The 142,433-nt window shown below is 45.8% G+C and overlaps 2 protein-coding genes, 1 long non-coding RNA gene and 1 other non-coding gene across 39 annotated transcripts; all 4 read left to right on the plus strand.

Moving 5' to 3' along the window:
• Positions 1-14,584: 14,584 nt before the first annotated feature.
• On the plus strand, positions 14,585-91,177 carry TMC7 (transmembrane channel like 7). 16 transcript variants are annotated; one of them, XM_510854.8, is made up of 16 exons: positions 14,585-14,781; positions 38,392-38,635; positions 45,628-45,776; positions 50,793-50,960; positions 52,292-52,374; positions 59,393-59,538; positions 64,849-64,996; positions 67,042-67,215; positions 69,761-69,918; positions 74,361-74,478; positions 74,818-74,915; positions 76,561-76,747; positions 81,166-81,296; positions 86,018-86,173; positions 88,896-88,974; positions 90,990-91,177. In XM_510854.8, exons 1-16 carry the CDS (start codon positions 14,715-14,717, stop codon positions 91,053-91,055), a joined length of 2,172 nt encoding a protein of 723 aa, XP_510854.4. In that variant the 5' UTR covers positions 14,585-14,714; the 3' UTR covers positions 91,056-91,177. The 16 variants fall into 16 exon arrangements, with proteins under 16 accessions (XP_510854.4, XP_063653765.1, XP_024205558.2 ...); XM_063797695.1 differs by having other exon boundaries at positions 64,849-64,983; XM_063797697.1 differs by having other exon boundaries at positions 14,632-14,781; positions 38,392-38,686; positions 64,849-64,983.
• LOC112205995 (U6 spliceosomal RNA) lies at positions 41,325-41,431 on the plus strand. The gene has a single exon (XR_002940121.1). It is a non-coding gene; the product is annotated as a U6 spliceosomal RNA (small nuclear RNA).
• Positions 91,178-96,742: 5,565 nt separating the features above from the next.
• On the plus strand, positions 96,743-108,492 carry COQ7 (coenzyme Q7, hydroxylase). 21 transcript variants are annotated; one of them, XR_001710245.3, is made up of 7 exons: positions 96,743-96,936; positions 101,170-101,348; positions 103,165-103,279; positions 104,957-105,096; positions 106,535-106,603; positions 107,311-108,128; positions 108,216-108,492. XR_001710245.3 is itself a non-coding variant. In XM_001153055.7 (6 exons), the coding sequence occupies exons 1-6, from the start codon at positions 96,864-96,866 to the stop codon at positions 107,386-107,388; spliced, it is 654 nt and encodes a 217-aa protein (XP_001153055.1). In that variant the 5' UTR covers positions 96,743-96,863; the 3' UTR covers positions 107,389-108,492. The 21 variants fall into 21 exon arrangements, 9 of the variants coding, with proteins under 9 accessions (XP_001153055.1, XP_054524257.1, XP_054524261.1 ...); XR_674847.4 differs by having other exon boundaries at positions 108,357-108,492; XR_008539750.2 differs by having other exon boundaries at positions 96,788-96,936; positions 107,868-108,128.
• A 1,850-nt stretch (positions 108,493-110,342) lies between these two features.
• Positions 110,343-112,019, plus strand: LOC134808794 (uncharacterized). The gene is made up of 2 exons (XR_010152567.1): positions 110,343-110,467; positions 111,104-112,019. It is a non-coding gene; the product is annotated as an uncharacterized LOC134808794 (long non-coding RNA).
• The last annotated feature ends 30,414 nt before the right edge of the window (positions 112,020-142,433 follow it).

A 142,433-nucleotide genomic window follows, 5' to 3' on the forward strand; every position in this document is an offset into this window, starting at 1 on the left:
TTTACTTAGGAGGAGATAGAGTGTGAACACCCCGCGGGGGCTCCCCTGTCAGCCTTTGGAAAATAAAACGGCTTTTGGCTCGGGATGGTTCCCTGGGGACCGCCCTGTTCCTTAGCGAGTTTGGCTACCTCGGCGCGCCCTCTGGTGGCCACGTGTGGAAGGTCTGGCAATTGTGCTTTGTTCCCCATCAGAGAAGGGGGTGGCTTCAGCCACAAGAGTGTGGATCTGCAAATTAATTCACATTTAAACTGCAAAGCCTGACTCAGCATGTGCTACTTAGGGGTGCAGGAAGAGCTATATAGATGAAGTGATTTTTTAAAATTAAAATTATAACATTAATTATGATTATGATTTTATTTTTTGAGACAGCGTTTCACTCTGTTGCCTAGGCTGGAATGCAGTGGCATGATCTCGGCTCACTGCAACATCCGCCTCTGGAGTACAAGCGATTCTCCTGTCTCAGCCTCCTGAGTAGCTGGGATTACAGGAACCCGCCACCACACCGGCTAATTTTTGTATTTTTGGTAGAGACAGGGTTTTGCCATGTTTGCCAGGCTGGTCTTGAACTCCTGGCCTCAAGTGATTCATCTGCCTTGGCCTCCCAATGTGTTGGGATTAGAGGCATGAGCCACAGCACCGGCTACTCCAAAATATCTTTAAGACCCCACAGGAAGAAATAGAAGATAACCATCTTCTATTCATAAGAATAGAATAGCCTCTATTCATGTTCATAAGAAACCTGCTCCCATGAGCTAGTTGCCTCCCACCAGGTCCCACCTCCAACAGTGGGGATTACATTTCAACATGAGATTTGGGCAGGGCGTCCAAACCCTGTCAAGCAGCTTTATTCATAATTGCCAAAACTTGATATCAACCAACCTGTCCTTTAGTAGGTGAAGGAGGTTTTACTTCTCATACCATGCCTGACACCAAATGAGAGGTTTTTTTTCCCTTTTGACATCAAATATGTGGTGTCTGTTTTTTTGAAACAGGGTCTTGCTCTGTCAACCAGGCGGGAGTGCAGTGACATAAATGCGGCTCACTGAAGCCGTGACCTCCCAGACTCAAATGATCCTCCCACCTCAGCCTCCTAAGTAGGTGGGACTACAGGTGTGCGTCACCATGGTTGGCTATTTTTGTTGTTGTTGTTGTTGAGACAGAGTCTCGCTCTATTGCCCAGGCTAGTGTGCAATGATGTGATCTTGGCTCACTGCAACCTCTGCCCCCCAGGTTCAAGCGATTCTCCTGCCTCAGCCTCCTGAGCACCTGGGACTACAGGCATGCGCCATCATGCCTGGCTAATTTTTGTATTTTTAGTAGAGACAGGGTTTTACCATTTTGGCCAGGCTGGTCTCGAACTCCTGACTTCAGGTGATCTGCCCACCTCAGCCTCCTGAAGTGCTGGGATTACAGGCGTAAGCCACTACTCCCAGTTGCTATTTTTTTTTTTTTGAGATGTAATCTTGCTCTGTCACCATGCTGGAGTACAGTGGCATGATCTCAGCTCACTGCAACCTCCGTCTCCTGGGTTCAAGTGATTCTCCTGCCACAGCCTCCTGAGTAACTGGGACTAAAGGTGTGCGCCACCCACACCCAGCTAATTTTTGTATTTTTAGTAGAGAGGGGGTTTCACCATGTTGGCCAGGATGGTCTTTTGGCCAGGATGGTCTTCATCTCTTGACCTTGTGATCCGCCCGCCTTGGGCTCCCAAAGTGCTGGGATTACAGATGTGAGCCACCTCGCCCGGCCTCCCGCACTAATTTTTTAAAAATTCTTAGTAGAGATGAGATCTGGCCATGTTGCCCAGGTTGGTCTTGAACTCCTGAGCTCAGCCAATCCATCCACCTCAGCCTCTCAAAGGGCTGGGATTATGGGTGTGAGCCACGGCATGCTGCCATTATGTGATGTTTTTTCCAACACCACCCCTCCAATGCTGACAACAGCTTCCCAAAACAAGCTTTCTGAGTCAGATAAGGAAGTTTCTGAGAGATCCTCCTAATGCTTCAGAAAAGAGCATCAGAAAGACAGGGTTTAATACAATCATTCTTCTTTTATGAACGTTTGTGTTACTTGTTGAAGGAAGAGCTGTAGCAGACAATGTTGGTTGGACCACCCGATATTATTCAGAACCTCATTCTAGAGTCTAGAAAACCAGATCTTCACTTTTCCAGACTTTCTTGCATCTCTGGATGGCCATAATGCCAACTTCTGCTGGTTTTGTCCTTAATCCTTTTTTATTGTGTTGAACACGGATATGATGTTTGGAGATGTGGCAGCCATCTTGTAACCACGAGGCCAAAAACTCTATATGCTATGAATGTCATTAGGGCTCAGAAAACAATACCCCAAAAATATGGTGCTTTGTCCTTTATACTGATCTAAAGAAGCAGCCTCGAGGTCCCTCTGTGACCTTCACTCACCTCCTTGTCTTTCTGATCCTCTTTCCTGAAGCACCAGGAGGGACTCTGTCCTTATCTAAGAACACTTATCTCCAAAGAAATGCAATTGTCTAAGACACCTTCCCTAGGAATCTCATCGAGTAACCAGAAGAGACTGGGAGTCGTCACCACATCCAGACTTTTCATCTGTTCTTCTGAGGGCAGCTCTAAGGGATTACCTGGAGGACTTTTACCTGCATAATAAGCCAATATTTGTTCCTGTGCAGTTCCACCCCTCACCTGATACATCAAACCTGTCTGTCTCATCCAGCTTGCAAAGAGAATCACTTTCAAAATAATATCTGTCTCCAGGTCCATACATCTCTCCTATGAAGAGAGGTGTTTTTTTTTTTTTTTTTTTTTTTTTTTTTGAGACAGAGTCTTGCTTTGTCATCCAGGCTGGAGTGCAGTGGCACGAACTCGGCTCACTGCAGCCTCTGCCTCCTGGGTTCAAGTGAATCTCCTGCCTCAGCCTCCCGAGTAGCTGAGATTACAGGCATGCGCCACCATGACTGGCTAATTTTTGTATTTTTAGTAAAGACAGGGTTTTGCCATGTTGGCCAGGCTGGTCTTGAACTCATAATCTGCCCGCCTCAGCCTCCCAAAGTGCTGGGATTGCGGGCATGAGCCACCGTGCCCAGCCATGAAGAGAATATTTGATTTTCAACCACCTGGTCTCTCTTCGAGTCTCATGCTTTGTGTATGGCTCATGTGTTCATAGGCACATGAATAAATTGTGGATCATTTTTTCTTTATTGATCTGCTTTTGTCAATTTATTATGGAGCAAATGGGCTCACTTCCTGATGTGCACAGAAGCCAATAACTACAGCACTGGCTTTTGAAAAAATGAAAAAGGTTTTATTGCAAAATCAGCCAGCAAGGAGACAGGAGTCAGGCTCAAATCTGTCTCCTCTATTTGGGGCCTGGGGCAAGTTTTAATGGACCAGAGGGCAAAGGAAAGGATTTGAAAATGTTGGCTTGGCAGAGTCTGATTGGAGGACTTCAAATTTGACAATTTACGAGGCCGGGCGCGGTGGCTCATGCCTGTAATCCCAGCACTTTGGGAGGCCGAGACGGGTGGATCACGAGGTCAGGAGATCGAGACCATCCTGGCTAACACGGTGAAGCCCTGTCTCTACTAAAAATACAAAAAATTAGCCAGGCGTGGTGGCAGGCACCTGTAGTCCCAGCTACTCGGGAGGCTGAGGCAGGAGAATGGCATGAACCTGGGAGGCAGAGCTTGCAGTGAGCCGAGATTGCGCCTCTGCACTCCAGCCTGGGTGACAGAGCAAGACTCCATTTCCAAAAAAAAAAAAAAAATTTGACCATTTACAATAAGGTATGTTGAGGCAGATCCTAGCCCTGGATCTTTCAGGCCAAGGGACCCCTCACTTCTGAAATAGTCCAGCATTCAGGTTTTGATCATGTCGTCATCTTCTTGGATCTAAGGGGAAGAATGTTTTTTTCTGGATGTTATCAGAGGTCAAAGCTTTTGAGATGCAATCTGACTCTGTCACCCAGACTGGAGTACAGTGGTGAGATCTCGGCTCACTGCAACCTCTGCCTCCCGGGTTCCAGCAATTCTCCTGTCTCAGCCTCCCGAGTAGCTGGGATTACAGGTGCCCGCCACCACGCCCGGCTAATTTTTGTATTTTTAGTAGAGATGGGGTTTCATCGTGTTAGCTAGGATGGTCTCAATCTCCTGACCTCATGTTCTGCCCACCTCGGCCTCCCAAAGTGCTGGGATTACAGGCGTGAGCCACCGCGCCTGGCCTGGGTATTCTCTTAATTGCAAATGAAAACATTCCTAATACAAGCTTCTTAGAAGAATTCATTTATTTTATTTTTTCGAGATGAAGTCTTGCTCTTGTTGCCCAGGCTGGAGTGCAGTGGCATGATCTTAGCTTACTGCAACCTCTGCCTTGCAGGTTCAAGCAATTCTCCTGCCTCAGCCTCCCGAGTAGCTGGGATTACAGGCATGTGCCACCACAGCCAGCTAATTTTTGTATTTTTAGTAGAGACAGGGTTTCACCATACTGGCCAGGCAAGTCTCGAACTTCTGACTTTGTGATCCCCTCCTTCAGCCTCCCAAAGTGCCAGGATTACAGGTGTGAGCCGTCATACCCAGCCCTCTTAGAAGAATTTATACACATTATTATAATTACTTTTTTTTTTTGCAATCACTGAACACTTTTTCCTAATGAGGAAGAAGAAAGAAACCTTCACTCAGAATCTATGCCACAGAACTTAGTACTTTGTTAGTTAGGGATTCTCTTGGGAGAAGATATCCCGGTAGGAGCAAGGCTTAGCACTCTACAGCAACTGCTTATTTATTTATTTATTTATTTATGGAGACAGAGTCTCATTCTGTCACCCAGGCTGGAGTGCAGTGACATGATCTCAGCTCACTGTAGCCTTCACCTCCCGGGTGCAAGCGATTCTCCTGCCTCAGCCTCTGGAGTAGCTGGAACTACAGGCACACACCACCATGCCCAGCTAATTGTCGTATGTTTAGTAGAGACGGGGTTTCTCTATGTTGGCAAGGCTGGTCTGGAACTCCTGACCTCAAGTGATCTGCCTGCCTTGGCCTCCCAAAGTGCTGGAATTTACAGGTGTGAGCCACCGCACCCGGTCTGAATACTTTATTTTATTTATTTATTTATTTATTTTTCCTTTGAGACGGAGTCTTGCTCTGTTGCCCAGGCTGGAGTGCAGTGGTGCGATCTTGGCTTACTGCAAGCTCTGCCTCCCAGGTTCACACCATTCTCCTGCCTCAGCCTCCCGAGTAAGCTGGGACTACAGGCACCCACCATCATGCCCGGCTAATTGTTTTGTATTTTTATTAGAGACAGGGTTTCACTGTGTTAGCCAGGATGGTCTCGATCTCCTGAGTTGGTGATCTAACCTCCTTGGCCTCCCAAAGTGCTGGGATTACAAGCGTGAGCCACCACGCCCAGCCACTTTATTCTTATAGACGTACTAGCACCCACACAGATGTCTTCTACTCATGCGGTAACATACATGGGAAAATTCTAGAATCCTCCACGAAAATGTCTCCCAAACATGATTAAAAATGTGAACACTGGATGGTTGTGGTGGCTCATGCTTGTAATACCAGCATTTTGGGAGGTGGAGGCAGAAGGATTGATTGAACCCAGAAGCTTGAGACCAGCCTGGGCAACAAATTAAGACCCTGTGTGTATAGAGTTTTTTATTTTTTATTTTTTTATTAGCCAGGTGTTGTGGTATGTACCTGTAGTCCCAGCTACTCAAGAGGCTGAGGTGGGAGGATCACTGGAGTCCAGAAGGTTGAGGCTGCAGTGAGCTATGATCACCACTGTACTCCAGCCTGGGTGACAGAGTGAGACCTTGTCTGAAAAAAAAATTTTGCAAAAATGTGGATGGTGCTACAGTTCATAACTAATTTAGGAATTGCTCCAAAAAGCACAGGAAGACAGGGAAAGAGACTGAACAACAATGAAATCTGTTAGCTTTGTCGCCTACTGCTGTTGCCAGCCATTTTCTGCTGCCTGTACTGGAAAGTAGAAAGCCAGGACACAGAGAAGGAATAAGAAGCCTCAGAGAGAGGCTGAAAAGAGATAAAAGGAGAGAGCCACCGTCCTCGGTTCCCTCTGGTCCTCAGCTCCCATCTCCTTCTAAACTCAGCTGCATTTCACCCAGTGTCTTTCCAGTGAATGCCCACTATCTCTTAAGCAAATCAGACTGGGTTATCATTACTGGCAAATAAAAGAGCTGTGGTCTTTACAGCAACATTTTAGCAATCAGCAGGTACCAGGACTTTAAGGTAAGTAAGGGAATGTGTTGGTGTGGCCTTTACAGCAATGTTTTATCAACCAGCAGGTACCAGGACTTTAAGATGAGTAAGGGAATGTGTTGGAAGAGGAAGAAAACATTTTGCCAAAGGTTTTGTTTAGGCAAACCAGCCAAATGGGTTTAAAAAAAAGAAAAGCAAACAAATTAATAGCAAACTTCGATGATCTGTGAAAATTCAGAGAAGCAAAAACATCAGCTAATTCTTTTACTATAAATGAACTAAAATGATGTGTATGCGTCTGTTGGTGCATGTGACATAATTTAAAAAATATATATTTGGTCTCTGTCCTTGGTTCCTGGCACACAGCTCCTAAAACCCTTGTAATTTCCTGAGTGATGGGTTGATAAGAGCATCTTTTGCTATGTTTAGTCTTTTTTTTTTTTTTTTGTGATGGAGTCTCACTCTGTCGCCCAGGCTGGAGTGCAGTGGCACAATCTTGGCTTACTGCCACCTCCGCCTCCCAGGTTCAAGCGATTCTCCTACCTTAGCCTCCTGAGTAGCTGGGATCACAGGCACCCACCGCCACGCCTGGCTAATTTTGGAATTAGTAGAGACAGGGTTTCACCATGTTGGCCAGGCTGGTCTTGAACTCCTGATGTCAGGTGATCCACTTGCCGGGCCTCCCAAAGTGCTGGGATTACAGGCATGAGCCACCACGCCCAGCCATGTTTAGTCTTAATCCCTGGTTCCTGACACAAGAACTTTTAAGACCCTTGGAATTTCCAGACTGATAAGTCTCTTTTTGTAAGTTTATGAGCTGACTGGTGGCTGTGGTCCTAGACAGTTTCAGGATGGTGGCTGGTTGTCAGAGAAACCCACAACATGATTAGAGGGTTGGAATTTTTAGCCCCACCCCGATCCCTGGAGAGGGGAGACGGGCTGGAAGTTGAGTTCAATTACCAATGGCCAGTGAATTTAACCAATCGTGCCTGCATAATGGAACCTCCATAAAAATCCTAAACAATTTGAAGAGCTCCTGGATTAGCGAGCACGCGGAGGTGCTGCGAGATGCCTAGAGAGGGCATGGAAGGTCCACGCCCCTTCCCCATACCTTGGCCTATGCCTCTCTTCCTCCCGCTGTTCATTTGTACCTTTCATAACAAACCAGTAAATGTAATTCAAGTGCTTCCCTGAGTTCTGTGAGCTGTTTAAGGAAATTATCAAACCTGAAGAGAGGGTCATGGGAACCCCCAATTTGTAGCCGTGTCGGTCAGAAGCACTTGAGGTGTAGGCTTTGCAACTGGCGTCTGAAATGAGGGCAGTCTTGTGGGACTGAGCCCTTTATCTGTGAAGTTTGACTCTACTCCAGGTAGATAGTGTCAGAATTGAATTGAATCGTAGGTCGCCCAGCTGGTGTCAGGAGAGTTGAAAGACTGGTTGGTGATATGGTTTGGATCTATGTCCCCACCCAAATCTCATGTCGAATTGCAATTCCCAGTGTTGGAGGTGGGGCCTGGTGGGAAGTGATTGGTTCATGGAGGTGGAGGCGGATTTCCCCCTTTGGTGCTGTTCTCATGATAGAGTTCTCAGGAGCTTGCTCTCTCTCGCTCTCTCTTTTTTTTCTTTAAGATGGAATCTCACTCTGTCGCCCAGGCTGGAGTGCAGTAGCGCGATCTAGGCTCACTGCAACCTCTGCCTCCCAGGTTCAAGTGAGTCTCATGCCTCAGCCTCCTGAGTAGCTGGGATGGCAGACGTGCTAATTTTTGTATTTTTAATAGAGATGGGATTTCACCATGTTGACCAGGCTGGTCTTGAACTCCTGACCTCAGGCGATCTGCCCACCTTGGCCTCCCAAAGTGCTGGGATTACAGGCAGGAGCCACTGTGCTCATCCTGAGATCTGGTTGTTTAAAAGTGGGTGGCACCTCCACATTCTCTGCCTCTTCCTCCTGCTCCTGCCACGTGAGACATCTCATTCCCCTCTTGCCTTCTGCCTTGATTGTAAGTTTCCTGAGGCCTCCCCAGCCATGCTTCCTGTGCAATGTGCAGAATCGTGAGCCAATGAAACCTCTTTTCTTTATTACCCAGTCTCAGATATTTCTTTATAGCAAGGTGAGAGTGGACTAATAGAGTTGGTGTGAGGAAAAAACCCACACACACATTTGGTGTCAGAAGTGTTGTGAGAGGAACTGATCGTTTCCTTTGGTGTGTCCAGTGCCCTCTCCTTTGGTCCATTTTGCAATCCCACAATTTCTTTTCTTTTCTTTTTTTTTGTGGGGGGGAACAGAGTTTTGCTCTTGTCACCCAGGCTGGAGTGCAATGGCGTGATCTCGGCTCACTGCAACCTCTGCCTCCTGGGTTCAAGTGATTCTCCTGCCTCAGCCTCTCGAGTAGGTGGGACTATAGGCATGTGACATCACGCCTGGCTAATTTTTTGTATTTTTCGTAGAGATAGGGTTTCACCGTGTTAGCCAGGATGGTCTCCATCTCCTGACCTCATCATCTGCCCACTTTGGCCTCCCAAAGTGCTGGGATTACAGGTGTGAGCCACCGAGCCTGGCAACAATCCCACAATTCTAAGTCTTACGTAGCCACGGCTATGGCATTAACATTTATTTAGAAGTTTACATTTTGCAAAGCATTTCTGTTGTAGACAATGTGTGGAATGACAGTAGGTGGGGGTGGGAAGAAGGGAAAAAGATGTGGAGTGTCCGGGGTCCCAGTTTGTATCAGGACAACCTGCATTAAGGCCAAAGATGATGGGGCCAGGAATTTACTTTTTTTTTTGAGACGGAGTCTTGCTCTGTCACCCAGGCTGGAGTGCAGTAGCATGATCTCGGCTCACTGCAACCTCTGCATCCTGGGTTCCAGTGATTCTCCTGCCTCAGCCTCCCTGGTAGCTGGGATTACAGGCATGAACCACCATGCCAGGCTAATTTTTGTATTTTTAGTAGAGACAGGGTTCCGCCATGTTGACCAGGCTGGTCTCAAACTCCTGACCTCAAGTGATCCACCCACCTCAGCCTCCCAAAGTGCTGGGATTACAGGCATGAGCCACTGCGCCCGGCCCATTAATATAATTTCTTAAAAAAAAATATGAGTGAGAGTGGCCCATGACAAAGCCCTCAGGAGGTCTTGAGAACATGTGCCTAGACCTCCTTTTCTGAGAGGTTTGCTCTGAGTGCTGATGCACAAGACTTGGACGAGGCAGGGAGATGGTCAGGAGGCTGACCTTGCCTTGGCAGGGGTGGTGGTGCTGGGTAAGGTGAGCCGCTGGAGGGAATTAGCAAAGAGGAGAGATTCCACTTTCCCTCTGAGCCATGGTCCTTTTCTCTATAACATGGAGTTGAAGGTTCCTACTGATGTCTTAGAGAGGATGAAGGTAAATGAAGGGGCACGTGGTAAGCGTTTGGCTCAGAGTAAGTTCTCAGTAAGTGACAGTTGTTGTTTTCCCCCCTAATAGTAAAAGGGAGCCCTCACCAAGCTTATAGTCTACTGTGAGAAACAGATAGAACAATTGGCCGGGCGCAGTGGCTCACAACTGTAATCCCAGCACTTTGGGAGGCTGAGGCAGGTGGATCACAAGGTCAGGAGTTCGAGACAAGTCTGGCCAATATGGTGGAACCCCCATCTCTACTAAAAAACATAAAAATTAGCCGGGCGTGGTGGTGTGTGCCTGTAGTCCCAGCTACTCAGGAGGCTGAGGCAGGAGAATCGCTGGAACCCGGGAGGGAGAGGTTGCAGTGAGCTGAGATCGGTGCCACTGCACTACAGCCTGGGTGACACAGCAAGACTCCGTCTCAAAAAAAAAAAGAAAGAAAGAAAAAAGAAAGAAAAAAAGAAACAGAACAAATGGTAAAAATAAAGTGCTAGGATTGAGAAAGGCCATATGGGGTGCTGTGGCGACATTTCTGTCTCTCCTTCAAATAAAGCCACACATGCCGGGCGCGGTGGCTCACGCCTGTAATCCCAGCACTTTGGGAGGCCAAGGCGGATGGATCACCAGGTCAGGAGATGGAGACCATCCTGGCTAACACAGTGAAACCCCGTCTCTACTAAAAATACAAAAAATTAGCCGGGTGTGGTGGTACACGCCTGTAGTCCCAGCTACTTGGGAGGCTGATGCAGGAGAATCGCTTGAACCCAGGAGACAAAGGTTGCAGTGAGCTGAGATCGCACCACTGCACTCCAGCCTGGGAGACAGAGCGAGACTCCGTCTCAAAAAATAAAATAAAATAAAATAAAATAAAATAAAAAAGAAAGCAACACGTGAATTGATAATTCTGCCCGTCTTTCTGTCCTACTCACCATCCTTCTGTCTGAATTTCTTTGTATCCATCTGTCTGCCTTCTTCCTCTTCTATTCCTTCTAACAGGAGATTTTAGTGACTGTTGCTTCCTGAAGAACTATCCTAACTATCCTATTTCTATTCCTGTAAAATTGTCTCCTGGGAGCAGGGAGTCTCCTTTGGGAGCCTGGCTCATTCTTCTGCTCCTAGAAAAATAACCAAGGTCTCTCTGGCTCAGGATGCAGAGCCAAGCCAGGGCCAGGTGCCAGGTGCCAGGTGCAGCCAGGAGGAAGTGCTGGATCTTCTCTCTAGGGTCACTGCACAGTCACCACTCACCTCCATCCCATTCCATCTTCCATATGCAGAAAAACTGGGTTCCTTTCCAGATCTGCAGGCTGGGACTGTGGGCTGGGAGGTGGCCTCCAGTAAGGAAGGGAAGAGGGAGGAATTGTCTCTCAGTAGAAATAGTCATCATTTCCTGACACTTCCCCTGTGCCACAGGTTTAAAGATCATTTTTAAACATTTGAGTATGTATCAGTAATATGTCTATGGAGTAAAAAAAGGGGTAATTAGTAAAAATTCCCCTGCCCTTGTCCTGAGATGTACGCTGCATTTAGAAACAGATACATATATATTCTTGCTTTTTTAACCCAAATGGTGGCTTACCTGATACACTTGTTCATCTTGTTTTTTTTTTGTTTGTTTTGTTTTTGAGATGGTGTCTCGCTGTTGCTGGAGGGCAGTGTCATGAGCATAGCTCACTGAACCTTGAACTCCTGGGCTCAAGCAATCCTCCTACCTTAGCCTCCTAAGTAGCCAGGACTACAGACGTGTGCCACCACACCTGGATAATTTTTATTTTTGTAGAGATAGGGATCTCACTATGTTGCCCAGGCTGGTCTTAAACTCCTAGACTCAAGTGACCCTCCTGCCTCAGCCTCCCAAAATGCTGGGGTTATAAGCATGAGCTGCCACGCCCAGCCTCCACCTTGCTTTTTCACTTAATAATATACCTTCTATAAATATAATTTTTGATACATCTCCATGTAGAGCTATGTAATTGCTGGACGGATGTGTCAAAATTTATTTAACCCCTCTCCGATCAATAGAAATTTAGGCTGCCCCTAGGCAGTTGTTGTTGCCACAGCCCTGGACCTAAGCTCTAGTCTTATATCCCCATTTTACAGATGAGAAAACAGGCTCAGAAAGTTTGTGGCACATGGTCCAGCTCACATAGGAAATAATCAGAAACCACGTTCCCATCCAGTGACCTTACCCTTAACCACAATAAAAACAGCTTTTATCAGCTGGGCATGGTGGCTCATGCCTGTCATCCCAGCACTTTGGGAGGCCAAGACGGGCGAATCACTTGAGGTTGGTGGTTTGAGACCAGCCTGGCCAACATGGCGAAACACCATCTCTACTAAAAATACAAAAATTAGCCGGCGTGGTGGCAGGTGCCTGTAATCCCAGCTACTCGGGAGGCTAAGGCAGGAGAATTGCTTGAACCTGGGAGGCAGAGGTTGCAGTGAGCCAAGATTGTGCCACTGCCGCCAGCCTGGGCAACAGAGTGAGACTCTGTCTCAAAATAAATAAATAAATAAAAAGTAGCTTTATTTTGAGCCAGGAAATTACTTACCCACACACATAATTTTCTGTTTTGGAATACTTTTAGATCTACAGAAAAACTTTGAGGATAAGATAGTGAGTTTTCACATGGCCCACGCCCAGTTTCCCCTACTATTAACATCTTATATCCAACATCTCGCAATTAATGAACCAAGAGTGATACATGACTATTAACTGAAGTCTCTACTTTATTAAGATTTCCATAGTTTTTAATGTGTTTTAACTTGTGTTCCAGGAACTGAGTAGCTCAGATTATAGGCGTGCACCACCACATTCAGATAATTTTTAAAATTTTTTGGAGAGATGGGGTCTCACTATGTTGCTCAGGCTAGTCTCCAACTCCTGGGCTCAAGCCATCCTCCTACCTCAGCCTTCTAAAGTGCGCTGGGATTATAGGCATGAGCCACTGCATCCAGCCTTTTTTTTTTTTTTTTTTTGAGACGGAGTCTCACTCTGTCGCTCAGGCTGGAGTGCAGTGGCACAATCTCGGCTCACTGCAAGCTCCGCCTCCTGGGTTCAAGCAATTCTCCGCCTCAGCCTCCTGAGTAGCTGGGGTTACAGGTGCCCGCCACCACACACAGCTATTTTTTTGTATTTTTTTAGTAGAGACAGGGTTTCACCATCTTGGCCAGGCTGGTCTTGAACTCCTGACCTTGCGATCCACCTGCCTTGGCCTCCCAAAGTGCTGGGATTACAGGCATGAGCCACCACACCCAGTCTCCAGCCTCCTTTTTTTTTTTTTTTTTAAATGACCTTGACAGTTTTGAGGAATACTAATCAGGTATTCTGTAGAATGCCCCTCAGTTGAATTTGTCTGATATTTTTCTTATGACCACAGAGGTAAAGTGTCCTTCTCATCCCATCGTAGGAAGGGTGCACTCTATCCTCATGGCTTAATGTTGATGTTAACTTATTTACTTATTTACTTTTTTTTTTTGAGATAGAGTCTTACTCTGTTGCCCAGGCTGGAGTGCAGTAGTGCAATCTCGACTCACTGCAACCTCCGCCTCCTGGGTTCAAGAGATTCTCCTGCCTCAGCCTCCCTAGTAGCTGGGATTACAGGCACCCGCCACCATGCCCAGCTAATTTTTTTGTATTTTTGGTAGAGACAGGGTTTCGCCATGTTGGCCAGGCTGGTCTCGAACTCCTGACCTCAAGTGATCCACCTGCCTCGGCCTCCCAAAGTGCTGGGATTACAGGTGTGAGCGACTGAGCCTGGCTGATGTTAACTTTGATCATCTGTCTGAGACAGTGTTTGTCAGGTATTATCTAATATAAAGCCCACCCTCACCCTCTTCCACCACCACTTCCATACTGCACTCTTTTGGAAGGATGTCGCTATGGGCAACTCACACTTAAGGAGTATCTACGTAAGTATCTACGTAATCCTTGAAGTATCTATGTAAATGATTTCAAAATCTGCACAGGAGATTTCTCTCCATTTCCCCCATTTATTTATATTTAGCAATTACTTTTCTTTTTCTTTTTTTTTCTGAGATGGAGTCTCCTTCTGTCGCCCAGGCTGGAGTGCAGTGGCGTGATCTCGGCTCACTGCAACCTCTGCCTCCTGGGTTCCAGCGATTCTCCTGCCTCAGCCTCCCTGGTAGCTGGGACTACAGGCGTGCACTACCATGCCAGGCTAATTTTGTATTTTTAGTAGAGACAGGGTTTCACCGTGTTGGCCAGGCTAGTCTCGAACTCCTGACCTCAGGTGATCCTCCCGCCTCGGCCTCTCAAAGTGGTGAGATTACAGGCGTGAGCCACTGCGCCTGGCAATTTTATGTTTTTAACCTGCACACGAACAAAGGTAGAGATGAAACGAGGATATAGTGCAAAACGTAAAAGACAAACACTGCACGTGGTTTTCTCTTCACTCGGCCCTCTAGCTCCCCACCCAGGGCTACCACAGGTAGCCAGTTTTTTGCACCCTCTAGGGAGATAGCTTAGGCATTTACAAGCATGTACAAATATATTTTTTGGTTTCCTTTTTGTTCCCAAATGGTAACTTACTAGATGCACTGATTTGGAGTCTTGGGGTTTTTTGCGTGTGGACTTTTTATTTTTTAATTTTAAAGATGGGGGTCTCACTGTGTTGGCCAGGTTGGTCTCAAACTTGTGAGTTCATGCGGTCCTCCAGCCTCGGACTCCCAAAATGCGAGGATTACAGACGTGAGCCACCACTCCCATCCAGTTATTTTTGTTATTTATTTCTTTATTAGATCAGGTTTGATTTTAGAGGCAGGGGGTCCATGTGCATGTTTGTTACATGGGTGTACCGGGTCCTGGTGGAGACTGGGCTCCCAGTGCGCCCATTCTATTGTTATTTTTTAAGCTCAGTGAGACATCAGGGAGGTCGCTGCTTGTCGCCACCGCTGGATGGAGCCTTGCCGGATCTCCCGGACTCTGCAGCCCCTCTGCGGTCCCTGATGCTCGGCTCCTCGCGGGGGCGCCCCACTCCGGCTTCTGTGATGTCAGCGCCGGAACCTGGAATCCCGGCTCCGCGAGGGAAGGCCGGGGAGGCGGCGGCGGCGGCGGCGGCTGGAGAGGGTCCTCGGCAGCCTCTGAGGAGCGCGGGGCGCGGCCATGAGCGAGTCCAGCGGCCGTGCGCTCCAGCCCGGCAGGCCCAGCCGGCAGCCGGCGGTCCATCCAGGTAGGGCGGCAGGGAGCGCGCGCGGGGACGGTGCCCCTGGGGTCCGAGGGCGCACGGAGGGAGCCGGGTGCTGGAGGCTCGGCCTGGCCGCTGTTCCCTCCCACCACCGGCGCCGGGTGCTCCCGGCTCTGGGGAACAGCAGGTGGGAAGGAGATCTTCCTTATTCCTGCTCCCTCCACAAACGCGTCCCATCCAATCCAGTGGAAGCCAGCCGGGCCAAAAGGACACTAGAACTGCAGTCTGGACCGTGGTGGGTTTGTCTTCCAGCTGTTGACCGAGACAGTCTTTCAATAGCCTCATCTGCTGTTAAATGAAAGGATTTGAGCACCCCCTCCACGCCTAACATTCTGGTACGAGGTGCCTGCCTCCCGGACATTTCAGCCTTCACATACAGTTAGACCAACTTGAAACCGAATTCTGCCTTGTCTGTTTATTGCTGTGGGACCTTTGGTAAGTGGCTTGCCTTCTCTGAGCCTCAGATCCTTCAGCAGTAAAATGGGAATAGAATGGGGCGGGGATTAGCTGAGAATCGTGTGATGTGTCTAGCACAGTGCCTGGCATTGTGGCTAGACAGTCACAATAAATGGTAGCCAGCCAAGTATTATAATCTTTTGTATTGGGTAGAATTACAGTAAAGTATGCAGCTCCATGAATTTCTACAGAAATATGTACAACCGCTGCCCAGTCAGGATAAAAAAGTTGCCAGCACTCAGGCAGAGTTCCTTGTAGCATTTGGAGCTTACAAATCTTGTCCTGAACAAAACACAAGACCCTGCTGTAAAGTTTTATCCGCAATGTTTTCTCTTTTTCAATTTTAGAATAGAGATTTACTGAAACCAAGGATGTAGGGCCGGGCGTGGTGGCTCACGCCTGTAATCCCAGCACTTTGGGAGGCTGAGGCGGGTGGATCACGAGGTCAGGAGTTCAAGACCAGCCTGGCCAAGATGGTGAAACCCCATCTCTACTAAAGATACAAAAATTAGCCGGGAGTGGTGGTGGGTGCTTGTAATCCCAGCTACTTGGGAGGCTGAGGCAGAGAATAGCTTGAACCTGGGAGGCGGAGGTTGCAGTGAGCCGAGATTGCGCCACTGCACTCCAGCCTGGGCGACAGACCAAGATTGTCTCAAAAAAGAAACCAAGGATATAGAATAAAACATGAGTGTAGATTTGGGCATTGAGGCCTTCAAATTGGATTGTTCCCAATGTCCAGAAGAAAAAAAAATTTAGAAGAGACCCAAATCAGAAAACAAAAGTTGGGGTGGATTCAATGCGACTTATTTTCTAGCTCAATATTAATACTGCTTATGTCAGCTGAATTTCAGCCTTTCAATAACAGCTAGTCAAGTATTTTTTTAGTTGGTTCCTATTGATAGTCATCTTATTTTAGTGGAATCCATTATATTGAAGATGTCAAGTTCCTCATTTCCCATACAAAGAATGTGAGATTCATCTTTCTTGAATCTTTGCTAAGTGTTTGAGGGGACTTTTGGCATCTTTTCAGGAGGACTATAATTGGGCCCTCTAACTAAAAAGTCTTCTATGCCTCTTAGATAGATGAGTTTTTTTTTTTTTTGATCTTGTACCCACCAACATTGGTGGGAGGCTCAGAAGGGACTGTGTATGTAACTTTGTAGCACTTTCTAAACAGTGACCTGTTGTATGGGCATTATGGGACAGTCCGTGGGGTGGGGCGGGGGATGGGGGAGGCAACAAATGAGGTCTGGTTTAAAGAATGAGAAGTGTGACCAGGCATGGTGACTCATGCCTGTAATCCAGCACTTTGGGATGCTGAGGCAGGAGGATCACTTGAGCCCAGGAGTTTGAGGTTACAGTAAGCTATGATTGTGACACTGGGCTCCAGCCTGGGTGACAGAACTAGACCCTGTCTCTAAAAAAAGAAGAAGAGGTGTGTATCCTTCTAAATGATAAAACAGATCACTCCCCTGCTTACATTAAACTTTCCGGTGGCTGGCCAGGCACGGTGGCTCATGCCTGTAATCCCAGCACTTTGGGAGGCCGTGGTGGGCAGATCACGAGGTCAGGAAATCAAAACCATCCTGGCTAACGTGGTGATATCCTGTCTCTACTAAAAACACAAAAAATTAGCCAGGTGTGGTGGCATGCACCTGTAGTCCCAGCTACTCGGGAGGCTGAGGCAGGAGAATCGCTTGAACCCGGGAGATGGAGGTTGCAGTGAGCCGAGATTGCGCCACTGCACTCCAGCCTGGGTGACAGAGACTCTGTCTCAAAAAAAAAAAAAAAAAAAAATTAGATGGGTGTGGTGGCATGTGCCTGTAATCCCAGCTACTGGGGAGCCTGAGGCAGGAGAATCGCTTGAACCTGGGAGGCAGAGGTTACAGTGAGCCGAGGTTGCACCACTGCAGTCTGCCTGGGTGACAGAGCTAGACTCTGTCTCAAAAACAGAAAAACAAAAAACAACTTTCCAGTGGCTTCTCACTGCTCTGAGAATAAACTCCAGGCTCTTCCATCGCAACCAACAGGATCTGGTGATTCGACCCCAGCCCCTCTTTCCAGGCCCTCATCACCTCGATCCTCCCTTAACCTATCCTGCTCCAGCTGCACTGGCTGCCTTCCTATTCCTCCAGCATACCAAGATTGTTTCTGCCTCAGGGCCTTTGCATCTGCTGTTCTCTTCGCCTGGACTCCTCTTGGTTCTTTTTTATTTCTTTGAGATGGAGTCTCACTCTGTCGCCCAGGCTGAAGTGCAGTGGCGCGATCTCGGCTCACTGCAAGCTCCGTCTCCCAGGTTCATGCCATTCTCCTGCCTCAGCCTCCTGAGTAGCTGGGACTACAGGCATCCGCCACCACGCCCGGCTAATTTTTTTGTATTTTTAGTAGAGACAGGGTTTCACCGTCTTAGCCAGGATGGTCTCAATCTCCTGACCTCGTGATCCGCCCGCCTGTGCCTCCCAAAGTGCTGGGATTACAGATGTGAGCCACCGTACCCGGCCATAGAGCAGCCTCTTCCTTTTCCTGTTGGGTCTCTGCTCAAATGTCATGTCAGAGAGGCAGACCTCTGGGGCAGTCTATCTGAGGGAATGCACCCATCTCACTTCCTCTGACCAGTTAGTTACCTTGCTTATTCTTTCAAAGCTCTTACCACCACCTGAAGTCATCTATCTGGTTTGGTTATTTTCTTGTTTAGTAGCAGTCTTTATTTTATTATTATTATTTTTTGATGGAATCTCACTCTGTTGCCCAGGCTGGAGTGTAGTAGCGCGATCTCGGCTCACCACAACCTCTGCCTCCCAGGTTCAAGCGATTCTCCTGCCTTAGCCTCCTGAGTAGCTGGGACTACAGGCACGTGCCACCATGCCCAGCTGATTTTTGTACTTTTAGTAGAAACGGGGTTTCACTATGTTGGCTGGTCTCGAACTCCTGACATCAAGTGATCCGCCCACCTCGGCCTCCCAAAGTACAGGGATTACAGGCATGAGCCACCACGCCAGGTTGGTAGCAGTCTTTCCTAAAATGTGGATGCCTTGGAAAACAGGGGCTTTGCCTTGTTTCCCTAGAACCTAGAATGGCATCTGGCACACAGCAGATGCTACATCTATTGTGAATGAATAAATGAATGAATGAAAGAAGTGTCCTTGCAGCCACACTGGCAGCCATAACATAGTGGTTACAAAGCTAGACTCTGGAGTCTCAAGTGCAAATGTCATTGGCCTCTCCTCCAGCCGCCTCAAGGGACACTCAATGAAAGAACCTGGAAGGGCCCTGATATGACTGTGGTTGGACTGACCTGACTGCCAGATGGTGGGACTTGGTCTGGAGCAGGGACTACTTGGAATGGTAGAGGCAAAACTCAACAGCCCCTGGAGCTGCGCTTGTGGTGGAGCTGGACCCTGATTTTAGCTGGACCTTTTTTTTAGAGACAGGGTTTCCTTCTGCAGTCTCAAACTCCTAGCCTTGATTGATCCTCCTGCCTTGGCCTCCCAAAGTGCTGGGACTACAGGTACATGCAGCCACACCTGGTTAATTTTCTTGTCTTCTCTCTTTCTTTTTTTTTTTTGATGGAGTCTTGTTCTGTTGCCCAGGCTGGAGTGCAATGGTGCGATCTCGGCTCACTGCAACCTCTGCCTCCTGGGTTCAATCCATTCTCCTGCCTCAGCCTCCCAAGTAGCTGGGACTACAGGTGTGTGCCACCGTGCCTGGCTAATTTTTGTATTTTTGGTAGAGATGAAACGTCACCATTGTTGGCCAGGCTGGTCTCGAACTCCTGACCTCAGGTGATCCACCCACCTTGGCCTCCCAAAGTGCTGGGACTACAGGCGCATGCAACCACGTCTGGCTAATTTTCTTGAGTTTTAGTAGAGACTGGGTCTGGTTATGTTGTCCAGGCTGGTCCCGAACTCCTGAGTTCAATCGATCTTCCTGCCTTGGTCTCCCAAAGTGCTGGGCCTACAGGCGTGAGCCACCATACCCAGTCCAATTTTTGTATATTTTGTAGAGACAGAGTCTTGCTATGTTGTCCAGGCTGGTCTCAAACTCCTGGGCTCAAGGGATCTTCTCGCCTTGGCCTCCCGGAGCACTTGATTATGGGCATGACTGCATGTGCCGTTGTGCCTATACTTTCTGGAGATACGTTGTTAGGAATTTATGTAGTTGACCAGGCACGGTGCCTCGCGCCTGTAATCCCAGCCCTCTGGGATGCTGAGGCGGGTGGATCACCTGAGGTCAGGAGTTCGAGACCAGCCTGGCCAACATGGTGAAACCCCGTCTCTACTAACAATACAAAAATTAGCTGAGTGTGGTGGCACATGCCTGTAGTCCCAGCTACTTGGGAAGCTGAGGCAGGAGAATGGCTTGATCCCGGGAGCAGAGGTTGCTTGCAGTGAGCCAAGATCATACCATTGCACTCCAGCCTGGGCAACAGAGCTAGACTCTGTCTCAAAAAAAAAAAAAAGGAATTTACATAGTTGAACAACTATTCTTTGGACGTCTTTCAGTCCAGTAGACGGTGTTAAACTTGAAGACAAATAACTATTTGACCTATGATATTTGTTTTTCCCTCTTATCTTCTAAGCCCATTCGTCCAGGTCATTCATCACCTTTAAAGGCATCCCCAGAGGGAGGCAGGTCTGGACAGAGCTGAAGATTGCACAGGCCATTTGCAGGCTGGATTCGTTCTCTGGTGACCCACCCGTCTGACTCGAGTTATTTTTTTCCCATGTCTGGACAAGACTGACCTCTGCCCAGCAACTCAGGCCTGGATTTAGTCCAAGGGCCCTCAGTGGCTTTTTTTTGTTTTTTCAGGAAGTGAAGAATTTAGAGGGATAAAAGGCGGAAATAACTTTTCGGCCTCTGATCTTTGTAACAATCTGGTTTCCTTTTAAAGGAGCATTGTTTGGGTCTGGGGCCGCCTAGACCTTCTGATGCTCTGTCCCCACCCTTGGAGGAGGAGGAAGGGAAGAAAATGGGCCCTGAGCGATCACCACATACCAGGCCCTGGGGGTCTAGTGGCGAAGGAGGCAGGTAGGGTCTCTGCTTTCATGGAGCTTCTAGTCAAGCGAGACGCACTAAACAGTGAAGGGACAAATAGGATTACTGGAGGTAGCCCTAACTACTGGGACAGAAACAAGATGGTAAGATAGAGAAGGAAGAGTGGCCTGCTCAGATGGGGTGGTCCAGAGGCCTCTCGGGGGAGGTGACTCCTTTTTATTTTATTTTTTTTGAGATGGAATCTAGCTCTGTCGCCCAGCCTGAAGTGCAGTCGTGTGTTTCATGCGCGTCCATGTGAAGAGACCACCAAACAGGCTTTGTGTGAGCAACATGGCTGTTTATTTCACCTGGGTGCAGGCGGGCTGAGTCCGAAAAGAGAGTCAGCAAAGGGTGGTGGATTATCATTTGTTCTTACAGGTTTTGGTATAGGCGGTGGAGTTAAGAGCAATGTTTTGGGGGCAGGAGGTGGATCTCACAAAGTACATTCTCAAGGGTGAGAAGAATTACAAAGAAACTTCTTAAGGGTGGGGGAGATTATAAAGAACCTTCTTAAGAGTGGGGCAGATTACAAAGTACATTGATCAGTTAGGGTGGGGCAGAAACAGATCACAATGGTGGAATGTCATCAGTTAAGGCTGTTTTCAGTTCTGTGGGTCTTCAGTTGCTTCAGGCCATCTGGATGTATACGTGCAGGTCACTGGGATATGATGGCTTAGCTTGGACTCAGAGGCCTGACATTCCTGTCTTCTTATGTTAATAAGAAAAATAAAACAAAATAGTGGTAAAGTGTCGGGGTGGTGAAAATTTTTGGGGGTGGTATGGAGAGATAATGGGTGATGTTTCTCAGGGCTGCTTCGAGCGGGATTAGGGGCAGCATGGGAACCTACAGTGGGAGAGATTCAGCTGAAGATTTTGGGGTAAGGGCTGATATTGTGGGGTTGTTAGAAGGAGCATTTGTCATATAGAATTATTGGTGATGGCCTGGATACGGTTTTGTATGAATTGAGAAACTAAACAGAAGATGCAAGGTCTGAATAAGAGAAGGAGAAAAACAGGTATTAAAGGACTAAGAATTGGGAGGACCCAGGACATCCAATTAAGAGAGTGCCCAAGAGGGTTCAGCATAATTATTTGCTTGGTTGGCAAGTTTTTGGGCTCTATCCTTGAGTTTTTTATGTTGTCATATACCAGGCCAGACTGATTTAGGTAAAAACAACACTCTTCCTTTAAAAATATACAGAGTCCTCCTTTTTCAGCAATGAGTAAATTGAGGCCTCGGCGATTTTGGAGGAAAGAGAATTGGAAAGCCAGCAACTGTTTCTTTTTTATTTATTTATTTACTTATTTTTTAAAATTATACTTTAAGTTATAGGGTACATGTGCACAATGTGCAGGTTTGTTACATATGTATACATGTGCCATGTTGGTGTGCTGCACCCATTAACTCATCATTTACATTAGGTGTATCTCCTAATGCTATCCCTCCCCGCTCCCCGCACCGCACAAGAGGCCCTGGTGTGTGATGTTCCCCTTTCTGTGTCCAAGTGTTCTCATTGTTCAATTCCCACCTATGAGTGAGAACATGCGGTGTTTGGTTTTTTGTCCTTGTGATAGTTTGCTGAGAATGCTGGTTTCCAGCTTCATCCTTGTTGCTACAAAGGACATGAACTCATCCTTTTTTATGGCTGCATAGTATTCCATGGTGTATATGTGCCACATTTTCTTCATCTGGTCTATCATTGATGGACATTTGGGTTGGTTCCAAGTCTTTGCTATCATGAATAGTGCCACGATAAACATACGTGTGCATGTGTCTTTATAGCAGCATGATTTATAATCCTTTGGGTATATACCCAGTAATGGGATGGCTGGGTCAAATGATAATTTCTAGTTCTAGATCCCTGAGGAATTGCCACACTGTCTTCCATAATGTTTGAACCAGTTTACAGTCCCACCAACAGTGTAAAACTGTTCCTATTTCTCCACATCCTCTCCAGCGCCTGTTGTTTCCTGACTTTTTAATGATGGCCATTCTAACTGGTGTGAGATGGTATCTCATTGTGGTTTTGATTTGCATTTCTCTGATGGCCAGTGATGATGAACATTTTTTCATGTGTCTGTTGGCTGCTTAAATGTCTTCTTTTGAGAAGTGTCTGTTCATATCCTTTGCCCACTTTTTGATGGGGTTGTTTGTTTTTTTCTTGTAAATTTGTCTGAGTTCTTTGTAGATTCCGGATATTAGCCTTTTGTCAGATGAGTAGATTGCAAAAATTTTCTCCCATTCTGTAGGTTGCCTGTTCACTCTGATGGTAGTTCTTTTGCTGTGCAGAAGCTCTTTAGTTTAATTAGATCCCTTTTGTCAATTTTGGCTTCTGTTGCCATTGCTTTTGGTGTTTTAGACATGAAGTCCTTGCCCATGCCTATGTCCTGAATGGTATTGCCTAGGTTTTCTTCTAGGGTTTTTATGGTTTTAGGTCTAACAGTTAAGTCTTTAATCCATTTTGAATTAATTTTTGTAGAAGGTGTAAGGAAGGGATCCAGTTTCAGCTTTCTAAATATAGCTAGCCAGTTTTCCCAGAACTATTTATTAAATAGGGAATCCTTTCCCCATTTCTTGTTATTGTTAGGTTTGTCAAAGATCAGATGGTTGTAGATGTGTGATATTATTTCTGAGGGCTCTGTTCTGTTCTATTGTTCTATATCTCTGTTTTGGTACCAGTACCATGCTGTTTTGGTTACTGTAGCCTTGTAGTATAGTTTGAAGTCAGGCAGCGTGATGCCTCCACCTTTGTTCTTTTGAAAGCCAGCAATTGTTTCTTAAAGAAGGATTAGAGATGGCTAGAAGAGAGTGAGTGAGATTGATAGTGTGGTGGAGATAGCTGGGGAGAGGTAGAGGGTGGCATAAGAATGGGAATAAGAACAAGAGTGAGTACAAAAGTAAAGAATAGGACTTCATCAGGGTGAAAGTGTTGGAGTGTGTCCTGTCAGCAAAGATCATCTATCCACTCCAAGAGGGAGTCAAGAGTGGAGGATTGGGGATAGATATTCACGATGGAAAGGAAATGAGAAGTTTTAAGAGGTGGGCTAACAGCTTGTAACCTACATGGAAGAAGTTATGAAATGATGACAGAATAGAATGGGCCTGTGAGGCTGGAAGGAGATATTTTCCTTGATACAAGAACCATTTGCCTTGTGTGGGAAGAGACTGATAGGTGGAAACTTCAGTAGAAGAGTAAATAGGAGTGACCAATGAGAAGGAGAAAAACGGGCCATGAGGGACAGAAGTTGAAACGCTAGCTGCTTCTTTAACTACCTTATCAGCATAAGTGTTGCCCTGAGTGATGGGATCTGATGCCTTTTGATGGCCCTTGCAGTGAATGACTCCAGCTTCCTTTGGAAGTAAAGCAGCTTTGAGAAGAGTTTTTATTAAAGAGGCATTAATGATGGAGGACCCTTGCATAGTGAGGACATTCTTTCTGCCCATATAACAGCATGGTGGTGCAGGATATGGAATGCATATTTAGAGTCAGTATAAATATTGATGCGTAGTCCCTTTGCAAGAGTAAGGGCCCAAGTTAAGGCAATGAGTTCAGCTTGCTGAGAGGTAGTGGAGGGGGGCAGAGCGGTAGCCTCAATGATAGATGTGGAAGATACTATAGCATAGCCTGCCTTTGCTGGTGAGTGGTGATTAGGCCTGGTGGAGCTGCCATCAGTAAACCAAGTGTGATCAGGGTAAGGAACAGGAAAGAAAGAAATATGGGGAAATGAAGTGAATGTCAGGTGGATCAGAGAGATACAGTCATGGGGGTCAGGTGTGGTATCTGGAATAATGTGGGAGGCCGGATTGAAGTCCAGGCCAGGAACAATGGTAATTGTGGGAGACTCAACAAAGACTGAGTATACCTGAAGGAGCTGGGGGCAGAAAGTATATACATCAAGTGTGAGGAGGAAAATAGATTTTGAAAGTTATGAGAATTGTAGAGAGTAAGTGGAGCATAGTTTGTGATTTTGAGGGCCTCTAAAAGTATTAAAGCAGCAGCAGCAGCCGCCACATGCAGACATGAGGGCTATGCGAAAACAGTAAGGTCAAGTTGTTTGGACGGAAAGGCTACAGGGCGCACTCCTGGCTCTTGTGTAAGAATTCTGACTATCGTGCCACTGCACTCCAGCCTGGGTGACACAGCGAGACTCGTCTCAAAAAAAAAAAAAAAAGAATTCTGACCGCACAGCCCTGTACTTTGGCTGTGTGTAATGAAAAGGGTGGGGATGAGTTAGGGAGAGCTAGTGTGGGAGCAGCTTTTAGGGCTGCTTCTTAAGGAATGGAAAGGGGAGTGGGGAAAGGAGTTAGGATTTATGAGGTCAGCTAGGTTTATCTAGAACAGAATGGGTTGTGGAGGGAGGTATTGAGGATAGGAGAGTATATGGGTTTGGCACCACGGGGTGGATAGGGAAGATAATTCGGTTGATAAGGCTCAGATCCTGAACTAACCTGTAAGACTTGTCCAGTTTTTGGACAGGTAAAATGGGGGAATTGTAAGGAGAGTTTATAGGCTTTAAAAGGCCATGCTGTAACAGGCAAGTGATAACAGGCTTTAATCCTTTTAAAGCGTGCTGTGAGATGGGATATTGGCATTGAGCGGGGTAAGGGTGATTCGGTTTTAATGGGATGGTAAGGGGTGCATGATCCGTTGCCAAGGCGGGAGTAGAGGTGTCCTATACTTGTGGATTAAGGTGGGGAGATACAAGGAAAGGATGTGAGGGAGGCTTTGAACTGGGGGAAAAGGCAGCAATGAGGTGTGGCTGTAGCCCAGGAATAGTCAGAGAAGCAGATAATTTAGTTAAAATGTCTCATCCTAATAAGAGCTGGGCAGGTGGGGATAAATAAAAGGAGTACATTAAAGAATATTGTCCAAGTTGGCACCGGAGTTGGGGAGTTTTAAGAGGTTTAGCAGCCTGGCTGTCAATACCTACAACGGTTATGGAGGCAAGGGAAACAGGCCCTTGAAAAGAGGGTAATGTGGAGTGGGTAGCCTCCGTATTGATTAAGAAGGGGACGGACTTACCCTCCACTGTAAGAGTTACCCAAAGCGTCCGTGATGGTCCGGAAGGCTTCTGAGGCGATCAGGCAGCGTCAGTCTTCAGCCACTAAGCTGAGAAGATCTGGGAAGGAGTCAGTCAGCGAGCCTTGGGCCAGAGTTCCAAGGGCTCTGGGAGTGGCTGCCAGGCGAGTTGGACAGTCCAATTTCCAATGGGGTCCCACACAGATGGGACACGGCTTAGGAGGAATCCTGGGCTGCGGGCATTCCTTGGCCCAGTGGCCAGAGTTCCAGCACTTAGAGCAAGATCCTGGGGGAGGCGGTCCTGGAGGAACGCCTGGCCGCTGCGGTTCAGACGTTTTGAAGTTCTTGTGTGCTAGAGATGTGGCTGGGGTTTCTCTCACAGTGGAGGCAAGTAATTGCAACTCAGAAATACGTTGCTACTTGGCTGCATCTACTCTATTATTGTACACCTTGAAAGCGAGGTTAATAAGGTCCTCTTCTGGGGTTTGAGGGCCGGAATCTAATTTTTGGAGCTTTTTCTAATGTCAGGAGTGGATTGGGTAATAAAGTGCATATTGAGAATAAGACAGCCTTCCTCCTGGATCTAGGACAGTAAAGTGTCTAAGGGTTGTTGCCAAGCATGCCATGAACTGGGCTGGGTTTTTATATTTGATGAAGAAAAGCCTAAATGCTAACTGATTTGGGAGTGGTCAGATAAAGAAACCTTGACTTGCCTTTAGCTCCAGCCACCTTTTTAAGAGGAAATTGTTGGGCAGGTGGGGGAGGGCTAGTTGCAGAACGAATCTGTAAGCCAGACTGGGTGTGAGGAGGGAGGTGACAGAAAGATCCTAGGGTTGGGGAGCAGTGGCTGAGGAAGAATTGGGACCTGGCTTGGCCTGGCAAGGAGCAGCCTGGGGAGAAGGGGAGAGGTCAGATGAGTCTGTAGAAAAGAAGGATTCAAAGGACTCAGAGCTTGGGGTGGTGACTGAAGGAACAGACAGGAGAAAGAAGAAAGATTTGGGACGAGCCGCATTGGGAGCAGAGACTAGGGAGGGAGCAATGTGTAAAAGAATGCCTGGATGTCAGGCACCTCAGACCATTTCCCATTTTTCAACAAAAATTATCTAGATCTTGTAGGAATTTGCCCATTTTTCGGCAAAAATTATCTAGATGTTATAGGATAAGACAGATCGAAAGTGCCATTCTCTGGCCACTTGGAACTACTGTCGAGTTTGTATTGGGGCCAAGCAGTATTGCAGAAGAAAATAAGGCATTTAAGTTTTAGGTCAGGTGCGAGTTGAAGAGGTTTTAAGTTCTTGAGAACACAGGCTAAGGGAGAAGAAGGGGGAATGGAGGGCGGAAGGTTGCCCATAGTGAAGGACGTTAGTTTAAAGAGAAAGGTGGAGACACAGAGAAGGGGGTGGGGAGCAGCCAAAGCAGGCGTCTCCGCAATTGACTTGCCACCAAGGGAATGTGGGTGAATGACCAAGGCAGGCATCCCTGCAGTGATCAGACACCAATGACATGTGGGTGAATAATCAGGCAGGTGTCCCCGCAGTGATTAAACATCAAGGGAAGGCTGTCTTCCCAAGTCCATGACTGGCGCCGGAGTTTTGGGTCCACGGATAAAATGTGTCTCTTTTGTCTCTATTAGAGAGGAAAAAGAACTGGAATTGGAATGACAGGGAGATTGAAGGGTAGCGAGAGAGGCCAGAGAAGAGTGAAAAGACTGCTTACCTGATTTGAAATTGGTGAGATGTTCCTTGGGCTGGTTGGTCTGAGGACCCGAGGTCATAGGTGGATCTCCTCACGGAGTGAGGGCGAGGACAGGGGACTGGTCTCCCGAAGGAGTCCTCCCATCCCGGGTTTTGGCATCAAATGTCTCACATGTCTATGTGAAGAGACCACCAAACAGGCCATCTGGATGTATATGTGCAGGTCACTGGGGATACGATGCCTTAGCTTGGGCTCAGAGGCCTGACACTGACCTCAAGTGATCAGCCTGCCTTGGCCTCTCAAAGTGCTGGGATTACAGGTGTGAGCCACCGTGCCCGGCCTTTTTATTTTTTGAGACAGGGTCTCACTCTGTCACCCAGACTGGAGTGCAGTGGTGTGATCTCGGCTCACTGCAACCTCTGACTCCTGGATTCAAGCGATTCTCCTGCCTTAGCCCCCCAAGTAGCTGGGATTACAGGCGCCCACCACCACACCCAGCTAATTTTTGTATTTTTAGTAGAGACAGGGTTTCGCCATGTTGGCCAGACTGGTCTCCAACTCCTGACCTCAGGTGATCCAGCCGCCTCTGGCCTCCAAAGTGCTGGGATTGAGCCACCGCACCCAGCCACCGCACCCGGCCTCAGGCACTGTTTTGAGCCAAGGATTTGCAAACAACTCCTGTGCCAAATCCAGCCTTTTTTTTTTTTTTTTTTTGAGATGGAGTCTTGCTCTGTCGCCCAGGCTGGAGTGCAGTGGTACGATCTCGGCTCACTGCAAGCTCTGCCTCCCGGGTTCACACCATTCTCCTGCCTCAGCCTCCCAAGTAGCTGGGACTACAGGCACCCACCACCATGCCCGGCTAATTTTTTTTTTGTATTTTAGTAGAGACGGGGTTTCACCATGTTAGCCAGGATGGTCTCGATCTGCTGATCTCGTGATCCGCCCGCCTCGGCCTCCCAAAATGCTGGGATTACAGGCGTGAGCCACCAAGCCTGGCCAACCTTTTTTTTCGTAATTCAACCTTTAGTAGAACACAGCCATGCTCATTCGTTTATGGATTATCTGTGGCTGCTTTCCTGCTACAAGGACAAAGCTGAGTAATTGCAAATAGTGAATTCTTACCTCTTTACAGAAAACGTTTGCTGACCTCTGTTCTAAGCACATTACATGTGATTGCCATCTAATCCTCAGGACAGCTATAGGAGGTAGGAACTGCTGTCTACATTTTATAGGTGGGAAAACCAAGGCATGGAATGGTCAAGAAACTTGCCAGGTTATGCAGGCAGCAAGTGAGGCTGGTGTCCAAATCCAGGCAGGGTGGGTTGGGAAACTGTGCTCTTAACTGCCAGGCCTTGCCACCTTCTCGGACAGACAGAATTTCAGTAACTGCCCCACAGACCCCTGACCAGATGCTCCACGGGCATGAAAAGCAGGGGCTTGGCTGGACGCGGTGGCTCACGCCTGTAATCCCAGCACTTTGGGAGGCTGAGGCGGTGGATCATGAGGTCAGGAGATCGAGACGATCCTGGCCAACATGGTGAAACCCCGTCTCTACTAAAAATACAAAAAATTAGCCGGGCGTGGTGGCGGGCACCCGTAGTCCCAGCCACTTGGGAGGCTGAGGCAGGAGAATGGCGTGAACCCAGGAGGCGGAGCTTGCAGTGAGCTGAAATCAAGCCTCTGCACTCCAGCCTGGGTGACAGAGTGAGACTCTGTCTCAAAAAAAGAAAGAAAAGCAGGGGCTTGAGGGCTTGAGTTCCAGGCCCAGCAGCAGCTCTTATGATGGAGTTAGTCACTGCTCCTGAAGGCTGTTTGCTCATCTGTTTGTAAAGCCTTAGACCCAGCCAGTCACCGGCCCCACCCAGGTGCTAGTTGGCGTGAGTCATGCAGTTTCTCCTGACACTACTGTTACAAAGTCTAGCAGATCCAGGAGGCTACCAGGGCCTCTGGCTCCTCCCCTCTCAGACTAAGCTCTGGGCTGCTGTGAATGAGGCCCCTCTATGCTGTATTTATTTATTTTGAGACAGTGTCTCTCTCTGTCACCTAGGATGGAGTGCATTGCTTCCATCACAGCTCACTGCAGCCTCAACCTTCCAGGCTCAAGCGATCCTCCCACCTCGGCCAAAAAAATGTTTTATTTTTCTGTAGAGACAGGGTCTCACTATGGTGCCCAGGTTGGTCTTGAACTCCTGGGTTCAAGCAATCCTCCTGCCTCATCCTCTCAAAGTGTTGGGATTATAGGCATGAGCCACTGCATCCAGCCAGTCATATTTCAATTGCTTAATAGTCCCATGTGGCCAGTGGCCACTGTATTGGACAGTGCAGATATAGAACATGCCCTTCATTGCCGAAGCCCAACAAAGGGTGAGCCACCATGCCCGGACCCCTGACTTATTTTTCTCCATGCACTTATCAACATCTGAAATACATTGTTTTTACTTGTTTAATGTCTGTCTCCTCCAAATAGAATGTAAGTTTCATAAAAGCAGGGAAATGGTGTGTGGCGTTCAAGGCTATGTTGTAATCCTAGAACAGTGCTTGAGTGGTGATAGTTGCTCAGTAAATGTTTCTGAGTGACTGAGTGGTGGGTGAATAAGTGAATAGATGGATGGGTGGGTGGTCTTTCCAGGAGCAGGGCAGTGATCAGCCGCTGGCTTTGGAGGGCTTCTTGCAATTGATTGACATGTCATAGCAGCTTCAACTAGAGTCTAGGGACTTTTTTTGTTTTTGTTTTTGTTTTTTTGAGATGGAGTCTCGCCCTGTTGCCCAGGCTGGAGTGCAGTGGCGCGATCTCGGCTCACTGCAAGCTCTGCCTCCCGAGTTCATGCCATTCTTCTGCCTCAGCCTCCCAAGTAGCTGGGACTACAGGCGCCCGCCACCACGCCCAGCTAATTATTTGTATTTTTAGTAGAGACGGGGTTTCACCATGTTAGCCAGGATGGTCTCGATCTCCTGACCTCGTGATCCACCTGTTTCAGCCTCCCAAAGTGCTGGGATTACAGGCGTGTAATCGCGAAGGCTGCGAGCCACGACGCCCGGCCGAGTCCGGGCTTTATGAGTTCTTGGGTTAAGACCCTTTAGTAGCTGTAAGCACAGATTATCTGGACACCCTCCCTCCGCTTAACATCCAAAATAAAAACAATTCAGCCAGGCATGGTGGCTCATGCCTGTAATCCCAGCACTTTGGGAGGCTGAGGCAAGTGGATCATTTGAGGCCAAGAGTTCGAGGGCAGCCTGGCCAGCATGGTGAAATCTTGTCTCTACCAAAAATACAAAAAATTAGCCGGGCGTGGTGGTACACGCCTGTAATCCCAGCTACTTGGGAGGCTGAGGCAGGAGAATCGCTTGAACCCGGGAGGCAGAGGTTGCAGTGAGCTGAGATTGCGCCACTGCACCACTGCACTCCAGCCTGGGTGACAGAGCAAGACTCTGTCTCAAAAGCAAAAACAAAAAATAAAAACAATTCAAGTGAAAAGAAGTCCATAATCTGAGATTGATATCTACATCGACTTATCGGTAATATCAAATTGTGTGTGCATGCATGACATTTTATCATTTCATGAGAAGAAAAAGCAAAGCACATTTCTAATAGGGCTGGTTTGTGTAGAGTACCTGAAATAGGAAGAATGTGATATATGGTCAACATCTCAGTCAATATTTTTTGCCAGCTTTTTTACCCTGTAAATTATTTTTGTTCCAGGTGCGGTGGCTCGCCCCTGTAATTTCAATACTTTGGGAGGTGGAAGCAGGTGCATTGCTTGGGTCCAGGAGTTTGAGACCAGTCTGGGCAATATGGTAAAACCCCATCTCTACAAAAAATACAACAAATTAACTGGGTGTGGTGGCACACACCTGTAGTCCCAGCTACTTGGGAGGCTGAGGCCGGAGGATTGCTTGAGCCTGGGAGGCAGAGTGAGTGGAAATGGCACCACTGCACTCTAGCGTGGGTGACAGAGTGAGATCCTGTCTCAAAAACAAAACACAAAACAAAACAACAAAATGTTTTGTATTGTGAAAAAAATACATCATTCATATAGAAAAGAATAATATTCAAGGGTTAAATTCCTAAAATCTTTTACTCATTTTTTTGACACCCTTTCTTTCCTGGTATGTAAAGTACTTTGGTTGGCGTGGTGGGTGATCTAACCTATCTTGTATCCTCAGCATCAAATTCATTCATTCCTGAATTATTCATTCATTCAACTTAGGAGGTATTTATTAAGCATCTGTCCTGTACCAGGCTCTTTGCTAGACCCTGGTAATTCAGCAGTGACAGAAAGAGACAAGGTCCCTGCCTTCATAGAGGTTATAGAGTCAGAGACAACACACAAGTAAAAAATTAAAAAGGACAGAGTAGGCTGAGTGTGGTGGTTCACACCTATAGTCCCAGCACTTTGGGAGGCTGAGGTGGGAGGATCACTTGAGCCCAGAAGTTCGAGACTAGCCTGGGCAACATAACGAGACCTCATCTCTACTAAAATATATGCATATTAACTGGGTGTAGTGGTGCACACCTGTGGTCCCAGCTACTCGGGAGCCTGAGGCGAGGAGTATTGCCTGAGCCTGGGAGATCAAGGCTGCAGTGAGCTATGATGGTACCACTGCACTCCAGCCTGGGCAACAGAGCAAAACCTTGTCTTAAACAAACAACACAAAAAGGATGGAGTAGTAACAGGGGTGAGTGAGCGCGGTGGAGTGGGCACTTAGGAGCTATGTGGTGTTTGAAGGAGTGAGCAAAAGCTCATCAAAGCACAGAGCACGTCTTCATCTTCTCCAGAGTCACAACCTCCAGTCTGGAGTCTGGCCCAGAGAGAGGATCCACGCAAGTTGTCAAACAGAACTAATTCCCATAGTAGCTGGTGAGAGGCCTGGATCCAGTGACCTACAAGGTCCCTTTTTACCCAGAGTTTCCATGATACTTTGTGTGGGAAACAAACCCCTGCTGTGAACTCAGCACCAAATACGGTTGGGCAAGTTTCTTGGCTAGAACGCGGGGGAAGCTGGTGGTGGTTTTAGTGCCATTTAGATCATACTTGGCTGGTGCCCACATCCTGGGAGGTTCATGCCTGTTGGTAGGATGTGGTGTCCTGTGGGAAAAGTTGCCAAGAAAGGACCCCAGGATGCTCACCAGATGTACCTGCCTCTGCCACTGCTCATTCATTCATTCATTCATTCTTCAGATGGAGGGCCGCTTTTTTTTTTTTTTTTTTTTTTAAGATGGAGTTTCGCTGTTGTTGTCCAGACTGGAGTGTGATGGAGTGATCTCGGCTCACTGCAACCCCCGCCTCCTGGGTTCAAGTGATTCTCCTGCCTCAGCCTCCCAAGTAGTGGGATTACAGGCATGCATCACCACGCCCGGCTAATTTTGTATTTTTTTAGTAGAGACGGGGTTTCACCATGTTGGTCAGGCTGGTCTTGAACTCCTGACCTCAGGTAATCCACCCGCCTTGGCCTCCCAAAGTGCTGGGATTACAGGCATGAGCCACAGTGCCCAGCCCAGATGGAGGGCCTTCTGTGAGCAAGACACCGCTTTTAAGCCTCAGAGAGACTTTGTCCTTAACCTGGAAGAATAGTATATGGCAGAAAAATTGGCTATGCCTGGCCCTGCTCCCTCATGTCTCCTGGAATTACCCAGTCATCCTCCTACCTAAGTAATAATCTCCTAATTGCTGAAATCTGGCTCCAGTGACCAAGAAGTTCTAGGCGTTCTTAGATAGAGGCACCCCAATATCTGAAATATGCTACCCGCTCCTGTGCAGATGGTCAACAGCAGCCCACGCTGACCACAGGACTACAGTGGCCATCCCAACAGCAAGGCTCTTGGCTGGACCAATTCAGTAGAATGTCTGACAATAACTGTAACGAGACGATCTTATTCTTTAAGGATGAGAAGGACATCAAGGCTCTAAGTAGTGAAATGACCTGTGGTAAAACCAGGAGTCTGTCTTGACACTCAAGCCTTGGGCAAGTCACCATGCCTGGGCCTCAGTTTCCCTGTTGGAAAGCCAGAGCAGGCCAAGGGTGGTGGCTTATGCCTGTAATCCCAGCCCTTTGGGAGGCTAAGGCGGGAGGATCACTTGAGCCCAGGAGTTTGAGACCGGCCTAGGCAACAAAGCAAGACCCCGTCTCTACTAAAAACTGAAAAAGAAAAAAATTAGCCAGGTGTAGTGGTGTGCGTCTGTAGTCCCAGCTATTTGGGAGGCTGAGGTGGGAGGATCGCTTGAGCCCAGGAGTTCAGGTTACACTCCAGCCTGGGCAATAGAACAAGACCCTGTCTCAAAAAAAAAAAAAAATACCAGGTCAGTGAAGCCCCCTCTGTGCTTACCTCTGCAGGTTGGCGTGAGAAATGAGGTGACATCATGCTGGAAAAAGTGTGTGTTCCTATATGCAAACGAGGGGGTGGATCCTAGTTATAAAAATAATGATGCCTGTGTTCAAAGACATGGTCGTGACATTTTTTGTTTGAAGTTGAGGAACTTCCCTGGAGTGTCTAAAGAGGAAAAATCAGAACAGTTCTTCCTAGGAGGGGGTAGGTGGTGTATGAAAAACAGGATAATTACCTAGTTGATTTGTATGGAATTTTATTTTTATTTTTATTTATTTATTTGTATATATTTTTTGGGATGGAGTCTTGCTCTGTTGCCCAGGTTGGAGTGCAGTGGCGTGATCTCGGCTCACTGCAACCTCCGCCTCCTGGGTTCAAGCAATTCTCCTGCCTCAGCCTCCTGAGTAGCTGGGATTACAGGCACCCGCCACCATGCCTGGCTAATTTTTCTATTTTTAGTAGAGACGGGGTTTCACCATGTTGGCCAGGCTGGTCTTGAACTCATGACCTCAAGTGATCCACCTGCCTCAGCCTCCCAAAGTGCTGGGATTATAGGCGTGAGCCACCGTGCCCAGCTTATACAGTATTTTAACATTTACAAAGCACTTTTAAATCCATGGCCCCCTGAATTTTTTCATGGTGAAGACTACAGCTTTGGGGTCTGATAAACCTGTGATGGGTTCCTAGTTCCAACACTTACTGTGTGAGCAAGCAACACTTACTAATTGTCTGAGCCTCAGTTATTAATCTGTAACATGGAGATAATTCTTTTGTTTGTCTTTTGGGTTTTTTTTTTCTTGGAATTGGAGTCTTGTTATGTTGACCAAGCTGGTCTTGAATTCCTGGGCTCAAGCAATCCTCCTGCTTTAGCCTCCCAAAGTAGCTGAGACCATACCAGCACAATGGGGATAATTCTCTCTAAAGAGTAGTTTGGAGTATTAAGTGTGACGATGCATGTTAAATACTTTATTTTATTTATTTATTTATTTTCTGAGACGGAGTCTCGCTCTGTCGCCCAGGCTGGAGTGCAATGGCAAAATCTTGGCTCACTGCAAGCTCCGCCTCCCAGGTTCACACCATTCTTCTGCTTCAGCCTCCCGAGTTAGCTGGGACTACAGGCACCCACCACCATGCCCGGCTAATTTTTTGTATTTTTAGTAGAGATGGGGTTTCATCATGTTAGCAGGATGGTCTTGATCTCCTGACCTCGTGATCCACCCGCCTCGGCCTCCCAAAGTGCTGGGATTACAGGCGTGAGCCACCACGCCTGGCCCACATGTTAAATACTTTAAATAGCCTGGTACAAGGTAGGCAAGTACTCAATAAATCTTAGCCAGTGTTGTTCATGTTGTTTGCAACTCCTTCCTCACCATCATGCTGATGAGGCCCATGGTATTAGAGACTCCATTCCCAAGATGAGAAAAATGTGACTCTGAGGCAGCTGTGGTCTCTCCTGGGGTGGCTTGGCTGTTGGGTGACAGGCCAGTATTTTAAACCAACCCAGGCTCCAGCCTGGGGCCCCTGACCCCACAGCTGTTGAATATTCAGTAGGTCCATGCTGTTCTATATTCAAAGACCTTTGTTTGTGGTTAATAATAGCTCTTTGTTTCTGCTAGCAGGAGGGTAGCCTCCATGCAGGGCTTAGACCCTTTTCCTTTTCAGGGGCCACTCCCACCCTACCCTCATATTGGCTCTAGGGAGCCACTGCCACTAATGGAAGTGTGTCATATCCTCAGGGTGTGCCAGGCAGGGAGGTAGAAGGGTGGGTGAGGCTCGTAGACTTGCACATGGTGATTGGCAGGGCCCCAGCCACGTGTCCGTGTGTCATCTACAGTGGGACAGCTGCTCCATTGTGTCTGAACTTGCCTATCCGAGAAAGGCAAAGATTACAGTGTAAGAGCCAGGCCTTGACCGGTCCCCACCTGGCCCTGCCCCTGCCCATCCTCATCCGGTTGGTGCCTTTATGGAGCTCTGTGTGTGCCGAGCACTGTCTGGGACCTTCTACCCATGTGATCCCCTTTAATGTTCATAAACAGGCTGTGTAGCCTGACCCCAGCCTTGCCCTTGCAGCCTCCAGGGTGACCTTTTTTTTTTTTTTTTTTTGAGACGGAGTTTCGCTCTTGTTGCCCAGGCTGGAGTGCAGTGGCACGATCTCGGCTCACTGCAACCTCCGCCTCCTGGGTTCAAGCGATCCTAAATAGCTGGGATTACAGGCACGCGCCAGCGTGCCCAGCTATTTTTAGTAGAGACAGCGTTTCTCCATGTTGGTCAGGCTGGTCTTGGACTCCCGACCTCAGGTGATCCCCTTGCCTTGGCCTCCCAAAGTGCTGGAATTACAGGCGTGAGCCACCGTGCCCGGCCCAGGGTGACCTTTTAAAATGCAGTCAAAGCACAACATCCCAAGGTCCTGCCACAGTCTACAAAGCCCGACTTGGTTCGACCCCAGCCACCCCTCTGACTTTAACGTTTCCATTCTCCCTGTCCTAAATACCTATTGTTGCTCAACACACTGCTCCAAATGTGCTGGCTTAAGCCATGTTATTATTTCTGCTGATTCTGTGCATCAGGGACGATGCAGGGCACGGGGAAGCCCGCTTGCACTGCTGCCTGGGATGTCTGCTGGGGCTGGACCACCCAAGATGGCCTCATCATGGCGATGCCTGGTGAGGATGCCCCAGGGGTTTTTTTTGTTTTCTTTTGTTTTGCTTTTTTGAGACAAAGTCTTGCTCTGTCGCTTAGGCTGGAGTGCAGTGGTCCAATTTCGGCTCACTGCAACCTCTGCCTCCCAGGTTCAAGCTATTCTTCTACCTCAGCCTCCTGAGTAGCTGGGATTATAGGCGCGTGCCACCACGCGCAGCTAGTTTTTTTTTTTTTTTTTTTTTTGTATTTTTAGTAGAGATGGGATTTCACCATGTTGGCCAGGCTGGTCTTGAACTCCCCACGTCAGGTGATCCGCCTGCCTCGGCCTCCCAAAATGCTGGGATTACAGGTGTGAGCCACCGTGCCTGGCTGTCCCAGGGGTTTGAAGACACGAGCCTGGGGCCTTGGTTCTTGCAGTCACCCAGGTTGTTGGTTCTTTTTGTAGGCTTAGGGGCTCTTCCTCTCCACCTCATTGTCCTAGGCAGTTGGACTTCCTACCAGGCAACCCTGGCCCAAGAACGCAGAAGTGGCTACTGCAAGGCCCTCTTATGACTTTGGGCTGGAAATGGCAGAGCATTACTTCCATTGAGTCCTTTGGTTAAAGCAAGCACAGGTCCTGTGCAGATTCAAGGAGGGGACCACGCAGAGGGCCAGGCCAGTGTGGCTCATTGGAGGCCACCAGCGAAACCGCCTACCAGGTTCTTGCTCATTCACTCTTCCTCCAACCTGTCACACACTCTCCTGCCACTGGGCCTTTCCACTTATGGGTTCCGTCTGCCTGGGGTGCTTTTCCCCAAATATCCAGGGGTCTCACCCCTTCCCTTCATTCAGCCTTAGCTAAATGTCACCTTTAAAGAGAGACCGAGATCGCATGCCACTGCACTCCAGCCTGGTTGACAGAGCGAGACTCCGTCTCAAAAAAAAAAAAAAAAAATAAATAAAAATAAAATAAAGAGAGACAATACCTGACCCCACCTTATCAAAAACAGTTCACCCCCCTCATATCACCTCTGTCCCCTGACACCACTCTGTTCTTTTTTTTTTTTTTCATTACACTTATCACTTCCTGGCATAATATTTACTGCCTGTTTATTATTTGATATCCCTCTCCCCCATCTCAGAATATAACTGCCACGTGAGTAGGGCACTTGCCTTGTTCACTGCAGTTCCCTTAGCTCCAGATATGACACATGGTAGATAGAGTTGTTGAATGAGTATTTGAGATGAGGAAACTGAGTCTTAGAAAGGTTAAGTAACTTTCACAAAGACACACAGCTAATAAGTGACAGAGTGGGGATCCAAACTCAAGCATTTGGCATCGATCATGAAGCTTTGCTGCATAGAAGCTTTGCTGCATAGGGGTAATTGCTTAGGTAATTATGGCTGCCTGCCCCCTCTTCTCCCTGAGTCCTGTCTGTCTCCACTCAGAGTGATCTTCCTGCAACTAAAATCTGATCAGGGATAAAACCCATCTTGAAGGTAGCTTCCCTCCCCTTCAGCAGAAAGCCCGCCTGCCTTAGCCTGCTGCCCAAGACACAGCAAAGCCTGGCTTCTAGCTCTGGCCTGATATAGAAACGATAAGGGTTTTGGAGTCAACCCTGGCTTTGTCTGCAGTGCTCCCAATCACCAGCTCTCTAAATGCAAGCAAATTAGGAATGTCATTCATTCTGAGTGTCTGTGGTTAGCAGGGTGGTCAAGCTGGCTGAAGACTGGTCTGGAGTGGCCTCAGCTGGGGCGGTCATCCCACATAGTCTCATCTTCCAGCAGGCTAGCTCAGGCTTGTTCTGGCTGGGCTCCAGAGAGAAGCAGAAGTCTGCAAGACCTCCTAAGGCTGGGCTTAGAACTGGCCCAGCATCACTTCTGCTGTGTTCTGTTGGTCCAAGCAGATCAGGAGGCCAGCCCAGATCCCATGAGTATGTGTGAAGCTCTTAACACCATGCCTGACACACGGGAAATGCTATTATTATTGTTGTTGATGTTGTTGCCATGCATTTGCATAGTATACTTTATGCTTTTTAGAGTTTTATTGAATACGTTACTATACCCTACACTGTGGGAGGAAGTTGGAGCAAATATTACCAGCCCCATTTGACAGATATTTAAAATACTTAAAACTTTGGGCAAGTTTAGATAACTTGCCCAAGGCCATGCTTTTAGCTAGTGTCTGCAGCCAAACACTGGAAATCAGATATTGTGCAATTTAAAGCATGTCTGCAAACACATCTGCAGAAAGTGAGCCCATCTGCAGATGATTTCATTGTCCTGAGCACCACTGTGGTAAATAAAATAAGATCAAAATGCTGTCGTCACCGACCCAGGCTAGTAACTATCTGCAAGGTTCAGTGATGATGTCCAAGATCCAAGTTTCCTGCTTGGCTTCCGAGCTCACTGGAGTGAATGATGACTTTCTTTTCTTTTACATAGAGAACCTCTCTCTAGACTCCAGTTGCTTCTCTTCTCCACCTGTGAACTTCCTCCAAGAATTGCCAAGCTACCGGTCCATTGCACGTAGGAGAACGACTGTCCATTCCCGGGACAAGCAAAGCGGAACTTTGCTAAAGCCAACCGACTCTTACAGCTCCCAGCTGGAGGACAGAATCGCTGAAAACCTCAGCAGCCAATCTCTTCGAAATTATGCACTGAACATCTCTGAGAAGCGGAGACTAAGGTTTGTTCACTAGCCACCTGGAACCTGCATTGTGTATGTTATGGCCCAGAGGTACGTTTTGTGCATGAAATGCATTTCCTGAAGAGCTCATATAATTAAAATTTTATTCCTTAGGGTAAGCTAAGCCTCTTTGACAAAGATACCTGAATTTTCTTCTCCACTCCTACTGCTTCACTTGACTAGCCTTAAAAAAGAAAAAAAGAAAGACACCCAAACATACTCAACATATTAGAAGTTTCTTTCCAGGCCGGGCGTGGTGGCTCACGCCTGTAATCCCAGCACTTTGGGAGGCTGAGGCGGGTGGATCACCTGAGGTCAGGAGTTCGAGACCAGCCTGGCCAACATGGTGAAACCTTGTCTCTACCAAAAATACAAAAAATTAGCCGGGCATGGTGGCGGGCGCCTGTAGTCCCAGCTACTCTGGAGGCTGAGGCAGGGGAATGGCGTGAACCCGGGAGGCGGAGCTTGCAGTGAGCCGAGATTGCGCCACTGCACTCCAGCCTGGGGAACAGAGTGAGACTCCAGCTCAAAAAAAAAAAAAAAAAAAGAAGTTTCTTTCTTTCTTTCTTTTCTTTCTTTCTTTCCTTCCTTCCTTCATTCCTCCCTTCCTCCTTTCTTTCTTTCTTTTTCTTTCTTTCTTCTTCTTCCTTTCCTTTTTCCTTTCCCCTTTCCCCTTTCCTTTCCTTTCGTTTCCTTTCCTTTCCTTTCCTTTTTTGAGACACAGTTTCACTCTTGTTGCCCAGGCTGGAGTGCAATGGCATGATCTCAGCTCACTGCAACCTCCACCTCCTGGATTCAAGCGATTCTCCTGCCTCAGTCTCCCCAGTAGCTGGGATTACAGGCATGTGCCACCATGCCCAGCTAATTTTGTATTTTTAGTAGAGACAGGTTTTCACCATGTTGGCCAGGCTGGTCTCGACCTCCTGACCTCAGGTGATCCGCCTGCCTTGGCCTCCCAAAGTGCTGGGATTACAGGCATGAGCTACTGTGCCTGGCAGAAGTTTATTTCTTGCTAGCATAAAGTACTAGGTTCAGGTCAATGGGGGACTTTGCAGCCATTCAGGGACCCAGGCTCTTTCCATCTTGTGGCTCTGCATACCCCTAAAGCCTCATTTTTGACTGCAACCAAGCAGTACAAAAAGAAAGAGTTTGCAGTATGAGTATACCAGTCAGCTATGCAGCAGAATAAATCACCCCACAACTGAGTAGCCTAAAACAATAGTTTCTCAAGTCTACCAGTCAGCTGGACAAATCTTTCTAGTTTGAGTTGGGCTGAATCTTTATCCATAGTCGGCTGTGGTTGGGGAGGTGTCTCTGCTGATCTAGGCTGGGGATCAGCTGGCTGTAAGCTGGTCTGGGGTGGCTTCAGCTGGGATGATCACATGGTATCATCAGGATAGCTCGGGTTTGTTTGCATGGCAACATCTGGAGCCCAAGAGAGGATCAGAAGCCTGCAGAACCTCTTGGGACTAGGCTTAAAAGCAGCTCAGCTTCCCTCCTACTGCAGTCTGTGGTCTAACAAGATCACAGTCCAGATTCAATGGGTGGGAAAAGATTCCTCCCGCTAATGAGAAGAGCTGTAAAGTCACATGGCCACGAGGCATTCACACATTCATTGAGTAATCGGGAGTTTTGGGAGTGGGTTAAGAGCCAAGTCTGAAAGGTGCACATATTGCTTTTCTTTACATTTCTACCAGAGAGAATTTAGCCACATGGTCATACCTAACCGCCAGGAAGGCTGGGAAGTGTCTCCAGCTAGTGCCAGAGAAGGGGAGAATGGATTTGGGTGGTAGCTTGCCATCTCCCCCATTCTTGAAGAATTTAAAACATAATTTTCCCATTGACCTGGTGTAATGACAGAGGTGGTTATTTCTGCTTAACTCTCGAATTACTGCCCCCCACAGGGTCAGTAGCATAAATGCATTAGAAAGGTCGGGCAAAGTGGCTCATGCCTGTAATCACAGCAACTTGAGAGGCTGAGTCAGGAGGATTGCTTGACAGCAGGAGTTCTAGACCAGCCTGGACAGCATAGCAAGACCCTGTCTTTACAAAATAAATAAATAAATAAATAAATAAATAAATAAAATAATAATAATAGAAAAATTAGCTGGGTGTGGTGATGTGTGCCTATAGTCCCAGCTGCTCAGAAGGCTGAGGTAGGTGTATCACTCAAGCCCAGGGCTAGGAGGGCTGCAGTGAGCTATGATTCTGCCACTACCCTCCACCCTGGGTGACAGAGTAAGACCCTGTCTCTATGAAGAAAATAGCAAAACAAAATAACACATTGGATGATACACTGTACCTTGTAGGTTTGAGAATACATTATCTTTGGTTTTATTTTTAATTTGGGTGGTCTTGTATTCTCAAAAAATATTGAGACTTTATAAATGTATTTTAGCTGGCACAGTGGCTTATATCTGTAGTCCCAGCACTTTGGGAGGCTGAGGCAGGTGGATCACTTGAGCTCAGGAGTTCGCGACCAGCCTGGGTAATGTAGTGAAACCCTGTTTCTACTAAAATTACAAAATTTAGCTGGGCATGGTGGTGCACTCCTGTAGTCTCAGCTACTCAGGGAAGATCACCTGAGCCCAGGAGGTTGAGGCTGCAGCAAGCCAAGATGGCGCCACTGCACTTCAGTCTGGGTGACAAAGTGAGATGTTGTCTCAAAAAAAAAAAAAAAAGTATTTTAGTGCTCCCTTTGGCAGCACATATACTAAAATTGGAGCGATACAGAGAAAATTAGCATGGCCTCTGAGCAAGAATGACACACAAATTCATGAAGCGTTCCATATATAAATTTATTTAAAAACCAAATAAATAAATAATGTATTTTATTTCCCACTCTTTCAGATTCACAGATTTTGAATTCTTATAAACTATTACTGCTCTATACCAAACTCTGCCACACCTAAGAGAGAGACATATTTTCTTCCATCAAGGGACTTCCAGGCTCACTGGAAAAATGAAACTAACAGACTCATGAGAGCAGGGCCCATGTCTATCTGGTTTACCAGTGAATCCCTAGAAAGTGGCAAAGAAGGCTGGGTGCGGTGGCTCACGCCTGTAATCCCAGTATTTTGAGAGGCCAAGGTGGGTGGATCACCTGACGTCAGGAGTTCGAGAACAGCCTGGCCAACATGGTGAAACCTCATCTCTACTAAAAATACAAAAATTAGCCAGGTGTGGTGGCGGGTGCCTGTTATCCCAGCTACTCGTGAGGCTGAGGCAGGAGAATCACTTGAACCCAGGAGGCGGAGGTTGCAGTGAGCCGAAATCGTGCCACTGCACTCCAGCCTGGGCGACAGAGTGAGACTCCATCTCAAAAAAAAAAAAAAAAAAAAAAAAGAAAGTGGCAAAGAAAAGGACACAGGAAGGATCATTCTTTTTTTTTGAGACGGAGTCTTGCTCTGTCGCTCAGGCTGGAGTACAATGGCACGATCTCGGCTCACTGCAACCTCTCTGCCCCAGGTTCAAGCAATTCTCCTGCCTCAGCCTCCTGAGTAGCTGGGATTACAGGCACCCACCAGCATGCCTGGCTAATTTTGTAATTTTTAGTACAGACAGGGTTTCACCATGTTGGTCAGGCTGGTTTTGAACTCCTGACCTCAGGTGATCCGCCTGCCTTGGCCTCCCAAAGTGCTGGGATTACAGGCTTAGCCACCGCACCGGGCCAGGAAGGATAATTCTAATTGCTAATAGTTGTTATTCTAAGCTCTTTATTTCCTTTAATCCCCTCTCCACCCTCTGAGGCAAGGTTTTCAAATTATTATTATTATTTTATTTATTTATTTTTAGACGGAGTTTCGCTCTTGTTGCCCAGGCTGGAGTGCAATGGCGCCATCTCGGCTCACCACAACCTCTGCCTCCCGGGTTCAAGCGATTCTCCTGCCTCAGCCTCCTGAGTAGCTGAGGTATGCACCACCACGCCTGGCTAATTTTGTATTTTAGTAGAGACAGGGTTTCTCCATGTTGGTCAGGCTGGTCTCAAACTCCCGACCTCAGTTGATCCGTCTGCCTCGGCCTCCCAAAGTCCTGGGATTACAGGCATGAGCAACCGTGCCTGGCCTATTTTATTTATTTATTTTGAGATGGAATCTCACTCTGTCACCCAGGCTGGAATGCAGTGGCGCCATCTCGCCTCACTGCAACCTCTGCCTTGCGGGTTTCAGCGACTGTCCCACCTCAGCCTCCTGAGTAGCTAGGATTACAGGCACCTGCCACCTTGCCTGGCTAATTTTTTTTATTTTTGGTAGAGATGGGGTTTCACCATGTTGGTCAGGCTCGTCTGGAATTCCTAGCCTCAGGTGATCTATCTGCCTTGGCCTCCCAAATTGCTGGGATTACAAGCATGAGCCACTGCGCCCGGCCGAGGGAGGGTTTTTTTAACCTTAGCACTCTTGGTTTTTTTTGAGACGGGGTCTTGCTCTATTGCCCAGGCTGGAGTGCACTGGCACCATCTTGGGTCACTGCAAGCTCTGCCTCCCGGGTTCACGCCATTCTCCTCCCTCAGCCTCCCAAGTAGCTGGGACTACAGGTGCCCGCCACCGCACCCAGCTGATTTTTTTGTATTTTTTATTTTGTTTTTAGTAGAGATGGGGTTTCGCCGTGTTAGCCAGGATGGTCTCGATCTTCTGACCTTGTGATCTGCCTGCCTCGGCCTCCCAAAGTGCTGGGATTACAGGCGTGAGCCACCACACCTGGCCGCACTCTTGCTTATCGAGATTTGGGGCCAGATAGTTCTCTGTCGTGGAGGGCTGTCTGTGGATTGGAGGATGTTTAGCAGCATCCCTGGTCTCTACCCACTAGATGCCAGAAGCATGTCCCCCTCCCCCAAGTTGTGACAATCAAAGATGTCCCCAGACCATTGCCTGATGTTCCTTGGGGGGTGTGCAAAATCGCCCCCACTTGAGAACCACTGATCTAAGGGTAGGTACTTTACTAACTCCAAGTTACAGATAAGGAACCCAATGCACAGCACTGCGAGGCTTGTTTGGATGGAAGGTTCAAGTCCTTTTCTTTAATAGGAGCTTTCTGTCTGATGGAGGACAGACTGGTGGGAGGGTGGAGGCGTGTGCCGTGTGCCATGGATGGCTGGCAAATTCCTCATGTTTCCTCTCTCGCCTTCAGGCCCCAGCACCTTCTCTTTCCCCTGCTCTCCTTACTCCCTGCTCCAACACCAACTTGGACTTGGGGCGCCTCCTCCAGGTTTCCAGAGCTCTGACCACATCCCCTTTTGTAGCACTTCTCCCAGGGAGCTGTCGGTTGTTGGACGTCAGCATGTTTGCCTTCCCTCCAGACTCAGGATCAGCTTTGTGGGCCATGCAGTCTCTGTTGCAACTACTTAATTCTGCTGTTGCAGATGGTTCATAAATGAATTGGCATGGCTGTGTTCTGGGAATATTTATGGACACTGAAATTCGAATTTCATGTGATTTTCATGTGTCACAAAATATTATTTTTCTTTTGGCTTTTATTTTTATTATTTTTATTTAATTGTTTTTTTTTTTTTTTTGATATGGAGTCTCGCTCTGTCACCCAGGCTGGAGTGCAATGGCAACATCTCGGCTCACTGCAACCTCCGCCTTCCAGGTTCAAGTGATTCTCCTGCCTCAGCCTCCCTAGTAGCTGGGATTACAGGTGCCTGCCACCATGCCCACCTAATTTTGGTATTTTCAGTAGAGACGGGGTTTCGCCATGTTGGTCAGGCTGGTCTTGAACTCCTGGCTTCATGTGATCTGCCTGCCTTGGCCTCCCAAAGTGATGGGATTACAAGTGTGAGCCACTGCGCCTGGCCTCCTTGTTTTTTTTTTTTGAGACAGGGCCTTGCTCTGTCTCCCAGGCTGGAGTGCAGTGGTGAGATCTCAGCTCACTGCAGCCTGATCCCCCAGGCTCAAGCAATCCTCCTGCCTCAGCCTCCCAAAGTTCAGAGATTACAGGCATGAGCCATTGTGCCTGGCCCGTCATTCCTTTTTGAGGTTGAATAATATCCTATTGTGTGGATAGACCACATTTTAAAAAATCCACTTATCCGTCAGTGGACATTTGGATGGTTTCTACCTTTTGATTGTTAGCAACAATGCTGCTACGAACACTCAAGACAAGTTTTTTTTTTTTTTTTTTTGAGACCGAGTTTCGCTCTTGTTGCCCAGACTGGCCAACATAGTGCAGTGGCATGATCTCGGCTCACTGCAAACTCCGCCTCCCGGGTTCAAGAAATTCTTCTGCCTCGGCCTCCCAAGTAGCTGGAATTACAGACGCCCACCACCATGCCTGGCTAATTTTTATTTTTAGTAGAGATGGAGTTTCACTATGTTGGCCAGGCTGGTCTCGAATTCCTGACCTCAGGTGATCCACCTGCCTCAGCCTCCCAAAGTGCTTGGATTACAGTCATGAGCCACCGCGCCCAGCCTCATGACAAGTTTTTGTTTGAGAGCCCTGTTTTCAGTTCTTTGTATGTACCTAGGAGTGGAACTGCATGGCACATGGTTATTCTGTTTGACATTTTGACGGACTGCCAAACTTTTTTCCATAGTGGCGGCATTTTATATTCCTTGCAGCAATGTATCAGAGCTCACATATTTCTCTGTCCTTTCAGCTGGGGTTTTATGAGATGCTGAGTCTTTCTTTTCTTTTCTTTTCTTTTTTTTTTTGAGATGAAGTTTCACTCTTGTTGCCCAGGCTGGAGTGCAATGGCATCGTCTCGGCTCACCGCAACCTCCGCCTCCCAGAGGTTCTTCTGCCTCAGCCTCGTGGAATAGCTGGGATTACAGGTGCCCGCCACCACACCTGGCCAATTTTGTATTTTTAGTAGAGATGGCGTTTCACCATGTTGGCCGGGCTGGTCTTGAACTCCTGACCTCAGGTGATCCACCTGCCTCGGCCTCCCAGAGTGCTGGGATTACAGGCGTGAGCTACTGTGCCAGGCTGGGATGCTGAGTCTTGATGCTGCTGTTGTTGTCATTGTCATGATCATGTTTTCCATGATCATGCAGGGACATTCAGGAGACACAAATGAAGTATCTCTCCGAATGGGACCAGTGGAAGCGGTATAGCAGCAAGTCTTGGAAGAGGTTCCTAGAGAAGGCTCGAGAGATGACGACCCACCTGGAACTGTGGCGGGAGGACATCCGCAGCATAGAAGGTATGCTGTCCTCACCTCTCTGCAGGCTCCTCCGCAGAAGTCTGTGTCTGGGGAGCAAGTACAGCTTCATTTCCACTAGGGTCTAGCTGAAATTGAGCATTTCTTTCCATGATGAATGTGAGCAACAAACCACAGCAAGGTTTAGCAGAACCTGTGACTTTGTCACCAGGAAAAATCGTGGATATTTTCCTGTCCCTTCCAGTTGTTGTATTTATCTTGGAATACCGTTAATACCCATGAATACTTGGAAATTTCAGTCGTTATTAGACTTGCCACTAGATCTTGTTATTTAATGTGCTAGTGAAGACCAGGCACAGTGGCTCACTCCTGTAATCCAGCACTTTGGGAGGCCAAGGTGGGTGAATCATGAGTTCAGGAGTTTGAGACCAGCCTGGACAACATGGTGAAATCCCGTCTCTACTAAAACTACAAAAAATGAGCTGGGCATGGTAGTGCATGCCTGTAATCCCAGCTATCTGGGAGGCTGAGGCATGAGAATCACTTGAACCCGGGAGGTGGACGTTGCAGCGAGCCGAGACCGCACTATTGCACTCCAGCCTGGGTAACAGAGTGAGACTCTGTCTCAAAAGAAGTGCCAGTAAAGGTGCTCATGATGCTCACATAGGTTATTCTGTCACACATATTTTTAAAATAATATGATAACTGTATATCTTTTTATCTTATGCATTTAAATTAAATGCATAAATAGTATTATTTTAAAATAATATTAAATTATTTAATAATTTAATTTAAATTAAATGCATAAAATAGTATTATTTAAAAATAATATTAAATTATAATATTTTAATATTAGTAAACTTATTTCATGCATTAGAATATTATTATGCATAAATATATTATTTTAAAATGTTATACTTTTAATTTCAATGCATAAAATAAAAACAGACATACAGTTATCATATTATTAAAAACATTATCCCAGCCAGGCGGTGGTTCATGCCTGTAATCCTAGCATTTTGGGAGACTGAGGCAGGAATATCATCTGAGCCCAGGAGTTTGAGACCAGCCTGGGTAACAAAGTTTAAGACCTTGTCTCTACAAAAAAAAGTTTTTTTTTTTTTTTTTTTTTTGAGACTGAATCTTGCTCTGTCGCCCAGGCTGGAGTACAGTGGCGCAATCTCGGCTCACTGCAAGCTCCGCCTCCCGAGTTCACATCATTCTCCTGCCTCAGCCTCCCGAGTAGCTGGGACTACAGGCGCCCGCCACCACGCCACCACGCCCGGCTAATTTTTTGTATTTTTAGTAGAGATGGGGTTTCACCGTGTTAGCCAGGATGGTCTCGATCTCCTGACCTCGTGATCCACCCTTCTCGGCCTCCCAAAGTGCTGGGATTACAGGCGTGAGCCACCACGCCCGGCTCCAAAAAATGTTTTAAAAATTAGCTGGATGTGGTGCTATACGCCCATAGTCCCAGCTTCTGGGGAAGCTTAGGCAGGAGGATCACCTGAGCCCAGGAGTTTGAGGCTGCAGTAAGCTATGATTGTGCTATTGCACTCCAGCCTGGGTAACAGAGCCAGACCCTGTCTCAAAACAAAAACATAAATAAACAAACAGAAAGCCTTATGATCCTGAGTCGAGGTTCATCACTTTTACCAAACTGCAAAGAGTTCCTATGGCCCTGAAAATACTGTGAACCCCTACTTTCCTATAATGGTGAGAATTTGGGATTAAAATATTGTCATTAGTTGGCTTGGGCTGCCATAACAAAATACCGCAGACTGGATGGCTTAAAAAACAGAAACTTTTTTTTCTCATAGTTTTGGAGGCTTGAACAGGCCTTCTTGCTGTGTTCACGTAACCTTTGCTTTGAGTGTGCTCTGAGAAAGAGTGCAAACTCTCTGGTGTCTCTTTTTATAAGGACACTAATCCCATCATGGGACCCCACTCTCAAGACCTCATTGAAACCTAATCACCTCCCAAAGGCTCATCTCCAAATACCATGACACTGGGGGTTAGGGCTTCACCATATGAATTTGAGGGTGGGGACACAATTCAGTCCGTAGCAAGTATGCAAAAATGGGAAGTTGTGCCAAAATACAAAATTAGCCGGGCACAGTGGCTCATGCCCCCATCCTAGTGCTTTGGGAGGCTGAGGCAGGAGGATCACTTGAGTTCAGGAGTTTGTGACCAGCCTGGGTAACATAGTAAGATCCTGTCTCTATTTAATCTAAAAATAAAAATGAAAATAAAAAAACCCAAAATACAAAATTAGAAACATTAAACATTTTTTTGATTATCTATTTTATTTTATTTTTTGAGACAAAGTTTCGCTCTTGTTGCCCAGGCCGGAGTGCAATGGTGCAGTCTTGGCTCACTGCAAGCTCCGCCTCACAAGTTCAAGTGATTCTCCTGCTTCAGCCTCCCACGTAGCTGAGACTACAGGCACGTGCCACCAGGCCGGCTAATTTTTGTATTTTTAGTAGAGACAGGGTTTCACCATGTTGGACAGGCTGGTCTTGAATTCCTGACCTCAGGTGATCTGCCTGCCTTGGCCTCCCAAAATGCTGGGATTACAGGCGTGAGCCACCACGCCCGGCCAGGATTATCTATTTTACAGCAAAACATTTTTCAAACATCTCCCCAAAACTGCTAAAATGGAAACTTTGTGAGGTTTGTAAGGAATGTAGTAGGATAAACAAAGGAAATGATTGTCTCCATTATTACTATTTTAAGACCTATAAAATACAATTGGCAATCTATCCAATGAACTACCTTTTTATTGTTGTTTTATTTAGAGAATATAACATATTTCTAAAAGGCTTCTTGGCTCACTTAAGACTTTGACCATGCACTCATACTTTTTTCTTGAGATTTAAGTTTAACATTATGTTTGGAGCAAAATAATAAAAGCTGTTATTGAACATTTACTATAAACCAGGCATTGTGTTAAGCACTTTACTCATTACCTCAGTTAATCTTCAAAGGAAACTTTCATTTAGGTACTTGTCATTTGCCTGGCTCAGAGAGTTTGAGATCTTGTCCAGGTTCACTCAGACAGGGTGAGGCAGAAGCAGGGTTTGAACCCAGGCATTCAAGATGTAGAGTCCAAGGTTTTAGCCACTATGTCTAGCTTCCTCTCTTGCGAAGTGGTAGGCTTTCTTCAGATTTTCATTCAGAAAGTGGCTTGTGTGGTAGACGGTAGGTTCTTCCTGGGAACCGGGATTTTGATTTTCTGTGCAGTTACTCTGCCCCTGTGATTTCTTGGCTGGGTAGGTGCTCATCTGACATGAAGTGCAGGTGTGATAATTAAATTTCTTGCCTCTGGCAGATTGCTAAGTATTAGACAGTGGCAAAAAACTGTGGGTATCTTATATCTTCGGTCTCCAGTAATAAGTTCTTTGCCCCTACCAAGAACAAGAAGCCATCCTTGCTCTTCAGAATGCTTTCTATCCTCAGCAATTTAATCATTATCTAGCGGAAGGTTGGTTTTCTATTTGCAAATCAATTGATGTAATTCACCACAAAACAGAATAAAAGAAAAAAATTATATGATCATCCCAACAGATGCAGAAAAAGCTCTGATAAACTTCAGTTCTCATTTTTAGCAAATAAGAAGTAGATAAGACCTTTCTTAATTTTGATTTTAAAAACCTATAAACATTATACAGCAAACAACATACTTAATGATGAAATATTGAAAGCTCTTTCCCTGAGATTGAGAATGAGAAAAAGGTGCCGATTATCACAGATTCTATTCAAAATCATCCTGGAAGTTCTAGCCAATGTAGTAGGATGGGCGAGGGGAAGGATAATAATTGGAAAGGAAGAAATAAAATGTCATTTTTTTTTGCAGATGACAATGATATGCATGTAGATAATTAAAAAGAACTATTAATGTTAATGTAACAAGGTTTATTGTTAATGTTAGTGTCTCTGTATAAAATGAATTGTATTTCCATGTACCAACAACAAACATTTAGAAAGTGAAATTTTTTAAATGATACAATTTACAATAGTATCAAAAATGTCAGGGCTGGGCGTGGTGGCTCACGCCTATAATCCCAGCACTTTGGGAGGCTGAGGCAGGTGGATCACCTGAGGTCAGGAGTTCGAGACCAGCTTGGCCAACATGGTGAAACCTCGTCTGTACTAAAAACATAAAAATTAGCTGGGCGTGGTGGCTCAGCCTAGGGAAGCTGAGGCGTGAGAATTCCTTGAACCCAGGAGGCAGAGGTTGCAGTGAGCTGAGATCACGCCACTGCACTCCACCCTGGGCAACAGAGTGAGACTTGGTGTCAAAAATAAATAAATAAATAAATAAAAGCCAGATATCTAGGAATATATCTAAAGAATCATATGCAATAATTATGCACAGAAAACTATAAAGTATTATTGAGAAAAACTAAGGAAGACCTAAATATACCATGTTGATGGATCAGAAGACAATATTATAAATATGTCACTTCTCCTCAAATTGACCTGTATATTTTATGTAATCCCAATCAGAATCTTAGCAGATTGCATGTGAAAATTAAAACACTAATTCTAACATTTGTACATAAATGCAAAAGACCAAAGATATCTAAGACAATCTTGAGGAGTAACAAAGCTGAAAGATACCATGTGACAAGTCTTACAAATCTGCAATAATTAAGACAGTCTAGCACTGGTGTAAGGATAGACATGTAGACCCATGGAACAGGATAGAGTTTAGAAACAGATTCATACATATATGTTCAGGTGATTATTTCCAAAAAAGACAGCCAATAAATGGTGCTGAGTCAACTAGAGATTCATATAAGGAAAAGATAAATATTGAGCCCTCCCTCATACGATTCTCAAGTGATTAATTCAAGATTGATTGTAGATCTACAGGTGAAAAGTTAAAACACTAGAAGATCAAGTCTTAAAGCTAACAATTAAGAAAAAAATAAAATGTTTCTTCCTCCTTCCAGCTACTGATTCCTCCAGCTTCAGCTTTTGTGGCTGATTGAATCTATGATGTGTAGTGTATCAATATCCCTGGTCAGTGATGTCCGGGTTTGTTTTTTCCAGGGAAATTTGGCACTGGGATTCAGTCCTATTTCTCCTTCTTGAGATTCCTGGTGTTGCTGAATTTGGTGATATTTCTGATCATCTTTATGCTGGTTTTGCTCCCAGTCTTACTCACGAAATACGAGATCACCAACAGCAGCTTCATGCTCATTCCTTTCAAAGACATGGGTGAGTGTAAGGCCTGGTTTACTACGAAGTGTGTTTGTTTTTCACCATGTACCTTGCTACAATGCTTCCTTTGCTAAGAATCTTTATTCTAATTCTTGGGTGACTGTATTAGTCAGGATGGTCTAGGTTATGCTGCAGAAACAAGTGACCCCATAATGCTCATGCTGCTGTGGAATAACAGCATGCAGGCATGACAGCATAACAGTATGAGACTGTGAGTGAGAAATAACCACAAAGGTTCATTTCTCACTCACAGTCCATGTCCACTGTGCGCTCTGGAGCCCAAGCTGATGGAGCAGCCTCTATCTGGAGCATTGATAGTCACACATACAAGCAAAACAGAAGCTCTACATGCGGACTTACATACAAAATATATAAAAAAGACATACCCCCAGATGTGTGGGGAGAATAGTGAAGGAAACATTAGAAGTAGAAGGAGAAAGAAATGTTACTGTATTGGACACATTGGGGTTTGGACTGAAAATGGCAAATCACAAATACACAAACATATCTATGTGCAAATATGCAAATATATATGACATTTCTAAATGTAATATACATATACAGTCATGTACCCTGTGTCAATGTTTCAATTAACAATGGACCACATATGCAATGGTGGTCCCCTAAGATTATAATACTGGATTTTTACTGTACTTTTTCTTTGTTTAGATATGTTTAGATACACAAATACTTAACATTGTGTTGCAGTTACCTACAGTATTCAGTGCAGTAATGTGCTGTCCACGTTTGTAACCTAGGAGCATAGGCCATACCATACAGCCTAGGTGTGTAGTAGGCCATCCCATCTAGGTTTGCGTAAGTCCACTCCGTGATGTTCGCATGACGAAATTGCCTAAGGACATATTTATCAGACTGTATCCTCCTCGTTAAGCCATGCATGACTGTACATGCTTATACACACAAATAGTGAAAAACAGGCAGGCTGTGGCCGGGTCCGGGGGCTCACACCTGTAATCCCAGCACTTTGGGAGGCTGAGGTGGGTGGATCACCTGAGGTCAGGAGTTCAAGACCAGCCTGGCCAACATGGCGAAACCCCATCTCTACTAAAAATACAAAAATGAGCCAGGTGTGGTGGTGAATGCCTATGATCCCAGCTACTTGGGAGGTTGAGGCAGGAGAATCGCTTGAACCCAGGAGGCGGAGGCTTCAGTGAGCCAAGATCACGCCATTGCACTCCAGCCTGGATGACAGAGCGAGACTCCATCTCAGAACAAACAAACAAACAAAAAAACAAACAAAAAAACCAGGCAGGTTATAGAGACTGTAAAACTGTTTCCACTGACATTCTGGTTTTTGTTTCTTACAGATATACAATGTACAGTCTATCCAGTAAGCAGTTCTGGACTCATTTACTTTTACAGTTATATCATAGACTTGCTTTCTGGCACTGTAAGTATTTAACATAATCCTTTGTTTAGCTCCTCAATCTACTAAAAATTGATTGATGTAAAGATCAGTTTCCCAAATTTCTGCAGTGAGAGCTAAACACAAGTGTTGGTTGACATATGTACCAGTAAATGAAACAGGATTTGCAGTTACCTCATCAGAAAGAACAATGTTCACCATCTCCTGCTAGAATGTCAGGAAATATGCTTTATCACTTTCGGCCATTGGCCTTTTTCTAGTCCTTTCTTTTTATTTATTATTATTATTTTTTTGAGATGGAGTCTAGCTCTGTCACCCAGGCTGGAGTGCAGTGGTGCAATCTTGGCTCACTGCAATCTCTGCTTCCCAGGTTCAAGTGATTCTCCTGTCTCAGCCTCTCGAGTAGCTGGAATTACACGTGTGTGCCACCACGCCAGATAATTTTTGTATTTTTAGTAGAGACGGGGTTTCACCATGTTGGCCAGGCTGGTCTGGAACTCCTGACCTCAGGTTGTCCACCCTCCTTGGCCTCCCAAAGTACTGGGATTATAGGCGTGAGCCACCATACCGGCCTCTAGTCCTTCAATCTTTGTATTGATCTGCAACACAATACCAAGGTCCCCCACAGAAAGAAGCTTCAGTGAAAATGAACCCAGATAGAATGTTTACAATTTTCTCTGACACCGATAAACCCCAACATTTTGGAGTCCCAGACTGGATGGATGAAAGATGTAGCTCTTCTTTCCAGAAATTACACACAGGGACATGTGCGATGCACAACCTCACACTTTCAGGTGATATGCACATATACCTGCATATCATGTACATGGGCATATGAAGATTCTCTGAAATCCCTTATAAGTCAATCCCAGGTTAACATCCCCCACCACCACCCCAACTCTAAAATGGACTTAATCTCTTTGCTTTTATGGTAGTTGTAAAAGGTTTTTATTATCGCCTTCTAAAGAAATGATTTTGGCCAGGTGCAGTGGCTCACACCTGTAACCCCAACACTTTGAGAGGCCGAGGCAGGAGGATTGCTTGAGGCCAGGAGTTTGAAACCAGCCTGGGCAACATCTCTCTACACAAAATAAACATAATTAGCTGGGCGTGGTGGCGTGCACCTGTAGTCCCAGTTACTCTGGAGGCTGAGGTAGGGGAATCACATGAGCCCAGAAGGTTGAGGCTGCAGTGAGCCAAGACTGAACCACTGCACTTCAGCCTGGGCAACAGAGCAAGACCCCATCTTAAAAAACAGATTTTGTGGTTTTTCATTTTTTTATTTCACGTTTTTCATCAAATAAGATTGCAGCTATGAAAAGTGGCCATCTTTGCCCTTTAGACCAGGGTTTTTCAAACTTGGCACTATTGATATTCTTTTTTTTATTTATTTTTTATTTTTTTAGAGATAGGATCACTCTCTGTTGCCCAGTTAGAGTGTAGTGGTGCAATTGTAGCTCACTGTAATCTCAAACTCCTGGGCTTAAACGATTTTCCCAAGTAGCTAGGACTACAGGCGTGCACTACACTTGGCTAAAAGCAATGAGATTTTGGCTCAGTGTGGTGGCTCACACCTGTAATCCCAGCACTTTGGGAGACCGAGGTGGGTGGGTCACAAGGTCAGGAGATCGAGACCATCCTGGCTAACATGGTGAAACCCCGTCTCTACTAAAAATACAAAAAATTAGCCAGGCGTGGTGGCAGGCGCCTGTAGTCCCAGCTACTCGGGAGGCTGAGGCAGGAGAATGATGTGAACCTGGGAGGCGGAGCTTGCAGTGAGCCGAGATTGCGCCACTGCACTCCAGCCTGGGCAACAGAGTGAGACGCTGTCTCAGAAAAAAAGCAATGAGATTTTAAGTACTGGGGTAACAGGCATGAGCCACCGTGCCCAGTGGATTAGATAACTCTGTGTTGTGTAGGGCTATCTGGTGCACAGTAGCACGCTGAGCTGTATCCCTGGTCTCTACCCGCTGGATGCCAGCAGCACTGTCCTCTTCCAACTCTGACAACCAAAAATGTTTCCAGAGATTGCCAAATGTTCCCTAGTGGACAAAATTACCCCCAGATGAGAACCTCTGCTCTAGGTGTTTAAGAAATACAAATAAGTATTTTTATTTTTTCAGAAATACTTTCTGAAAATTACTGGTATCAAAATACCATACCGGCTGGGTGCGGTGGCTCATGCCTGTAACCCCAGCACTTCAGAGAGGCCAAGGCAGGCAGATCACCTGAGGTCAGGAGTTCAAGACCAGCTTGGCCAACATGGTGAAACCCCATCTCTACTAAAAATGCAAAAATTATCCAGGCATGGTGGCAGGTGCCTGTAATCCCAGCTACTTAGGAGGCTAAGGCAGGAGAATTGCTTGAACCCGGGAGGCCGAAGTGCAGTGAGCTGAGATCGCGCAACTGCATTCCAGCCTGGGCAATGAGAGGGAGAGTTCGTCTCAAAACAAAACAAAAAACAAAAAAACAAATAAACAAATGCCATACCATTGAGCTTCTACTTTTCTGAATAAATTGGTAGAAAGCCTTGAATTTGTCCACTGCATTTGATTTTGAAAAAGCCCCCCACCCTTTTTTTTTTTTTTTTTTCTTTTTGAGACAAGATCTGGCTCTGTTGCTCAGAGAGTGCAGTGGCACGATCTTGGCTCATTGCAACCTCTGCCTCCTAGGCTCAAGCCATCCTCCCACCTCAAGCCTCCGAAGTAGCTGGGACTACAGGTGCATACCCCCATGCCCAGCTAATTTGTGTGTGTGTGTATGCGTGTGTGTGTGTTTTGTAGAGACAGAGTTTTGCCATGTTGCCTAGGCTGGTCTCGAGCCCCTGAGCTCAAGCAATCCACCTGTCTCGGCTTCCCAAAGTGCTGGGATTACAGGTGTGAGCCACTATGCCCTGCCTGATTTTGAAAAAACCCTTTTACATCTCTGATCTCACGTTTTCCTAAAAACAACCCAGAGGAATTGTTGGGTGGGTGTTCAAATGTCTATTATGCAAAAAAAGTTAAAAAAAAAATAGATGGCTGGGCACAGTGGCTCACGCCTGTAATCCCAGCACTTTGGGAGGCCGAGGCAGGTGGATCACGAGGTCAGGAGATCGAGAGCATCCTGGCTAACACAGTGAAAACTTGTCTCTACTAAAAATAGAAAAAAATTAGCCGGGCGTGGTGGCAGGCACCTGTAGTCCCAGCTACTTGGGAGGCTGAGGCAGGAGAATGGCGTGAACCCGGGAGGTGGAGCTTGCAGCGAGCTGAGATCACGCCACTGCACTCCAGCCTGGGCGACAGAGTGAGACTCCGTCTCAAAAAAAACAAAAGAAAGCAAACTTAGGATCAAATCCCAGAGCTGCTGTTAACCCCATTTCTTTAGATTACATCCCACAAGAAAAGTTTCTGTTTGTGAAAAAAAAAAAGTTTCTTCTCACACTGTAACCTTCTTCCTGATAGGAAAAATTTTATAGGAGAGTTAGCTGCGCTTAATTATAGATGTTCAATAAAGTAAGCATGATAACAGCCTGTCTGAAAGAGAACTTTCTGCAATGATCTGGAGAATGTGGACCTGTGCTGTATAACAATGGAACCACTAACTCTTTTTTGTTTGTTTTTTGAGACAGAGTCTTGCTCTGTCACCCAGGCTGGAGTGCATTGGTGTGATCTCGGCCCACTGCAACCTCTGCCCCCTGGGTTCAAGCGATTCTCCTGCCTCAGCCTCCCAAGTAGCTGGGGTTACAGGCGCCCACCACCACACCCAGCTAATTTTTGTATTTTTAGTAGAGACAGGGTTTCACCATGTTGGCCAGGCTGGTCTTGAACTCCTGACCTCAGGTGATCCACCCACCTCGGCCTCCCAAAGTGCTGGGATTACAGGCATGAGCCACCACACCTGACCTTTTTTTTTTTTTTTTTAAGACAGAGTCTCGCTCTGTCACCAGGCTGGAGTGCAGTGGTGCAATCTTGGCTCACTGCAACCTCTGCCTCCTGGTTTCAAGCAATTCTTGTGCCTCAGCCTCCCAAGTAGCTGGGATTACAGGTGTGTGCGATGACGCCCGGCTAAATTTTGTTTTTAGTAGAGACAGGGTTTCATCATGTTGGCCAGGCTGGTCTTGAACCCGTGACCTCAAGTGATCTGCCTGCCTCAGCCTCCGAAAGTGCTGGGATTACAGGTGTGAGCCACTGTGCCCGGCCCAGAACCACTAACTCCTGAGCACTTGAAATATGTCTAGTGTGGCTGGGAAACTGGATTTTCATTTAATGTTATTGTTAATAATCTAAATGTAAATAGGTACAAGTGAAAGAGGGCCAGAGAGATCAAACAGGGGCTTGTTCTTCTTGAAAACAATTGAACAAAGCTCATTATCAAATCAGAAAATATTTTCCAGGCCCAGCCGACCTTTCCCCTGTAATTGTTACATTATTTTTAGGGAGAGGTTGGTGATAGCCCTGATATCAGTCCTTGGCAGTATAAACAGGTTTCTTCTGGTTGGACACGTTTTTATGGCCTTTGGGAGAGTTGAAAGGAGAATGGAGTCTTCTGCTTCTACTTTTTCTTTTCCAGTTAACACATGACTTAATTACCCAGATAATATAAGAATGCACGGTTGTCTTGTATAATTTTAAAATACAGATATGCACAATTGTATAATGTAAATATGCTCAGCTTCAATAAATTTGTTTTAAGAAGACACACACACACACACACACAAGAATGCACAGTTGTCATGAAAAATACAGAATTTATAGAGTAAAAAATGAAAATATCCCTCCCCAGAGGTCACTGAACATTTAACCCCATGGTTTACAGCCTACTTGACCGCTGACCTTTCTCTGTGCACTTACAGGGTCTTGCTTGATATTTCATAATATGGATTTTTAGTGTTCTAGCCCAATCCCTGTATGGACATTCAGATTTCCTCTCATTTCCTTCCTTTATAAACAATGCTGTAGGGAACCTCTATGTATTATCTACCTACAATGTTTCTGCTATATCTGTTCTCTTCTTCACTCTCCTGGAGTTTTCCTGCCATCCAAGGAGGTGTTTGAGGTGTTCAATCATTCCCACCATAAGAAGTCAGTCAGCCGGGCACAGTGGCTCAAAACCTGTAATCCCAGCACTCTGGGAAGCTGAGGCTGGAGGATCATTTGAGCCCAGGAGTTGGAGACCAGCCTGGGCAACATGGCGAGACCATATCTCTACTTTTTTATTTAAAAAAAAAAGAGGGAGAAGTCAGAGAGTGTTCTGAGCCACCAGGCCTTACTGTTCTTCTTCTTCAAAGTTGTTTTGGCTCTTCTTCTGGGTGCGTTGCGATTCCGTATGAATTTTAGGATCAGCTTGTCAGTTTTTCTATAAGGAAGCCAGCTAGGATTCTAACAAGGATGATGTTGAATCTGTAAATCAATTTGAGGAATTTGGCCATAGATCTTCTGATCCATAAACATGGGATGTTGTCCGTTTCTTTAGAGCTTCTTTAATTATTATTATTATTATTATTATTTTGAGACAGAATCTCGCTCTGTTGCCCAGGCTGGAATGCAGTGGTGTGATCTCGGCTCACCACAACCTCTACCTCTCGGGTTCAAGTGATTCTCCTGCCTTAGCCTCCCGAGTAGCTGGGACTACAGGCACATGCCACCATGCCTGGCTAATTTTTGTATTTTTAGTAGAGATAGGGTTTCACTGTGTTGGCCAGGCTGATCTCGAGCTCCTGATCTCATGATCCACCCGCCTCGGCCTCCCAGGGTTCTGGGATTACAGGCATGAGCCACTGTGCCCGGCCGAGATTTGTACTTTTTTAAGAAAAATTTTTAATTGTTTTATTTTATTTTATTTATTTATTTATTTTGAGACAGAGTCTTGCTCTGTCACCCAGGCTGGAGTGCAGTGGCGCAATCTCGGCTCACTACAAGATCCGCCTCCCAGGTTCACACCGTTCTCCTGCTTCGGCCTCCCGAGTAGCTGGGACTACAGGCTCCTGCCACCACACCCGGCTAATTTTTTGTATTTTTAGTAGAGACGGGGTTTCACTGTGTTAGCCAGGATGGTTTTGATCTCCTGACCTTGTGATCCACCCGCCTCGGCCTCCCAAAGTGCTGGGATTACAGGCATGAGCCACCGTGCCCGGCACGAGATTTGCACTTCTTTAGTTAAACTTAGTCCTAATGTTTTATGATTTTCGATGCTATGGCACATGGAATTTTATTCTTAATTTCAGTTTTGGCTTGTTATATTTGCTTTTTTTCTTTCAGAGACAGGGTCTTGCTCTGTTACCCAGTCTAGAGTGCGGTAGCACAATCACGGCTTATTCCAGCCTCCTGAGCAGCTGGGACCATAGCCATGCACCTCTATGCCTAGCTAATTTTTAAAAAAAAAATTTGTAGAGATAGGGATCTCTCTGTGTTGCCCAGGCTTGTCTCAAACTCCTGGGCTCAAGTAATCCTCCTGCCTCAGCCTTCCAAGGTGCTGGGATTACAGGTGTGAGCCACCACGCCTGGCCATCTGTGCATTTTTTTTTTTTTTTTTTTTTGAGATGGAGTCTCATTCTGTTGCCCAGGCTGGAGTTCAGTGGTATGATCTCAGCTCACAGCAACCTCTGCCTCCCAGGTTCAAGTGATTCTCCTGCCTCAGCCTCCCGAGTTCAAGTGATTCTCCTGCCTCAGCCTCCCGAGTAGCTGGGGTTACAGGCGTGCAACACCAGGCCCAGCTAATTTTTTTGTATTTTTAGTGGAGACGGGGGTTTTGCCATGTTGGCCAGGCTGGTCTTGAACTCAAGACCTCAGGTGATCTGCCCGCTTTGGCCTCCCAAAGGGCTGGGATTATAGGCATGAGCCACCTTGCCCGGCCCACCTGTGCATTTTTAATGCCAGGGTTTTATCAGTGCTTTATTTACCAAACACTGAATACTCCCTGTGCCTCTGGGGCTGTTCCAGTCTCTGGGGATACAGAGAGGAAAGGGGACACTGGAACTTGTGTTCCTTGAGGCAGGGACTACTCTTCCAGTTCCCTGCAGTAAGCTGACCAGTCTGACCTCATGCTCTTGGCTTCGTTTCAGGGTTTCCTGGAGGAAACTAGCCTCTTTTACGGACATTACACCATTGATGGGGTGAAATTTCAGAACTTCACCTATGATCTGCCCCTGGCGTATTTGTTAAGCACAATCGCCTCCCTGGCCCTGAGCCTTCTTTGGATAGTGAAAAGGTAAAGTCTGCCTTTGCATTCTCTCTGAATTACCCCTGATGGCTGGAGGCTATTGGAGATATGGGAGCTCTGGAAGCCATTGCCTGAAGGATGAGTGGAGTCCAATGATGGGTTTTGTGGGGAAGGGTTTGTGAGTACATTGGCAGCTGAAGAGACCTGGGAGAAATAAAAGTCAGGATTTGGGATGGAGTAGCAGACTGAGGTTCTTCTTCTTTTTTTTTTTTTTTTTCCAGACAGAGTCTTTCTCTGTCACACAGACTGGAGTGCGGTGGCGGGATCTCGGCTCACTGCAACCTCTGCCCCTCAGGTTCAAGTGATTCTTGTGCCTCAGCCTCCTGGGTAGCTAGGACTACAGGAACGTGCCACCACGCCTAGCTAATTTTTGTATTGTTAGTAGAGTTTCACCATGTTGGCCAGGCTGGTCTTGAACTCCTGACCTCAGGTGATCTGCCTACCCTGGCCTCCCAAAGTTCTGGGATTACAGGTGTGAGCCACCGCACCTAGCCTGGGGTTCCCCACTCAATCATTACTGAACACATCTGGCAATCCCACCCCACTGCACACATACCCCTTCCTTTGCTTAGGTGTGTATGTTAACTAGGTCTCTACTGGGTTGTAAGTAGCAGAAACCTAGCTCTGAGGGTTATTGAGTGGCTCACAGATCCAAGGAAGGGAGGAAACTCAGATTACAGGAAGGACAAAGATGGAGCCATGGCTTAAGAACAACATCAAAAGTAAGAATCCCTCATCTTCAATTCTTTGGTGTAGTGGTGGCTTTCTTAAGTGGTGGGAAATAGGGCATCTTATAGTTTGCATCAGCCTTGACCTCCTGGGTCACAGGTGCAGAAATCCTTAGAAAAGACTTGTTGTATCTGCTTCATTCAAGTTCCCAGCCCCGACCCTTCCACCGTTGCCATGGGGAGCAGTGTGTCTGCGATGAGCCCCTGGTGGTTCAAGTGCCCAGCACTGTGCTCCTTCAGCTGTGGCCAGGGGCTAGGGTCCTATGACAACATGACTTTTCCTGTGGGAGACAAGTGGTTTAGGGAGAGAGAGCAATTCCCAAGAAAAGAGAAGAGTATTAATTCCCTTAACAAACAACAGGTACAAAAGGCACAATGACCCAAACACAATAGAAATTTTATTTCTTCTTTATTAGCTGGGCGTGGTGGCACACACCGGTGGTCTCAGCTACTTGGGAGGCGGAGACAGGAGAATCACTTGAACCTGGGAGGCGGAGGTTGCAGTGAGCCAAGATCGTACCACTGCACTCCAGCCTGGGCGACAGAGCGAGACTCTGTCTCAAAAACAAACAAACAAACAAACAAAACAAAAACAAAACCTGTATTTCTCTTTTACATGACAGTCCTGGGTGGGGGCACAGGTTAGTGTGTTAGAATTCATCTTATAGTATTCTAGGACTAAAGTTGACCAAAGTTCAGCCATCTTCAGCATGTGGCTTCGAAGGTCCTGCCAAGGGATGGGAAAGGAAAACTCATGGAGGAGAACCATGCGGATGGTATTTATAGGCCAGACCTGGAAGTGGTGTACATCACTCACATCCCATTGGCTACAGCTCAGTCACATGACTACAGCCAACTGCAAGGGAGGCCAGGAAACATTGCTCCTGGCTGGGCAGCTAGTACCCAGCAGTGACACTGTATTATAGAAGATGGACCACAAATTTTTGATGGACAGCTTGCCATCTCTGTGCCAGGGGGGTTGCTTGGCAGACAGTATCATGGATGGGCCTCTTTCTTGCCCACTTGACTGTCCCTGTGAGAGCATGCACAGTGTTGTAAGCCATGGAGCTGCGAAGCTCCTTATCACAGGTGCAGAAGAGACCAGGGTGCTGCGGATTGATCTGGCCCTCCATAAGGACCAGGATTCACCATTGCAAAGAAAACCCCAATGCCCAGCTGGGCATTTGTATCCTGAGTTAGAATCTGTGAGATGAACGTGAACTAGTAAGCGTCCATCCCCCACCCAAGTGTACTATGCACAAATGAGAAGCAGCCTCAGGCTGCTTTTGAGGGGCAAAGAGATGCTTGGTAAAGAAATATTGGTTGATTGGGGTTCCGTGATTGTGCCAGGGGAGATCCAAGTTTTATGGACCTACAGGGTAGACAATTTGGAAGTGCCATCTTTAAGACAAAGAGTATGAAAATATGTTTTGTAAATGATAAAAAAAAAAAAAAAAGACCATAGGGACACATTGCTAGAGTCTTCCAAAGCCTTGGAAGGGGCCCTGAAGAATGAATAAGGTTTTTTGTTTTTGTTTTTTTTTCAAGACGAGTCTTGCTCTGTCACCTAGGCTGGAGGGCAGTGGCGTGATCTTGGTTCACTGCAACCTCTGCCTTCCGGGTTCAAGCAATTCTTCTGCCTCAGCCTCCCAAGTAGCTGAGATTACAGTTGCACGCCACCACGACTGGCTTAATTTTTGTATTTTTAGTAGAGATGGGGTTTCACCACGTTGGCCAGGCTGGTCTCGAACTTCTGACCTCGTGATCCACCCACCTCGGCCTCCCACAGTGCTGGGATTACAGGCATGAGCCACCGCGCCCAGCCGAATGAATAAGGTTTGTTAGTTGCACAGCGAATCTACCTATGAATCTCGTTCAAGCTCAAGGGCTTGATTGCTTTCTGGGGAAGGTCATGGAGGGAGGGCTGGGTGTGATGTAATGGGAGAAAGGCCTGCTGTGGCCCAGAAAGTGGATGTGCCACAGAGTGACAAAGAGTATGGACTTTGTAGGCCACAGACCATGGCTGGAATGCCAGTTCACCTCTTTGAGCCTCATTTTCTTCATCTGTGAAATGTGCATCCTGGAAGAGTTGCTGGGAGGATTAACATAAACTAGGCAGGTGAATGAAATCTTAGCACTCTGCCTGGCACCTTATAGACATTTATGAAGTTAAAATTATCATCATCATCATCATTATCATCAAAGTAGCACCAGTTCTGCCACCTAACTCTCTGGATATAGGGAAATAATTTTCCTTCCTCTGGATCTTAGTTTTCTCATCTGTAAAATGTAGTTCTGGGTCAGGCCCGGTGGCTCACACTTGTAATCCTAGCACTTTGGGAGTACAAGGTGGGTGGATCACTTGAGCCCAGGAGTTCAAGACCAGCTCTGGGCAACATGGCAAAACCCTATTTCTACAAAAAATACAAATAATTAGCTAGGTGTGGTAGCGTGTGCTTGTAGTTTGAGCTATGTGAGAGGCTGAGGTGGGAGGATCACCTGAACTTGGTGAGGCTGAGGCTGCAGTGAGCCACGATCACACTGCTGCACTCCACCCTGGGTGACAGAGTGAGACCCCATCTCAAAAAGTAAAAAATAAAATAAAATTTAGGTCTGGTCTGAATCAGAGGCTTGCAACTGAGATGGGTCAGCATGAGCTTTATAACATGGCATATTTCTGGAGCCCACATGAGACCTATCGAATTGAAAATCTCAGGTAAGAAACCATTTGGGAACCTGGATTTGAGGAAAGCACTCCATGTTGTTCTGACATAAATTCTTTGCTGTAATCCTTTGGCAGAATGACTGATCATAACAATTCCTTCCATTTCTATTGTCTTCATGCCTCACTGGCAAATCCTAAAAATAACCTCTTTCATCTACAGAGGACTGTGCATGGCATCTGGTGTTTTATACCAAGTGCCAGGTGTATTTTTTCCATGAAAGCATTTGAATGAATAAAAATATGCAACAGAATTGTATCTGACCTAAACAGGTATTCACTAAATAGTTAATTTAAGTCATTTATTCATTGCTTTATCCATCAGTTGCATGTTAATCAAAGTATATAGTCCATATAAAGGTGGCAAGATAGCCAGGGTACCTGCTCTCAAGGAATTTAAAATTTAGTTAGAGTAAGGAGTTACAAGCAGTAAACAGATGAATAAGATAATTGCAGGTTAGTGTCATTCCTGTGAATTAAATAAAAGGGATTGGGCTAGGTGCGGTGGCTCATGCCTGTAATCCCAGTGCTTTGGGAGGCCGAGGCGGATGGATGATGAGGTCAGGAGATCGAGACCAGCCTGGCCAACCTGGTGAAATCTTGTCTCTACTAAAAATACAGAAAATTAGCTGGGCATGGTGGCAGGCGCCTGTAATCCCAGCTACTCGGAAGGCTCAGGCAGGAGAATCGCTTGAACCCGGAAGGTGGAGGTTGCAGTGAGCCGAGACTGCACCACTGCACTCCAGCCTGGGCAACAGAGTGAGACTGCATCTCAAAAATAAATAAATAAGTAAATAAATAAATAAATAAAAGGGACTAACTTGAAATGGGGGTTATAGCCTTAGATGGGGAGGTGAGGGATTATAAAGGGGTTATTTGAGCCAAAACTGGAAGGATGGGAAGGAGACCAGCCATAGGGAGGGTCAGAGGAGCACCATCCTTGGGGATGGTAGTGAGAATTCCCAAGGGTAGAGTCCCAGAGGCAGGAACAGGAATTTGTGTGTTTATAGAAAGGAGAGAAAGCAAGTATAGTTACATGGGAGGAGAGACGACAGCAGAGCTGGATCATACAGGATATCTAGGCTGTATTAAGGAGTTTGGATTTTAAAAGAAAATGAATCGTTCTACCAAAAAGACATATGCACTTGTATATTCATCACACTGCTATTCACAATAGCAAAGAAATGGAATCAACCTAGGTGCCCATCAACGGAGGACTGGATAAAGAAAATGTGGTACACATACACCATGGAATACTACACAGCCATAAAAAAGAATGAAATCATGTCCTTTGCAGCAACATGGTTGCAGCTAGAGGCCATTATCCAAAGCAAATTAATGCAGGAACAGAAAACCAAATACCGCATGTTCTCACTTATTAGTGGGAGTTAAACATTGGGTACTCATGGACATAAAGATGGCAACAAAAGAAACTGAGGAATCCTAGAGTGGAGAGGGAGAGAGGGAGGCAAGGATTGAAGAACTATTGGATACTGTGCTCAGTACCTGGATGATGGAATCATTTCTATCCCAAATCTCAGCATCATGCAATATTACCAAGGTTACAAACCTGCACATGTACTCCTGAATCTAAAATAAAAGTTGGGGAAGAAAATTTGGATTTTATTCTAGCTGTAATTGAAGCGATTAGATGGGTAAAAGGAAAGGATCAACAATGAGATACCTTGTTAGCTGCCACATATATTTAGAATGGCCCCAAACTTGACCATGTCACAATGGGCTGAAAATGCAGCTATGTCTAACTTTTTAAGTTTCAGACACAGCCAATTCAGGGGACTCTCTTTTGCTGTTGTTTCTATAAGAAGGATGATTGTGTTTTGGGGCCAGGTCGGTGGAAGGATTCAAAATCAACCTGATTCGGAGTGAGGAGCACTTTCAGAGTTACTGCAACAAGATATTTGCCGGCTGGGACTTCTGCATCACTAACCGCAGCATGGCGGATCTGAAGCACAGCAGCTTGCGGTACGAGCTCCGAGTGAGTGCTCCTGAGTTTGCCCGTGATGGGGTCCTCACCAGCAAGGTCCTGCCTTTGGAGCCTGAGTTTTCAGCTTGCAGAGCATCAAGGGTGGGGGACAGGTTGTCCCTGGTGCTTAGCAAGTTACTCCTCTGTAGCTTTCAAGAACTTTTCACAGCGAACACGTTACTGGGGTTGATTACCCTAGACCTGAACAGGAGCACTGGTGAACTGGGACTGGGAAGTGGGGTGGGGATGCAGTGGCTGGAAGAAGGTGATGTCTTTCCCCACACCCTGCTACTTTACACTGTTATTTTTCCACCTGAGGAGGACCTGTTATAAACACTACTTATACCAGGAGAAATGGGAGTAAGGAGGGAATGTTATGACAATAGTGTGGGATGGAGAGTATATGAAAAAGTACAGACCAGGTGTGGTGGTTTATGCCTGTAATCCCAGCACTTTGGGAGGCTGAGGCAGGCAGATCACAAGGTCAGGAGATCGAGACCATCCTGGCTAACACGGTGAAACCCCATCTCTACTAAAAATACAAAAAATTAGCCGGGCATTGTGGCACATGCCTGTAGTCCCAGCTACATGGGAGTCTGAGGCAAGAGAATCGCTTGAACCGGGAGGCAGAGGTTGCAGTGAGCCAAGGTTGTGCCACTGCATTCCAACCTGGGTGACAGAGTGAGACTCCGTCTCAAAAAAGAAAAAAAAAGTACAAGAGAGTTTCCAACCATCTCTACTAAAAATACAAAAAATTACCTGGGCATGGTGGCACATGCCTGTAGTCCCAGCTACTTGGGAGTCTGAGGCAAGAGAATCAATTGAACCAGGAGGCAGAGGTTGCAGTGAGCCAAGATTGCGCCACTGCATTCCAGCCTGGGTGACAGAGCTAGACTCCATCTCAAAAAAAAAAAGTACATGAGAGTTTCCAAATGAATAAGGAGAGAAAGGAGTAAAGAATAGCATGTTAATAAAAATAAACCCATCAAAGAAAAGGAGGAGGGGACAAATAAATCAAAAGCATAATAAAATGGAAGGAATCAAATCAAATCTATTCTTTCTTACACTAAATATGAACTGATTAAATTCTCCTAATAAAAGCAGAGACTACTACATTGTGTAAAAGAAAAAATAACAACACCTCACCTGTATTGTGTTTGAAGAAATGACACATACTATATTTAAGTAATATGAATAGTTTATAGTTCTGTTTTCACATTTATTGCAAAGCCCAATTGCAGTCTTAAATAGGAGGTTCTGCCTTTACTTAGGTCTTTAGTAGACGTAAAAAATAGTTGGGCTAGGCCAGGTGCAGTGGCTCATGCCTGTAATCCAGCACTTTGGGAGGCCGAGGCAGGTCAGGGTCAGGAGATTGAGACCATCCTGGCCAATATGGTGAAACCCCGTCTCTACTAAAATTACAAAAATTAGCTGGGCATGGTGGTGCATGCCTGTAATCCTAGCTACTCGGGAGGCTGAGGCAGGAGAATGACTTGAACCAGGGAGTCAGAGGTTGCAGTGAGCCGAGATTGGACCACTGCACTCCAGCCTGGCAACAGAGCGAGACTCCGTCTCAAAAAAAAAAAAAGAAAAAAAGTAGTTGGGCTAAGTCTAGGATGGTTTCTTGGGGGAGATGAATATTTAAAAGATGTCTTTTTTTTTTTTTTTTTCTGAGATAGCATTTTACTCTGTCACCCAGGCTGGAGTACAGTGACGTGATCATACATCACTGCAGACTCGAACTCCCGGGCTCAAGCAATCTTCCACATCAGCCTCCCGAGTAGCAGCGACTACAGGCACTCATCACCACACCCAGCTAATTCTTCTGGATTTTCTTGTAGAGATGGGGTCTCACTATGTTGCCAGGGTTGGTCTTGAACTCCTGGGCTCAAGTGATCCTCCTACCTTGGCCTCCCACGGTGCTACGGTTACAGGAGTGAGCCACCATGCCTGGCTAGAACTCTTAAAGATGGATGGGGAGAGAATGATGAATGAATTTCTATCCCTGAGTATCCCTTCATCCCACTGCTCACAAGTGAATTTTCTTTTATCTTCAGGCAGATCTGGAGGAAGAAAGAATGCGGCAGAAAATAGCAGAAAGGACCTCAGAAGAAACAATACGCATTTACTCCTTGAGACTGTTTTTGAACTGTATTGTTCTGGCTGTTTTAGGGGCATGCTTTTATGCAATATACGTAGCAACTGTCTTCTCGCAAGAGCACATGAAAAAGGTAAATTAACTTGTACTCTGGCTGGACATTATGCCTAGTGCACTGAAAATCTGTGAGGTAGATACCATCGTCATTTCTGTTTTACATATGGAGATACAAGTTTGGCTGATATGATCAAGACCTGTAAATCAGAGGTGATCAGTTTCCACTTTTTTATTTTTTTTTGAGACGGAGTTTCGCTCTTCTTGCCCAGACTGGAGTGCAATGGCATTGTCTTGGCTCACTGCAGCCTCTGCCTCCCAGGTTCAAATGATTCTCCTGCCTCAGCCTCCCGAGTAGCTGGGATTACAGGCATGTGCCACCACGCCCGGCTAATTTTGTGTTTTTAGTAGAGACTGGGTTTCTCCATGTTGGTCAGGCTGGTCTTGAACTTCTGACCTCAGGTGATCTGCCCGCCTCCACCTCCCAAAGTGCTGGGATTACAGGTGTGAGCCATTGTGCCCTGCCCAGTTTTCACTTTTTTTTTTTTTTTTTTTTTGAGACGGAGTCTCGCTCTGTCGCCCAGGCTGGAGTGCAGTGGCGCGATCTCGGCTCACTGCAAGCTCCGCCTCCCGGGTTCACGCCATTCTCCTGCCTCAGCCTCCCGAGTAGCTGGGACTACAGGCGCCCGCTACCACGCCCGGCTAATTTTTTGTATTGTTAGTAGAGACGGGGTCTCACCGTGTTAGCCAGGATGGTCTCGATCTCCTGACCTCGTGATCCGCCCGCCTCGGCCTCCCAAAGTGCTGGGATTACAGGCGTGAGCCACCGCGCCCGGCCAGTTTTCACTTTTAAGAGAACTTTTTTGTTTTTGTTGTTGAGACAGAGTCTCACTTTGTCGCTCAGGCTGAAGTGTGGTGGTGTGATCTCAGTTCCTTGTAACCTCCACCTCCCAGGTTCAAGTGATTCTCGTGCCTCAGCCTCCCTAGTAGCTGGCATTACAGGGATGTGCCACCACACCCAGCTAATTTTTGTATTTTTAGCAGAGACGGGGGTTTCACCATGTTGGCCAGGCTGGTCTCGAACTCCTGACCTCAAGAGATCCACCCACCTTGGCCTCCCAAAGTGCTGGGATTGCAGGTGTTAGCCACCGCACCTGGCCTTAGAGAAATTTTTAAAAGCATCTAAAGTGTAGTGTTTGAGATCCTTACTGCTCCTGGAATTTGCAATATTCAAAACTAGGCTGGACTAGGGTTTTATCCCTGACTGTTATTTTTGAACTAAGGCCTTGGTTTACCTAAAATAGCAGTGGTTTTAAAATTCCAAGTTTGTCTAGTGGCTCTGTTTTATGAAAACAATCATCAGGGGTCCAGGTTCCGTTCATCTTGTGGCTCTGCCCTCCCTAGGATATGGTTTTCTTTTCTTCTTTCTTTTTTCTTTTTGAGACAGAGTCTCACTCTGTCACCCAGGCTGGAGTGCAGTGGCACGATCCCGGCTCACTGCAACCTCCACCTCCCGGGTTCAAGTCATTCTCCTGTCTCAGCCTCCCGAGTAGCTGGGATTACAGGCACCCGCCACCACACCTGGCTAATTTTTGTATTTTTGGTAGAGACAGGGTTTCACCAGTTTGGCCAGGCTGGTCTCGAACTTCTGACCTCAAGTGATCCACCTGTCTCAGCATCCCAAAGTGCTGGGATTACAGGCATGAGCCACCACACCTGGCTGGGTGTGGTCTTCTGTATGGTACAAGATAGCTCACCACCATGGCCACATTCTAGCCAAGGGGAAGGAGATGAAGGGGCTAAGGAGGGCACATTTCTTCCTTTAAAGGGCATAACCTGTGGGTTACACTAAAAACTTCCACTTATATCCCCTTGGCCAGAATTTAGTCACATGGTAGTACCTAGCTACAAGGGAGGCTAGGAAATTTACTTTTTATTGCGGATGGCTATATATTGTCCAGGTAGTCTGTTACTGTGAAAGCAGGGAATTGCTATTTCAATTTCAAATCAAATCAATTCTACACCCTTGAAGATACTTTAAATTGCCCGTTTATACAGAATACATGGGTCTTCTTATACATCCCTTTAATAAATCCAGTAGATCCTGGTTTTCTTCCAGCACAGTACTAGATACCTCTTTTTGAATATCTGAAGAAGGAGATGGCGGCCGGGCGAGGTGGCTCATGCCTGTAATCCTAGCACTTTGGGAAGCCAAAGTGGGTGGATCACCTGAGGTCAGGAGTTTGAGACCAGCCTGACCAACATGGTGACACCCTGTCTCTACTAAAAATACAAAAATTAGCCTGGCATGGTGGGGGGTGCCTGTAGTCCCAGCTACTCGGGAGACTGAGGCAGGAGAATCGCTTGAACCTGGGAGACGGAGCTTGCAGTGAGCCGAGATTATGTCTCTGCACTCCAGCCTGGGTGACAGAGGGAGACTCCATCTCAAAAAAAAAAAAAAAAAAAAAAAAAAAGGAACGAGATGACTTATGCTTACAGGCCATGTTGAATGACAAATACGTTTTGTTTGCCCAACACACATAGTTGAGTTCTTTTTTGTTCTATCTATTTGTGGTGTAACTTCCTCATATACTCCTGACTAATAAGTTTTGTTATCCTCCTAGGAAATCGACAAGATGGTTTTTGGAGAGAACCTCTTCATATTGTATCTACCATCTATTGTGATCACGCTGGCCAATTTTATCACCCCAATGATCTTTGCCAAGATCATCCGCTATGAGGATTATTCTCCAGGCTTTGAGATCCGTCTGACAATCCTTAGGTAATGCCTAACATGAAGATGGCAGGCATGTCAAGCCAGTCACTACCTGCCCACTCTCTTGCCCATGGCAGACATCGCTAATCAATTGTAGTGCATTTTCCTGCTGAGCCAAGAGTCCTCCTCAACCTTCAGACAGCCCCCATGAATGAATCAGAATTTGTATATATGGTGAAATGTCTTTGATTTGAAAGTCTACTCCTTGGTATTATATTTTTGCTTCATATAATAGCACAGGGCACAGGCTGGGACCCTGAGAGGAGGGGTTGCTCTAAAGCTGTCAGAAATGACAGCTATAAGGCAGAGTCCAGGGAGTTAACACAAATGAGTGGAGAGGACCAGGTGGGACTGTGCAGGACTTGAGAGTTTTCTTTCTGTTTCTCAAATGCCTTAGATTGCATTTGCATCTTATTTCAAACATTTTTTATTTTGAAAATTTTCTTTGATTCTTTTTTTTTTTTTTTGAGATGGGGTCTTACTCTGTCCCCCAGGCTGGAGTGCAGTGATGTGATCATAATTCACTGCAGTCTCAAATCCCTGATCTCAAACAATCCTCCCACCTCAGCCTCCCACATAGCTGGGACTACAGACATGCACCACCATGCCCAGCTAATTAAAAAAATTTTTTTTTTTTTGTAGAGACAGGGTTTTGTTATGTTTCCCAGGCTGGTCTTGAATTCCTGGGCTTCAGTGACCCTCCCACCTCCAGCTCCCAAATCCTGGGATTACAGGCTAGAGCCACCATGCCCGATCTCAAAGTTTTCAAACAGAATGCATAGTGTAATGATCCCCAGATGCCTTTCACTTACATTTCAGTCATTCCCAACATTTTGCTAATCTCGTTTCCATCCATTCCCTCCTAATTTGCTAGATTATTTTAAGCAAATCTCAGGCAACATGCCATTTCATCTGTAAACACTTCATTATACCTTTTTTTTTTTTGAGACGGGGACTTGCTGTGTTGCTCAGGCTGGAGTGCAGTGGCGTGATCTTGGCTAACTGCAACCTCCACCTCCTGGGTTCAAGCGATTCTCCTGCCTCAGCCTCTCAAATAGCTGGGACTACAGGTACGGGCCACCATGCCTGGCTAATTTTTTAAAATATATTTTTAGTAGAGATGGGGTTTCACCATGTTGGCCAGGCTGGTCTCGAACTCCTGACCTCAGATGATCCACCCACCTTAGCCTCCCAAAGTGCTGGGATTACAGGCGTGAGCCACCGTGCCCAGCCAACTTCATTATATCTCTAAGTGATGGGAGCTTTAAATATATAACCATCATCACACCTAATAAAATCGAGGCAGTCTCCCCAGTGGGGTTGCAGATGGTTTTCCACGTTTGATTTGTTCAAAGCCGAATCCAAACAAGGCCCACATGCTGTTTGGTCGTCATGTGTCCTAAATCTCTTTTATTCTTTTCAGAGTTTCCCCTCCCCTTTTGTTAGGCCTTTGATTTGTGGAAGAAACTGGATCATTTTCCTGTAGAATAGCTCCTATTCTGGATTTCGTCCATTGTTTCTTCCTGGTGTGTTTAATTTGTTTCTCTATGCCCATAGTTGCTATAAATGACTGTGGAGATTCAGAGTTTTTGGTAGATTCTGTGTCAGTTTTTAGTTAAGGAAACCTCATCAGGGGTGCCGTGTCCTTCCTGTTGTATCCCAGCAGAGGCACAGAAGGTTGTGTTAGTAATGAGAACAGTGAGCAGAGGGCGTGGGTTCGCTCTTTCCCCCATTCTTTTCTTTCCATTTTATTTATTTATTTTTTTTTGAGACTGGGTCCAGGCTGGAGGGCAGTGGCACGATCGTAGGTCACTGCAGCCTTGACCACCTGGGCCCAAGTGACCCTCCTGCCTCAGTCTCTCGAGTAGCTGGGACTACAGGTGCACACCACCATGCCAAGCCAATTTTTAAATTTTTTGTAGAGACAGGATCTCCTCACGTTGCCCAGGCTGTTCTCAAACTCCTGGGCTCAAGCAATTCTCCCACCTCAGCCTCCCAAAGTGTTGGGATTACAGGCTTATGAGCCACCATGCCCAGTCTCCCTTATTCTTTAAATTATTCCTTCTTTTTTTTTTTTTTTTTTCTTTTTTTTGAGACGGAGTCTCACTTTGTCGCCCAGGCTGGAATGCAGTGGCTCGATCTTGGCTCACTGCAAGCTCCGCCTCCCGGGTTCACGCCATTCTTCTGCCTCAGCCTCCCGAGTAGTTGGGACTACAGATGCCCGGCACCACGCCCGGCTAATTTTTTGTATTTTTTAGTAGAGATGGGCTTTCACCATGTTAGCCAAATGTTTCTATTTAATTAATTTTTTTATTTTTATTTTTATTTTTTTCGAGACGGAGTCTCGCTCTGTCGCCCAGGATAGAGTGCAGTGGTGCGATCTCGGCTCACTGCAAGCTCCGCCTCCCGGGTTCACGCCAGTCTCTTGCCTCAGCCTCCCAAGTAGCCGGGACTACAGGCCCCCGCCACCACGCCCGGCTAATTTTTTGTACTTTTAGTAGAGACGGGGTTTTACCGTGTTAGCCAGGATGGTCTCGATCTCCTGACCTCGTGATCCGCCCACCTCGGCCTCCCAAAGTGCTGGGATTACAGGCGTGAGCCACCGCGCCCGGCTATTTAATTTATTTTTGTATTACAAACCAAACAATGGAAAATTGTCTTAAAAAAAAAAAAAACAAGAACAAAAACTCACCGTCTCCACCCACCTCCCTTGAATCCAGTGTGTTTTTGTCTGCACAGTTCCTTATGTTTGTGCCAAAACTCACGTTTTTTCTTCCAAAAATAGGATCATATTTATGTGATATCTCTGCAGCATACTTTTTTTCACTTTTCAGCATGCCAGACATCCCGCGACGCTGATACAGAAAAGATTCCATTGGTTCTTTTCAGGACTGTGTCATGTCCTGTAGTGTCACTACGTCATCACAGAATTAGGAGGTCCCAGCTTTCTGATCTTTTAAAAAAATTGTAGTAACATATATGTAACATAGAAGTTGCCATTTTAACCATTGTCAGAGTACAATTTGGTGGCATTAAGTACAGCCCCAATGTTATGCAGTCATCACCAGCATCCATCTCCAGAACCTTTTCATCAGCCCCAACAGAAATTCTGTACCCATTTAGGCATTTGCTTATTATTTATTTATTTATTTATTTATTTCTGAGATGGAGTTTCGCTCTTGTTGTCCAGGCTGGAGTGCAATGGCGTGATCTTATCTCACCGCAACCTTCGCCTCCCAGGTTCAAGAGATTCTCCCACCTCAGCCTCCTGAGTAGCTGAGATTGCAGGGATGTGTGCCACCATGCCCAGCTAATTTTGTATTTGTAGTGGAGACGGGGTTTCTCCATGTTGGTCAGGCTGGTTTCGAACTTCTGACCTCAGATGATCTGCCTGCCTCTACCTCCCAAAGTGCTGGGATTACAGGCGTGAGCCACCGTGCCTGGCCTGCTTTTTTTTTCTTTGAGATGGAGTCTTGCTCCGTCGCCCAGGCTGGAGTGTAGTGGTGTGATCTCGGCTCACTGCAACCTCTGTGCCCCAGATTCAAGCGATTCTCCTGCCACAGCCTCTGAACTAGCTGGGACTACAGGCGTATGCCACCACACCCAGCTAATTTTTCTATTTTTGGTAGAGACAGTTTCACCATGTTGACCAGGCCAGTCTTGAATTCCTGACCTCAGGTGATCCCTCTGCCTCGGCCTCCCAAAGTGCTGGGATTACAGGCATGAGCCACCACGCCCGACATTGGTTTTTTTGTTTGTTTGTTTGTTTTTTCTCACTCTGTCCCTGAGGCTAGAGTACAGTGGCTGAATCTGAGCTCACTGCAGCCTTGATCTCCTGGGCTCAAACAATCCTCTTGACTCAGCCTCCTGTGTAGCTGGGTCACCACCACACCTTGCTCATTTTTATTTTTATTTTTTTGTAGAGATGGCCAGTGGGTGGTGGTGTTACTTTACTGCCCAGGTTGTTCTCAAACTTAAGGGCTCACGTGATCCTCTGGTCTCTACCTCCCAAAGTGCTGGGATTACAGGCATGAGACACTATGCCTGGCTGGGGTTTTAAGAAAGGCAGCTTTGGGCTGGGCACGGTGGCTCACACCTGTATCCCAGCACTTTGGGAGCCCGAGACAGGTGGATTGCTTGGGGCCAGGAGTTCAAGACCACCTGGGCAATATGGTGAAACCTCAGATCTACTAAAAATAGAAAAAAAATTAGCTGGGTATGGTGGCAGACACCTGTAATCCCCGCTACTTGGGAGGCTGAGGCAGGAGAACTGAGATCACACCACTGCACTCCAGCCTGGGCGACAGAGCAAACACTCCATCTCAAAAAAAAAAACAAAAAAAAAAACAACAAAAAAAGGCAGCTTCTACATTCCCTAGGCCCAGTTCCAAGGGACCAGCCACCCTGAGGGCCTCGTCTTCCCATCCTCTCTCCTTCTCTCCCCGAAGGTGTGTCTTTATGCGGCTGGCCACCATATGTGTCCTGGTGTTCACGCTGGGCTCCAAGATCACATCCTGTGATGATGACACATGTGACCTTTGCGGCTACAACCAGAAACTCTACCCGGTGAGTTGCGGGGCGGGGGCGTTCGGCTGGGTGGGTCCTTCTGGAATACAGTGTCATGGTCAAGAGAACAGCGGTTGAAGCCATGGGTTTGAACTGCATTTGCTTCGCTTTCTTGTTCTAGTGATGAGACAGAGTCTGGCCCCATGGAGTCTAACCCCAGGCACTTCTGAGGGCTTGGAAACCAAGGTCTGTGCTGAGGCTCAGAGTTTGCATCAGCTGATGGCCTCACTGGAGCCACAGGATCTGGAGTTGGAAAGGGAATTAGAGGGTGTCTTGGGAGCATGGTTTTCTCTGCCTCAGCTAGGGTCTTTCAGTTTCCTTCACTCTCTTTGATTTCAGTGCTGGGAGACCCAAGTTGGGCAGGAAATGTACAAGCTGATGATCTTCGACTTCATCATCATCTTGGCTGTGACACTCTTCGTGGATTTTCCTAGAAAGTAAGTGTGAGGGGTGCCCATATTATCCCTGCCACTACACACATGCACACACACACATACACACACACACACAACTGGAGGGTCCCATTGCAGCTGCATTCCAGAAGCTGCTGGATGACTCTACAGCCCTGGAAATCTGACAACTGGTAACTTTCTTTTTTTTTTTTTTTTGAGGCAGGGTCTTGCTCTGTCACCCAGGCTGGAGTGCAGTGGCGCGATCTTGGCTCACTGCAACCTCCGCCTCCCAGGTTCAAGCGATTCTCCTGCCTCAGCCTCCCGAGTAGCTGGGACTACAGGTGTGTGCCACCACGCCTGGCTAATGTTTTGTATTTTTAGTAGAGATGGGGTTTCACCATGTTAGCCAGGATGGTCTGGATATCCTGACCTCGTGATCCACCTGACTCGGGCTTCCAAAGTGCTGGGATTACAGGCATGAGCCACCGCGCCTGGCCAAGTTTTTAATTTTTTGTAGAGAGGGGCTCTTGCTATGTTGCCCAGGCTGGTCTTGAACTGGCTTCAAACGATCCTCCTGCCTCAGCCTTCCAAAGTGCTGGGATTACAGGTTTGAACCATTGTGTCTGTTCACAACTGGAAACTTTCAAGCAGCTCTAGGCTGTTGACCTCAGCATTCATTAATTGCCCATCTAAAGGCAGCATGAAGAGCAGAAATGGGGTCACTTTCCATGAGGTTTTGCTGGGGATGACCTTCTGCCATCAGCACAAAAGGTGCAGACCTTCCAGGCTGCAGTGGACACCTGTCTCCCGATCTGGGTTCAAAGTCCCTCCCTGCCCCTTGCTAGTCATGTGACCTTGGGCAAGTTATTTAAGCTCTGTGCCTATTTTCTCATCTGTAAAATGGGGATAGTAGTAGTACCCACCCAGTAACTTTGTGGTGAGGAGTAACTGGGATAATTAATGCAGATAAAAGCACTGAGAACACTCCACAGTACAGAACTCAACAAAACATTAGCTATCACCAGCATGATTATCATAAACTGTGTTGTCATTTCTGTTATCATTCTCTGTTCACTTAACCACTGTTTACCCACGTATGCAGATAACCTAGGCAGAGGCCAGAAGTCCAGTGAGCCCTTAAAAATAAATATGGAAGCCTGGGCACAGTGGCTCACACCCATAATCCTAGCACTGGGGAGGCCAAGGTAGGAGGATCACTTGAGGCCAGGAGGTTGAGACCAGCCTGGGCAAAATAGCGAGACCCTGTCCCTACAAAACACAAAAATTAGCCAATTGGCCAAGCATGCACATGTAGTCTCAGCCACTTGGGAGGCTGAGGCAGGAGGATCACTTGAGCCTTGGAGGTCGAGGGTGCAGTGAGCTATGATTGCACCACCACACTCCATACTGAGTAACAGAGTGAGACCTTGTCTCAAAAAAAAAAAAAAAAAAAAAAAAAAAAAAAAAAAAAAAAAAGTCAAGGATTGTATCAATTTCAGTGCTGAACTATAGATCTGAGACTTGGAACCTGATCTTAATGATTCCAGAGTTCATTATATTCTGCATCTTTAAGACATTTGACTAACCGGTGTCCATGAGAAATATGCATGGAAATAGTCCTGATCTTTGAGATATGGTTCTGTGGCCTTGGCAGACACCAGTAGCCCAAATGAGAATTGTCTGTTTCCAGGCTCCTGGTGACCTACTGTTCCTCTTGCAAGCTGATTCAGTGCTGGGGGCAGCAGGAGTTTGCCATTCCTGATAACGTCCTGGGGATAGTTTACGGGCAAACCATCTGCTGGATCGGAGCCTTTTTCTCACCCCTTCTCCCTGCAATTGCAACCCTGAAATTCATTATCATCTTCTATGTGAAAGAGGTAAGGAGCCGGTGGGAATGGGGGCTCATATGCTGGGCCATTTTCGACCTTCCAGGGCACCAATATGTGTGGAGCTCACCTCACATCCCATGAGACGTATCAAAATTACATCCTTTATTTAAAATATATGTTTATTCTAGAAAAATATTGCTTTTTTTTTTTTTTTTGAGATAGAGTCTCACTCTCACCGAGGCTGGAGTGCAGTGGCGTGATCTCGGCTCACTGCAACCTCCCCCTCCTAAGTTCAAGTGATCTCCTGCCCCAGCCTCCCGAGTAGCCGGGACTACAGGAGCCTGCCACTGCGCCTGGCTAATTTTTGTGTTTTTAGTAGAGACGGGGTTTCACCATCTTGGCCAGGCTGGTCTTGAACTTGTGACCTTGTGATCCACCTGCCTCGGCCTCCTAAAGTGTTGGGATTACAGGCGTGAGCCACCGTGCCCGGCCGAAAAAGACTCTTGATGGATTTTTTTTTTTTTTTTTTGAGATAGAGTCTCGCTCTGTCGTCCAGGCTGGAGTGCAGTGGCACGATCTTGGCTCACTGCAACCTCTGCCCCCCAGGTTCGAGCGATTCTCCTGCCTCAGCATCCTGAGTAGCTGGGATTACAGGTGCGCTGTGATTTTTGTACTTTTAGTAGAGACGGGGTTTCACCATCTTGGCCAAGCTGGTCTTGAACTCCTGACCTCGTGATCCACCCGCCTCGGCCTCCCAAAGTGCTGGGATTACAGGCGTGAGCCACCACACCCGGCCTACTCTTGATGAATTTTTATGTTTTTATAATTTTGAGAGTTTTGTTAAGAATTGTTTTGTTAAGGCTGGATGTATTTTGTAATTTTCTGTTGTATTTTAGAGCCAATGAATTTTTTTTATTTGTTTGGTTTTTTTGAATTTTTTTTTTTTTTTTTTTTAATTAGAGATGGAGGTCTTGCCATGTTGCCCAGGCTGGCCTTGTACTCCAGGGCTCAAGTAATCCTTCCGTTTCAGCCCCCCAAAGTGCTGGAATTGCAGGTGTGAGCCACCCCGCCTGGACCAGTGCATTTATTTTCGGGTTTCAATGATTTGTGTAAGACCCTGGGCGGTTCACAGTCCATTGCACCAGATGTAAGTGCTAATGAGGGATGTAGCCTTGCAGATGACTGGCTCATCTGGGCTTATTAACCTCTTTTTTCTTTCTTTATTTTATTTTATTTTTTGAGACGGAGTTTTGCTCTTGTTGCCCAGGTTGGAGTGCAATGGCATGATCTTGACTCACGGCAACCTCCACCTCCCAGGTTCAAGCGACTCTCCTGCCTCAGCCTCCTGAGTAGCTGGGATTACAGGCATGTGCCACCATGCCCGGTTAATTTTGTATTTTTATTAGAGAGAGAGTTTCTCCATGTTGGTCAGGCTGGTCTCGAACTCCCGACCTCAGGTGATCTGCCCGCCTCAGCCTCCCAAAGTGCTGGGATTATAGGCATGAGCCACTGCGCCCAGCCTCTTTTTTCTTTATTATAGAGGCAATACAATATTAAACATTTAAATAATGCACATATGTGTACAGTAATTTCTGTCCCTTCTTCCAGAGGTACCCTCTGTTAACAAGCCCAACGTTTATTGATTACCTGTTATGCCAGGCCCTGAGGATTCAAAATTGAAAATCATAATAATAGTGTTAATAATAATAATAATGGTGTTAGTAATAGCAGATAATAATGCCATGTGTCCCCACTCTGCCATTACTTTACACAAATTATCATGCACTGATTACACCCACCCTTTGACAAAGTACTAGATTATATTTTAGTTAAGAAATTTTTTTTTGAGACAGGGTCTCACTCCAAGTTGGAGTGCCATGGCGCGATCTCAGCTCACTGCAGCCTCTGCCTCCGGGGTTCAAGCAATTCTCGTGCCTCAGCCTCTTGAGCAGCTGGGATTACAGGCATGCGCCACTGTGCCCAGCTAATTTTTGTATTTTTAGTAGAGACAGGGTTTCACCATGTTGGCCAGGCTGGTCTCCAACTCCTGGCCTCAAGTGATCTGCCCGCCTTGGCCTCCCAAAGTGCTGGGATTACAGGTGTGAGCGACTGCGCCCGGCCAAAGTGTCATATTTTATAAATTAGGAAGCTGAAGTTCAGAGAAACTGGTCCAAGGTCACACAGCTTTTAAGTGACCCCTTGGATTTGAACCCAGGTTTATTTCACTCCAGAGCCTAAGCTCTTAACCCAGTAACCAAGGCACTGAATTGGGCCAACCTTTCTACCTGGATGTTTTGGCTTTTGAAGAATGTTCTGATGCTTTCACTTGAAAACACAAGTTGGCCGAAATCATCAAAGGAGAGATGGACGTGAGAAAGCTCACAGGAACTTTTTTTTCCCTTTCCGGGAAATACTGATTAGCTCGTGGCTTCGCAGTGTGTAGCATAGTACAGACGCTGTGGGGTGATGGGTTGGGTCATGGTGGGCACCAGGCCTCACTTCTGTCACTCACACCAGGCGTGTCCCGCCGGCTGCCCCGAGGCTGGGCACCAAGTATCTTCGGTACTCAGTGTCCTCTGGCTCACAAGATGTTCCGGCTCCTCCTGAATTCAGAAGCGCTTATGTCCCTGCGCAGTAACACAGCTTTTTAAACTATTGAGAAATTTCATGCCTGTTACCATTCATTATATCCTTTCTTACTCCCCATGTGATATTTCCTTCAAGTCTTTCTTCCCTCAATGGAAATACTTATTTTTAACATGTAGGAGAAAATATATGTGCTTGTTAAAAACTTCAAATAAAGGAACTCCTAATTTGGTGTATATTATTGTAGATACAGTTATACATGTTTAAATCCCTATAAGGAATACATACTTAAAAAAAACTTAAATGGCCGGGCACGGTGGCTCATGCCTGTAATCCCAGCACTTTGGGAGGCCGAGGTGGGTGGATCACGAGGTCAGGAGATCGAGACCATCCTGGCTAACACGGTGAAACCCCATCTCTACTAAAAATACAAAAAATTAGCCGGGCTTGGTGGCGGGTGCCTGTAGTCCCAGCTACTCGGGAGGCTGAGCAGGATGGCATGAATCCGGGAGGCGGAGCTTGCAGTGAGCCGAGATCACGCTACTACACTCCAGCCTGGGAGACAGAGCGAGATTCCGTCTCAAAAAAAAAAAAAAAACAAAAAACTTAAATGAATTCATCTTGTACGGAGTTTTGAAATCTACCATTTTCACAGTGCCACATGGGGATGTAAAGCTGTCTCTCATCCTTCTTTTTTCTTTTTTGAGACGGGGTCTCACCCAGACTTAGGGCAGTGGCACAGTAGCATGATACAGCTCACTACAGCCTCAACCTCCTGGGCTCAATCCATCCTCCCACCTCAGCCTCCCAAGTAGCTGGGAATACAGGTGCACACCACCATGGCTGGCTAATTTTTGTAGAGACAGGGTTTTTTTAAATAGAGATGGGGTTTCACCATGTTGGCCAGGCTGGTCTCGAACTCCTGGCCTCAAGTGATCCACCCACCTAGGCCTCCCGAAGTGCTGGGATTACAGGCGTGAGCCACCACGCCCGGCCTCATCCTTCTTTAGGACTGTATGGTATTTCATTCTATATAGATGTACTTTAACCTTTAACTATAACCTAATGAACTCCTGCTCCCCACCTTCACTTTTCTTTTTGAGACAGGGTCTCTCTCTGTTGCCCAAGCTGGAATGCAATGGCATGATCATAGCTCACTGCAGCCTCAAAGTCCTGGCCTCAAGTGATCCTCCCGTTCTGACCTCCCAAAGTGCTGGAATTACAGACGTGAGATGTCTCACGCAGCCACGAACCCCCACTGATAGCTATTTAGGTTGCTTGCAGTTATTCCGTGTTATCAATGACTGTAGCGTTAAACATCCACATACCTGTGTTTTGGCCCATTTCCCCTTCTGTTTCATCAGCATGAATTCTCCAAAGTTTGGAGTCTGGATGAAACCTTTTTTTTTTTTGGATTTTTTCTCCACCAAAATCTTTTTTTTTTTTTAATTTTATTATTATTATACTTTAAGTTTTAGGGTACATGTGCACAACGTGCAGGTTTGTTACATATGTATACATGTGCCATGTTGGTGTGCTGCACCCATTAACTTGTCATTTAGCATTGGGTATATCTCCTAATGCTATCCCTCCCCCCTCCCCCCACACCACAACAGTCCCCGGTGTGTGATGTTCCCCTTCCTGTGTCCATGTGTTCTCATTGTTCAATTCCCACCTATGAGTGAGAACATGCGGTGTTTGGTTTTTTGTCCTTGTGATAGTTTGGATGAAACCTTTTTCATTTTGATCTGTATTGCTGGACTACCCTCTGGAAAGGTTAGAGTGATTAACATTCCCACTGTAATGCAGGAATGCACTTATTTATCTTCACAGAAGCTGTACTTATTGATCTTAATTTTTCTTTCTTTTTCTCCTTGTAGTGGAGTCTGCTTTACACCTGCAGACCCTCCCCCAGGCCGTTCAGAGCATCCAATTCTAATTTCTTCTTCCTGTTGGTGTTGTTGATCGGGCTGTGTTTGGCAATAATACCTCTGACAATCAGCATATCACGGTAAATGTGACTTTGTTTTCTAGAACATTTCATTGCTTCTTGAGCTGTTCCTCTTTTATGTAAAATGGTCCGTCATATCACATTTTTTTTTTTTTTTGAGATGAAGTCTTGCTCTGTTACCCAGGCTGGAGTGTGGTGGCGCAGTCTTGGCTCACTGCAACCTCCGTCTCCCAGGTTCAAATGATTCTCCTGAGTAGCTGGGACTACAAACTCCATCTCCCCAGGTTCAAACAGGCTCCTGAGTAGCTGGGACTACAGGTGTGTTCCATTATGCCCAGCTGATTTTTATATTTATTAGTAGTGACAGGGTTTCGCCATGTTGGCCAGGCTGGTCTCAAACTCCTGACCTCAGGTGATCAGCCCGCCTCGGCCTCCCAAAGTACTCGGATTACAGGCGTGACGCACCGTGCCTTCATTGGCTTTTCTCATGGTGTTCTACCCACAGAGGCTGACAAGACTTCCAAGACTCAAGCGATCTTCTTCCCTCAGCCTCCTGAGTAACTTGATACTACAGGTGTGCACCACCACGCCTGGCTAATTATTTAAACTTTTTTATTTTTCTGTAGAGACGAGGGCTCACTATGTTGCCCAGGCTGATCTCAAACTCCTGAGCTCAATGATCCTCTTGCTTCAGCCTCCTGAAGTATTGGGATTACAGGCATGAACCACCACACCAGGCCAAATTTTGTTTCTTCATCTTTAAATTAAAAGCCTGTACTGGGTGCGGTGGCTCACACCTGTAATCCAACACTTTGGGAGGCCCAGGTGGGGGTACCGGTTGAGCCAAGGAGTTCGAGACCAGCATTGGCAACATAGCAAGACCTTGTCTCAAATTAAAAACAAAAAACAAACAAAAAAATAGGAAAAGCCTGGAACTTTGAGTCCCTCTCTTAGATTTTGTTCTTTTTTTTTATGAGACGCGGTCTCACTCTGTTGCTCAGGATAGAGTGCAGTGGTGTGATCTTGGCTCCCTGCAACCTCTGCCTCCCAGGTTCAAGCAATTCTATGGCCTCAGCCTCCCAAGTAGCTGGGATTACAGGGACCTGCCACCTGACCCAGCTAATTTTTGTATTTTTAGTAGAGACAGGGTATCACCATGTTGGCCAGGCTGGTCTCGAACTCCTGATCTCAAATGATCCACCCATGTCGGCCTCCCAAAGTGCTTGGATTACAGACATGAGCTACCATGCTTGACCAGATTTTATTCTTTTTTAACACTTTGATTCTCCTTGTGTTTTGTTGCTCTTTATTGTTATGATAATATACATTATATAAAAAATTCAAGCAGTACAGAAGGGTGTAAATTGAAGAGAAAAAAATTGCTCCTTATCTTCACCTCTTATTCTCACTCTCCATAGGTTACGTAACAACTGTTAACATTTTCTTATGAATACTTCCAGAAATTCTTTATGAAAAGCAATTATTTATTTTTTAAGAAAACGTGAGATAATAGTATAATCCTGCTTGGTAATTATTTTTTCATTTAATATTCTTTTTTTTTCTTTTTTTTCCAGTTAGTTTTATATTGTATCCTTTCCCATGTCCATGGACATACTAAACTCTGCTTTCAAAAATATTTTTAGCTTTGATTTTTTTTTCTTTTTGAGACAGAGTTTCGCTCTTGTTGCCCAGGCTGGAGTGCAGTGGCGCAATCTCGGCTCACCGCAACCTCTGCCTCCCAGGTTCAAGCGATTCTCCTGCCTCAGCCTCCAGAGTAGCCGGGATTACAGGCATGTGCCACCATGCCCGGCTAATTTTGTATTTTTAGTAAAGACGGGGTTTCTCCAAGTTGGTCAGGCTGGTATCAAACTTCCGACCTCAGGTAATCTGACTGCCTCGGTCTGCCAAAGTGCTGGGATTACAGGCGTGAGCCACTGTGCTCGGCCTGATTTTTTAAAATAGGAAATGCATTCACATAGCACAAAATTCAAAAGATATTTAAAAAAATGGTGAAAATTCATTTTCTCATTCCTTCTCAAGTACTTAATTTTCCTGAGTGATGGTCATCTCCTCATATCTGTGTCTTTTCTTTCTTTCTTTTTTTTTTTTTAAGATGCAATCTTGCTATGTTGCCCAGGCTAGTCTTGAACTCCTGAGCCCAAGTGATCCTCCCACCTCCACCTCTCAAAGCACTGGGATTACAGGCGTGAGCCACCGTGACTGGCCACTTTTCTCTCTTTTTCTCTCAATGGTTCTTCAGTATTCAATCATATGAATGGGCCATAAATTGTTCATCCATTTCCTTAAACAACATTTAGGTTGTTTCCAGGAATTTATTTTTATCCCTACATAAAGGGCTGCAATGGAAAGTCTTATACACAGACCTTTGTGATGTGAATTTAGTCAGTTCTTTCCGGGTCTTAATTTTAGTGCTTTCCTATTGTAATTTTATTTTATTTTTTTCTCTCCTTTTCATTTTGAAAAAGTTTAAATCTACAGAAAAGCTGAAAAACTAGCAGCAGTAAAACGCATATGCCCTTCAACTGGATGTCCCAATTGTTAACATTTTACTATGCAGTCTCCCTCAGGACCTTTGGGGAACTGGTTCCATGATCTTCCCCTCCAACCACATTAAAATCTTCAGATGCTCAAGTCCTTGCTATAAAATGGCATGGTAGGCTGGGCGCGGTGGCTCACTCCTGTAATCCCAGCACTTTGGGAGGCCAAGGAGGGCGGATCACCTGAGGTCAGGAGTTCGAGACCAGCCTGACCAACATGGAGAAACCCTGTCTCTACTAAAAATACAAAATTAGCTGGGTGTGGTGGCGGGCGTCTATAATCCCAGCTATTCCAGAGGCTGAGGCACGAGAATCACTTGAACCTGGGAGGCAGAGGTTGCAGTGAGCCGAGATTGCACCAATGCCACTCTAGCCTGGGCAACAAGAGTGTAACTCTGTCTCAAAAAAAAAAAGCATGAGATTTGCTTTTTTTTTTTTTTTTTGAGAGGGAGTCTCACTCTGTCACCCAGGCTGGAGTGCAGTGTCACCATCTTGGCTCATTGCAACCTCCGTCTCCCAGGTTCAAGCGATTCCCCTGTCTCATCCTCCCAAGTAGCTGGGATTACAGGCACATGCTGCCACTACGCCTGGCTAATTTTTGTATTTTTAGTAGAGACGGGGTTTCGCCATATTGGGCAGGCTGCTCTTGAACTCCCGACCTCAAGTGATCCATCTGCCTCGGCCTCCCAAAGTGCTGGGATTATAGGCACAAGCCACCGCACCTGGCCATATTGTTATTTTTTATTTTTCAAATATTTTTATCTAAGGTTGGCTGAATTTGATGAAGAACCTTTGGATATGGGGGGCCAACTGGATTTGTTTTCTCTATGCATACTTTTTTTTGGATAGGAAATAATTTGAAATTAACTTATAGACATCATAATATTTCACTGCTAAATACTTCAGTGTGCAGCTCCTAAGACTAATGGCACTCTCTTTTATGTGTTTCCACAATAATATATCGCACTTAAGAAGATTAATACTAATACCATGTTTCTGTCATTTTAAATTTCTCCAATTGTCCCCTAAATAGTCTTTAGTATAGCTTTTTTTTTGGAGATGGCATGTCGCTCTGTCGCCCAGGCTGGAGTACAGTGGCCCGATCTCGGCTCACTGCAATCTCTACTTTCTGGGTTCAAGCAACTCTCGTGCCTCAGCCTCCCGAGTAGCTGGGATTGCAGGCACCCACCACCATGCCCAGCTAATTATTGTATTTTTAGTAGAGACGTGGTTTCACCACGTTGGCCAGGTTGGCCTCCATCTCCTGACCTCATGTGATACACCCGCCTTGGCCTCCCAAAGTGCTGGGATTACAGATTTGTTTTTAAAATAGTGATCTTTCAAGTTTGACCCATTGCTTCTGTTTCTTCTATCTCCTTAGTCTCTCTTTTTTTAAATTTAAATTTAAATTTTAAGTTCTGGGGTACATGTGCAGGACGTTCAGGTTTGTTACCTAGGTAAATGTGTGCCATGGTGGTTTGCTATACCTACCCCCATCACCTAGGTATTAAGCCCAGCATACATTAGCTATTTTTCCTAATGCTCTCCTTCCTTAGTCTCTTTTAATCCCTGATTCTTTGAAGAGTCCAGGCCAGTTTCCTCACTTCTAAATTAAGAGACCGGAGAATAGAATGCCCACATTTTGGATTTGTCTTGTTATTTTCTTACACTGTCATTTAACTTGCTCTTCTGTCCTGAATTTCCTGTAAACTGGAAGTTAGGTCTAGAGACTTGATGAAATTTCAGGGTAAGCATTTTCTTTCTTTCTTTCTTTCTTTTTTTTTTTTGAGACGGAGTTTTGCTCTTGTTGCCCAGGCTGGAGTGCAGTGGTGCAATCTCTGCTCGCTGCAACCTCCGCCTCCCAGGTTCAAGTGATTCTCCTGCCTCAGCCTCCCAAGTAGCTGGGTGGGCATGCACCACCATACCCGGCTAATTTTTGTATTTTTAGTAGAGATGGGGTTTCACCACGTAGGTCAGCCTGGTCTTGAACTCCTGACCTCAGGTGATCCACCCGCCTCGGCCTCCCAAAGTGCTGGGATGACATTCGTGAGCCACCGCGCCCGGCCAGGGTAAGCGTTTTCGACTCAAACATTCCAGAAGGCCCAGGAGGTCAGGCGGCTCCCTGTAGGCCATTGTTAACAAAACATTCTGGGTGTACAGGGGCGGGACACTCAAATCTGTGCTGCACGCTCCTTCTGAGCCCGTTGGTCTGTGTCGTGGCAGCATCCCTTCCTCGAAAGCCTGTGGGCCGTTCACCAACTTCAACACCACCTGGGAGGTCATCCCCAAGACGGTGAGCACCTTCCCCAGCTCGCTGCAGTCCTTCATCCATGGTGTCACATCCGAAGCCTTTGCAGTTCCTTTCTTCATGATTATTTGGTGAGTGAGAACCACCAGGACCCACTGAGGCACGTGGGCTCCTCCCATTGGGAAATGGCGGCGGTCGGGGCGGGGTCACCCTAGACTTGACAAGTTACTGAGCTTCTTTGAACTGCACTTTCCCATCTCTAAAATGGGCATAATAGGCCGGGCGTGGTGGCTCATGCCTGTAATCCCAACACTTTGGGTGGCTGAGGCGGGCAGATCACTTGAGGCCAGGAGTTCGAGACCAGCCTGGACAGCACAGGGACACCCCGACTCTACAAAAAAATAAATAAATAAGTAACAAAAATTAGCTGGGCATGGTGGTGCATGCCTGTAATGCCAGCTACTCAGGTGGCTGAGGCACGAGAATCGCTTGAACCTGGGAGGTTGAGGTTGCAGTGAGCCAAGATCATACCACTGCACTCCAGCCTGGGTGACAGAATAAGACCCTGTCTCAAAAACAAATAAATAAATAAATAAACTAGGCATAATAATAGTCACTCTTTCAGAGGCTCATTGGGCAAATTAAGAAAGATCACACTTAGCCCAATGCCTGGCTTATAAAAAGCTAATATATATTGCCTATTATTAACATTACTGTTTATTTACAGAATCTCTTGCTCTTTGACAAGGAACAGATTTCTGAGCAGAGAGATGAACATCAGATTAGAAGCATGCCCTTGAACCCTGGCTCTACCACTTATAAGCCATGAATAACTGGCATTAATTGTACCTTGCATGTACTAACTCATGAAATCATCACAATTACTCTGTGATGCAGATATTCTTACAGTAAAACCCCACCATAATACAAGAAGTGAGCCCAAATAAATGTACCTGTAAAAAGGCAGGATACCTTTGATGAGATTAATACAATGACTTGGGGGAGCTGTGCAGCTAGCCAGCCTCAAATTCGTAGGATCCAGGGCTCCAGCCGCTTCACCCTAATGGGTTCACCCCAGCAGTGCTTTGGCTGGTGCCACCTGGTAGCACTTATCTGATCTGACTTAAGTATCTCAGGGACTTCCAGGGGAATACTGTGGACGTCACTGATTTCAGGATCTCCTGGTTACTTGGCCCTCATTTCATCAGCCTTATCTGGGGAGACTGGATAGGAAACCACCTTTCCTTCATTCAGTGAGGTTGCCTTCTGTTTTTATGAGGGCTTGCCCTCCATTCCATTTGCCCCTCTCCCCAAAGATAATAACTTTAACCACCCCCATTTCAGATCTAGAGCTGCACAGAAGACAGAAGCCAGCAGTTGATTTTTTTTTTTTTTTTAGGAGACAGTGTCTTGCTATGTTGCCCAGGTGGGTCTTAAGCTTAAGTGGTCCTCCCTCCTTAGCCTCCTGAGTAGCTGGGACACCAGGCACCAGGCACCTTCTACTACACCTGGATTTGATTGCTTTTAATTAAAATGATATTATCAGCCAGGCATAGTGGCTCACGCCTGTAATCCCAGCACTTTGGGAGGCCGAGGCGGGTGGATCACTTGAGGTCAGGAGTTCGAGACCAGCCTGACCAACATGGTGAAACACCGTCTCTACTAAAAAATATATAAAATTAGCCAGGCATGTAATCCTAGCTACTCAGGAGGCTGAGGCAGGAGAATTCCTTGAACCTGAGAGGCAGAGGTTGCAGTGAGCTGAGATCACGCCATTGCACTCAAGCCTGGGCAACAAGAGTGAAACTCCGTCTCAAAAATAAATAAATAAATAAAATAAATAAAATAATTTTATCCCAAGCTTGCAATCACTGGGTTTTATTATGTTTTCCCTATTTTACAAATGAGGAAATGGGCTAGAGAGCCTCCACAGTGATCATCCACGTGTTAATTACATGCTCAGCTGACTTTCTCAACCATGTCATTCTCTCTCTTTCTGTCATTCTGTATGTACAAGGCGAACATCCGCAAATTGTAATATTAAAAGTAAAAAGCAAGGCATAAGTCATATTCTGCTGCCACTGCCAAATAAAAACTTCAGTGGCTGTTTCTTATACCCTCTGCTTGGAAGAGATGAGGGTTTTCTTTATTTTTTGTAGAGACAGGGTCTGGCTGTGTTGCCCAGTCTGGAGTATGGTAATGTGATCATAGCTCACTGCAGCCTTGAACTTCTGGGCTCAAATTCTCCCGCCTTAGCCTCCTGAGTAGCTGGGGACTACAGGCTCACGCCACCATGTCTGGCTAATTTTACATTTTCTTTTCCTTTTTTTTTTAGACGGAGGCTTGCTCTGCTGCCCAGGCTGGAGTGCAGTGATGCGATCTCGGCTCACTGCAACCTCTGCCTCTTGGGTTCAAGGGATTCTCCTGTCTCAGCCTCCTGAGTAGCTGGGATTATAGGCGTCCACCACCACGCCCAGCTAACTTTTGTATTTTTAGTAGAGACGGGGTTTCACCATGTTGGTCAGGCTGGTCTCAAATTCCTGACCTCAGGTGGATCCGCCTGCCTCGGCCTCCCAAAGTGCTGGGATTACAGGCGTGAGCCACTGCGCCCGGCCATATTTTATTTTTCTAGAGGTGGGGCTCTCCCTGTGTTGCCTGGGCTGGTCTCAAACTCCTGGCCTTAAGTGATCCTTCTGCCTGGGCAAAGCACTGGGATTATAAAATGAGCCATCATGCCCAGCCTTATTTTCTAACAAGAGTAAAACTGTTCCAAGGAAAAATATGTTGGGTTATTTTTCTAGTGGCCTTCAGATGATCCAGACTCCCTTGTGACCTGTCTGTCTTGTGTTGCAGCCTCATCATGTTTTACTTCATTGCCTTAGCTGGAGCACACAAACGGGTGGTCATCCAGCTCCGAGAGCAGCTATCCCTGGTAAGGAAGCATAGCCCCAGAGGGTCATGGCTGGGGACATTTACCCAGGACACTGCAAGGAAAGTGCTGTTTTCCTGGGAGGGAGTGAAATTACTGCAGCCTTCTCTCACCACCACCTCCCCAAAACTCTGCCTTGAGGCCTAGCCGCGTCCAGCTTCATTAATTCACTGATTCATCCATTCCTTCAAGATGTGTATTAAGGGGGATGTGGTGGCTCATGCCTGTAATCCCAGCTACTTGGGAGGCTGAGGCAGGAGAATCCCTTGAACTCAGGAGGTGGAAGTCGCAGTGAGCTGAGATTGCGCTATTGCACTCCAGCCTGGGTGACAGAGTGAGACTCCATCTCAAAAATAAAAATAAAAAAAGATGTGTATTAAGTACCTACTCTGTGCCTTGTACTATGCTGGGTGCTGGGACGCTTTGGTGAACAAGAGACAAAGCTGCTGGGTAGTTAATAAGATAAATGCTGATTAATTATAGCTTCTATGAAGACAATAAAAACAAGGTAGAGTGACAAGTGGGCTATCAGTTACTGCAGATGCGGCTGTAGAAGGCTTCTTTGAGGAGGTGATTTATTTTTATTTTTTTATTCAGGACGGGGTCTCACTCTCTCGCCCAGGCTGGAGTGCGATTGTGTGGTCATAGCTCACAGCAGCCTCAAACTCTTGGGCTCAAGCCGTCCTCCCACCTTAGCCTCCCAAGTAGCTGGGACTACAGGCGTGCATCACCATGCCTGGCTAATTTTTAAATTTTTTATAGACATGAGGTCTCCCTATGTTGCCCAGGCTGGTCTTGAACTCCTGGGCTCAAGTGATCGTCCCCTCTCAGTTCCCCAAAGTGCTGGGATTACAGGCATGAGCCACTATGCCTGGACCCTAGCTGAGACTTGAATAATAGAGAGAGGAGCCCATTATCTGAGGTCCTATTTAAGGATGAAAGTAAGAGGCAAAGAGCACGGTAAGGAAATGAGCCAGGCACTTCAGGCGGACAGGAGGGAGGGGACGGTGTGGCCACAGGGTGGTGAGTGATGGGAAGAGGCAAGGTGATATTGTAATAGCAGCCAGAGTCATCAAGTCACAGTGCCTTGAGGGCTCTGTTTAGAGTTTTATTCTGAGTGGGATGGGAAGCTGCTGAAGGGTTTGTAAGAGTCTACTGTGCTTTTTTTTTTTTTTTTTTGAGACAGAGTCTTGCTCTGTCACCCAGTCTGGAGTGCAGTGCCGCAATTTCAGCTCACTGCAACCTCCACCTCCCGGGTTCAATTGATTCTCCTGCCTCAGCCTCCCAAGTAGCTGGGATTACAGGCACCCACCATCACAACCGGCTAACTTTTGTATTTTTAGTAGAGAAGGGGTTTCACCATGATGGCCAGTCTTTTTTGTTTTTTTTTTTTCGTTTGAGACAGGGTCTCACTCTGTCGCCCAGGCTGGAGTGCAGTGGTGTGATCTCAGTTCACTGCAACCTCCACCTCCTGGGTTCAAGCAATTCTCCTGCCTCAGCATCCCAAATAGCTGGGATTACAGGCACCCGCCACCACGCCCGGCTAATTTTTTGTATTTTTAGTAGAGACGGGGTTTTGGGGTTTCACCATGTTGGCCAGGCTGGTCTCGAACTCCTGACCTCAGGTGATCCACCTGCCTTGGCCTCCCAAAGTGCTGGGATTACAGGCGTGAGCCACCTCACCCGGCCTAATTTTTGTATTTTTAGTAGAGATGGGGTTTTACCATATTGGTCAGGCTGGTCTCAAACTTCTGACCTCAGGTGATCCACCTGCCTCGGCCTCCCAAAGTGCTGGGATTACAGGCATGAGCCACCGTGTCCGGCTGTACTGTGCATTTTTTAAAAAAAGGATCGGCTGCTTTGCGGACAAGGGGCTGTGGAGCAGACACAATGACAGACCAGATGAGAGGCCATTACAATAGTCTAGTGGTTAGAATCCTCAGCCCTCATTCTGGTAGGTAATGATGGTATTTGTTTCCAAATATATTAAATGTACATGTGAACTTATTATTTTTTAGGAAAGTCGTGACAAGCGCTACCTAATCCAGAAACTAACAGAAGCCCAAAGGGACATGAGGAACTAACTAGACTGAGCGTGAAGATGGTGCTGCCTGTTGCTTCTAAGCTGACCTAGTGATTCTGCTGAGCCTACAGAGTCTACCTGGGTTTTGAGTGGACATTTAAAAATATATTTTTCTTGAGTTTAGGCTTTTCCATATGTGCAGCTGTGTTTATCTAACCCAGCCCTTAATTAGGGCTTCAGTGACTTAGAAAAGCAGGGGAAACCCAAGCCTTTGCCTGCAGACCGGCCATTCTGTGACAACTCTACCAAAAACCAACAAGCCATTCAAGCTTTTACAAGAATGAAAGAGCGGAGAGGGTAGTTTAGTATTTGAGCCATGAGTTTATGTGCACAAGTGTTTTGGGATGTGGACTGAAGCTCAGCCTGTTAATCAGACCAGCCCATGAGTGTATAACAAACAGAATTGGAGGCTGGTTTCTTAATCACACACGTCCACATTTTTTAGGGTGGTTTTCCTGTGCTTACAATTTTTAATGCATGTGCCTTTATTTCACAAAACATGTGGCTGGGCGCAGTGGCTCATGCCTGTTATCCCAACACTTTGGGAGGCCGAGGCAGGCGGATCACCTAAGTTGGGGAGTTCAAGACCAGCCTGACCAACGTGGAGAAACTCCGTCTCCACTAAAATACAAAATTAGCTGGGTGTGGTGGCACATGCCTGTAATATCAGCTACTCAGGAGGCTGAGGCAGGAGAATTGCTTGAACCCAGGAGGTGGAGTTTGCAGTGAGCTGAGATTGCACCATTGCACTCCAGCCTGGGCAAAAAGAGCAAAACTCTGCCTAAAAAAAAAAAAAGTAGAATATCTCTTAAGATTTCCGTTATGGTAAAAACCATATGCAATAAATACCTCATTGTAAGCTTACCCAAAATTGATAGATGTCAACCTTTTAACAGAAGAACAGAAGCTTAAGTTATTGTTTAATGTAATCAGTTTTCATTTTAATATCTTTGAAATCTTTTTCAAAGGACTGTAGTTTTGTAATGGACTTTTCAAGCCTTCCTTCCATTGTTTTTCTTCTGTTCACTGGCTCCACACGTTTCCTGGGGAGTAGCCTGGAATTTAAAGTTGGGTGCAGGTTTTAGAAAGCTGTTGCTGTTAACAATAATTCTCCTGGCCATCTCCACTCCACTACTCAAAAATGCCTGACTCCTTGCTCAGAGGAGCAAAGATATCTTCTCGTCCCTTTCTTACAGCCATTTTCTTGCTTTTCCACAAAGATATTATTTAAAGTGGAATATTTTTGTAACTGGGATACCAATGAGCTTTTCGGTCTTTTCCTGACTTGTTAAGGTTTATGGGTTTCTAAATCTAATAACTACAGCCATACCACCCTGAAAATGCCTGATCTCATCTAAATCTAATAACTGGTGTCATGGAATTTTGAGTAACCAAAGATTCATTCCAGTCTCACTTAAAAAAATAAATTCTGCTGGGCACAGTGGCTCATGCCTGCAATCCCAGCACTTTGGGAGTTCAAGGCGGGCAGATCACTTGAAGTCAGAAGTTTGAGACCAGCCTGGTCAATGTGGCAAGACCCCGTCTCTACTAAAAGTACAAAAATTAGCTGGGCATGGTGGCGTGTGCCTGTAATCCCAGCTACTTGGGAGGCTGAGGCATGAGAATCACTTGAACCTGGGAGGTGAAGGCTGCAGTGAGCAAGATCGTGCCACTGTACTCCAGCCTAGGTGACAGAGGGAGACCCTATCTCAAAAAAAAAGATAGGTAAAAAGAAAAAAAAAATTGTAATTGTAAACATTTCTGCCCAGTGCCTTTATATTTATATAACATTTTCACTGTGACCAGGCTCGATGATATTCAAGTTTTCTATGGGGGTGTGTGTGTGTGTGTGTGTGTGTGTGATGAACACAACGAAAACGTACTGCTTTTTTTTCCTATTATAAAAGTGATACTGAAATATGCTAATTAATATATTAATTTTAGTTAAATGCTGCTAATATGCATACCTCTTACTTGAAGGTTTTTAATATGTTTTGATAACTTTAATAACTTCAGGTGATGTCTGTATAATTTTTAAAGTGCAGCTCTCTCTAACAAATGTGCCTTACAACTCCTGATTAAACGGCGTCTTGAAGGTTTTAAAATGTGATTGTGTATACTGGAATTCAAAGAGGTTTCTTGTCAGCAGTCAAGTGATGATGGAAAACTGTAACAGTTTGTAAAGTTCCTCTTTGCTTTTTCCTAAAATGAGAGAGAAGAAAGAAGTGTTTAATGTAGTCCTCAGATGAGTGCTTTTAAAGCTCCTTGGCTCTGTTGAAGCCAAGGAGGGTGTATGTGTGTAACTGCCCAACTGGTTCATTTTGCCCGCTGCCTGGATACAGCCCATTCATCAAGACAGAGGAATTGCAGCAGAGGAATTGCAACAGAGAAAGCGTTTGATACATGCAGAACTGGCTAAACAGGAGACCAGAATATTATTATTACTCAAATCAGTCTCCCTGAAATTTTGGAAACTGGGTTTTCCTGTGTGTGTGTTTTCTCTGTGTGTGTGTGTGTTTGAGACGAAGTCTTGCTCTTGTTGCCTAGGCTGGAGTGCAGTGGGGTGATATTGGCTCACCGCAACCTACACCTCCCAGGTTCAAGCGATTTTCCTGCCTCGGGCTCCCGAGTAGCTGGGATTACAGGTATGCGCCACTACACCCAGCTAATTTTGTATTTTTAGTAGAGACGGGGTTTATCCATGTTGGTCAGGCTGGTCTCAAACTCCCGACCTCAGGTGGTCTGCCTGCCTCGGCCTCCCAAAGTGCTGGGATTACAGGCGTGAGCCACCGTGCCCGGCCGTGTTTTTTTTTTTTTTTTTTTTTTTAATATGTAGTCTCTATTGCCCAGGCTGGAGTGCAGTAGTGCGATCTCGGCTCACTGCAAGCTCTGCCTCCCGGGTTCACCATTCTCCTGCCTCAGCCTCCCGAGTAGCTGGGACTACAGGCGCCCACCACCACGCCCGGCTAATTTTTTGTATTTTTAATAGAGACAGGGTTTCATCAGGATGGTCTCGATCTCCTGACCTCGTGATCTGCCCGCCTCGGCCTCCCAAAGTGCTGGGATTACAGGCGTGAGCCACCGCGCCCGGCCGTGTTTTTTTTTTTTTTTGAGATGTAGTCTCACTCTATTGCCCAGGCTGGAGTGCAGTAGTGCGATCTCGGCTCACTGCAACCTGGGTTCAAGTGATTCTCCTGCCTCAGCCTCCCAAGAAGCTGGGACTACAGGTGTGCGCCACCATGCCCAGCTAATTTTTGTACTTTTAGTAGAGATGGGGTTTTCCCCTGTTGGCCAGGCTGGTCTTGAACTGCTGACCTCAAGTGATCCTTCCACTTCGGCCTCCCAAAGTCTGGGATTACAGGGGTGAGCCTCCGTGCCTGGCTGAAACTAGTTTTTTTAATGGATAATTTGGTGGGTAGGGGGATGGAATTAGGGAATAGCATGCATTTTTGTTTTTTAAATTTTGTTTTGCCATTATAAAAATACTTGTTTTTTATAGCAAATACAGAGAACATCAAAAGCAACAGAGAAAAAAACTTAAAAAGCACCATTTATGGGCACCCACTGTTAATCTTGGCAAAATTCCTTTTAAGATAGAAAGTACAGAGGGAGGGAAGTAGGACGGAAAAAGAAGGAAAGAACTTTGGTATTCTAATTTCTTTTTCACTTAATATGTGTTTTCTTGAAGAATCTAAAGATAGTGTTTTCTCCTGTTATTAAAAGCTCTTTACAAACATTTCAATGGGCTACATAACATCATACAGTTGGAATTTTTTTTTTTTTTTGAGCCAGAGTCTAGGTCTATCACCCAGTCTGGAGTGCAGTGGTGTGATCATGGCTCAGTGCAGCCTCAACCTCCTGGGCTCAAGTGATCCTTTTAGCCTCACAAGTAGGTGGGATCAGAGGCACACACCACCATGCCTGACTAATTTTTAAAATTTTTTGTAGAGATGGAATCTCACTGTGTTGCCCAGGCTGGTCTTGAACTCCTGGGCTCAAGTGATCCTCTCGCCTCAGTCTCCCAAAGTGTTGGGATTACAGGCGTGAGCCACTGCACTCAGACATAATGTTTTGATATTCAGTTGTTGCTTAACATTTTGTTTCCAAATTTTCCCAGTAATAAATAATGGGCACATCTATAAATCTTTGTCAACATTTTTTCTCCTTAGAAACAGAGACCTAGGCCAGCCGTGGCGGCTCACGCCTATAATCCCAGCACTTTGGGAGGACAAGGTGGGAGGATCACTTGAGGTCAGGAATTTGAGACCAGCCTGGCCATCACAGCGAAACCCAGTCTCAGCTGGGCGTGGTGGTGTGTGTACCTGTAATCCCATCTACTTGGGAGGCTGAGGCAGGAGAATCACTTGAACCCGGGAGGCAGAGGTTCCAGTGAGCCAAGGTCTCCCCACTGCAATCCAGCCTGTGCGACAGAGTGAAACTCCATTTAAAAAGAACAAAAACAAAAAACAAACCAAAAAGGAAACAGAGACCTAGAAGTGGTATTACAGCAAAGGTTTTGAACATTTTAAGGTTTTTGAGCACCAGATTCAGACACTCAGTAGTTTTACATGAGAGTGCTACAACATCCTCACTAAGTAGTATTTGGGTTCATCATAATTTTAAATTATTTTGGTGTGTCAATTTGAACACTAGAGTGATAACTAAAAACTTGAATTCAATAATTTTACAATTGTATTCCATCTTAAAATATTTTATGGCAAACTTGGATAAAGTATATAAATAATCCAAGGGTGTAAAGTAGAAAGTGAAAGCTCCCTTCTCCCAGTTCCAGCCCCCTGATGTTGCCAATATTAAACGTTGTATATCCTTGCAGACATGCATCTTTGATTTTTGCCCTCATGTACATTACTCATTTAAAAATTATTTCGTTGAGTAGATTCCTAAAAGTAAGACTGCTGTATTATATGATCTTTTTAAAGTATGTTGCTAAATTTCCCCTCCCTTCTCAAAAAATTCCAATTTGCACAAATATACATGCATACATGCACACAATACATTAAGGTGGATACCAAGGATAAAACATGTTCTCTGTAGAAAAATCTGAAAATAGAGAAAAGACCGGGAAGAAGTTTAAAGTTGGCTTTCAGCCCACCAATAGAGATAACACTATATAACACGATTAACCATGTGGTGCATGTAATTTATATATACATATAATTTTATTTATTTATTTATTTTTCAGACAGGGCCCAGGCTAGAGTGCAGTGGCAGAATCACGGCTGACTGCAGCCTCGAGCTACCGGGCTCAAGCTATCCCCTCACCTCAGCCTCCCAAGTAGCTGGGACTACAGGTGTGCTCCACCAGACCCGGCTAATTTTTAAAATTATTTGTAGAGGCGGGGTCTCGCTATGTTGCCCAGGCTTACTATTTTAAAGTAGATGTAGGATACAAATAAAAAGAAATCTCCTTCCACGTAGGTAAAGCAGGAAATACCGTGCCTTGTTAATAAGTAATTCCCTCATGATCCTTTTTCCCAGGAACTTGGGTGAGAAATCATAACCTTGTCCTGATCTTTTTAAACAGCAATTTAGCATTTTCATCTCCCTGGCAACCCAAGGCGCCTTGGCTTCCTTGGTCTTCCGAGTGATTGACAGTGACACCACCCAATATAATCTTTTTATTTGTCGTATCTAACCAATCTAACCCCTAGCGCAGAGCTAGGGGGCGTTCCCACCGGTGCGCGGGCGAGCTGAGCCTTCCTTACGTCTGCTGTGCGTCATCAGTCCGAGCCAAGGGCACTATTGGCCAGTTCCGTTCAACTAAGTGGTTGCTTTTTTAGTTCCGGCAATGAGTTGCGCCGGGGCGGCGGCGGCTCCCTGCCTTTGGCGGCTGCGCCCGGGGGCCCGGCGGTCCCTCTCAGGTAAAAGGAGGCGCGCAGTCACAGTCCTGCGCCGGGCTAGCGAGCTAGGGAATTTTCGCTTGAGGTTTGGGTCGAAGAGGTCACGGGGGAGAGGTTCGTAACGTCACAGGCCTGCGACGGAGCGCGACTGCGTGACTTCGGCCTCCGGGGCGCTGGCGGGCGGGGCGGGGCCTGTAGTTAGCGGCGAGAGTGACTGGAGGACAGGGGTGGTTTCGGCAGTGACGCCTGGGGAGTGACGCAATTGCCCACCTGTGCAGTGATGTCACGGCAGGTGCGGCCAGCGTTCCGAGTCGAGGACAGTTGGCGACACTGAAAATTCAGCGTCTCCGGGAGTCTCTCTCTTTGTAGTCTTTGCCTAGGGTCTTGCCAGGCAAAGGGTAGCCCGACGACCAGCAGCCTCCGCTACTTCTGGGCGCTCGCTAGAAATACAGATTCTCGGGCCCCACCCCGACCTACTTGGTCGGTATCTGTGATCTGTGAACAGGACCTTTAGGTGATTTGCATGCACTGTAAACTGTGAAAGCCATCGGTGTAGTAGAAGGAGCATCGAATTTAGAATAGAGAGACATGGTTTTGGACCCTGGTTCCTGCTTTCCTTGTTTCATCTGTGCTGCCTTAGAAAATTGTCATGAGCCCGGGCGCGGTGGCTCCGGCCTATAATCTCAGCACTTTGGGAGGCCGAGGCTGGAGGATCCCCTGAGGTCAGGAGTTTGAGACCAGCCTGGCCAACATGGTGAAACCCCGCCTCTACTAAAAATACAGAAATTTGCCAGGCGTGATGGCAGGTGCCTGTAATCCTAGCTACTCAGGAGGCTGAGACAGGAGAATCGCTTGAACCCGGGAGGCAGAGATTGCTTTGAGGCGAGATTGCACCACTGCACTGCCACCTGGGCGTCAGAGCGAGACTTTGTCTCCCCCGCGCAAAAAAAAAAAAAAAAGAAATTTCATGAAGTCGTTTTCTCAACGTTAAATTACCGTGTACCACTTTCGGGATTTTTGCCTAATGGCAGTACTGCTTGAACTTTTGATTACTAGATGTGTTTTTTTGTATAGCTATGTCCCATTTAAAAATTAAATTAATTTCCTTGAAACAAAATCCTTATGGTGAATGGGAAGCCAGTGCCACTTGCCACAAATGGATGAGTAATCATTAAAAAAAAACAAACTGAAATTAAAAAGTTATGAAATTGTATTAAATACTGTCTTTCTGTTACAAAGGGGAAATTAGCAAGTGTTGGGAAAGTGTTAAGGCTATACCAGCTGTAAATGGAGTTATCTTCCTTAATGAAAGAGATTGCAAGAGAATTTGAAAGAGTACCCCTTACTACATGGGGTTATTTGCTGCATATCCATAAGCCACTTAATATTTTGTAGGTACCACACTGGCATGTTTCACACTTTGGGAAAATATGGACATAAAGTGATGCATTTGAGAGCTAGCACCGAGCCTCAATTTTATTTTAAAGTATATGGTAATGCAGGCAAAACTCCGAGGGTTGTTGAATGTGAATTTTAATGCTGCTCTGTTCAGCCAGTGAGCATAACAGAATAAGACTCATTTCTGTTTATAAAGTTACTTTGCTTCTTATATCTTATTTTATCCTCATAACTCAGTAAGAAAATTTTATTATTGTATGTTTTCCCTTAAAAAGGAAAGAGCCTGATTATTGCCTTTTTTTTTTTTTTTTTTTTTTTTTTTTGAGGCAGAGTCTTGCTTTATCGCCCAGGCTGGAGTGCAGTGGTGCGATCTCAGCTCACTGCAACCTCCGCCTCCTGGGTTCAAGTGATTCTCCTGCCTCAGACTCCCGAGTAGCTGAGGCTGCATGCATGCACCACCACGCCTGGCTAATTTTTGAATTTTTGGTGGAGACGGGGTTTCGCCATGATGACCAGGCTGGTCTCGAACTCCTGACCTCAAGTGATTCTCCCTCCTTGGCTTCCCAAAGTGCTGGGATTACAGGCGCGAGTCGCCGCACCCAGCCAATGATTACTGCCAATTTTATATGTAAGAAATGTCGATCCTGATTTTCCCAAGGCTAGTGTTAGAGATGGGACACATGTTTTATGTTTCTTTTTTTCTTTTTTTGAGACAGAGTCTCACTCTGTCACCCAGGCTGGAGTGTAATGGTATGATCTCAGCTCACTGCAGCCTTTGCCTACTGGGTTCAAGTGATTGTTCTGCCTCAGCCTCCTGAGTAGCTGGGACTACAGGCGCGTGCCACGATGCCTGGCTAATTTTTATATTTTTGGTAGAGATGGGGTTTCACCATTTTGGCCAGGCTGGTCTTGAACTCCTGGTCTCAAGCAATCCACCTGCCTCAGCTTCCCAAAGTGCTGGGATTACAGGCATGAGCCACCACACCCGGCCTATGCAGTCTCTTTAGTCAGATATGCTCAGTGAGATGGAGGGGATCATGGCGAGGAGTAGACCAAAGCTGGGTCACTATGCTTCAGAACTTAGGTCCACGCTTCTTTGTTAAAAGTGTGACATTTACAACCCCATCTGGTAGAATATTTCAAGTTCAGAGCCACCCCAAATTTCACCAACCCACCTCACTACCTTGTGTCCAAAGCACTCAAGGCTTTGTCATGAAAGAACCACAGATGTATCCAAAATGAATTTTTTCCACATATTCGCTGGCTGTTGAAGTTAGCCTAAGTGAAAAGAAGTTTGCATAAAAGACATGGTAGTCACGGCTAAGAGCCCTAAAACATTACAAAGTGATACCAATGCTGGCTGGGCATGGTGGCTCACGCCTGTAATCCCAGCACTTTGGGAAGCCAAGGTGGGAGGATTGCTTGAGCTCAGGAGTTCGAGACCAGCCTGGGCAACATGGTGAAACCCCGTCTCTACTAAAAATATAAAAATGTAGCTGGACATGGTGGCACCTGCCTGTAGTCCTAGCTACTCTGGAGTCCTAGCTGCTCTAGAGGCTGAAACAGGAGAATTGCCTGAGTCTGAAAGGTGGAGTTTGCGGTGAGCCAAGATCGCACCTCTGTCTCCAGCCTGGGTGATACAGTCAGAGTCTGTCTCAAAAAAAAAAAAAAAAAAAAAAAAAAGTGATACCAGTGCAGATCGAAGCTACCATTACAAACTAAATGACCCTTAGGTCTCTATTTTCCGTATCTGCAAAATGAGGTGAATACACCTTACACACCTAAGAATGCTGCAAAACTCCTCTCTGGCAGGGAAAAAAACCTTTTGAGTTACTCTAATATAAGGCTCAGAGAATATAATTAAGGTGTTAAGATTAGGAGATTTATTTTTAAAAATAAAATATAATCTGTCATGAAGAATTTACATTTTGAAGATGAGAGTTCATTTGAATTGATTTTGGAGCATAATGAAGTGAAATCTAGGCTCCAAGGCTAGTCTCAAAATCGAACGCCCAACGGTGTGGGGTTTTTAATTTTTTTTTCTGTTTTTTTTTTTTGTTGTTGTTTGTTTGTTTGTTTTTGTTTTTAGACAGAGTCTCACTCTGTTGCCCAGGCTGGAGTGCAGTGGCACGATCTTGGCTCACTGCAATCTCTGCCTCCCGGTTTCAAGCTATTCTCCTGCCTCAGCCTCCCAAGGAGCTGGAATTAAAGGCACATGCCAACACACCCAGCTAATTTTTGTATTTTTGGTAGAGATGGGGTTTCACCATGTTGGCGAGGCTGCTCTCAAACTCCTGACCTCAGGTGATCCATTCTCCTTAGCTTCCCAAAGTGTTAGGATTACAGGCGTGAGCCACCGCGCCCGGACAGGTGTGGATTTTAAGAGAACTTAGTCTGTGGTTCTCAGCCTTGGCTGAAGAGAAGACTTATGCACAGAGCTTCTAAACAATATCAGTTCAGAGAGCCCCCTCCCAGAGGTTGACTGGGGAAGAGCACGGTGTTTTTGAAAGCTCTGTATGGGCCTCTCCTGTACAGCCTGGGCTGGGGCGAAGCGGGCCAGAGGGTTGGTGAACTGGAGAACCATGCTCATCTAGAAGCGGTTGCCATGTTAACTGCCTGGTAAGAAGGTAGGCTCAGCATTTCCAGATCTTCATACACTTAAAGTGAAACCAGAAATCCAGATCTTTAGGTAAAATCCTCTGTTTTAACACTGTAGGTTAAACAGAGTCCATTTATGGGCACGCCTGGCCCATGGGGAGCTGATTTGTGACCTCCATCCCAAAGTGCCCTTCTGTCTGTAAAAGGAACATCTGGATTTTACCTGAGCGTAACGAAGAATAAACACTTGCATTTCAGCTTATGGAAGAAGAATCAGTGTCAGATTTCGCAGTTCAGGAATGACTTTAGACAATATCAATCGGGCAGCTGTGGATCGAATAATCCGGGTGGATCATGCAGGCGAATATGGAGCAAACCGCATCTATGCCGGGCAGATGGCCGTCCTGAGTCGGACCAGCGTCGGGCCAGTCATTCAGGTGGGTGCTTCTTCATCTCCCTCACCCTGGTCTACTGAATGGGCAGATCCAAAGGCCTTCAAGTAATGAATCATGGGAGGTCAAGCGTTCCCTAGGGAGATGCCATTGTCTCCAGGAGAGCGAAGGTTGGTTCTTGGTGGAGAGATGGGGAGCAAAAAACATATTGTTCTTTTTATGGATAAAGCACAGAGAGACATCTAGTACATAGACAGGTATGCGGTATATCTTTGGTATCAGTACTCCATGGCGGGGGCAGGCAGTAATGAAAAAAGGTTAAGAATCGCTCAGCACAGCAGTCAACTGTGCTGAAATGTTGCAGCCCTGCCCCACACCGTGCCAGAGAGGCATTGTATCCCAAGAGGCTATGGGAGGACCTGGAATTTGTAGTTACACAGACCTGGTTCACATTTTGGCTCTCTCCCACCTCCTACCTGTGCGACCTTGAGGATGGCACAGGACTTCTCTGGGTTTCCATTTCTGTATCTGCAAAATGGCCTCATAATGGCCTGGGTTTGGGTAAGGAACCGGGTCTGGCCCATAAAGGTCAAGTTAGTACAAGTTAAATGGCCTGCCCTGAACCCTTGGGCAAGCTACTTAGCCTCTCTGTGCTTCAGTTTGTTGTGTATACTGGGGCAGTCATAGTGTGTCCTTCACAGGGATTGTGTGGATTGAATGAATTGCTTGCATGAAGCTATTTGACGGCCCCTGGCACTTAGGACGTGCCATCTAAGTGTTAGCTGCAGCTAGCATTCTCCCTTTTTCCTCTGATGTAAATAATATTCAGGGCCGGGTGTGGTGGCTCACGCCCGTAATCCCAGCACTTTGGGAGGCCGAGGCCAATGGATCGCTTGAGCCCAGGAGTTTGAGACCAGCTTGGGCAATGTGATGAGACCCCGTCTCTACAAAAAATACAAAAATTAGCTGGGTGCAGTGGCTCACACCTGTAATCCCAGCACTTTGGGAAGCTGTGGTGGGTGGATCACCTGAGGTTAGGAGTTTGAGATCAGCCTGGCCAACAAGGCAAAACCCTGTCTCTACTAAAAATACAAAACAAATCAGCCAGGCATGGTGGTGCATGCCTGTAGTCCCAGCTGCTTGGGAGGCTGAGGCAAGAGAATCACTTGAACCTGGGAGGCAGAGGTTGCAGCGAGCTGAGATCGCACCACTGCACTCCAGCCTGGGCAACAGAGTGAGACTCCGTCTCAAAAAAAAAAAAAAAAACGCACACACACCACAAAATTAGCCAGGTGTAGTGGCATGTGACTGTAATCCCAGCTAATTTGAGAGGCCGAGGTGGGAGGATCGCTTGAGCCTGGAGGTTGAGGCTGCGGTGAGCCATGAGCTTGCTACTGCACTACAGTCAGGGTGACAGAGTGAGACCCTGTCTGGAAACAAACAAACCACAACAACAACAAGATGATGCTATTCTAGTAATCTGGAAGGAAATTACACAACAGCCAATGTTCTGCCTTCCTGATTCTGAAATGGGTTAAACATGTCATTTCTTATGTGTGTAGACCCTTGTCATTTACTGGGCACATTGTGGGCCTGAGAGACTTCTGCTGCAACCATGGCTCGTGGCAGTCTTACCTGGAATTGAGATAATAGACTGTTTTGTATTCTTGGTGCTCTCTTCTCTTTGTCACAGATTCCTTTAGTCTGATGTTTTACTGTTTCCATTGACGTTTTGAGGGGAATGGGGGAGACAGCAGTTCCATCATTTTCTCCGTTTCTGCTTTGCTCCCTGTATGCCGCTTGGATGAGTGGGAGGCCTCTATGGAATGCTTGCATGTCTTTATTTTTATGTTTCTTGCAGAAAATGTGGGATCAAGAAAAGGACCATTTGAAAAAGTTCAATGAGTTGATGGTTACGTTCAGGGTCCGGCCGACAGTTCTGATGCCCTTGTGGAACGTGCTGGGGTTTGCACTGGGTACGTGTCTCTCTAGAAGAGCTTATGCAAGCTTGGGGATCTAGGATGATTAAATCCTTCAGGTATCATGTTCACAATTCTTGCTGTGTCCTCTTATGACCTCATTCTGTTTACTTCATATTTTTCCGAGGTTAAATTGACTGCCTTTTTTTTTTTGTGGCTTAAATTTATTTAAGATAGAATCTTAATGTCAGTACTTTAAAAAAAAAGGCCAGGTGCGATGGCTCACACCTGTAATCCCAGCACTTTGGGAGGCCGAGGCGGGCAGATCATGAGGTCAGGAGTTCGAGACCAGCCTGAACAACATGGTGAAACCCCCCGACTCTATTAAAAATACAAAAATTAGCCGGGCATGGTGGTTCGTGCCTGTAATCCCAGCTACTTGGGAGGCTGAGGCCAGAGAATCGCTTGAACCTGGGAGCTGGAGGTTGCAGTGAGCCAAGATTGGCCCACTGCACTCCAGCATGGGTGACAGAGCGACAGTCTGTCTCAAAAAAAACAAACAAAAAAAACAAACCAGAGCCAGGGTCTCACTCTGTTGCCCAGGCTGGAGTACAGTGGTATAGTCGTAGCTCACTGAAACCTCAAACTCTTGGGTTCAAGTGATCCTCCCACCTAAGCCTCTGAGCCTGAGTAGCTTGGACTACTGGCGCATGCCACCATGCACAGCTCTATTTTTTTTGTAGAGATGGGGTCTCGTTATGTTACCTAGGCTGGTCTCAAACTGCTGGCCTCAAGCCACCTTCCCTCTCTGGCCTCCCCGAAGTGCTAGGATTACAGGCATGAGGCACTGCACCTGGCCTAATGTCAGTATTATAAATAGAAAATACAGTAAAAATAAACAACAGAGAAAAAAAGCTAGTAGAATTCAGTTGCAGCCAAATACTGTTCCCTGACAACGATTCTCAACCTGAGATCTGTTCACTCTTTTAAAAAACGGAGAAGAATAAATGGTATAAAAGATCAAAGATATACTCACCCCAAATGCTGACTTCTCTTGGCCATGGTCAGGATAAAACAGCATTGAAAAGAGAATGGTTTTTCTTACTGTGTAATTCCAGGTTTAACACTGGGATCCAGTGTCTCCTAAAACAGTGGTTCTCCCTCAGGGTGAGTTTGTCCTCCTGATAAGGACATGTGGCAATACCTAGGGACATTTTTTTTTTTTTTTTTGAGATGGAGTCTTGTTCTGTCACCCACGCTGGAGTGCAGTGGCGTGATCTTGGCTCACTGCAACCTCCGCCTCCCGGCTTCAAGCGATTTTCCTGCCTCAGCCTCCCAAGTAGCTGGGATTACAGGCGCCCACCACCACACTGACTAATTTTTGTATTTTTAGTAGAGACGGTTTCACCATGTTAGCCAGGTTGGTCTCGAACTCCTGACCTCAGGTGATCCGCCTGCCTCGGCCTCCCAAAGTGCTGGGACTATAGGCGTGATCCATTGTGCCCAGCCCTCGGGACAGTTTTGGTTGTCAAAACTTAGTTGGCACTGCTGGCATCTAGTTGGTAGAGGTCAGAGATGCAGTTAAATATCCCACCATCCATGGGACAGCCCCTGTCACAAAGAATGACCCGGCCCGATGTCTGGTGCAGAGGTTGAGAAGCCCTGGCCACAGATGGTCTCCATTACCGGTCATATCTGTCTCTTACTTTTCTGGTCTGGGTTTAACAATCCCAGGGGCGGGGACCGCCTTGCTCGGGAAGGAAGGTGCCATGGCCTGCACCGTGGCAGTGGAAGAGAGCATAGCACATCACTACAACAACCAGATCAGGACGCTGATGGAGGAGGACCCTGAAAAATACGAGGAACTTCTTCAGGTATTTATCCATGCTCTAGAACGGGGCTGCTCAAGGAGGAAAAGGGCAGATAGCAATTGGGTAAGAGGAAAACATATTAGAGATTGTTAGGGGATGATGGGGGTTTAGAGGCTCAGGTCAGTGCCTCAGTTTAAAGGTGAGCAAACTGAGGAACAGAGAGGTGAACCCATCTGCCCTGGCCATACAGCACACACAGAGCTGGGACTAGAACCCTTGTCTCCTTTGTCTTTTTTCTTTCTATTTAGAGATGAGGTCTTGCTCCGTTGCCCAGGCCGGAGTACAGTGGCACAGTCATAGCTCACTGCATCTTCAAACTCTTGGCTTCAAGTGATCCTCCTGCCTCAGCCTCCCGAGTAGCTATGGGACTACATACATAGCCACCACTCACAGCTAATTTTTTTTTTTTTTTTTTAAGAGATGGGGTCTCACTATGTTTTCCAGGCTGGTCTTGAATTTCTGAGCTCCAGTAGTCCTCTCTCCTCAGCTTCCCAAAGTGCTAGAATCATAGGCATGAGCCACCACATCCGGCCAGAACCCTTGTCTCTTGAGCCCTGTCCTGTTCACTTATTTTATTTTTAATTTTCAAAATTTTTTGTAGAGACAGTCTCTCTCTGTGTTGTCCAGATTGGTCTTGAGCTCCTGGGCTCAAGTGATTCTCCTGCCTCGGCCTCCCAAAGTGCTGAGATTACAGGTGTGAGCCACACCACCTGGTGCTGTTCACTTTTTTTTTTTTTTTTTTTTTTTTGAGATGGAGTCTCACTCTGTCCCCGAGGCTGGAGTGCAGTGGTCTCCGCCTGCACTGCAGCCTCCGCCTCCCGGGTTCCAGCGATTCTCCTGCCTCGGCGTCCCAGGTAGCTGGGATTACAGACATGCACCACCACGCCCAGCTAATTTTTGTATTTTTAGTAGAGACGGGGTTTCACCATGTTGGCCAGGCTGGTCTGGAACTCCTGACCTCAGGTGATCCTCCTGCCTTGGCCTCCTAAAATGCTGGGATTGCAGGCGTGAGCCACCGCGCCCAGCCCACTTCTTTATCATTGGCAGATTCTGAGCAGATGCTGTGAGCAGGAACCCTTTAGATTGAATAAATGAATAGATATCCTGAGATAATTTTCCACAGCAAATAAGGGAACTGTTTAGTTTTTTAGAGTCTAAATCTGAGGTTGGCAAACTATGGCCTGTGGCCAGCCACCTGTTTCTTTAAATAAACTTTTATTGGAACACAAGCATGTCCATTTGTTTGCATGTCTCCGGCTGCTTTTCTGGTTACAGTGGCAGAGTTGGGTAGTTGCAACAAAGTATTTACTCTTTGGCCCTTTAGAGGAAAAGCTGGCCTCCCTGTCTTAGGCCATAATAAGAGGCTTTAGCCTCCAAAATGAAATGGAACAGCAGGAGAGTTGGAAGGCTAACTTGCTTTGGTGTCTTTTTATTTAACCAGCTGATAAAGAAATTTCGGGATGAAGAGCTTGAGCACCATGACATAGGCCTCGACCATGATGCAGAATTGGTAGGGCCCTACTGTTACCTGTTCTGCTTTGGGACTCCTTATTTGGGAGGCTGAAGGGGCAGGAGGTTTCTATTGCCAGAAAAATACATTTTAAAGTGACAGCGAAAGGGAGAGAAAACCAATGACGTTGCTTTGACAAAAAGCAAGCAAACGCATTATTGCTCCAGATTGGGAATCTCCTTTCTTGCTTTATCCCTTCTCCTTTTCCCCAGAAGCTTTTTTTTTTTTTTTTTTTCAGACAGTCTCACTCTGTCTCCCATGCTGGAGTGCAGTGGTGCAGTCTTAGCTCACTGCAGCCTCCTCCTTCCAGGTTCAAGCAATTCTGCCTCAGCCTCCCGAGTAGCTGGGATGACAGGTGCGTGCCACCATGCCCGGCTAATTTTTGTATTTTTTATTTTTAGTAGAGACCGAGTTTTCACTATGTTGACCAGGCTGGTCTCGAACTCCTGACCTCAGGTGAGCTGCCTGCCTTGGCCTCCCAGGAGCTTCATTTCCTTTCCTGTGAGAATCTGGATGACTCCAATGCTTTGGCAGTAGTAGCAGAGGCATTCCGACCTTTTGAATAGCTTTCTTTGAAACTAAAATAAATTGTTCCTTAGATCTATTTCTTATCCAGAGAAATCCAAAGCCTGCCCTGCCAGCCCTGAATCTTACAACCAAAAATGAGCACATAACATGTTTCTTTGTTTGCTTATTGTTTTTAACAGGCTCCAGCCTATGCCGTCCTGAAGAGCATTATCCAGGCTGGATGCAGAGTGGCGATATATTTATCAGAAAGATTATAAAGTGTGTCCAGTTTTGCCTGTCTATAAAAGATGATAGTAATTTACCAAGTGACATTTGCAGAGAAACAGGTGTACAGTTATCGTTGTACTTTTGTACAATGTGAATTTTGTTAATAAATTATAAGGTTTGTTTTTTTTTTTTAAACTCTGCAGTGTTGATTTTTCTCTGGGTTGTTTTTTCTGCCATGAGACCAACAGGTCACCAGCCTTGTTCAAGTTACAGCAAACGAAGCTGGGCCTTGTTTGGTCTCATATTTAATTTTCTTTTATATACATGTTTTTCTTTTACATGCATATATATATATTTTATTTTATTTTATTTTTTTTGGAGACAGGGCCTCGCTCTTTTGTCCAGGCCAGGTCACAACTCACTGCAGCCTGGACCTCCTAGCCTCAAGCAATCCACCCACCTCAGCCTTCCAAGTAGCTGGGACTACAGGTGTGCACCACCACAGCTGGCTAATTCTATTTTTTTATAGAGGCGAAGTCTCACTATGTCGCCAGGCTGGTCTCTAACTCCTGGGCTCAGTGATCCTCCCGTTTCGACTTCCCAAAGTGCTGGGATTACAGGTGTGAGCCACTTCACCAGGCCCATTTTCTCCTAAAACATCAAGGACAAATCATTAATAATGTAACAGGAATCTTTAGGAGAAAAAACAATTTGGTTTACTGATAACAAAAGATAATTGGAAACATGAGAGTATTTGAGATTGGCCAAGCAGAACTATGAAGTCCATCAAGTAAGTCAAAGATCATCGTTTCTGTTTTGAATTGTGGGTGATAATGGGTGGGAGAGTGCTACAGTCTGTATGTCTGTGTCTCCCTAGAATTCATACGATGAAATCTTCACTCTCAAGTTGATAGAAGGTGGGGCCCTTGGGAAGTGTGAGGTCATGAGAGTGGAGCCCTCATGAATGGGATCAGTGCCTTATGAAAGGCCCTAGAGAGATACCTCATCCTCTCCACAGTGTGAGACTTCAAGGGGGAAGTGTGAGACTTCTCTGAGGAAGCAGACCCTTCACAAGCAAAATCAACCAGCACTTTGATCACGGACTTCCCAGCCTCTAGGACTGTGAGCAATAAATGTTTGATGTTTATAAGCCACCCAGACTCTGGTATTTTGTTTTAGCAGCCTGAACAGACTGAGACGGGGGTGTTGCTTCCATCAAAGGATGTACTAAGTTGTGGATTATTTGTGAAATTGAATTACAATCTTTTCCTTAAGGTCTTTTACCACCTCCCCCGCAAAAAAATCCCCCAAAACTGATTCAGATTTTCATACTTTAATGAAATATTTTATACTTTGCAAATTTTTAAGTAATTTATGAAAAACCTAGATCAGTGGATCTCCTCTCTGGCTGCCCATTAGAATGTCCTGTGGAGATTAAACTTTTTTTTTTCAGTTTATGGACCAAGAGTTTTGATTTATTTAGGGTGGAGTTCAGGATCAGAATGGTTTCAGAAGCTCCCAGGTGATTCTGGAGTGAGTTGGAGCTGCAAGCCCCTGAGCTAGATTATAAGATGCTTCTGGGAAAGAACCACATTTTAGGAATTTGCTTCCCACCCAGTGCCCTGCATTTAATCAGCACCTGATGACTTGGCAGGACTTGCCCCACCAGGGTCTGGCTTTGAAGGGTAGTGGACACCAGGATCCTTTGGATTAATCCTCTGCCACCTCTCTCTTTTCCTCAACTGAGAGTGAATTTATGTAATTGAGTGAAAGTCTATGAATCATAATTGTAATAAATTAAGGCTGGGCATTTGTTTGAAATTAGATAGGATAAAGCCAAAGGTTTGAACAAGTTGTGGATGGTTTGTAAAAATTAATCTTACAAAATAAATGCTCTGTGTGAACACGTTGATTAAATTCAAAAGGGTATTATTTGGTTTTTCTGTAAATTGAGCCTTGAAATAAAAGCACAGCAAGGTTTTCTTAAGGTACTGATCTGCTGTTTAACAAGAATTTGTAAAGGGTTATAAAAGATTTACAAGAATCTCACCTCATGGTCAAACTAGTTAAGATTGGATAGATTTATCTATAAGGTATTATTAAAAATTGGGGATGACATTAATAGTAGACTGATGCAAGGATGAAATTTGACTCTGTCTTGAACAAGATTTTTATGTAATAGTAAAGGATAATGAAAGATTTTTGTTTGCCTTGCAAATAAACTACCAAAAAAAGAAGGGAAAGGCAAGAGACAAATTGTTTGGAAAGTTGTCTTCCCTTTTAATGAGTAAAGGTTTTGTGCTTTTTAAAAAAGTTTTTGAGTCATCATTTTGGCTAATGATAACCTGGAATTCTATTTTATAATATCAAGTGTTTTAAACCTTTAACATGTTCAGTAGGCTTCCCCAAATCGAACTTTAGCTTCAAGATTGTCTTTTTTGACCCCTAACTTTTGGATGCCATAGAGGGCCCCTGGATTATTTGACATGTTTAATTACATGGGATTGCCAAAATAAAAATAATGTTTAATCTTATTCAGGTTACATTTTAGTGAATAACATTAATATATATATTAATATATGTTCCAAAATTGTATAAGATTTCTAAAATTCTAATATCTGAGTATATGATATCAATTATAATTAGGGTTATTATGTTAAGTTATTGTAAACCACAGAAATAACGAAATTTCTTTGTCAATTGTGTTTTTGACTGTGACTGTCTAAAGACATCTTGTGATTCACAGACAATCGTAGTCTTGTTTTGATCCTCTTCAAAAGGTGGTTTATAATCAGCTGTAGAACTTAGGTGCTCTTAAATGCATATTTCCAATATCTTTAGATTGTGATATTAGAATAAAGGAAAAACATTCAGGACTCATGAAGAGCTGAAATATTCATGAATATCAAGCAGAGCAAGAGTTAACTGAATGGGCTGAACTAATAGAAGACATGTAATCTGTTTAACTTTTTGCTTAAAACTTTGCTGATGTTTTGTTTTTCAGAGTCAAGAAAACTTTTATTTTGAGCTATTTACAGCTTTTAACAATTGAGTAAGGTATACTCCTGTGAACAAAATTTGGAGTGTATTTGTTCCTCTGCTGGTTTCTCTAGAATTCAGAAACGATTTGTGAGTATTCTTATGGCAATGTAGTTATTTGCATAAGTGCAACAAGAATCCATTTTCTTTTGCAACAGGACACAATTGGAGAAACTGGTGGTTTTACCAGTTTCTGATAGAAGGGTGTGCTTCCCTTTAAGGAATCAAGCTTGACTTGCAGAGCCAAAAAAAAAGGAGAAACTGGCCTCATACCTTGTCTACACAGTCCTTGTACAGGGCTCCTAACCTGTGATGAGTAAAGAATGTCACTTTCTAACAGGTCCAGGAGCCCCAAGTTATCTTGGGACCTCAAGAAGAGAGGAATTTACCCAACTCATAGGTATTTGAGGGTACAAACCCATTGCTGGGCTTGACTTTAAAAAGTCTTTTCTGATATTCCTTATGGAACAGAATTCCATCAGGGCCAATTTTAAAAGCATATGTGAAAAATAATTATTCTTGCTGTACTTTCTGCAAATAATCAGGCCAAGTATAAGACTAAAGTTTATTTTGCAAACAATCCTATTATGATTTGTTTTTAACAGAAATGAAGACTGGAGAGTTTCAAAACTTATCACACTTGTCATTAAATTCTAGTTTTATTAGTTGTTTTTAAGTTTTTGTCTGTATTTTAGACTAACCCTACTTATTCTGTGAACCAACCAGTGATCTCTGGCTGAAGCTCAGAAGAAACAAGGGATGGTTAATATAGAAATCTGGATCTGGATCAATGTTCTAGAGGAGGCGGAGGTTGCCGTGAGTTGAGATCACGCCATTGTACTCCAGCCTGGGCAACAAGACTGAAACTCCATCCCAAAAAAAAAGAAAAAAAGAAAACATGTTCAAACCAATCCTTGTACATGAATGCTCATAATAACTAAAAGTGGAAACAACCCATGTCCATCAACTGACGAACAAAATGGCAATATACCCAAACAAGGCAATCTTACTCAGCTATAAAAAGGAATAAAGTAGTGATACATGATACAACATGGATGAACCTTAAAAACATTATGCTTGGGTCCAGAGTTTCAGTATGGGAAGATGAAAATAGTTCTGGAAATGTATGACGTTGATTATTGAACAACAATGTGAATGTACTTAATGTCAATGGAATGTATTCTTAATGGTTAAAATGGGGCCAGGCACAGTGGCTCATGCCTGTCATCTCAGCACTTTGGGAGGCCAAGGTGGAAGGATCGCTTGAGTCCAGGAGTTTGAGGTTGCAGTGAGCTATGAGAGCACCAGAACACTCTAGCCTGGGTGACTTTGAGAAGAAAAAAAAAAAAGTTTAGGCCAGTTGCAGTGGCTCACGCCTGTAATCCCAGCACTTTGGGAGGCTGAGGCAGGCGGATCACGAGGTCAGGAGTTCAAGACCAGCCTGGCCAAGATGGTGAAACCCCGTCTCTACTAAAACTACAAAAATTAGCCGGGCGTAGTCCCAGCTACTCAGGAGCTGAGGCAGGAGAATCGCTTGAACCCAGGTGGCAGAGATTTCAGTGAGCTGAGATCACACCACTGCATTCCAGCCTGGGCAACAGAGTGAGACTCTGTCTAAAAAAAAAAAAAAAAAAAGTTAAAATGGCAAATTTTATGTATATTTTACCACAATTTAAAAAAATCATGCTAAGTGAAAGAAGCCAGACATGAAAGGTCACGTATTGTATTATTCCACCTACATGAAATGTCCAGAATAGGCAAATCCATAGAAACAGAAGGTAGATTAGTGGTCATCTAGGGCTGGAGGGGCGGGGATGGGGAGAAATAGGGAGTAACTGCTAATGGATACAGAGTGTGTTTTTGGGTGATAAAAATGTTCTAGAATCGGTGATAGTTGCACAACCTATACTTAAATTTACTGGATCATACATGTTAAAATTGTGAATTGTATGGCATGTAAATTGTCTTAGTCTGTTTTGTGTTGCTATAACAAAATACCCAAGACTGGGTAATTTATAAAGAAAAGAGATTTATTTATCTCACAATTCTGGTGGCTGGAAGGTCCAGGATTGGGCAACTGTGTCTGGTGAAGGCCTCGCACTGCTTCCACCCATGGTGGAAAGAGGAAGGGTAGTGGGCATGTCAAAGAGATTGAGACAGGATGCAAAAGAGTCAAACTGAGGAAGCCAGACACCTTTTAACAATGCACTCTCTTGGGAATTAAGCCATTCCCAAGAAAGCGAGAACTCGCTCTTCCAGCAGGAGGACATTCATCTGTTCGTGAGGGATCCGCCTCGATCATCCAAACACCTCCCAACACTGCCACATTGGCGATCAAATTTCAACATGAGTTTTGGTTGGGACAAACCACATCGAAACTGTAGCACAGAGCAAAGCAATAGGAAAAATACAGGTGATTTAGTTTAGTTTTTTGTTTGTTTGTTTCTTTGTTTTAGGCTAGTTTTATGCAAATTTTAATTCTGGCTGTTAAATGGGAAAGCGATTTTGTACATTTACTACCCTTCAAGCCAGCAGAGCATGAAGAAACTTTCATCTTCTGAGACTCGGGTGCTATTTCTTGCCCTCCCATATCAAAGCTAATTTTATAAGTACTGCAGCCGGGAGTCTTAGTCCCATAAAGCAGTTTGTACAATTCTTATTAAAAACCCAGGCTGTTTGTTTAGCCTCCCCTTCAGAATTGATGGCTGATGTTTTATGCTTCTGAGAGCTTCCAGAACAAGGCCAGAGAGATTTTTTGAATCTCCCTTTGATTGTTTTTAATTCCATTACAGCTTGTCCTTGTGTATTAACAAGGTAATCTTGTCTTTCTCTTACTTTCCTGATCTGACCTTTTAGGGAAAATGTGATTTTAAAATTGGACACTATCCAAAGATGATGGCAGGATGAGAAAGGATATTATTCTTGCAAGCACTGTAGTTCCAAGGAGGCGATCTGAACTATAGTTCTTTGCAAGTCTTTGATTCTCTCATTATTCAAAGTGTGGTCCATGGACCAAAGGCAGTGGTATCACATGGGAGCATGTTAGAAATGCAGAATTTGGGAATCTCTCCAGACCTACTCAAACAATTTGCATTTTAGAAAGATGTGGTGGTTTTAAAGTATGTCCACAAATTCCTTGATACACCTATGTTCAGTGGAGCTTGCTTCCCCTTGCCTTGCGTGTGGGCTGTATTCAGTGACTTGTTTCTAACAAACAGAACACGGTGGAAATGAAGTGTGACATCCAAAGTTAGGTCATAAAAGACACTGTAAAGATTGGGCGTGTGTGGCTTACACCTGTAATCACAGCACTTCAGGAGGCCAAGGCAGGAGGTTTGCTTGAGGCCAGGAGTTCAAGACCAGCATGGGCGATATAACAAAACCCTGTCTCTACAAAAAATAAAAATAAAAATAAAAAATTAGCTGGGCATGGTGGCAGGTATCTGCAGTCTTAGCTACTTGGGAGGCTGAGGGAGGAAGATCACTCGAGCCCGGGAGTTAGAGGCTGCACTAAGCTATGATCATATCACTGCACTCTAGCCGGGATGACAGAGCCAGATTCTGTTTTAAAAAAAAAGACACTGCAGCTTCCATCTTTCCCCCTGGGATTACTTACTCTTGGGGAAGCTAGCTGTCATGTCATGAGGATACTCAAGTACTTAATCTGTGGAGACGCTCACATGGCCAAGAACTGAGGCCTCCTGCCAATAGCCATGGGAGTAAACCATCTTGCAAGTGAATCCTTTGGCTCCAATTCAGCCTTCAGATGACTGCAGCCCCCAACATGTTGACTCCAACCTCATGAGCGGCCCCAAGCCAGAATCAACCAGCTAAGTCACTCCTGAATCACTCAGGAGTGATTAGATAGACCCTCAGCAACTATTTTAGATGATAAATGTTGTTTCCAGCTGCTGAGTGTTGGGGTCATTTGTTATGCAGCAATAGGTAACCAATACACCAGCTCCAGGTGATGTCGAAGCACATTAAAAGTGTGAGGCGCACTGAGCCAGACCATAAACTCCTGCAAGGCAGACACCAATTTGGTCGTTTCCATGTCTTCAAGGCTTAGCGGAGTACCTGACATGCAGTACATTTTTGTTGGACTAAAGACAAGGTTAAATTGCCCTGTTTTTAAAACATTAAAGCTTTTTTTGTAATAAAAATGCATGTATGCACATAGGAAAATATTCCAACAGTGCTAAAGGGTATTTACAGTGACAAGTAAATCTCCCTGTAGACTGTTGATTAACAGTAAATTGGTAAATCTCTGTTACCAATTTCCTTCGAGATAAGCTAGTAGCAACCTACCACTAAGTGCCTTTTTCTCTTTTTTTCCACCTCCAAAAGTAATACTTGCCTCAAAATCAAATATAAACTGCATATAAGTAGAAAAAGGAAAGAGAAAAATAGGCTCTTCTTCCAAATGTTCCCTAGAAGCAACTACTATTAATAATTCAATGTGTATCTTTCTGGATGGTTTTTAGAAATCTTTTATCCACATACATGTTTGAGTTTGTATTGTTCCCCAAATGGAATAATATTATGCATTGGATCTGCAATCTGTGCATTTCACTCGGTGACCCACACTGGCCATCTTCCCAAGTCAGTTCATAGAGCTCCATCTCGTTCCTTTAATTGGCTGCCATACTCTTCTATGAACCACTGCTGACCCGACCCAGCTCCTACCACAGCCCAGGCCTGTGGTTGAACCTCCTTGGCCTGGTTCCAGAGGCTGTAAACTTAACCACTAAGCCATTCTTCCTCCGCTTATCTTCTCTTTTTGCCTCTTGGTGGACATCTGGGTTGCCTTTTTTTTTTTTTTTTTTTTTTTTTTTTCCTGAGACAGGGTCTCCTATCGTCCAGGCTGGAGGGCAGTGGGGTGATCATAGCTCACTGCAGCCTCAAATTCCCAGGCTCAAGCGATCTTCCTGCCTCAGCTTCCCAGGTAGTTGGGATTATGGGCGTGAGCCACACCACGCCCGGCCTGGGTTACTTCTAACACAGGCTTTTGGGGGCCCCCTAACGCTTAGAAGGACCATCTTTCAGAAGGAGGGACCCCAGGGAAGGAAGGACGAGCTGAAGGTTTTAACCCTTGGGAAGATCCCATACCTCTGATAATTTGATAAAAACACCAGACCCTCATTAAGGTCCTCCTTAAGATCCCTTGATCCAGGTGATTTGAGGCCAAGAAAACAAACCTTTCCCAACTCAGGGAAACCAAAGACACCTTTCAAAGTGGAGATTCAGCCTCAACACCGCTCATGTCTGGCTTCTGCGGGTTCCGAGAAATATCCCGGAGCGCAGAGCACTTTCCCACCTCATGTGTTCAGAGCTTGAAAAGGCGCCTCTCGCCCCCAGGACGTGCGTCCTCCCACTTCTGCCTCTGAAACGGCAACCCTGAGGGGCTGAGCCCGAACACTGCAGGTTCTTTCATCCTGGATCGCGTAGAGATCGGCTCCCGGGCGCGCCAAGGGCAAAGAAGGTCTCGGGCCCACGGCGCCCGCCTGTGTCCGGCAGAGGGCGCTCGCGCCCCACGCTGCGAACCCTGCGAGGCTCTGCTGCAAGGCCGGCGGGACAACGCCCGGCAGGAGAGCCGGGTCATTGCTGCGCGTTATATATGATACATGTGATAACCTGGCCACAGTCCTCCCGTCCCGCGATCTCGACTTTGTTGAACGGGAACTGATGTCACGTGTGTGCACGGCCAGAGGCGGAGGGCTCGGCTGGCTGCTCCAGTCTGCGCCGTCCATGCGTCTCGGGTGTCCTATCCCGGAGGATACATTTTTCTTTTTCAGAAAAGGGAAACAGGAAAACAGGGGGACGATTAGTCTCTATCTAGGGGAGCCACGTGGAAAAACCAGCTTCAGGTATCAGACAACATCCAAGGGGCTGCACTGATTTTTTTTTTTTTGTAAGAGACAGGGTCTTGCTATGTCGCCCAGGCTAACCATAGCTCACTGCAGCCTCGAACTCCTAGGTTCAAGCGATTCTCCTTCCTCAGCCACCCAAAGTGCTGGGGTTACAGGTGTGAACCACCATGCCCATCTAATTTTTTTTTTTTTTTTTTTTTTTTTGAGACGAAGTCTCGCTCTTGTCCCCTAGGCTGGAGTGCAATGGCACGATCTCGGCTCACTGCAACCTCCGCCACCCAGGTTCAAGCGATTCTCCTGCCTCAGCCTCCCGAGTACCTGGGATTACAGGTGCGTACCGCCACACCCAGCTGATTTCTTAAATTTTATTTTAAGTAGAGACGGGGTTTCACCATGTTGGCCAGGCTGGTCTCGAACTCCTGACCTCAGGTGATCCACCTGTCTCGGCCTCCCAGAGTGCTGGGATTACAGGCGTGAGCCACCACGCCCGGCGCCCATCTCATTTTTATTTTTATTTTTAATGACGAGGTCTCACTATTTTGTCCAGGCTGGTCTCGAACTCCTGGCTTTAAGCGATCCTGCCTCAGCCTCCCAAAGTGTTTCTTTCTTTCTTTCTTTTGAGAATTTCTCTTTATGATACTTTCTTCCCTCCACTTAAAAAAAATCCAATTATATTTCCAAAATTAGAATTTCCCAATGTTTAACCCTGGATTTTTAACTGGGCATGCCAGTCAGAATAAACCCTAGATTAAAAAAAAAAAAAAAAATCTATGGATGCTCCTGCTCTATCCAGTCCTACTGAAGCAGCAGCTATGGGGCTGGGCCTAAGGGATGAACATATTATAAAAACTCCCACAGGACCTCTGATGTGTAGCCCTGGTTAAGAAGCAATGGTTTAAGCCAGGTGCAGTTTCCAGCACTTTGGGAGGCCGAGGCAGGCAGATCACTAGAGCTCAGAAGTTTGAGACCAGGCTGTGCAACACAGGGAGACCCTGTCTCAATAAATTTGGCCGGGCACGGTGACTCACGCCTGTAATCCCAGCACTTTGGGAGGCCAAGGCGGGTGGATCACTTGAAGTCAGGAGTTCAAGACCAGCCTCACCAACTTGGAGAAACCCTGTCTCTACTAAAAATACAAAAATTAGCCAGGTGCGGTGGCAGGTGCCTGTAATTTCAGCTACTCAGGAGGCTGAGGCAGGAGAATCGCTTGAACCTGGGAGGTGGAGGTTGTAGTGAGCTAAGATGGTTCCACTGAACTCCAGCCTGAGTGACAGAGCGAGACTCCGTATCAATAATAATAATAATCATAATATTAATAATAATTTTTTAAAAAGAAGAAGCAATAGTTTAATTCCACAAAAGCATTCATCCTAAATCTGCTTCTGCTTGGATGTACTTTCCCCACTTTACATCCTACTTGCCTGGGCTGATTCAGGATGTCCATTCTGTCCCGCTTTTCCTGCACTATTTTCTGCTAAGATATGACCTGTTGTTCCAATTTTCTGTAACTTATTCAGTGCTGTGACAGCTGGAAACATGTTTCAGACCAAGCTGTCTTTGCCAGGTGGAAACAATGGCAAACACCCATGCTTCCCATTCTGCTGGGGCGGCAGCCTCTCTATGGTATTTTCCATGCCTAATTTCTAAGTGGCTTTACTGCAACAATTAAAAAAAAAAAAACCTGCACGGGAATGACACCTGTTGCACTTACTTGTTGATGCTCTGTGTATGTGTGTATGTTTAAATAAGACCACATGGGCATTTAAAGAATAATTATTGGAGTTATTCATTTGACCGCTTTAAGGGCACACATTATTCTAAGTGCTGAGGAATAAAAGAATTTTAGAACATGAAATTCATATTTTCCCCTTATATCACTTAAAAGCAACACAAAACATTTCACTTTTGCTTCTTTGGAGGACAGCGGCACCATCATAGCTCACTGCAACCTTGGCCTTCCAGGTTCAAGCGATTCTCCTGCCACAGCCTCCCAAGTAGCTGGTATTACAGGCGTGCACCACCATGCCTGGCTAATCTTTGTATTTTAGTAGAGATGAGGTTTCGCCATGTTGCCCAGGCTGGTCTTGAACTCCTGGCCCAAAGTGATCTGCTCGCCTCAGCCTCCCAAAGTGCTGGGATTACAGACGTGAGCCACCTTTGCTTCTAATAGGAAGTTATTAGCTCTGCTAAATCAGGGATCCAGAGGGCTCTTTCTTCAGGTATTGCTTGATCCAGGAACTGAAACCAAACATTCGACTTTTCTTTCTCTTTCTCTCATTTCACTGCTTTCCACAGTGTTGATATTAGGCTCACAGTGACTCTCTCCCCCACCTCCCCCCACCGTGGTCCTCCTCACCTATGGCAGCAAAATGGCCATAGCACTTCTATATAGGACATCCTAACACTCCTCCATCCACAAGAAAGATGACAGTCTCTTCCTCTTGCTTCTGCAGAACACAGGGAAGCTGCTAGAATCCACAACACACACCCCTTCCCCATCTCTAGCCTTACTTTTCCCCAATCAGGTTACATTCCTGACCCTCCACCAATCACTGTGGACTGGGGAGGCCTGTGGAGCTCTCATTGGCCAGGCCTGGCCACATGGCTGCTCCTGCAGCAGGTGGAGTGGGAAAAACTCCACCCAAGCCCGGTGGGCTGAGAGTTGGGTAGGGGTGGTTCCCACAGAGGAAGCCAGAGTCGTGTCCCAGAAGAGAGAACAGATGTTGGGCAGATCAAAAGGCCTGATGTCCCCTGAGCCCAGGAGGTCAAGATGTAGTCAGGACTTGAGAGTGGATATCAATTAGGCAGTGGGGTCAGGATGGCCTGGAGACAGGAAGACGGAACCCAGTGGGGGACATTTAGGTAGTGCTGGCCTTGAGGGTGGGTGAAGACCTGGGTGAGAGCTCTATGGGGACCCAGAGGCAGCATAGTGTAATGGGCTACACCACCAGTGGCGGGGATGGGAGAGGTATCCTTGCTTACCACTTACCAAGTGTTACCCAACTTCTAATGTTCTTACTTGTAAAATGAGAACACCTGGGTTGTCATGGCTGAACCTTGAAAACAATATGCTAAGTGAAGGAAGCCAGTCACAAAACACCACCTATTGCATGATTCCATTTACCTAGAATGCCCGGCATAGGCAAATCTGTAGAGACAGAAAGTAGGCTGGGCATGGCGGCTCACGCCTGTAATCTTAGCATTTGGGAGGCCGAGATGACAGATCAACTGAGGTCAGGAGTTCAAGACCAGCCTGGCCAACATGGAGAAGCCTCATCTCTACTAAAAATATAAAAATGAGCCAGGTGTGGTGGCATATACCTGTAATCCCAGCTACTTGGGAGGCTGAGGCACGAGAATCGCTTGAACCCGGGAGGCGGAGGTTGCAGTGAGCTGAGATCGCGACACTGCACTCCAGCCTGGGTGACAGAGTGAGACTCTGTCTCAAAAAAAAAAAAAAAAAAAGAAAGAAAGAAAAGAAAGTAGATCAGTGAGTGCCTAGGGCTAGGGGGAACTGGGGCATCAGAGGCTAATGGCAAAGGGCGCAGGATTTACCTTTGGAGCAATGAAAATGCTCTAAAATAGACTGTGATGATGGTTGCATGACTCTGAATGTACACCTTAAATTGGTGAATTGTATGGTATGTAATTATATCTCAATACAACTTTATTTGAAGGTTAATGTATTAAGTGCTTTGGACAGTGAGTGCCTAGTCCACCCCCTCTGCATGCCTTCTCAATCCACAGGTCATAGCATCCTCTTACAGATGCAGGTCCTTGGAAGCATCACCAGCCTTCAATCTTAAGTTCCCTTCATCCTGTGCTGACCTTTCTGACCAGTCCCCTCATTCAGTTCCCTTCAATAAGCCTCTTTTCCATGTGCCTCTCTTTCCTGCCAGGATAGAAATCAACTCTCCAGAAAAGAACAGATGTTGGTGACTAATTGGGAAGGACCTGGGATGGTTAATTTTGTGTGTCCACTTGACTGGGCCACAGGGTGCCCAGACATTTGCTCAAACATTATTCCGGGTGTGTCTGTGAGGGTGTTTCTGGGTCCGATGAACATTATAGTCAATAGATTGAGTAAGGCCGACTGCCCTTCATAATGTGGATGAGCCCTGTCCAATCAGTTGAAGGTTTGAATGGAACAAAAAGGCTGAGTAAGAGGGAGCGCCTCCTGTCTGACAGCCTGCAAGCTGGGACATCGTTTTCTTTCTGGCCTTCAGACTTGAATTGAAACATTGGTCTTTCTTGGGTCTCAAGTCAGTGACTTTTGCTGTTGTTGCTGATGGTTTTCTTGAGATAGGGTATCACTCTGTCACCCAGGCTAGAGTTCAGTGATCTTGGTGTGATCTTGTGTCACTGCAACCTCTGCCTCCCAGGCTCAAGCAATTCTCCCACCTCAGCCCTCTGAGTAGCTGGGACTACAGGTACGTGCCACCATGCCTAGCTAATTTTTTTTTTTTGTGTGTGTATATATATATATATATATATATATATTTTTTTTTTTTTTTTTTGGTAGTGATGGGGTTTCACTATGTTGCCCAGGTTAGTCTTGAACTCCTGGACTGATACAGTTTGGCTGTGGTCCCACCGAAATCTTATCTTGAATTGTAGTTCCCCCAGGTGGAGATAATTGAATCATGGCAGTGGTTTTCCCCATCCTGTTCTTGTGATAGTGAATTAGTTCTCATGAAATCTGATGTTTTTATAAGGGGCTTCCCCTCTTGCTGGGCACTCATTCTTCTCTCCCCTGCTGCTATGTGAAGAAGTACGTGTTTGCTTCCCCATCCACCATGATTGTAAATTTCTTGAGGCCTCCCCAGCCATGCAAAACTGTGAGTCAATTAAACCTCTTTTCTTTATAAATTACCCAGTCTCCAATATGTATTAGCAGCATGAGAACAGACTAATACAGGGACTTAAGCAATCCAACCCTGCCTTGGCCTCCCAAAGTGCTGGGATTACAGGTGTGAGCCACTATGCCTGGCTCAAGTCAGTGACGTTTGGGCTGGAACAACACTATCAGCTCTCTTGGGTCTCCAGCTAGCCAACTGCAGATCTTGAGACTTCTCAGCTTTCATAATTGCTCTGAGCAAATTCTTTATAATAAATCTCTCTCTCTCTCTCTCTTTCTGTGTGTGTGTGTGTGTGTGTGTGCATTTGATTGGTTCTGTGATTCTGTTTCTCCAGAGAACCCCAACAATTACAAGACCTCAAGATGAGTCAGTGATGAGTTTAAGGCTGAATGACTAGGAAAACGATCAAAATATAGGACAAAAATAAGGAAGTCAAGGGAAGTGATTCATTTCAGGGGAAGTTTTTTTGTTTATTTTTTCATTCACAAACATTTATTTGGCATGTGCCCTGTGCCAGATAGAATTCCAGCCACTGGGGATTGAAAGTTCCACACAGTTGCCTAAACTAGAGGCCAACATGTATTCCTGACTCTTTCTTCAGCCTCACCCTCAACATCTAAATAATCTTAAAACCTGTAATTTCACCTGCTTGCATTGCTTTCAAATCTATTTCCTTGACAGGTAGAGAGGTTTTGAAGGATGATCCTCAACTCGTTGGAGTCACTGTGTCTCCCTTTCAGATCCACAACAGTTTGTAATGATTTCACTTATAGGTCAGAAGGACCATGGACCTATTTGAGGCATTTGGAGATTTATCATATGTGAAATTAGGAAATTGAAAGTTATTGGGATTGATCAAAGCACATGAACATAAAATATACTTCACATCTCCATACTTCTTAAGGTGATGAAGAAGGGTGTGGCTGATGATATTGTTTGTTGAGGGATCTGATAGTGTCCAAAGAAAAATGATCTGCAATTTTCTTTTCCCTTCCTTCCTTCTTTCCTTCCTCCCTTCCTTCCTTCCCTCCTCCCTCCCTTTCTTTTCTCATTTCTTTTCTTTTCCCTCCCTCCCTCTTTCTTTCTTTCCTTCCTTCCCTCCTCCCTCCCTCTTTTCTTTTCTCATTTCTTTTCCCTCCCTCCCTCCCTCCCTCCCTTCCTTCCTTTCTTTCTTTCTCTTTCCTTCCTTCCTTCCTTCTCTCTTTCTTTCTTTTCTTTCCTTTCTTTTTCTTTCTCTTTCCTTCCTGCTTTCATTTCTTCTCTCTGTCTCTGTCTCTCTCTCTCTCCTGTCGCCTAGGCTGGAGTTTAGCTCACTGCAACCTCTGCCTCCTGGGTTCAAGCAATTCTCCTCCCCCAGCCTCCTGAGTAGCTGGGACTACAGGCTTTAGAACTGGCGGCTTTATAAGAAGAGAAGGAGAGATCTGAGCTAGCACACTCAACCCCCTTGCTCTGTGATGCCCTGTGCCATCTTGGGACTCTGCAGAGAGTCCCCACCAGCAACAAGGCCTTCACCAGAGTGGCCCCTTAACCCTGGACTTCCCAGCCTCCATAACTGTAAGTAATAAATTATTTTCCTTGTAAATTACCCAGTTTCAGGTATTCTGTAATAAGCAACAGAAAATGGACAATCACTATTTTTTGAATCAATGAATATTGAATGAATTATCTATAATAAACACAAATACCTGTTAGGTGAACAAAAGTCACAGAGTAGGACAAGGATCATTCTGTTAAAATAACTCTGAGTAAACATAGCTGCCTGCCTTTTCCATCCCTCTGTGTGGTTAAGATAAGCTGTGCCTAGTTTGGGCTTTGAGTTTTTACTCATGCAAAGTGAACACTGGCTTCCTACTGGGCACGGTGTGGACTGGAGATCCCAGGTGATTGACAAAGTGGATATTGTTCAAAACCTCCTAAAACATGCAGGTGTTGAGGTGGTCCTTCATGCAGGGTCAGAAATGAAACGCATCAAATTAAACCTCAGGTGGCTTTGCAGAGGAAATGGAAGGTAGATTATGTGCTCCGCACAGCCCTGACACGAGGGCAGGGCTGACGATCCATCCCTTTTAAGCACACGGTGTGGCGTAGATCACCTCCAGCTGCAGGAAAAAAAGGCTGACCTTTAGATAGGGCTATAAAAAGAGAGCCAAATTCACTCCTTCTTTGCTCACAAAGTGCCCTCAACAAAGGAGGAAAAATGAAGGACCTCTGTGTCCAAGTGCCAGGTACACAAAGGCGACTCGGCATTTTGTCAAGCTGATGGTCAGGGCATGAAGTGACAAAGAAGGTGGCTAGGCTTGGGGGAGCCTTATGTGTCTAGGTGAGAAGCTGCCAGTGTGACTGTCAGCAGAGAGGAGCATCTTGTTAGTGCCAATCTTGCAGCACAATCAGGTGAGCAGGGAGGTGGTTTAGAAAAGCTGCTCAAGAGGTTCTGGAGCAAGGAGACCCAGATCACTGGGAAGTTAGCTTTTTTAATTTTTTTTTTTTTTTTTTTTTTTTTTTGAGACAGGGTCTCGCTGCATCCCGGAGGCTGGAGTGTAGTGGCGTGATCATGGCTCACTGCATCCTCAACCTCCTGGGCTCGAGTAATTTTCCTGCCTCAGCCTCCCGAATGGCTGGGACTACTGGTGGGCACCACCATGCCTAGCTATTTTGTTTTTTTTTTGTAGACAGGGTCTCACTATGTTGCCCAGGCTGGTCTCAAACTCCTGGGCTCAAGTGATCCTGCTATCTCAGCCTCCCAAAGTTCTGGGATTACAGGTGAGAGCCACCATGCCCAGCCCGAGGTTAGTTAGCTTCTGAGGATTTAGAAATCACGTCCACATTTCCATGAATTCAATGGGTTGGGGTAGGTTGAAGGATATTATGCCCTCTAGCAAGAGTATTTGAAACTGCAATGGACTCCAATATTTCAAAGCGAGAGTTATTGAAGGTTTCAGAGTAAAAGACCTGTTCATTCTCTCCATCTCTTTCCATGTGGAGCTGAGGTCGGGGGAGGTTCCAAGGTCAGCCAGGATGGTGAAAATCACTACTGTCAAAGACGCCCTTGAGTCTCCCAAGAACTCCATACACATAGTTTATTTTTTCCCAGGGCCGGAACACATCACTGCATTTCTTCAGTTGAGCTCTATCAAAAGTAAAACCTTAGACAAATTAAATTTAACAGAGTTGAATTGAGCAAAGAAAGATGCATGAATTGGGCAGCCCTTGAAACAGAATAGGTTCAGGGAGACTCTGGTGCAGCCACGTGGTCAAAGAAGATGTATGGACAGAGAAAGGAAAGTGAAAACGGAAGTGAGGTACAGAAACAGCTGGATTGGTTACAGCTCAGTGTTTGCTTTATTTGATACGGCTTGAACAGTTGGCCGTCTGTGATTGGGCAAAACTCGGTGATTGGCACATGAGTAGTTTACGGTCTGTTTATACCTCCAGTTAGGTTACAGTCCATTATGGATGGAGAAACCTTTATACAGAACTAAAAATATGTTAGGAGGCAGCTTTAGGTTAAGCTTAATTTAACAGCTCTGTAAGACATTGTTTCTAGGGATGATGTTGAAGGAAAATAGAAATCTTTATTATTATTATTTTTTGTTTTGTTTTTGAGACGAAGTCTCACTTTATTGCTCAGGCTGGAGTGCAGTGGCGCGATCTCGGCTCACTATAACCTCCACCTCCTGGGTTCAAGCGATTCTCCTGCCTCAGCCTCCCAAGTAGCTGGGATTACAGGCATGCACCACCATGCCTGGCTAATTTTTGTATTTTCAGTAGAGACGAGGTTTTAGCATGTCGGCCAGCTAGTCTTGAACTCCTGACCTCAAGTGATCTGCCCACCTTGGCCTCCCAAAGTGGCTTTAGGCTAAACTTAATTTAATAGTTCTGTAAGACATTTGCTTCTAGGGATGACGTTGAAGGAAAATAGAAATCTTTAAACGTGAGTCATACCCAGCAGGTGGGGAAACTGGCCTAGCCTGAGGGGCCAACAGCCAATTTCAGTTCCCTTCTCACAGGCCTTTCAAAGATTCACAGGTAGATGGGCTCCCCGGCAATGTTTGTGACTTTCACATTCTTCCATATTCTCCCTCTCTCTCTCTCTCCCTCTTTTTTTTTTTTTTTTTTTGTGAGATAGAGTCTTGCTCTGTCACCCAGGCTGGAATGCAGTGGTGTGATCTCGGCTCACTGCAACCTCTGCCTCCCAAGTTCAAGCAATTCTCCCGCCTCAGCCTCCTGAGTAGCTGGAATTACAGGCGCCCACCACCACGCCTGGCTAATTTTTGTATTTTTAGTAGAGACAGGGTTTCACCATGTGGGCCAGGCTGGTCTCGAACTCCTGACCTCAAGTGATTTACTCACCTCAGCCTCCCAAAGTGCTGGGATTACAGGTGTGAGTCACCGCGCCCAGCCTCCCACTCCTTTCTCGCTCTGTCCTCTTTCTGCCATATACTTATAGCTGAATTCACATAAATTAAAAGTGTCCCTAATTTGACTTTACTATATTCCAGACATCGACAATGTCCGTCCATTTCCATATGTTCCATTTTCATTTCTAAGTATTTTCTTCTGAAGAGTCTTAGAGGTACAAATTACCAAATTGTAAACATTGTGGGCTGGGCGTGGTGGCTTCTGCCTATAATCCCAGTACTTTGGGAGGGTAAGGCCGTTGGGGGGATGTGGGGGTGTTACTTGAAGCCCAGAGTTAGAGACCAGCCTGCGCAACATAGCCAAGACCTAATCTCTACAAAAAATAAAATAAAATAAATTGAGGTGGGAGGATTTCTTGAGTCCAGGAGTTCGAGACCAGCTTGGGCAACATAGCAAGACCCCATCTCTAAGAAAACAAAAAACAAAGAGCATTGTGTTTAGGTGTCATTGGATTTTGTGATGAGGCTTCTCTGTTTCACCCTAAGGGAAAAACTGGAAGCGATTTGGTTACCCATGGAGGCATTAACATAGCACGAAAAAAAGTGACCGATATTCCAAACCAGCCACCTTTTCCAGATCAGAAGGTTCCAGTTAACCTGCTCATCATTAAATTAGTATGCTACAAGGCCAGGGGGTGGCTCACCCCTCTAATCCCAGTACTTTGGGAGGCCGAGGCGGGTTGATCACTTGAGGTCAGGAGTTCGAGACCAGCCTGGCCAACATGGCGGAACCCTATCTCTCCTAAAAGTACAAAAATTAGCTGGGTGTGGTGGCACATGCCTATAATCCCAGCTACTCAGGAGGCTGAGGCAGGAGAATCCCTTGAACCTGGGAGGTGGAGGTTGCAGTGAGCTGAGATCAAGCCACGGCACTCCAGCGTGGGCAACAGAGTGAGACTCTATCTCAAAAAACAAACAAACAAACAAAAATGAGTATGTGACAACTCTTCTTGCATCTTTTCTGAAAATTCCTGCAGTCTTATCCCATATCTGCTGAAGGCAAAAGCAGACACTTGTGTGAAACTCAACTTAAGCACCATCTTCTGTGAAACCCAACTTCAGCACCATCTTCTTTTTTTTTTTTCTCTTAAGACAGAGTCTTGCTCTGTTGCCCAGGCTGGAGTGCAGTGATGTGATCACAGCTCACTGCAGCCTCAACCTCTTGGGCTCAAGTGATCCTCCCACCTCACATCCAGCTAATTTTTAAATTTTTGTGAAGAGACAAAAATTTGCCCAGGCTGGTCTCAAACTCCTGGGCTCAAGCGATCCTCCCACCTAGGTCTCCCAAAGTACTGAGATTTACAGGTGTGTGTCAATTTCAGGTCTGACTGGATCCAGAAGTTCCAGGGAAGCTGATTTCTATCTCTAGTATTTGTGATCCTTTCATCTCCAGCAAGGTATTTCCTTGCAATGACAGGACACCTGGCAGCATCTCCAGGCTTACTCAACCAGTACCCTTGATGGGAAAAGGGCTTTTCTTTCTTAATTTTCCAGCAAAAGCCTCAAGATAGACTCTGGAGTAAATTGCACATGGCCTCAAATTCTTTGCAGCTCCTTCCACTATGAGGTGGCATGTATTACTCCAGTCCCTGCATCTGGGCTGGATTTGTGACTTGTTTTGAACAATAGAATGTGGTAAAAGTGACAGTGACAATATATGAGTTTCAAGCCTAAGACAACATGCTTTTCAGCCTTTGCTCTGGATTTCTTTGAATGCTGCTGTCGCATAAACAAGACTGAAATAGCCTACTAGAGGATGGGAAATTACATGGAGCAGAGACAAGCAGTCCCAGGTGTGGAACCCCTAGACCAGCCAGCTTACCAACCACCAGACATGAGAGTGAGACCATCCTAGATCACTCAGCTCCAGCCAAGCCACCAAGAGACCACACAGATCAGTTGAATTGGCCTAGGCCAGACGAACCACTCTGCCAACCCACAGAATTACTAAAAATAATAAATATTTGTTAGTGAAGACTTCAAGCTTGGGGATGTTTGTTATGCAGCAGAAGCTAACTGATACTCTCTTATTGGGTCAGCTTGGATCACTTTCCCACTCTGAAACACACAGTGAGCAGAGGGGTAGTGGACAGGCCTAGGTCATGTGTTTTTTCCTGGAGTTGGCCATTGGGGCCAGATCAAGGAACTGAGAACTGGGGAGGTGTGGAGAAAAATCAGGGTGCTGTCACCAGAAAAAGGGAGAAAGAATGCCAAAGAGAATGAAACAAGAGACATCCACTGGAGTATTCTAACCCCATAATAGTAATTGATGAAAGTTTGAATTTATGGTCTCAATTCTAGTTCTCATTTGTAAAATAGACCTAAAGACAGTGCCACCCACTTTGATATTCAATTCAAAGAATCCTCATGATGTAGAAGTAAGGGCACAGGTGTGGGAGTCAGGTGGAACTGAGTTCAAGTTTTGGTTCCATCTGCCCATATTTGGATGCACACAGACACATTTTAGAATCCTTCTGAATTTCAGTTTCCTCATCTGTAAAATGGGTGATGATGTTAATACTGACCTTAAAAATTGGCCATGACACTTTGGGGGGCCAAGGCAGGAGGATCGCATGAGTCAAGGAGTTCAAGACCAGCCTGGGCAACATGGTGAGACCCCTGTGTCTACAGAATGTTAAAAAAGTAGCTGGACATGATGGCATGCACCTGCAGTCCCAACTAGTTGGGAACCTGAGGTGGAAGTATCACTTGAGCCCAGGAGGTCGAAGCTGCAGTTAGCTGTGTTTGTGCCACTGCACTCCAGCCTGGGTGACTGAGCAAGACTGTCTCAAAACAAAAAAACAAAACAACAACAACAAAAAAAACTGGCTATGAGTTTTAGTAATAATGCATATGCAAAGCACAGCGCTTGACACATAGCAAGGGCTTGAGAATGTGGACAACTGTTAAGCATGAGTTGAATCATGAACTGTGGAGGCACCCATGTGCCAAGAAATCAGGTCTCAGTAAGTAGGTGGCAGAATTTGCCACTGTGCCTATCTAGAGAGCAGGAAATATGATGGTTCAGGGCTTCTCTGCTGTGTCTCCACCCACTGCTGCAGAGTCTTTTCTTCCTTCTCCACCAGAAATACGCAAACGTCAAGTGATCCTTTTTTTAGGCATCAAAACACACAGGGTCCTCTTGGCTTTGGGAATATAAAAGAGTCATTCTTTTTCTCCTTAGGATGAAACTGATGGGGGATTACTTGCAATAAAGGGAATCCTGGACGGGACATGGTTCTGTTCCTGCTGGTTGGGAGGCCGTGACAACTATGTCTATGGACACATAGTCACAGGTTGTGTGTGGCTGGGCTATAGTTTAGGGACATCTGTCTAACCATCCATGTATTTAGTAATGACTGAGTGACTTCTGGTGTGTTGATGCAGGTTTTTCTTTCCCTCAATGTTTTAGATTTCATGAAGCATTAAAATTAATTCAACAATTATTTATGTATTGAGTGACTATCTATGCCAGGCACTGGATAGGTAACAAGGAACAAAGCAGACAAAAGCCCTGTCCACATTTTTGAGTGGCAGAAGGTAAAGTATTTGAGGGATTAACCTAGAATTGCCAACTTTTCATTTTACTAAGTTAGGACTTAAGGAGAGAAGAGAAGCTGCTTTGACTGTCATTAGTATCAGTTTTCCCCTAGAAGAAAATGGTTATTTTCATGTCCAACAGAGTGGAAGTGTATATTCTTAAGAGTATTTTTTTTAGTGGCTTAAAACAATAAACATTTATTATCTCACGCAGTTTTTGTGGGTCAGAAGCCTAGAAGCAGCTTCACTGAGTGGCTCTAGCTCAAGATCTCTCATGAAGTTGCAGTCAAGATCTCAACTGAGGCTGCATTATCTGAAGGCTTGACTGAGGCTGGCAGAAGTGATTCCAGTATGGCTCAGCACACACCTAGCACGTTAGTGCTGATTGTTGGCAGGCAGCTTCAGTTTTTCAGCATGTGGGCCTCCTCACAGGGGTCCTTGAGTGCCCTCACAACAGGACAGCTGTCTTCTTCTGGAGCAAATTATCCAAAAAGAACAGATTTTTGAAATAACTATACTGAAACCACATCCCATACAGATTTAAATTATTGGGATTCAGCTACCCAAACAAAAATGCTCTGGGGTAGGAAGAGAATGCTTTATTTTATGTATGTGTGTGTGTATGTATGTATGTATGTATGTATGTATGTATGTATGTATGTATAGATAGATAGATTCTCACTCTGTCATCCAGGCTTGAGTGCAGTGGTGCAATCACAGCTCACTGCAGCCTCAACCTCCTGGGCTCAAGGGATCCTCCCACCTCAGCCTCCTGAGTAGCTGGGATTCCAGGCACACACCACTGCACCCAGCTAATTTTTGTATTTTTTTGTAGAGACAGGTTCCGCCATGTTGCTTAGGTTGGTCTCAAACTCCTGAGCTCAAGTGATCTTCCTGCCTTGGCCTCCCAAAGTGATGGGATTACAGGCGTGAGCCACCACACCCAGCCGCAAACGCTTTGAATAGTGTTGGCAATCTCCCTCATCTTTTTACTGATGTAAAGGGATCATGTCCCTCAATATTTGTTTTTTTTTTCTTTTTTATGCTAATGAAACACTTACATTTAGCAGGACACATGGAATCCAGGATAGACTACATTTCCCAGTCTGCATTGCTGGTCTGACATTATCTTACATTGTCAGCATCACACTTTGCTGAGTGTTTAAAGGTATATATTATTCACACAACTTGGCTCCTAAACTCAAACCAACTTCTTCATCAAATGCTCAACTGATCATTCTCCCTTAACATTATATTTACATTTTTCCCCAAACAGAGAGAAATGGAAGGAACTGTGTAGTGAACACCCATATACCCACAACCTAGATTCTACCATTAACGTTGAACTCAACTGGCCTTATCTCATGTCGATTCCCTTATCCACCCCCTCTCCACTCATCAATTCATCTTATTTTTTGATGCATGTTAAAAGCAATTGTTGAGGTCAGTATACTTCACCCCTAACCCCTTCAGCATGCACATCACTCGCTAGAATCCAATATGTGTTTATGATTTTTTGAGATCAAATCTAGATACCATGAAACGCACAAGTCTAAAGTGGACCATTCAATAAGTTTTGACAAATTGTAATTCAAACTCCTACACTGATAGAACAAAGGTAATTTGAAGTAAATACACATTTTATTTTCTATGTGCTGACTTAGAAATGTCCCTGACCTGTAAGATGAGACTCCACTGTAAATTGAGCTTTACAAAAAAAAAAATCCCATCATATGTCTTATTTTGTTCCTCTTGCCTCAAACCATGGAAAAAAAGCATCAGACATTTATTTGGAAAAACTTACTTGAAGCAGTGTTTAGGGTGATTAAAGGTATAATGTAGGAAGCATAGGTTTGAATCTGGCTGCCTGATCTCATACAACGTATGTATCCTGGCTATGCCTTAGTTTCCCTGTCTGCAAAATGGGGATAAAGATAGAACCTACGGCCAGCAAGGTGGCTCATGCCTATAATCCCAGCACTTTGAGAGGCAAGGTAGGAGGATCACTTGAGTTCAGGAGTTTGAGACCAGTCTGAGCAATAGCGTGAGGCCTCGTCTCTTTAAAAAATTAAAAAATTAGTGGGGAGTGGTGGTGCATGTCCATAAAGTTGTTCTTTTTTTTTTTTTTTGAGATAGAGTCTCGCTCTGTTGCCCAGGGTGGAGTGCAGTGGCGTGATGTCAGCTCACTGCAACCTGCACCTCCCAGTTCAAGTGATTCTCTTGCCTCAGTCTCCTGAATAGCTGGGATTACAGGCACACGCCACAATGCCTGGCTAATTTTTGTATTTTTAGTAGAGATGGGGTTTCACCATGTTAGTCAGGCTGGTCTTGAACTCCCGGCCTCGTGATCTGCCCGCCTAGGCCTCCCAAAGTGCTGGGATTACAGGTGTGAGCCACCGCACCTGGCCCATAACGTTGTTCTTTTCCGGGAGGGCTGAATGAGTTAAATCAAGTGCCTAATTAGAACACTGCCTGTCCCCTAGTAAATGTTCAAGACAGCTGGCTCTCATCACCACAATGCTAGCAGGAGACCAGGAAGAGGGGGTCTTATGTTTGACATGTTAACTTTGTAGACAACGGCTTTCTGCCCTTGGTAGCTTTATGTCCCACTCACATCTGAGTTTCTTTGGTCCTGTTGGCCCTCCAGGCAGAAATTTAATGACTGTCAAAATTCTCACCATGACATCACCAGACAAAGTCAGCGGGAAGTCGGCGTCCATAAAATGACTCTAACTAGAAGAACTGGACCAGGTGGGGGATCGGGTTCTCAGTCTTTAATTGTGTTGGCTTTATAGTGTAAATCTCATGGCCTTGGAGTTAATATCGTACCAGTTTATTGGCACCAAATTGCATTACAGACTCATTAGCTCTCTCATGGCCCGTCATCTCTGCCACACCAAAGCTTTCCTTTGACTGATGTTGGTTTCATTATTCATGACTCTTATAGAGACAGTGGCCTCTAAAATAGAGACCAGGGAAGAGCATTTTTCTTTCTTTCTTTTCTTTTCATTTTTTTTTTTTTCAGACAGTAAGTTTAACTCTCATTGACCAGGCTGGAGTGCAATGGCACAATCTCCACTCACTGCAACCTCTCCCTCCTGGGTTCAAGTGATTCTCCTGCCTCAGCATCCCAAGTGGCTGGGATTACAGACATGCACCACTGCGTCCAGCTAATTTTGTATTTTTAGTAGATATGGGATTTCTCCAAGTTGGTCAGGCTGGTCTCAAACTCCCGACTTCAGGTGATCCGCCCACCTTGGCCTCCCAAAGTGCTGGGATTATAGGTGTGAGGCACCGTGCCTGGCCGGAAGAGCATTTTTCTAATGAAAGGTTCTTTAGCAATCCAGGGCTACTTTGCTGGACTACTGAAATAAGATTCATTCCCTCTTTTGTTCTGTTGGTCTTATAGGTAATTGAGCACCTATAAGACAGACATGGACCCTGCTCTCAAAGCAACTTATAATATATTTGAAAATACACTTAATTAGAAATCACAATTAGCATGGGACTGATCCAACAGTGGCTCATGGAGCAGATACTGTTGGTTGCCTACTATGGCAAAGGGTGATGAGTGTCCCCCAATATTTATTCTCTTTCTTTCTTACAGTAATGAAACACTTATGTTTAGCAAGATACATAGAATCTAGGATAATGAGTATATTTCCCAGCCTCCTTTGCTGTTATATGTGGTCATGTGTCTAAGTTACGAGATTTCTGCAAAAGATTTCCTTGCTGTAAAATAGAGATCCCACTAAAAAAAGAGAGTCAACTCAGTAAAGTACCAGGCATGGTGCTAGGTCCATTTTCTGATGGATGTTGCTATGTCTGGATGTGCCTAGATCCATGGCTGTCACTGTGTAACCAGGAGGAAAGTTAGTCTGAAGATATCAGAGCAGAAAGATGGAAGGAACTTGATATCATGGTTGAGCCATTTAATAAGCAAGCCTGGAGCCACTCCACCTCCAGATGTCCAGTTAGGTAAGGTTGTAACATGTCTTTGTTGTTTAAATTAGAAGAGTGAGGGCCTTCTGTTACTTGCAGACAAGAGCATCCTAACCAAACAGCATGGTACACAGAGTCCATCGTGGCCTGCCTTGTGGCACACTCTCCAGTCTCATCTCTCAGTATTGCTTTCTCCAGTCCCAAACTTCAGACCCACTGCATTTCAAACCATGGTCTTTCATTTCTCCAGGATTCCATGCATGACGTGACTTCTGCCCAGGATGTCCTTCTCCATCTCTTTATCTAACAATGATCAATTCATCCTCCAAAATCAGCTTAGCAGACATCTCTTCCAGGAAGCCTTTTGTACCAGACCCAGCTTCTGGGTCACCCCAGATCCATTTGGCCCCATCTGCACTCCTGGGCCTCAGCCACTTGCCTTGTTTCGTGTGTGTGTGTGTGTGTGTGTGTGTGTGTGTGTGTCTCTGTGTGTGTGTGTTTTGAGGCAGGGTCTTGTTCTGTTGCCTAGGCTGGTGTGCAGTGGCATGATCAGGGCTCACTGCAGCCGCAGCCTCCCAGGGCTCAAGCAATCCTCCCACCTCAGCCACCTGAGTAGCTGGGACTACAAGTGTACACCACCTCGCCTGGCTAATTTTTTTAAAATAATTTTTTGTAGAGACGGGGTCTCACTATGTTGTCCAGGCTAGCCTCAAATTCCTGGATTCAAGTGATCTTCCCGCCTCTGTCTCCCAAAGTGTTGGGATTCCAGGTGTGAACCATCGTACCTGGCCTGCCTTGTTTCTTAACAAGCGCAGCTCTAGCAAGGGATCATTCTATTTTCACAGCTGGAAAGAACTGGCTGCTGCCACTCCTGCCACAGACTAAGGACTTCTTTGTGTGGTGCTGACCGATAAGGAGAGACCACCCACATGTACAGGCAGGGACTTTCAGGGACGCTGGCTTCTGCATCAGCCGATGACAAGGCCCGGAGTGGGGGCAGTAAATATCCTGTGGGTATCCTTTGACCAACAAGAGACAGGAGATGGGAAGAATCATCAGCTCAATTGTTTGCCCTTTTTTCTCCCCAACTGTTTAGAGATTAAGAGGCTCTGTGCAGCCTCTTTGAAGGGGTTGGAGGAACCAGCTGTGTTTGCTGCAAAGCTTCCTTGGGCTTGAACCACTCCCCATAAAACACTCATAGGCAAGCCATACCCTTAGGTTCTGTTTTCTGAGGATCTGGGCTGAAGAGCCTCCCCACCCCATGCTGCCACCATCCAACCAGTCTGGGTGGCAAGGAAGAGACACATTCGGACGATCTCAGACTCCAGCAGGGATTGTTAGAAGGATCACAGGGAACCCAGACAGCACTACTTACTCAAGCCAGAAAAAGAGCTGTAAGGTCATTCAGGCCCCACGGCAGCTTTTGTGCCCCCACATCAACTCCGATAGCCCAACATTCTTGGACTCAGCTGTTTGGTCACCTTGCTTCTTCCTACTCTCCCCTGACCCGCCGAGGTTTCCATTGCCCCCTGGCCTTTGCCTACTCTATAGCTTCTGCTGATTTACGGCTTCTGCTTAATTCTGAATTCTCCTTCCTCAGGGCTTCTGTGTCCCGTTCATTCAGACTCCCCAAGAGAGATCGGCATGGGTTGCTTGGTTGCCATTCAGTACTGGGTGGCATTGTTGGCAAAGTTGTGCATTGGGCTCCCTTGTTACTGGTGGTCCTGGTCCAGTCCCTTGAGAGTGTTTAGAAACATCTGCATCAACTTGACATTGCTGTGACATTTACAAGAGTGTGACTGACAGGCTCATCTTTCTAGGCACAGGTCAGTGTGGATAATCTCTAAATAAAGATAGGCCTGGTCAAATATTGAACATGCAAGGTGATTAACAATTTTTTTTGTGTGTAGAGATGGGATCTTGCTCTTTTGCCCAGACTGATCTCGAATTCCTGGTCTCAAGCAATACTCCCACCTTGGCCTCCCAAAGCCCTGAGATTACAGGCGCCAGCCACCTCACCTGGCCAAAAGCAGATTTTTAATAAAATAATCGTCAAAAGTCTAAGTTGTCTGTGAATTGCACATGACATGAGCTATGTAATAGTCTCGTAGAGTAGAACCAACAGGAAATTTTAAATAACAAACCAGCAACAGGTCATTTATCACAGAGAGTTTGAGAATCACTGGGAAGGCTGCAGTAAAGGAATCTGAGCGGAACTTCCAGAAATAACTCTTAAGCCACAGAGCACAAACTGGGCCACCAAGGAAGCCACCGCCTCTGTCCCCACCAGGAAGCTGCCTGCAGAACCAGGGCCCCTGCTCCAGCTGCGGAGTTTCAGAACCACCCCACCTCTGCTGCCAGCCACACTAGCAAAGCGGGTGTCTCGGGTGGCTCCTGTCTTCATGCCAGGAAATGTGGGAATGTGTTTGGCTTCCCAGCTCCTGCTGTAGAAGCTCCCTAGAGGAAAGCTGAAATGAATGGCTAGTAAGTGGAACCACGGTGTCCATTCAAAAATTCTACACTTCCGTGACAATAGGACTGATGTCCTGTTCCCCCAAGCGGTCACATGCTCCTTGACCACAAGCATATGCACATTTTGTTTGTATTACCTGGAATGGTCTCCTTGAATTTCTGCTGGTCAAAATCCTATTCATTCATTCATTCATTCATTCATTCATTCATTCATTCAACAAATCTCTGTAAAGTACCAGGCATGGCGTAGGCTACTCGGGATACCAAAATGAATATGGCAAAGTCCCTGACTTCAAGAGCCTCATCATCTGGTTAGGGAAATAGACATGAACATAAACTACACTGCTCTTTTCCTTTCTGTCCTATTAAGCCCTTTACAATGTAAAAGAGTGAAGTACAGGGACGAAGAGTCCAGCTCTGTAGTCAGACTTGCCAGCTGTGTGACTTTTTGGAGACAGGTCTCTCCCTCTCACCCAGGCTGAAGTGCAGTGGTGCAATCATCAGGCTCACTGCAGCCTCAACCTCCCAGGCCCAAGTGATCCTCCTGCCTCAGCCTCCTGAGCAGCTGGGACAATAGGCATACACCACCACACCCAGCTAATTTTTTTTTTTATGACAGGGTCTCACTATGTTGCTCAGGCTGGAGTGTGATTTTTATTTTTATTTATTTATTTTGAGATAGAGTCTTGCTCTGTCATCCAGGCTAAAGTGCAGTGGCACGATCTTGGCTCACTGCAACCTCCACCTCCTGGGTTCAAGTGATTCTCACGCCTCAGCCTCCTGAGTAGCTGGGATTACAGGCATGTGCCACCATGCCCAGCTAATTTTTATATCTTTAGTAGAGACAGGGTTTCACCATGTTGGCCAGGCTGTTCTCGAACTCATGACCCCAAGTGATCCACCCACCTTGGCCTCCCAAAGTGCTGGGATTACAGGCATGAGCCATTGCGCCCGGCCCCCGCAGTGTTTTCTAATAAGTTACTTAACCTCTCTCAGCCTCACTTTTCTTTTTTCTTTTCTTTGAGACGGAGTCTCGCACTGTCACCCGGGCTGGTGTGAGCGATCCCGGCCTGCTGCAACCTCTGCCTCCTGGGTTCAAGTGATTCTCCTACCTCAGCCTCCCGAGCAGCTAGGATTACAGGTGTGCACCACCACGCCCAGCTAATTTTTTGTATTTTTAGTAGAGACAGGGTTTCACTATGTTGGCCAGGCTGGTCCTCCCTTTTCTCATATGTGAATGGCAATAATAACAGCACCTGCCTCATTGGGCTTGTTCTGAGCATTTCAAGAGATACTGCTGAGGAATCACCATATCTAGGAGGCGTGTGATACAGGCATCAAATGGGCTATCATTTCCTGTCCTTCAAAACCTGGTTACATGTTACCTGTCCATGAGCTCCCCCTGCTCCCACTGTGGGAAATGAATCACTTCTCCCTCTTTTCCTCTCATCAGTGCTCACATTCATCCTCTGTGAGACACACCTCCAAGACATCAGAAACTCTGGGAGGAGTGTCTATATATATACTTGCTAAGCTATTGAAAACGAAAGCCATAGGAGTGACCTTTGTCAAATATTAAATGCTAAAGGAGTTTTGGTTTTTGGTTCCTTTTTTTTTTTGGTTTGTTTTGAGACCGGGTCTCGCTCTGTGGCCCAGGCTGGAATGCAATGACGCAATCATGACTCACTGCAGCCTCAACCTCCTGGGCTCAAGTGAACCTCCCACCTCAGCCTCATGGGTAGGTGGTACTACAGGTGTGTGTCACACTCTGTTGCCCAGGTTGGAGTGCAGTGGCACGATTTCGGCTCATTGCAACCTCCGCCCCCCAGGTTCAAGCAATTCTCGTGCCTCAGCCTCCTGAGTAGCTGGGATTACAGGCGCGTGACACCATGCCCAGCTAATTTTTGGTATTTTTAGTAGAGACGGGGTTTCGCCATGTTGCCCAGGCTAGTCACGAATTCCTGAGCTCAGACAATCTGCCTGCCTTGGCTTCCCAAAGTGCTAGGATTACAGGCAGGAGCCACTGTGCCTGGCCAACAGTGACAATTTTCTTAATCCACTCACACACTGTGTATGTACCATTTTCGTCTGTAAGCTCAAAGCCCTGTGTTTTCCTTCACATTTCCCTTGGCCTAGCACATGTTAAGAAGCCACAAATATGAGCAGTAAATTAACGAATGAATAAATTTGTATTTGCTCTGACACATATAGTAGATTTGCCAAGTGCAAAGTTCTGAGGCCTGCACCTTGAGCCCTTTAGAGGAAATGACCTATGGAAACAGATTACAGGCAGGAAAAATAGCAATAGTAATACGTCATTTACTCGGTGTAGCGGGGATGAATTATGGTCCTCCCAAATATATGTTTTCATCCTAACCCCTAGAACCTGTGAATGTGACCTTCTTTGAAAAAAAGCGTCTTTGTAGACATGATTTCATTTAAGAATCTTTAAATTAAGGATCCTTAAATTACAGATCTCTGGTTGAGATCAATGGGATAACCCCAGTGTATTCTAAATCCAATGACACGTGTCCTTATAAGAAACAGAAGGCCAGGCACGGTGGCTCACACTTGTAATCCTAGCTCTTTGGGAGGCTGAGACAGGAGGATTGCTTGAGTCCAGGAGTTCAAGAGCAGCCTGGGCAACACAGTGAGTGAGACCCCATCTCTACAAAAAATAAAAAATTAGCTGGGTGTGGTGGTGCACACCGTAGTCACAGCTATTCAAGGAGGCTAAGGCAGGAGGATCATTTGAGCCCAGGAGGTGAGGTCAAGGATGTGGAGAGCCATGATCACCCACTGTACTCCAGCCCAGCCTGGGTGACAGAATGAGAACCTGTTTCAAAAAAAGAAAAGAAAAGAAACAGAAAAGGAGAAGGCCATGCAAGATGTAGGCAGAGATGGGAGTCAGACAGCCACAAGCCAAGGGGCACCTGGAGCCACCGGAAGCTGTAAGAGGCAAGGAGGGGTTCTCCCCTGGGGCCTCAAAAGGGAGCACAGCCCTGCAGACACCCTTTCAGATTCCTGCTTTTGAGAACTCTGAGAGAATACACTTCTGTTGCTTAAATCACCTGGTTTGTGGTATTTTATGACAGTAGCCTCAAGGTACATTGAGCGTGTTTGTATGACCCTCGAGCTGAGATTAGTTTTTATATTTTTTTAGAGTTAGGGTCTCGTTCTGTCGTCCAGGCTGGAATGCAGTGGCATGATCATAGTTCACAGCTCACAGCAGCCTCGACATCTTAGACTCAAATGATCCTCCTGTCTTAGCTTCCTGAGTAGCTGGGACTACAGGTGTGCACCAACACACCCAGCTAGTTTTTTTTGTTTTGTTTTGTTTTTTTCTAGAGACAGGGTCTCACTGTATTGCCTAGGCTGGTCTTGAACTCCTGGGCTCAAGCAATCCTCCTGCCTTGGCCTCCCAAAGTGCTGGGATTACAGGCATGAACCGTTCTGCCCAGCAGGTTTTTATATTTTTAAACGGTTGAAAAAAATCAAAAGAAGTGTATTTCATGGCACACGAAAATCTTACAAAATTCAAATTTCAGCATCCATAAATAAATTTGATGGGAACAGCCCTATCCACTCATTGACAGATCATCTCTAGCTGCTGTAGTGGGTTGATCGTGTCTCCCTAAAAGGTAAGTTCAAATCCTAACTTCTGGACATGTGCAGGTGACCTTATTTGGGTCTTTGTAGAGGTCATCAAGTTAAGATGGATTAGGGTGGGCCCTAAATTCAATGAATAGTGTCCTTATATGAGAAAGGAGGGGAAGATTTGGATACAAAGACCTAGAAATATGCACAGGGAAGAAGGCCAAATAAAGACAGAGGTAGCCGGGTCCAGTGGCTTACTCCTGTAATTCCAGCACTTTGGGAGGCCGAGGCGGGTGGATCACCTGAGGTCGTGAGTTCAAGACTGGCCTGACTAACCTGGAGAAACCCCATCTCTACTAAAAATACAACATTAGCTGGGCGTGGTGGCACATGGCTGTAATCCCAGCTATCGGGAGGCTGAGGCAGGAGAATCGCTTGAACTTGGGAGGCGGAGCTTGCGGTGAGCCGAGATCATGCCATTGCACTCCAGCCTGGGCAACATGAGCAAAACTACGTCTCAAAAAAAAAAAAAAAAAAAAAAAAAAGACAAAGGTAGAGGAATGCAGCTATTAGTAACAAAAGTCATGGCAAAAACTGCAATTATTTTTGCACCAGCCTAATGCAAGCCGAAGTTTGCCAAGCAACAGCCCCAAACCCAGCTATTTGGGGCTACAGCAGTGGACCTGAGTAGTTATAGTAGAGATTTTATGACACCCAAGCCTAAAATATTTACTCTGTGGCCCTTTACAAAAAGTGTGAGCCAGGCCAGGCACGGTGGCTCATGCCTGTAATCCCAGCACTTTGGGAAGCCAAGGCAGGAGGATCTCTTGAGGCCAGGAGTTCAAGACCAGCCTGGGCAACATAGTGAGACCCCATGTCTACAAAAAATTTAAAAATTAGCTAGGTGTGGTGGTGTATGCCTGCAATTCCAGCTACTTGGAAGGCTGAGGCAGGAGGATCCCTTGAGCCCAGAAGCTCAAGGCTGCAGTGAGCTGTGATCGTGCTACTGTGCTCCAGGCTAGGCAACAGAGCAAGACCTATTTCTTTAAAAAAAAAAAAAAATAGTGTTTGCTAACTCTGACCTAGAGCATTGCCATTATTTGTATAGTTGGAGATAGCATACCACTATATCTGCCAGGGGAAAAATAAACCACTCTGTTGGTAGCACTCCATTTTATAGATCGGGAGATAGAAGCAAAGATAGGTTAAGAGAGTTATCCAAAAGAGGTGGCCAGCTGTCATCTCTGCATGTCAAAACATCTCATCCATCTTTTTCCAGCCGCAGCAACATGACTTTCCTTGGGGGAGAGACACCCCTTCCCACAGTTCCCACAATTTGAACAGGGCTGACTCCACCTCTTGGTTCCAGGGTTGGGTACCCAGCTGTATTAGTCAGCTCAGGCTGCCTCTACAAATACCATAGATTGGGTGGCTCCAACAACAGAAATTTATTTTCTCATAGCTCTGGAGGTTAGAAACTCCAAAATCAAGGTCTGGTAGCATTCCAGGCTTGCAGATGGTCTTTCTTTGGTCCAACCACATGGAGAGAGAGCCCTCTCTCTTTCTTCCTCTTATAAGGTCACCAATCCTATCAGATTAGGACCCTATCTTTCTGACCTCATTTAACCTAAATTACTGCCGAAAAGCCCTATCTCCAAATACAGTCACATTGGCCGTTAAGGTTTCAACATAGATTTGGATTGGAGTTGGTGGGGGCACTACCTGGGCAATGCTAATCAGTGCATTCCCTTGCTTGGTGACTTTAGCATATGACCCAAAACTATCCCAAGTCATGGCATTTACCACAACTTTGAGAAAAGCAAGCCTCTCTGGCCAGGCGCGGTGGCTCACGCCTGTAATCCCAGCACTTTGGGAGGCTGAAGTGGGCAGATCACCTGAGGTCAGGAGTTCAAGACCAGCCTGGACAACATGGTGAAACCCCATCTCTACTAAAAATACAAAAATTAGCCAGGCGTGGTGGCGCGTGCCTGTAATCCCAGCTACTCAGGAGGCTGAGGCATGAGAATCACTTGAACCCAGGAGGTGGAGGTTGCAGTGAGCTGAGATCGTGCCACTGCACTCCAGCCTGGGCAACAGAGTGAGACTCTGTCTTTAAAACAAACAAATAACAAACAAACAAACAAAAACAGGAAAGGCTCTCTTTTCTTCTGCACTGAAGACAATGTGAGACTAGAGCAGCCAAGGGCATATGGAGGACCTGTGGGGAGGACAGCCCACTTAAAAAGCAGAGAGCTAAGAAGTGAAGGGAGAACAGGTCTGCATAGCATTGAGGCACCTAGATCCAGCTGTACCTGAAATCCCCTCATGGGTCTCAGTTAACATGATACAATAATGTGTGTGTGTGTGTGTGTGTGTGTGTGTGTGTGTCTATGCGTGCGTGCACTTAAGCCAGTTGGAGCTGTGTTTCTGTCACTTGCAAACCTAAGAATCTTGACTGGTAGATGATGATCTCATAGCTAATATTAGTAGATGGGATCTGAAGGCAGATCTGCTTAGCTCTCAGGGGCCCAATTTAGGATTTATTGGGAATAACCCAGGAGCCATCTTTTGAGTCCTGGTTCCCAGGTGGCAGCTGGGTTCTAACATGTTTTAATATATTCACCCTTGCTCTCTTTAAAGGTCAGTGCCAGCAAAGGTGTAATGAGTGTGAAAAAAGAAAGACAATTATTTAAATAGATCAGATTATTTCAGGAAGTGCTCCCTGTGATGAAACAAAACAAGCTTCCTAGGACTGAGGTTCCAATGTAGACCCAGACAAAGGACCCCCAAAATTCCCAGCAGATGAGGAAGAGACCTTCCTTCCCTGGGCCCCCTCCTGGGAGTTCCGCCCCTTGGTTTCTGCCCAGCTCTACAAAGGCTGTGTAATCTTGTGGGGGAGGGGGGAAGGGGGGCAGCTGAACCTGCCTGAGCTGAACCTGTTTGTGCCCCTTTCCTCCACTGGGAAAATAATTTTATTTTAATTTCATTTCATTTTATTTTTTCAGAGACAAGAGTCTTGCTCTGTCACTCAGGCTGGAGTGCAATGATGCTATCATAGCTCACTGCAGCCTCGAATTCCTGGCCTCACTCAAGCGATCTTCTCGCCGCCTCGGCTTCCCAAAGTGCTGGGATTACAGAGGTGAACCAGCATGTTCCGATGAAGTCTCAGGCCAAATGTCAACCCTGTCATCCTCTGGTTTCCACAGGGTAGCCAGCACCTTCTCACTCCCTCGGGCACTTTTGTTTATTTTAGAGCGTTTTCTCGCTGTGGAATCCTTCCCCCCACTTTTTTTTTTTTGAGACGGAGTCTCACTCTGTCACCCAGGCTGGAATACAGTGGCGCGATCTCGGCTCACTG

The sequence above is a fragment of the Pan troglodytes genome, chromosome 18 (genome assembly GCF_028858775.2).
Source record: "Pan troglodytes isolate AG18354 chromosome 18, NHGRI_mPanTro3-v2.0_pri, whole genome shotgun sequence".
Classification (NCBI taxonomy): Eukaryota; Metazoa; Chordata; class Mammalia; order Primates; family Hominidae; genus Pan; species Pan troglodytes.

Excerpts from the sequence above, each read along its gene's own strand:
- TMC7 (XM_009430404.5), top strand. The coding sequence starts at position 14,715 with ATGAGCGAGTCCAGCGGCCGTGCGCTCCAGCCCGGCAGGCCCAGCCGG. Across the intron at positions 74,479-74,817 it reads ACAACCAGAAACTCTACCCG|TGCTGGGAGACCCAAGTTGG; the intron begins GTGAGTTGCGGG and ends CTTTGATTTCAG. Across the intron at positions 76,748-81,165 it reads TCATCTTCTATGTGAAAGAG|TGGAGTCTGCTTTACACCTG; the intron begins GTAAGGAGCCGG and ends TTCTCCTTGTAG.
- COQ7 (XM_054668282.2), top strand. The coding sequence starts at position 96,864 with ATGAGTTGCGCCGGGGCGGCGGCGGCTCCCTGCCTTTGGCGGCTGCGC. Across the intron at positions 101,349-103,164 it reads GCGTCGGGCCAGTCATTCAG|AAAATGTGGGATCAAGAAAA; the intron begins GTGGGTGCTTCT and ends TGTTTCTTGCAG. Across the intron at positions 105,097-106,534 it reads AATACGAGGAACTTCTTCAG|CTGATAAAGAAATTTCGGGA; the intron begins GTATTTATCCAT and ends TTATTTAACCAG.